This window comes from Rutidosis leptorrhynchoides, chromosome 11 (assembly GCF_046630445.1).
Source record: "Rutidosis leptorrhynchoides isolate AG116_Rl617_1_P2 chromosome 11, CSIRO_AGI_Rlap_v1, whole genome shotgun sequence".
In the NCBI taxonomy this organism is placed as follows: Eukaryota; Viridiplantae; Streptophyta; class Magnoliopsida; order Asterales; family Asteraceae; genus Rutidosis; species Rutidosis leptorrhynchoides.
The window spans coordinates 45,888,963-46,033,141 of record NC_092343.1 but is presented as its reverse complement, the minus strand read 5'-3'; the positions used below and the strand labels follow the sequence as shown (position 1 = coordinate 46,033,141).

General features: G+C 34.6%; 3 protein-coding genes and 1 pseudogene across 3 annotated transcripts; 2 read left to right on the top strand and 2 right to left on the bottom strand.

Moving 5' to 3' along the window:
• Positions 1 to 69,725: 69,725 nt before the first annotated feature.
• Positions 69,726 to 70,521, bottom strand: LOC139874528 (ATP-dependent DNA helicase pfh1-like). The gene is made up of 2 exons (XM_071861950.1): positions 70,247 to 70,521; positions 69,726 to 70,125 (listed from the first exon to the last, which is right to left on the bottom strand). The coding sequence occupies exons 1-2, from the start codon at positions 70,519 to 70,521 to the stop codon at positions 69,726 to 69,728; spliced, it is 675 nt and encodes a 224-aa protein (XP_071718051.1).
• A 629-nt stretch (positions 70,522 to 71,150) lies between these two features.
• On the bottom strand, positions 71,151 to 74,696 carry LOC139874527 (uncharacterized). The gene is made up of 3 exons (XM_071861949.1): positions 73,623 to 74,696; positions 73,488 to 73,515; positions 71,151 to 71,704 (listed from the first exon to the last, which is right to left on the bottom strand). The coding sequence occupies exons 1-3, from the start codon at positions 74,694 to 74,696 to the stop codon at positions 71,151 to 71,153; spliced, it is 1,656 nt and encodes a 551-aa protein (XP_071718050.1).
• Positions 74,697 to 75,791: 1,095 nt separating this feature from the next.
• On the top strand, positions 75,792 to 124,163 carry LOC139874526 (ent-copalyl diphosphate synthase 1-like; annotated as a pseudogene).
• Positions 124,164 to 127,520: 3,357 nt separating this feature from the next.
• LOC139874525 (uncharacterized) lies at positions 127,521 to 128,507 on the top strand. The gene has a single exon (XM_071861948.1). It carries the CDS (start codon positions 127,521 to 127,523, stop codon positions 128,505 to 128,507), a length of 987 nt encoding a protein of 328 aa, XP_071718049.1.
• Positions 128,508 to 144,179: the final 15,672 nt, after the last annotated feature.

Genomic DNA, 144,179 nt, shown 5'->3' with positions numbered 1-144,179 from the left:
TCATGCGTCGTATAATTTTGTTCGTGAATCTTCAATTGTCTAGACGCATAAGCAATCACCTTCGTTCGTTGCATTAATACACAACCGAGACCTTGCTTTGATGCATCACAATAAATCACAAAATCATCATTCCCTTCAGGCAATGACAATATAGGTGCCGTAGTTAGCTTTTTCTTCAATAACTGAAACGCTTTCTCTTGTTCATCATTCCATTCAAATTTCTTCCCTTTATGCGTTAATGCAGTCAAGGGTTTTGCTATTCTGGAAAAGTCTTGGATGAACCTTCTGTAGTAACCAGCTAGTCCTAAAAACTGGCGTATGTGTTTCGGAGTTTTCGGGGTTTCCCACTTTTCAACAGTTTCTATCTTTGCCGGATCCACCTTAATACCTTCTTTGTTCACTATGTGACCGAGGAATTGAACTTCTTCCAACCAAAATGCACACTTTGAAAACTTAGCGTACAATTCTTCCTTCCTCAATACTTCTAACACCTTTCTCAAATGTTCACCGTGTTCTTGGTCATTCTTTGAGTAAATAAGTATGTCATCAATGAAAACAATGACAAACTTGTCAAGGTATGGTCCACACACTCGGTTCATAAGGTCCATGAACACAGCTGGTGCATTAGTTAAACCAAACGGCATGACCATAAACTCATAATGACCGTAACGTGTTCTGAAAGCAGTCTTTGGAATATCATCTTCTTTCACCCGCATTTGATGATACCCGGAACGTAAGTCAATCTTTGAATAAACAGACGAGCCTTGTAGTTGATCAAATAAGTCGTCGATTCTCGGTAGTGGGTAGCGGTTCTTGATGGTAAGTTTGTTCAACTCTCGGTAGTCGATACACAACCTGAATGTACCATCTTTCTTCTTGACAAACAAAACAGGAGCTCCCCACGGTGATGTGCTTGGTTGAATGAAACCACGCTCTAAAAGTTCTTGTAATTGGCTTTGCAGTTCTTTCATCTCGCTGGGTGCGAGTCTGTAAGGAGCACGAGCTATTGGTGCAGCTCCTGGTACAAGATCTATTTGAAATTCAACGGATCGATGTGGGGGTAATCCCGGTAATTCTTTCGGAAATACATCGGGAAATTCTTTTGCAATGGGAACATCATTGATGCTCTTTTCTTCAGTTTGTACTTTCTCGACGTGTGCTAGAACAGCATAGCAACCTTTTCTTATTAGTTTTTGTGCCTTCAAATTACTAATAAGATGTAGCTTCGTGTTGCCCTTTTCTCCGTACACCATTAAGGGTTTTCCTTTTTCTCGTATAATGCGAATTGCATTTTTGTAACAAACGATCTCCGCTTTCACTTCTTTCAACCAGTCCATACCGATTATCACATCAAAACTCCCTAACTCTACTGGTATCAAATCAATCTTAAATGTTTCGCTAACCAGTTTAATTTCTCGATTCCGACATATATTATCTGCTGAAATTAATTTACCATTTGCTAATTCGAGTAAAAATTTACTATCCAAAGGCGTCAATGGACAACTTAATTTAGCACAAAAATCTCTACTCATATAGCTTCTATCCGCACCCGAATCAAATAAAACGTAAGCAGATTTATTGTCAATAAGAAACGTACCCGTAACAAGCTCCGGGTCTTCCTGTGCCTCTACCGCATTAATATTGAAAACTCTTCCACGGCCTTGTCCATTCGTGTTCTCCTGGTTCGGGCAATTTCTAATAATGTGGCCTGGTTTTCCACATTTATAACAAACTACATTGGCATAACTTGCTCCGACACTACTTGCTCCGCCATTACTCGTTCCGACACCATTTGTTCCTTTCGTTCTATTAACCCCTGGTCCGTAGACCTCACACTTCGCCGCGCTATGACCATTTCTTTTACACTTGTTGCAAAATTTGGTGCAGAACCCCGAGTGATTCTTTTCACACCTTTGGCATAGTTGTTTCTGATTGTTGTTGTTGTTGTTGCGGTTATTATTGTTGTTGGGATGATTGTTGTAGTTGCTGTTGTTGTTGTTGTTGTTGTTGTTGTTGTTGTTGTTGGGCCGTTTGTTGTAGTTGCGATTGATGTTGCGATTGTTGGGATAATTGTTGCGATTATTGTTGTAATTGCTGTTGTTGTTGTATTGGTGATTCTTATCACCGTTTTCCTCCCACTTTCTTTTGACTTGCTTCACATTGGCCTCTTCAGCAGTCTGTTCTTTAATTCTTTCTTCAATCTGGTTCACTAGTTTGTGAGCCATTCTACATGCCTGTTGTATGGAGGCGGGCTCGTGTGAACTTATATCTTCTTGGATTCTTTCCGGTAATCCTTTCACAAACGCGTCGATCTTCTCTTCCTCATCTTCGAATGCTCCCGGACACAATAGGCACAATTCTGTGAATCGTCTTTCGTACGTGGTAATATCAAATCCTTGGGTTCGTAACCCTCTAAGTTCTGTCTTGAGCTTATTGACCTCGGTTCTGGGACGGTACTTCTCGTTCATCAAGTGCTTGAATGCTGACCACGGTAGTGCGTACGCATCATCTTGTCCCACTTGCTCTAGATAGGTATTCCACCATGTTAACGCAGAACCTGTGAAGGTATGCGTAGCGTACTTCACTTTGTCCTCTTCAGTACACTTACTTATGGCAAACACCGATTCAACCTTCTCGGTCCACCGTTTCAATCCGATCGGTCCTTCGGTTCCATCAAATTCCAAAGGTTTGCAGGCAGTGAATTCTTTGTAGGTGCATCCTACACGATTTCCTGTACTGCTAGATCCAAGGTTATTGTTGGTATGTAGCGCAGCCTGTACTGCGGCTATGTTTGAAGCTAGAAAAGTACGGAATTCCTCTTCATTCATATTCACGGTGTGTCGAGTAGTCGGTGCCATTTCCTTCAAAATAGTTAAATGGAACAAGTTAATCATACAGAATATTAAGAGTAGTTAATAGTATTTCGTAGCATAATATGAACTCATTTATAAAAGCTTTTTCTTCATATTAGCGTTTTATAAGTTTAAATTCGGGTAGTACCTACCCGTTAAGTTCATACTTAGTAGCTAATATACAATTCAACTACTACAATTCTATATGAAAAACTGATTATAATAATATTTCGCGTTCAAACTTTTATACAATATTTTACAAACTTACAATACCGCTTATTTTACATAAAGCATGAAATATAGCACACAATAACTTTGATACAAGATAGTTGTGAAGACAATTCTAGCTAGTACACAAGTCGTTCAGCAAAGGCAATAAAGACACGTAATTCATACGTCCAGAAACAAGTCATGCATTCTGGTTTTACTAGGACTACTTCCCATCCTTGGTCTTGTGCAACATAACCGTTATGGCCGTTGATAAGACAGCGTGTTGTAACGTCATCAAAGGGACGAGGGTTACGTAATGTCCAACAGTCCCGTAATAATCTAAAAACCTCATTTCTTACCCCAATTACCGACTCCGTCACTTGTGGAAACGTTTTGTTTAATAGTTGTAGCCCGATGTTCTTGTTCTCACTTTGGTGAGAAGCGAACATTACTAATCCGTAAGCATAACATGCTTCTTTATGTTGCATGTTAGCCGCTTTTTCTAAATCACGAAGTCCAATATTCGGATATATTGAGTCAAAATAATTTCTTAACCCGTTGCGTAAAATAGCATTTGGGTTCCCCGCAATATATGCGTCAAAGTAAACACATCGTAACTTATGGGTTTCCCAATGTGATATCCCCCATCTTTCAAACGAAAGTCTCTTATAAACCAAGACATTCTTGGAACGTTCTTCGAATGTCTTACAAACTGATCTCGCCTTAAATAGTTGTGCCGAAGAATTCTGGCCGACTCTAGACAAGATTTCATCAATCATGTCTCCGGGTAGGTCTCTTAAAATATTGGGTTGTCTATCCATTTTGTGTTTTTAAACTGTAAAATAGACAAGAGTTAGATTCATAAAAAAAAATACTTATTAATACAAGCAATTTTTACATATATCATAAAGCATAAGAACACTATATTCCATATATTACACCACACGAATACAACTATCTTATTCCGACTCGCTCGTTTCTTCTTCTTCGGTTTTGGTTCGTTTTGCCAAGTTTCTAGGGATATATGATGTTACCCTAATACGAGCCGTCGTTGTCCACATTGGTTTAGAAAAACCTGGTGGTTTAGAGGTTCCCGGGTCATTGTTACAACTTAAGGACTTCGGGGGTTGACGATACATATAAAGTTCATCGGGGTTGGAATTAGATTTCTCTATTTTTATGCCCTTTCCCTTATTATTTTCTTTTGCCTTTTTAAATTCAGTTGGGGTAATTTCTATAACATCATCGGAATTCTCGTCGGAATCCGATTCATCGGAGAATTGGTAATCCTCCCAATATTTTGCTTCCTTGGCGGAAACACCATTGACCATAATTAACTTTGGTCGGTTGGTTGAGGATTTTCTTTTACTTAACCGTTTTATTATTTCCCCCACCGGTTCCGATTCTTCTTCCGATTCCGATTCTTCTTCCGATTCCGATTCTTCTTCTGGTTCCGACTCTTCTTCCGGTTCCTCTTCGGGAACTTGTGAATCAGTCCACGAATCATTCCAATTTACATTTGACTCTTCATTATTATTAGGTGAGTCAATGAGACTTGTTCTAGAGGTAGACATCTATCACATAATATCAAACGCGTTAAGAGATTAATATATCACATAATATTCACATGTTAAAAATATATAGTTTCCAACAAAATTTGTTAAGCAATCATTTTTCAAGTAAACACGGTCGAAGTCCAGACTCACTAATGCATCCTAACAAACTAGATAAGACACACTAATGCAAAATTCTGGTTCTCTAAGACCATCGCTCTGATACCAACTGAAATGTCCCGTTCTTATTGATTAAAAACGTTCCATATTAATTGATTTCGTTGCGAGGTTTTGACCTCTATATGAGACGTTTTTCAAAGACTGCATTCATTTTTTAAACAAACCATAACCTTTATTTCATCAATAAAGGTTTAAAAAGCTTTACGTAGATTATCAAATAATGATAATCTAAAATATCCTGTTTACACACGACCATTACATAATGGTTTACAATACAAATATGTTACAACAAAATAAGTTTCTTGAATGCAGTTTTTACACAATATCATACAAGCATGGACTCCAAATCTTGTCCTTATTTAAGTATGCGACAGCGGAAGCTCTTAATAATCACCTGAGAATAAACATGCTTAAAACGTCAACAAAAATGTTGGTGAGTTATAGGTTTAACCTATATATATCAAATCGTAACAATAGACCACAAGATTTCATATTTCAATACACATCCCATACATAGAGATAAAAATCATTCATATGGTGAACACCTGGTAACCGACAATAACAAGATGCATATATAAGAATATCCCCATCATTCCGGGACACCCTTCGGATATGATATAAATTTCGAAGTACTAAAGCATCCGGTACTTTGGATGGGGTTTGTTAGGCCCAATAGATCTATCTTTAGGATTCGCGTCAATTAGGGTGTCTGTTCCCTAATTCTTAGATTACCAGACTTAATAAAAAGGGGCATATTCGATTTCGATAATTCAACCATAGAATGTAGTTTCACGTACTTGTGTCTATTTTGTAAATCATTTATAAAACCTGCATGTATTCTCATCCCAAAAATATTAGATTTTAAAAGTGGGACTATAACTCACTTTCACAGATTTTTACTTCGTCGGGAAGTAAGACTTGGCCACTGGTTGATTCACGAACCTATAACAATATATACATATATATCAAAGTATGTTCAAAATATATTTACAACACTTTTAATATATTTTGATGTTTTAAGTTTATTAAGTCAGCTGTCCTCGTTAGTAACCTACAACTAGTTGTCCACAGTTAGATGTACAGAAATAAATCGATAAATATTATCTTGAATCAATCCACGACCCAGTGTATACGTATCTCAGTATTGATCACAACTCAAACTATATATATTTTGGAATCAACCTCAACCCTGTATAGCTAACTCCAACATTCACATATAGAGTGTCTATGGTTGTTCTGAAATATATATAGATGTGTCGACATGATAGGTCGAAACATTGTATACGTGTCTATGGTATCTCAAGATTACATAATATATAATACAAGTTGATTAAGTTATGGTTGGAATAGATTTGTTACCAATTTTCACGTAGCTAAAATGAGAAAAATTATCCAATCTTGTTTTACCCATAACTTCTTCATTTTAAATCCGTTTTGAGTGAATCAATTTGCTATGGTTTCATATTGAACTCTATTTTATGAATCTAAACAGAAAAAGTATAGGTTTATAGTCGGAAAAATAAGTTACAAGTCGTTTTTGTAAAGGTAGTCATTTCAGTCGAAAGAACGACGTCTAGATGACCATTTTAGAAAACATACTTCCACTTTGAGTTTAACCATAATTTTTGGATATAGTTTCATGTTCATAATAAAAATCATTTTCTCAAAATAACAACTTTTAAATCAAAGTTTATCATAGTTTTTAATTAACTAACCCAAAACAGCCCGCGGTGTTACTACGACGGCGTAAATCCGGTTTTACGGTGTTTTTCGTGTTTCCAGGTTTTAAATCATTAAGTTAGCATATCATATAGATATAGAACATGTGTTCAGTTGATTTTAAAAGTCAAGTTAGAAGGATTAACTTTTGTTTGCGAACAAGTTTAGAATTAACTAAACTATGTTCTAGTGATTACAAGTTTAAACCTTCGAATAAGATAGCTTTATATGTATGAATCGAATGATGTTATGAACATCATTACTACCTTAATTTCCTTGGATAAACCTACTGGAAAAGAGAAAAATGGATCTAGCTTCAATGGATCCTTGGATGACTCGAAGTTCTTGAAGCAGAATCATGACACGAAAACAAGTTCAAGTAAGATCATCACTTGAAATAAGATTGTTATAGTTATAGAAATTGAACCAAAGTTTGAATATGATTATTACCTTGTATTAGAATGATAACCTACTATAAGAAACAAAGATTTCTTGAGGTTGGATGATCACCTTACAAGATTGGAAGTGAGCTAGCAAACTTGAAAGTATTCTTGATTTTATGAAACTAGAACTTTTGGAATTTATGAAGAACACTTAGAACTTGAAGATAGAACTTGAGAGAGATCAATTAGATGAAGAAAATTGAAGAATGAAAGTGTTTGTAGGTGTTTTTGGTCGTTGGTGTATGGATTAGATATAAAGGATATGTAATTTTGTTTTCATGTAAATAAGTCATGAATGATTACTCATATTTTTGTAATTTTATGAGATATTTCATGCTAGTTGCCAAATGATGGTTCCCACATGTGTTAGGTGACTCACATGGGCTGCTAAGAGCTGATCATTGGAGTGTATATACCAATAGTACATACATCTAAAAGCTGTGTATTGTACGAGTACGAATACGGGTGCATACGAGTAGAATTGTTGATGAAACTGAACGAGGATGTAATTGTAAGCATTTTTGTTAAGTAGAAGTATTTTGATAAGTGTATTGAAGTCTTTCAAAAGTGTATAAATACATATTAAAACACTACATGTATATACATTTTAACTGAGTCGTTAAGTCATCGTTAGTCGTTACATGTAAGTGTTGTTTTGAACCTTTAGGTTAACGATCTTGTTAAATGTTGTTAACCCAATGTTTATAATAACAAAAGAGATTTTAAATTATTATATTATCATGATATTATGATGTACGAATATCTCTTAATATGATATATATACATTAAATGTCGTTACAACGATAAACGTTACATATATGTCTCGTTTCAAAATCATTAAGTTAGTAGTCTTGTTTTTACATATGTAGTTCATTGTTAATATAATTAATGATATGTTTACTTATCATAATATCATGTTAACTATATATATAACCATATATATGTCATCATATAGTTTTTTTACAAGTTTTAACGTTCGTGAATCACCGGTCAACTTGGGTGGTCAATTGTCTATATGAAACCTATTTCAATTAATCAAGTCTTAACAAGTTTGATTGCTTAACATGTTGGAAACATTTAATCATGTAAACATCAATCTCAATTAATATATATATAAACATGGAAAAGTTCGGGTCACTACATTTGCGTCTTCAATTCGTCGAATCTGTCTTTTGTCTTCACCTTTTATTATTTAAACGAATATCACTTGTAAATAGAACAATTGCAACTAAAAGCTTGTCTTTCTTGAGGGATAATGCTATGAAATATATGTTCGTTTTTAGTATTATCAAATATTCCCACACTTGAGTGTTGCTTGTCCTCAAGCAATATAGTCTTGAAATACTAGAATCACTTCTTTATTCTTCACACTTTGTACATCAGTGATTTCTTTACAACGGTATAAACGATGGTAGTAACGATGTGGTTTACAGTCCCACATGACTATAAAAATTTAGTTCATTAAGGAAATTGGATCTTTATGAAAACATTTGATCTTTTGAAAATTCATTCTAGCTTTTACCCTAGCTAAGTTTTCCGGAATAACCCTTCACCGGTGTTTGCAAATTGTTTTTGTGGGTTTAGTGGGTTTCAGATTTGAAAATTTTAGCTCAAAACTTGCGGTTTTGTGTCACGCACTTGCTAACCTTGTATTGGGAAAGCAACACGTCCAGTATACTTGCTCCGTATATTACCTTTCGGTAAACTACCGTCCGGTTGTAAAGGAAAGCGTTGAACAAGCAACTGTTAAGGCAATGTCCCCTGACATGCTTTTGTTCATGGTCTAAAATGTGTCAGACACAATTACTATCCTTTGTAGGAGCAATAGTAAAGCTCACCCTTATAATTTTCCGGTCTGGCACAAGGTCCTGTCTTTGACCATGCTATGCAACCACCGTTCTTACGGTTGACACCCAATTTGGTTCAGGTGACCTAATGAATTCCAGGTGAATTCCTAGGATTTTACGTTCAATGGTAATGAACGCATTTGAAAATGGGTTTTTAGAAAACAAATCGGTTTGAAATTTTGATCAAAATATTTTCTCGTTCAAGCTCGAGTTTAGATATCATTGAATTCCATGAGTTTGTAATTCTCAATCTTTAAGGTCAATCTCTAAAATTGAGTAATATCAGTCTTAAAAGCTGATTTTTGATCTTTAAGGAGATTATCCTTTCTGGAGATCTGATTCATTAGTCTTATCAAGCTAATTTGCACGGCGTCCTCTGTCACGACCCGGAAAATTTCGACTAATTTAAATCAAACTCTCAATACGATTTAATATCTTTAACACGATAAGCAAAGTTTGCTAGGTTGAGTCTCAAAAATTTTGAACTGTTTCATATATTCATTTAACTTCGACTATTCCTGACGATTCACGAACCTTTAATTGTAGATAGATATGTGTGTGTATATATATATATTTATATATACTAATTTGAAATATTATATATCGTTCTTATTAAATGTAATTATGATACTATGATAATTATTATCTATATAAATAAGGTATATTAAATATATCTTGTGCTTTCGAATCTATTTAATAAGCGACAAATTTCATTTAATTATCATTTGATAGATATTACATGAGTAAAACACGAACTAATATTAGTAATTGTAATATTATCATCATTAATATTTCTATTATTGTTATTAGTAATATTTGATTAGTAATAATATTATTATTATTATTATTATTATAATTGTTAGTATTTTTAATACTAATAATATTATTACTATTAATATATTTAGTTATATTTACTAATAATAAATATTAATTTTTAATATGAATAAAATTATATGAAATTAGATTTCTGTTGGAGTCACGATCGAATTGCTATATTATTTTGTTCCTATCGCTATCACTTTAATTCTCTACTATTTTAAATTGATTCCTATCCCTAATTTCTGTAAAATTTTCGAAACCAGTTGGCCAAAAGAATCCAAATTTTGTTAAAAGTAATTATCAACTTTTTGTTTAATTTATGTTATATTTTCTTTCCTCGTGACTGTTTGCAGGTCCATACATCATAACCGGATATTTAAATCTAACAGCTCTAATATTATTGACACCTTAAAAATTCTCCTTATCTTTATCAGTTACAACTAATTCTAAACAGGTTTTAGTTATAAATTTAATTACATTTTCTTTTATATATCGACTTACCTCTGTTCTTAATAATACGAGTCAAAATTTGAATTCGAGCTGCATTTAAAAATCTGTAAGTGCGAAGTTGTTATGAATATATCATTCAAACAATCTCCAAAACCCCAGATTTCAATTCAATCTATTGAGTTTCAATTTTCGAAGTCAAATTTAAAGTTCAAAAGTCAAACGAATCTTTAATCTTCGAATTCGTCCACTGTGTTGTGATTTAGGTTGAATAGATAATTTTTACAGTTTATATGATTGATTTGAAAACTTTGTTGTTTAGAAATCTTTAACTGAAACGCTTTTAAACTCATGATCAAACTTGGAGTTATTTAATTTTTTTTTTAACGAACAGATATGTGTTCTTTCTGTTATTTTTTTTATTTGTTTTTGTTTTGTTGTTAATTAACATCACAAATATATGATACTTAAGCTTCAATTTCAATACGAAATTAAACAATAAATATTAGTATGGATTAAATTGAATTGGTCGATTGGTTTATACAAAGAAGAAGGAAGGAAAGAACATGGTAATACGGGTTATCTTTATTTCAATGGGTAATATTATCAGAAAAACAAACGTAGCTGGATGGTATGGAGTGCTGTGTCTTGGTTAACCGAGAGGTCCCGGGTTCAAGTCTTGTCTGGGATTTTTTTTTTTAAGACAGATTTAATGAGGTAGATTTCTAATTGTTATTATTATTAGTACATTTATTAGTTATTAGGATTATTATTATTAACCTAAGTATCATATATATATTATTATTATTATTAGTATTAGTATAAATATTATCATTATTAGTATTGTTAGTATTAAAAATTACTATTATTATTATTTATATTAAAAATATCAGTTTTATTAAAAGTACTATTATTATCACTATTAGAAAAATTATCATTTTTATCAAAGTTATTATTATTATTATCATCATTATTATTTTGACAATAATATTATTATTATTTTATATTATCATTGTTATTGTTAATACTAGTATCAATATTGTTATTATTATTATTATTATTGTAAAATAAAACAACTCTTCATTATTTATCAAAATTATTTTATCAAATAACTATTAATTATATAAAATCATATTTACTACATATAACATAATTATAATAATACTTTTATAATAAATATTAATAAATGTAAATAATTAGATTACTAATGAAAAACATAATTAAAATAACAGTTAAGTCACTAATAATATATATAAACTTGTTTGATTACTATTATGGGTATTAATATATGTAAATGATATAGGTTCGTGAATCCGATGCCAACCCTACACTTGTTCAATGATGTTATATGTATTTTTACTACAAAATACAGTATGGTGAGTATATAGTCCCACTTTAAAACTCTAAATATTTCGGGATGAGAATATATGTATTTTATGTTTTATGTTATGGACACAAGTAACTGAAAATATATTCTACGTTGAGTTGACCCACTGGCATACTTCCCTGTAGCTTGGTAACTAATATTTACAGCGGTATTGTAAACGCGAATCCTGTTGATAGATCTATCGGGCCTGACAACCCCAACCGGACTGGACGACCAGTATTCAACGGTTGCACAGTACTTCGTTTCGTGACTACACTTGGTACAGTGTAGTAAGATTTCATAATAAAGGGAATATGCGACGTGATTAAATGTTAAGTATGGTTACCAAGTGCTCAACCACTTAGAATATTTTTATTAAAATGTTTACATATGAAATCTTGTGGTCTATATTTATAACGCTGCTAGCATCAAACCTATATATCTCACCAACTTTATGTTGACATTTTAAAACATGTTATTCTCAGGTACGATTAAAGTCTTCCGCTGTGCATTTGCTTGTGTTAAGAACATTACTTGGAGTCGATCATCGCAATGGAATCAGATGTTGTTGATTTCGTCCAGGGGGGGTAAGGACGGGTCATCACATCCTCCCCATTTTACAAGACAGATCCTCTCATGGTTAGGATAAATCTGACCACTTGGCGACCCTGTTTTATGTTGAGGTCCGTGGATTTCCTGCTGATTTTAGAGATGACTTTTCTAGGTTTTTCGTCAACCTACAGCTGGTCTGGACGACAACTTCATGACCTAAATCAAGAAGCGCGTTTCTTTTTCGGTAGACTTTACTTCCTTTTAATGATGGAATTGATTCATCGTGGAGATCCATCTTTCTAACAGTAAATCGGGTGAAACTTTTTAGTTTAGTCCAAAGCAAAAGTATTTTCAGTTATTTGTTACAGAAATATGTGACATATGTTTAAAATAACTTGATAAATTTTCCCACACTTGGCTTTTATTTTCCTTTTTATTGTCCTCTATTCCATTTTAAATGAATTCTAACATTTTGGGTTGTTTCTCAATTTATGTCCTTTCCAAGGTAACAATAATTTCGGTGTTAACACCTAGTTTTATCATTCATAAATATGTATAAACATGATATTGAATTCATTTAGTTGAAAATTTTGAAAATTTTTACTAGAATTGGATAGTCAGTATATAAGACTAGGGCTGTTCTTTATTATCAGAGAGCACTAGATTCTAATACAACTACTGCATTACTAGTATTTTTAATGGTAACCAAGTGTTTAAATTAAAAAAAAATTAAAATTCTGAAAGAAAAAACCCCTTCCCACACTTAAGATCTTGCAATGCCCTCATTTGCAAGAAATCAGTAACAATTTAAATTATTGAGGGTGATTAGCGTAGAAAAATGATTAAATTTTACCAAAGTTTTCAAACATATTGGATTTTTTTTCTTTTTTTTTCTTTTTTTTTTAATATAAAACCTTATACTTAATAAAACATTGATAATGCTAAAAACGAACATATATTTCATAGCATTATTCCTCAAGAAAGACAAGCTTTTAGTTGCAATTGTTCTATTTACAAGTGATATTCGTTTAAATAATAAAAGGTGAAGACAAAAGACAGATTCGACGAATTGAAGACGCAAACGACCAAAAAGCTCAAAAGAACAAAATACAATTAAAGAGGTTCCAATTATTGATAAGAAACGTCTCGAAATTACAAGAGTACAAGATTCAAAACGCAAAGTACAAGATATTAAATTGTACGCAAGGACGTTCGAAAATCCGGAACCGGGACCAGAGTCAACTCTTAACGCTCGACGCAACGGACTAAAAATTACAAGTTAACTATGTATATAAATATAATATAATATATAATTAATTATATTAATTATATATATATTATATTTATAAATAAATCGTCGGCAAGAAAGACTCCAAAAGCTGGTGAGCTGTATTTACAAACTCCGCGACTCGCGGAGTTTGAAGGCCAAAAGTGCCGCGAGTCGCGGAGCCCCAAGTTTTGAAAGTCCCTATAAAAGCAACCGAATTCTGAGCATTTTTTCATCCATCATATATCATTCTCTCTATCTATATCGTATATATTTATATTTATATTTTAATTTTAATTTTAATCCTAATAATAAGGGTATGTTAGCGAATGTTGTAAGGGTGTAAGTCGAAATTCTGTCCGTGTAACGCTACGCTATTTTTAATCATTGTAAGTTATGTTCAACCTTTTTAATTTAATGTCTCGTAGCTAAGTTATTATTATGCTTATTTAATCCGAAGTAATCATGATGTTGGGCTAATTATTAAAATTGGGTAATTGGGCTTTGTACCATAATTGGGGTTTGGACAAAAGAACGACACTTGTGGAAATTAGACTATGGGCTATTAATGGGCTTTATATTTGTTTAACTAAATGATAGTTTGTTAATTTTAATTTAAAGATTTACAATTGGACGTCCCTATAAATAACCATATACACTCGATCGGACACGATGGGCGGGGTATTTATATGTACCAATAATCGTTCATTTAACCGGACACGGGAATGGATTAATAGTCTATGGAATTATTAAAACAGGGGTGAATTACATTCAAGGGTAATTGGTGTAATTGTTAACAAAGTAGTAAAACCTTGGTTTACACGCAGTCGATAACCTGGTGTATTCATTAAACAAAGTATTAAAACCTTGTTACAAATCGAATCCCCAATTAGTTGGAATATTTAACTTCGGGTATAAGAATAATTTGACGAGGACACTCGCACTTTATATTTATGACTGATGGACTGTTATGGACAAAAACCAGACGGACATATTAAATAATCCAGGACAAAGGACAATTAACCCATGGGCATAAAACTAAAATCAATGCGTCAAACATCATGATTACGGAAGTTTAAATAAGCATAATTCTTTTATTTCATATTTAATTTTCTTTATTTTATATTTAATTGCACTTCTAATTATTGCATTTTTATTGTTATTGTATTTAATTGCACTTTTAATTATCGTACTTTTTAATTATCGCAAGTTTATTTTATCGCACTTTTATTATTCGCAATTTCATTATCGTTATTTACTTTACGCTTTAATTTAAGTCTTGTATTTATTTTTAATATTTTACATTTGGTTTTAACTGTGACTAAAGTTTTAAAATCGACAAACCGGTCATTAAACGGTAAAAACCCCCCTTTATAATAATAATATTACTTATATATATATTTGTATTTTTATAAAAGTAAACTAATATAGCGTTAAGCTTTGTTTAAAGATTTCCCTGTGGAACGAACCGGACTTACTAAAAACTACACTACTGTACGATTAGGTACACTGCCTATAAGTGTTGTAGCAAGGTTTAAGTATATCCATTCTATAAATAAATAAATATCTTGTGTAAAATTGTATCGTATTTAATAGTATTTCCTTGTAAACTTTAATAGTATTTTACATACACCTCGCGAAACATCAAGTATTTTTGGATATAGATAGAGCTGAATTAAGAGTAATTCATAGGTTTTTAGCTAATTCGATTACACAAAGGGGTAAGAACAAGGAAAAGGTAAATGAACAGGATTTGTTTTACCATATGTGTATTCGAGACCCACAAAGCGCTGTAAGTATACCTTATTGTGTGGGTTATTATTTATCAGCTATGGTTCGGGGGATGAGACCGCATAGTATAATAGGAGGTGGTATTTTTATTACTTTGATTGCTGAATATCTCGGTGTGGATATAAGTCGGGGGGATTATTAGTGGAAGAACCAGAACCCCGCGATACTATAGGTTTAAATGTATACCATGGTGCGAAAGTTTTGAAGAGGCGAAATAACGCCGCAGTACAATACCATGGTAGACATCCACAGGTTGAGAGAAACCAACAGCAAGGTAATGTAGGAGGGGGAAATGAGATGCAAGAAATGCAAAGGTTTATAGCTTCACAGGAGTACGAAAATGCTAGACAGAGAGCATTTGAGGATTGGCAAGTTCATCAGAACCAAATCATAGCTCATTGCCAACATATAGGTAGAAACTATATTCCTACACCAAAACCCACATTCCCTCCCTGGTCTATAGAGATGCAACCACCGTATCCTACGTATTACCCTGCCGAAGCATTCTATAGCACCTATGGTTATGCCTGGAACCCCTATTGGTACCAGTATCATCCCTAGTCTACTTAGTTTTATTTATTTTGTAATTTGTAATGTTGATATGTTTAATACTTATGTTAATATTGTAATAGTTTTTATAATTTTCTAACTTTTATTCTTAGATTTTAATAATTTTTGAATGTGGGGTAATATACCAAACTTCAAAAATATGTATATATGTTTGCAGTTTATCTTATGTACACAACAGGATAAAATAACGCATTTTCAAAGACTGGCATTAAGTTCAGCAAAAGCAACTAATTTTGACGACAAGATGCAAAATATATGTGAAATAACAACAAGACGGAATGAACAAATGATGTGCACCATTTATCATTCAGCAAACAAACGCCAATATATTTGGAAACTTTGGTAAAAATTTAATCATTTTCACACAAATCACCCTCAATAATTTAAATTGTTACTGATTTCTTGCAAATGAGGGCATTGCAAGATCTTAAGTGTGGGAAGGGGTTAAATTCTTTCGGATTTTAAAATTTTTATCTTAAACACTTGGTTACCATTAAAAATACTAGTAAAGCAGTAGTTGTATTAGAATCTAGTGCTCTCTGATAATAAAGAACAGCCCTAGTCTTATATACTGACTACCCAATTCTAGTAAAAATTTTCAATTAAATGAACTCAAAATCATTTTTATACATATTTATGAACGATAAAACTAGGTTTTAACACCGAAATTATTGTTACCTCAGAAAGGACATAAATTGAGAAACAAACCAAAATGTTAAAATTCATTTAAAATGGAATAAAGGAGAATAAAAAGGCAAAGAAAGAAACTAAGTGTGGGGAGAATGTACCAAGTTATTCAATTAAAAACTATCTATTACATGTTTCTGTAAAGTTATTGCAGGTACTTTTGTTTTGGACGATTTTAATCAGTTTTACCCGATTTACTGTAATATATTTGAAAGAAAAGATGGATCTACACGATGAATCAATTCCATCATTAAAAGGAAGTAAAGTCTTCCAAAAAAGACACACGCTTCTTGATTTAGGTCAAGAAGTTGTCGTCCAGACCAGCTGTAGGTTGACGAAAAATCTAGAAAAGTCATCTCTAAAATCAGCAGGAAATCCACGGACCTCAGCATCAAACAGGGTCACCAGGTGGTCAGATTTATCCTAACCATGAGAAGGATTTATCTCGTACAATGGGGGGGACACCGTGCAAATTAGCTTGATAAGACTAATGAATCAGATCCCCAGAAAGGATAATCTCCTTAAAGATTAAAAATCAGCTTTTAAGACTGATATTACTCAATCCTTGAGATTGACCTTAAAGATTGAGAATTCAAACTCATGGAATTCAATGAATCTAAACTCGAGCTTGAACGAGAAAATATTTTGATCAAAATTATAAACCGATTTGTTTTCTGAAAACCCATTTTCAATGCGTTCATTACCATTGAACGTAAAATCCTGAGAATTCATTGGAATTCATTAGGTCACCTGAACCAAATCGGGTGTCAATCGTAAGAACGGTGGTTGCATAGCATGGTCAAAGACAGGACCCTGTGCCAGACCGAAAAAATTATAGGATGATCTTTACTATTGCTCCTACAAAGGATAGTAATTGCGTCTGACACGTTATAGACCATAATTAAATACATGTCATTAGACATTGCCTTAACAGTTTCTTGTTCATCGCTTTCCTTTACAACCGGACGGTAGTTTGCCGAAATGTAATATACGGGACAAGTAAACTGGACGTGTTGCTTTCCTAATACAAGGTTAGCAAGTGGGTAACACAAAACCACAAGTGTTGAGCTAAAATTCTCAAATCTGAAACCCACACAACCCATAAAAATATTTTGCAAACACCGGTGAAGGGTTATTTCGGAAAACTTGTCTAGGGTAAAAGCTAGATTGAATTTTCAAAAGATCAAATATTTTCATAAAGATCCAATTTCCTAACAGATCTAAATTTTCATAGTCATGTGGGACTGTAAACCGCCTTTCAAATGTGCACTTTACTTTGGAAACCGAAAGTAAATCGGCTATTTGATTGCAAGTGTCGTGACCTAAACCCGAGGCAACTGTGGATGACACACCCACCTTTTACCATGGTTCTATCGTTACTATCGTTGTTTATACCACCATATCAAAATCACTAATGTACAAAGTGTGATGAATAAAAAAGTGATTCATGTATGTTTTTATTTCAAGTTCTGTATTGCTTGAGGACAAGCAACGCTCAAGTGTGGGGATATTTGATAAGGCTAAAAAGGAACATATATTTTATAGCAATATCCCTCCTAAATAATAGGTTTTCATATGTAATTGTATTATATTTTCATTGTAATTGTTTAAATAAATAAGTGCGAAGACAAAAGGCGAAAATGAAGATTTGAAGACACAAACGTCCAAAAAGCTCAAATGTACAAAATACAATTCAAAAGGTTCAATTTATTGATGAGAAACGTCTCAAAATGACAAGAGTACAAGTTACAAAACGCAAAGTACAAGATATTAAATTGTACGCAAGGACGTTCGAAAATCCAGAACCGGGACATGAGTCAACTATCAACGCCCGATGCAATGGTCAAAAATACTTGATGTTTCGCGAGGTGTATGTAAAATACTATTAAAGTTTACAAGAAAATACTATTAAATACGATACAATTTTACACAAGATATTTATTTATTTATAGAATGGATATACTTAAACCTTGCTATAACACTTATAGGCAGTGTACCTAATCGTACAGTAGTGTAGTTTTTAGTAAGTCCGGTTCGTTCCACAGGGAAATCTTTAAACAAAGCTTAACGCTATATTAGTTTACTTTTATAAAAATACAAATATATATATATAAGTAATATTATTATTATAAAGGGGGGTTTTTACCGTTTAATGACCGGTTTGTCGATTTTAAAACTTTAGTCACAGTTAAAACCAAATGTAAAATATTAAAAATAAATACAAGACTTAAATTAAAGCGTAAAGTAAATAACGATAATGAAATTGCGAATAATAAAAGTGCGATAAAATAAACTTGCGATAATTAAAAAGTACGATAATTAAAAGTGAAATTAAATACAATAACAATAAAAATGCAATAATTAGAAGTGCAATTAAAAATAAAATAAAGAAAATTAAATATGAAATAAAAGAATTATGCTTATTTAAACTTCCGTAATCATGATGTTTGACGTATTGATTTTAGTTTTATGCCCTTGGGTTAATTGTCCTTTGTCCTGGATTATTTAATATGTCCGTCTGGTTTTTGTCCATAACAGTCCATCAGTCATAAATATAAAGTGCGAGTGTCCTCGTCAAATTATTCTTATACCCGAAGTTAAATATTCCAACTAATTGGAGATTCAAATTGTAACAAGGTTTTAATACTTTGTTTAATGAATACACCAGGTTATCGACTGCGTGTAAACCAAGGTTTTACTACTTTGTTAACAATTACACCAATTACCCTTGAATGTAATTCACCCCTGTTTTAATAATTCCATAGACTATTAATCCATTCCCGTGTCCGGTTAAATGAACGATTATTCGTACATATAAATACCCCGTCCATCGTGTCCGATCGAGTGTATATGGTTATTTATAGGGACGTCCAATTGTAAATCTTTAAATTAAAATTAACAAACTATCATTTAGTTAAACAAATATAAAGCCCATTAATAGCCCATAGTCTAATTTCCACAAGTGTCGTTCTTTTGTCCAAACCCCAATTATGGTACAAAGCCCAATTACCTAATTTTAGTAATTAGCCCAACATCATGATTACTTCGGATTAAATAAGCATAATAATAACTTAGCTACGAGACATTAAATTAAAAAGGTTGAACATAACTTACAATGATTAAAAATAGCGTAGCGTTACACGGACAGAATTTCGACTTACACCCTTACAACATTCGCTAACATACCCTTATTATTAGGATTAAAATTAAAATTAAAATTAAAATTAAAATATAAATATAAATATATACGATATAGATAGAGAGAATGATATATGATGGATGAAAAAATGCTCAGAATTCGGTTGCTTTTATAGGGACTTTCAAAACTTGGGGCTCCGCGGCTCGCGGCACTTTTGGCCTTCAAACTCCGCGAGTCGCGGAGTTTGTAAATACAGCTCACCAGCTTTTGGAGTCTTTCTTGCCGACGATTTATTTATAAATATAATATATATAATTAATATAATTAATTATATATTATATTATATTTATATACATAGTTAACTTGTAATTTTTAGTCCGTTGCGTCGAGCGTTGAGAGTTGACTCTGGTCCCGGTTTCGGATTTTCGAACGTCCTTGCGTACAATTTAATATCTTGTACTTTGCGTTTTGAATCTTGTACTCTTGTAATTTCGAGACGTTTCTTATCAATAATTGGAACCTCTTTAATTGTATTTTGTTCTTTTGAGCTTTTTGGTCGTTTGCGTCTTCAATTCGTCGAATCTGTCTTTTGTCTTCACCTTTTATTATTTAAACGAATATCACTTGTAAATAGAACAATTGCAACTAAAAGCTTGTCTTTCTTGAGGAATAATGCTATGAAATATATGTTCGTTTTTAGCATTATCAAATATTCCCACACTTGAGCATTGCTTGTCCTCAAGCAATATCGTCTTGAAATACTAGAATCACTTCTTTATTCTTCACACTTTGTACATCAGTGATTTCTATACGGCGGTATAAACAATGGTATTAACGATATGGTTTACAGTCCCACATGACTATAAAAATTTAGATCCATTAATGAAATTGGATCTTTATGGAAACATTTGATCTTTTGAAAATTAAATCTAGCTTTTACCCTAGATAAGTTTTCCGGAATAACCCTTTACCGGTGTTTGCAAAATATTTTTGTGGGTTTGGTGGGTTTCAGATTTGAAAATTTTAGCTCAAAACTTATGGTTTTGTGTCACCCACTTGCTAACCTTGTATTTGGAAAGCAACACGTCCAGTTTACTTGTCCCGTATATTACCTTTCGGTAAACTTCCGTCCGGTTGTAAAGGAAAGCGTTGAACAAGCAACTGTTAAGGCAATGTCCCCTGACATGCTTTTAATTATGGTCTATAACGTGTTGGACGCAATTACTATCCTTGGTAGGAGCAATAGTAAAGCTCACCCTTATGATTTTTCGGTCTGGCACAAGGTCCTGTCTTTGACCATGCTATGCAACTACCGTTCTTACAGTTTACACGCGATTTAGTTCAGGTGACCTAATGAATTCCAGGTGAATTCCTAGGATTTCACGTTCAATGGTAATGAACGCATTGAAAATAGGGTTTTCAGAAAACAAATCGGTTTGTAATTTTGATCAAAATATTTTCTCGTTCAAGCTCGAGTTTAGATATCATTGAATTCCATGAGTTTGTAATTCTCAATTTTTAAGGTCAATCTCAAGGATTGAGTTATATCAGGCTTAAAAGCTGATTTTTGATCTTTTAAGGAGATTATCCTTTCTGGGGATCTGATTCATTAGTCTTATCCAGCTAATTTGCATGGTGCCCCCCCATTTTACGAGATAAATCCTTCTCATGGTTAGGATAAATCTGACCACTTGGCGACCCTGTTTTATGTTGAGGTCCGTGGATTTCCTGCTGATTTTAGTGATGACTTTTCTAGATTTTTCGTCAACCTACAGCTGGTCTGGACGACAACTTCTTGACCTAAATCAAGAAACGCGTTTCTTTTTCGGAAGACTTTACTTCCTTTTAATGATGGAATTGATTCATCGTGTAGATCCATCTCTTCTTTTCTTTCATCGGGTAAAACAGTTTAGTTTAGTCCAAAGCAAAAGTATTTTCAGTTATTTGTACAAAAATATGTGATATATGTTTTGAATAACTTGGAGAATTTTCCCACACTTGGCTTTTATTTTCCTTTTTATCGTCCTCTATTCCATTTTAAATGAATTTTAACATTTTGGTTTGTTTCTCAATTTATGTCCTTTCTGAGGTAACAATAATTTCGGTGTTAAAACCTAGTTTTATCGTTCATAAATATGTATAAAATGATTTTGAGTTCATTTAATTGAAAAATTTTACTAGAATTGGGTAGTCAGTATATAAGACTAGGGCTGTTCTTTATTATCAGAGAGCACTAGATTCTAATACAACTACTGCTTTACTAGTATTTTTAATGGTAACCAAGTGTTTAAGATAAAAATTTTAAAATCCGAAAGAATTTAACTGTAGTGACCCGAACTTTTCCATGTTTATATATATTAATTGAGATTGATGTTTACATGATTAAATGTTTCCAACATGTTAAGCAATCAAACTTGTTAAGACTTGATTAATTGAAATAGGTTTCATATAGACAATTGACCACCCAAGTTGACCGGTGATTCACGAACGTTAAAACTTGTAAAAAAAAACTATATGATGACATATATATGGTTATATATATAGTTAACATGATATTATGATAAGTAAACATATCATTAATTATATTAACAATGAACTACATATGTAAAAACAAGACTACTAACTTAATGATTTTGAAACGAGACATATATGTAACGTTTATCGTTGTAACGACATTTAATGTATATATATCATATTAAGAGATATTCGTACATCATAATATCATGATAATATAATAATTTAAAATCTCTTTTGATATTATAAACATTGGGTTAACAACATTTAACAAGATCGTTAACCTAAAGGTTTCAAAACAACACTTACATGTAACGACTAACGATGACTTAACGACTCAGTTAAAATGTATATACATGTAGTGTTTTAATATGTATTTATACACTTTTGAAAGACTTCAATACACTTATCAAAATACTTCTACTTAACAAAAATGCTTACAATTACATTCTCGTTCAGTTTCATCAACAATTCTACTCGTATGCACCCGTATTCGTACTCGTACAATACACAGCTTTTAGATGTATGTACTATTGGTATATACACTCCAATGATCAGCTCTTAGCAGCCCATGTGAGTCACCTAACACATGTGGGAACCATCATTTGGCAACTAGCATGAAATATCTCATAAGATTACAAAAATATGAGTAATCATTCATGACTTATTTACATGAAAACAAAATTACATATCCTTTATATCTAATCCATACACCAACGACCAAAAACACCTACAAACACTTTCATTCTTCAATTTTCTTCATCTAATTGAACTCTCTCAAGTTCTATCTTCAAGTTCTAAGTGTTCTTCATAAATTCCAAAAGTTCTAGTTTCATAAAATCAAGAATACTTTCAAGTTTGCTAGCTCACTTCCAATCTTGTAAGGTGATCATCCAACCTCAAGAAATCTTTGTTTCTTACAGTAGGTTATCATTCTAATACAAGGTAATAATCATATTCAAACTTTGGTTCAATTTCTATAACTATAACAATCTTATTTCAAGTGATGATCTTACTTGAACTTGTTTTCGTGTCATGATTTTGCTTCAAGAACTTTGAGCCATCCAAGGATCCATTGAAGCTAGATCCATTTTTCTCTTTTCCAGTAGGTTCATCCAAGGAACTTAAGGTAGTAATGATGTTCATAACATCATTCGATTCATACATATAAAGCTATCTTATTCGAAGGTTTAAACTTGTAATCACTAGAACATAGTTTAGTTAATTCTAAACTTGTTCGCAAACAAAAGTTAATCCTTCTAACTTGACTTTTAAAATCAACTAAACACATGTTCTATATCTATATGATATGCTAACTTAATGATTTAAAACCTGGAAACACGAAAAACACCGTAAAACCGGATTTACGCCGTCGTAGTAACACCACGGGCTGTTTTGGGTTAGTTAATTAAAAACTATGATAAACTTTGATTTAAAAGTTGTTATTCTGAGAAAATGATTTTTATTATGAACATGAAACTATATCCAAAAATTATGGTTAAACTCAAAGTGGAAGTATGTTTTCTAAAATGGTCATCTAGACGTCGTTCTTTCGACTGAAATGACTACCTTTACAAAAATGACTTGTAACTTATTTTTCCGACTATAAACCTATACTTTTCTGTTTAGATTCATAAAATAGAGTTCAATATGAAACCATAGCAATTTGATTCACTCAAAACGGATTTAAAATGAAGAAGTTATGGGTAAAACAAGATTGGATAATTTTTCTCATTTTAGCTACGTGAAAATTGGTAACAAATCTATTCCAACCATAACTTAATCAACTTGTATTGTATATTATGTAATCTTGAGATACCATAGACACGTATACAATGTTTCGACCTATCATGTCGACACATCTATATATATTTCGGAACAACCATAGACAGTCTATATGTGAATGTTGGAGTTAGCTATACAGGGTTGAGGTTGATTCCAAAATATATATAGTTTGAGTTGTGATCAATACTGAGATACGTATACACTGGGTCGTGGATTGATTCAAGATAATATTTATCGATTTATTTCTGTACATCTAACTGTGGACAACTAGTTATAGGTTACTAACGAGGACAGCTGACTTAATAAACTTAAAACATCAAAATATATTAAAAGTGTTGTAAATATATTTTGAACATACTTTAATATATATGTATATATTGTTATAGGTTCGTGAATCAACAGTGGCCAAGTCTTACTTCCCGACGAAGTAAAAATCTGTGAAAGTGAGTTATAGTCCCACTTTTAAAATCTAATATTTTTGGGATGAGAATACATGCAGGTTTTATAAATGATTTACAAAATAGACACAAGTACGTGAAACTACATTCTATGGTTGAATTATCGAAATCGAATATGCCCCTTTTTATTAAGTCTGGTAATCTAAGAATTAGGGAACAGACACCCTAATTGACGCGAATCCTAAAGATAGATCTATTGGGCCTAACAAACCCCATCCAAAGTACCGGATGCTTTAGTACTTCGAAATTTATATCATATCCGAAGGGTGTCCCGGAATGATGGGGATATTCTTATATATGCATCTTGTTATTGTCGGTTACCAGGTGTTCACCATATGAATGATTTTTATCTCTATGTATGGGATGTGTATTGAAATATGAAATCTTGTGGTCTATTGTTACGATTTGATATATATAGGTTAAACCTATAACTCACCAACATTTTTGTTGACGTTTTAAGCATGTTTATTCTCAGGTGATTATTAAGAGCTTCCGCTATCGCATACTTAAATAAGGACAAGATTTGGAGTCCATGCTTGTATGATATTGTGTAAAAACTGCATTCAAGAAACTTATTTTGTTGTAACATATTTGTATTGTAAACCATTATGTAATGGTCGTGTGTAAACAGGATATTTTAGATTATCATTATTTGATAATCTACGTAAAGCTTTTTAAACCTTTATTGATGAAATAAAGGTTATGGTTTGTTTAAAAATGAATGCAGTCTTTGAAAAACGTCTCATATAGAGGTCAAAACCTCGCAACGAAATCAATTAATATGGAACGTTTTTAATCAATAAGAACGGGACATTTCAGTTGGTATCCGAGCGTTGGTCTTAGAGAACCAGAAAATTTGCATTAGTGTGTCTTATCGAGTTTGTTAGGATGCATTAGTGAGTCTGGACTTCGACCGTGTTTTCTTTAAAAATGATTGCTTAACATTTTTGTTGGAAACTATATATTTTTAACATATGAATATTATGTGATATATTAATCTCTTAATGTGTTTGATATTATGTGATAGATGTCTACCTCTAGAACAAGTCCCATTGACTCACCTAATAATAATGAAGAGTCAAATGTAAATTGGAATGATTTGTGGACTGATTCACAAGTTCCCGAAGAGGAACCGGAAGAAGAGTCGGAACCGGAAGAAGAATCGGAACCGGAAGAAGAATCGGAACCGGATGAAGAAATAGAACCGGTGGGGGAAATAATAAAACGGTTAAGTAAAAGAAAATCCTCAACCAACCGACCAAAGTTAATTATGGTCAATGGTGTTTCCGCCAAGGAAGCAAAATATTGGGAGGATTACCAATTCTCCGATGAATCGGATTTCGACGAGAATTCCGATGATGTTATAGAAATTACCCCAACTGAATTTAAAAAGGCAAAAGAAAATAATAAGGGAAAGGGCATAAAAATAGAGAAATCTAATTCCAACCCCGATGAACTTTATATGTATCGTCAACCCCCGAAGTCCTTAAGTTGTAACAATGACCCGGGAACCTCTAAACCACCAGGTTTTTCTAAACCAATGTGGACAACGACGGCTCGTATTAGGGGAACATCATATATCCCTAGAAACTTGGCAAAACGAACCAAAACCGAAGAAGAAGAAACGAGCGAGTCGGAATAAGATAGTTGTATTCGTGTGGTGTAATATATGGAATATAGTGTTCTTATGCTTTATGATATATGTAAAAATTGCTTGTATTAATAAGTATTATTTTTATGAATCTAACTCTTGTCTATTTTACAGTTTAAAAACACAAAATGGATAGACAACCCAATATTTTAAGAGACCTACCCGGAGACATGATTGATGAAATCTTGTCTAGAGTCGGCCAGAATTCTTCGGCACAACTATTTAAGGCGAGATCAGTTTGTAAGACATTCGAAGAACGTTCCAAGAATGTCTTGGTTTATAAGAGACTTTCGTTTGAAAGATGGGGGATATCACATTGGGAAACCCATAAGTTACGATGTGTTTACTTTGACGCATATATTGCGGGGAACCCAAATGCTATTTTACGCAACGGGTTAAGAAATTATTTTGACTCAATATATCCGAATATTGGACTTCGTGATTTAGAAAAAGCAGCTAACATGCAACATAAAGAAGCATGTTATGCTTACGGATTAGTAATGTTCGCTTCTCACCAAAGTGAGAACAAGAACATCGGGCTACAACTATTAAACAAAACGTTTCCACAAGTGACGGAGTCGGTAATTGGGGTAAGAAATGAGGTTTTTAGATTATTACGGGACTGTTGGACATTACGTAACCCTCGTCCCTTTGATGACGTTACAACACGCTGTCTTATCAACGGCCATAACGGTTATGTTGCACAAGACCAAGGATGGGAAGTAGTCCTAGTAAAACCAGAATGCATGACTTGTTTCTGGACGTATGAATTACGTGTCTTTATTGCCTTTGCTGAACGACTTGTGTACTAGCTAGAATTGTCTTCACAACTATCTTGTATCAAAGTTATTGTGTGCTATATTTCATGCTTTATGTAAAATAAGCGGTATTGTAAGTTTGTAAAATATTGTATAAAAGTTTGAACGCGAAATATTATTATAATCAGTTTTTCATATAGAATTGTAGTAGTTGAATTGTATATTAGCTACTAAGTATGAACTTAACGGGTAGGTACTACCCGAATTGAAACTTATAAAACGCTAATATGAAGAAAAAGCTTTTATAAATGAGTTCATATTATGCTACGAAATACTATTAACTACTCTTAATATTCTGTATGATTAACTTGTTCCATTTAACTATTTTGAAGGAAATGGCACCGACTACTCGACACACCGTGAATATGAATGAAGAGGAATTCCGTACTTTTCTAGCTTCAAACATAGCCGCAGTACAGGCTGCGCTACATACCAACAATAACCTTGGATCTAGCAGTACAGGAAATCGTGTAGGATGCACCTACAAAGAATTCACTGCCTGTAAACCTTTGGAATTTGATGGAACCGAAGGACCGATCGGATTGAAACGGTGGACCGAGAAGGTTGAATCGGTGTTTGCCATAAGTAAGTGTACTGAAGAGGACAAAGTGAAGTACGCTACGCATACCTTCACAGGTTCTGCGTTAACATGGTGGAATACCTATCTAGAGCAAGTGGGACAAGATGATGCGTACGCACTACCGTGGTCAGCATTCAAGCACTTGATGAACGAGAAGTACCGTCCCAGAACCGAGGTCAATAAGCTCAAGACAGAACTTAGAGGGTTACGAACCCAAGGATTTGATATTACCACGTACGAAAGACGATTCACAGAATTGTGCCTATTGTGTCCGGGAGCATTCGAAGATGAGGAAGAGAAGATCGACGCATTTGTGAAAGGATTACCAGAAAGAATCCAAGAAGATATAAGTTCACACGAGCCCGCCTCCATACAACAGGCATGTAGAATGGCTCACAAACTAGTGAACCAGATTGAAGAAAGAATTAAAGAACAGACTGCTGAAGAGGCCAATATGAAGCAAGTCAAAAGAAAGTGGGAGGAAAATGGTGATAAGAATCACCAATACAACAACAACAACAATCGCAACATCAATCGCAACTACAACAAACGGCCCAACAACAACAACAACAACAACAACAGCAACTACAACAATAATCCCAACAACAATAATAACCGCAACAACAACAACAATCAGAAGCAACTATGCCAAAGGTGTGAAAAGAATCACTCGGGGTTCTGCACCAAATTTTGTAACAAGTGTAAAAGAAATGGTCATAGCGCGGCGAAGTGTGAGGTCTACGGACCAGGGGTTAATAGAACGAAAGGAACAAATGGTGTCGGAACGAGTAATGGCGGAGCAAGTAGTGTCGGAGCAAGTTATGCCAATGTAGTTTGTTATAAATGTGGAAAACTAGGCCACATTATTAGAAATTGCCCGAACCAGGAGAACACGAATGGACAAGGCCGTGGAAGAGTTTTCAATATTAATGCGGTAGAGGCACAGGAAGACCCGGAGCTTGTTACGGGTACGTTTCTTATTGACAATAAATCTGCTTACGTTTTATTTGATTCGGGTGCGGATAGAAGCTATATGAGTAGAGATTTTTGTGCTAAATTAAGTTGTCCATTGACGCCTTTGGATAGTAAATTTTTACTCGAATTAGCAAATGGTAAATTAATTTCAGCAGATAATATATGTCGGAATCGAAAAATTAAACTGGTTAGCGAAACATTTAAGATTGATTTGATACCAGTAGAGTTAGGGAGTTTTGATGTGATAATCGGTATGGACTGGTTGAAAGAAGTGAAAGCAGAGATCGTTTGTTACAAAAATGCAATTCGCATTATACGAGAAAAAGGAAAACCCTTAATGGTGTACGGAGAAAAGGGCAACACGAAGCTACATCTTATTAGTAATTTGAAGGCACAAAAACTAATAAGAAAAGGTTGCTATGCTGTTCTAGCACACGTCGAGAAAGTACAAACTGAAGAAAATAGCATCAATGATGTTCCCATTGCAAAAGAATTTCCCGATGTATTTCCGAAAGAATTACCGGGATTACCCCCACATCGATCCGTTGAATTTCAAATAGATCTTGTACCAGGAGCTGCACCAATAGCTCGTGCTCCTTACAGACTCGCACCCAGCGAGATGAAAGAACTGCAAAGCCAATTACAAGAACTTTTAGAGCGTGGTTTCATTCGACCAAGCACATCACCGTGGGGAGCTCCTGTTTTGTTTGTCAAGAAGAAAGATGGTACATTCAGGTTGTGTATCGACTACCGAGAGTTGAACAAACTTACCATCAAGAACCGCTACCCACTACCGAGAATCGACGACTTATTTGATCAACTACAAGGCTCGTCTGTTTATTCAAAGATTGACTTACGTTCAGGGTATCATCAAATGCGGGTGAAAGAAGATGATATTCCAAAGACTGCTTTCAGAACACGTTACGGTCATTACGAGTTTATGGTCATGCCGTTTGGTTTAACTAATGCACCAGCTGTGTTCATGGACCTTATGAACCGAGTGTGTGGACCATACCTTGACAAGTTTGTCATTGTTTTCATTGATGACATACTTATTTACTCAAAGAATGACCAAGAACACGGTGAACATTTGAGAAAGGTGTTAGAAGTATTGAGGAAGGAAGAATTGTACGCTAAGTTTTCAAAGTGTGCATTTTGGTTGGAAGAAGTTCAATTCCTCGGTCACATAGTGAACAAAGAAGGTATTAAGGTGGATCCGGCAAAGATAGAAACTGTTGAAAAGTGGGAAACCCCGAAAACTCCGAAACACATACGCCAGTTTTTAGGACTAGCTGGTTACTACAGAAGGTTCATCCAAGACTTTTCCAGAATAGCAAAACCCTTGACTGCATTAACGCATAAAGGGAAGAAATTTGAATGGAATGATGAACAAGAGAAAGCGTTTCAGTTATTGAAGAAAAAGCTAACTACGGCACCTATATTGTCATTGCCTGAAGGGAATGATGATTTTGTGATTTATTGTGACGCATCAAAGCAAGGTCTCGGTTGTGTATTAATGCAACGAACGAAGGTGATTGCTTATGCGTCTAGACAATTGAAGATTCACGAACAAAATTATACGACGCATGATTTGGAATTAGGCGCGGTTGTTTTTGCATTAAAGACTTGGAGGCACTACTTATATGGGGTCAAAAGTATTATATATACCGACCACAAAAGTCTTCAACACATATTTAATCAGAAACAACTGAATATGAGGCAGCGTAGGTGGATTGAATTATTGAATGATTACGATTTTGAGATTCGTTACCACCCGGGGAAGGCAAATGTGGTAGCCGATGCCTTGAGCAGGAAGGATAGAGAACCCATTCGAGTAAAATCTATGAATATAATGATTCATAATAACATTACTACTCAAATAAAGGAGGCGCAACAAGGAGTTTTAAAAGAGGGAAATTTAAAGGATGAAATACCCAAAGGATCGGAGAAGCATCTTAATATTCGGGAAGACGGAACCCGGTATAGGGCTGAAAGGATTTGGGTACCAAAATTTGGAGATATGAGAGAAATGGTACTTAGAGAAGCTCATAAAACCAGATACTCAATACATCCTGGAACGGGGAAGATGTACAAGGATCTCAAGAAACATTTTTGGTGGCCGGGTATGAAAGCCGATGTTGCTAAATACGTAGGAGAATGTTTGACGTGTTCTAAGGTCAAAGCTGAGCATCAGAAACCATCAGGTCTACTTCAACAACCCGAAATCCCGGAATGGAAATGGGAAAACATTACCATGGATTTCATCACTAAATTGCCAAGGACTGCAAGTGGTTTTGATACTATTTGGGTAATAGTTGATCGTCTCACCAAATCAGCACACTTCCTACCAATAAGAGAAGATGACAAGATGGAGAAGTTAGCACGACTGTATTTGAAGGAAGTCGTCTCTAGACATGGAATACCAATCTCTATTATCTCTGATAGGGATGGCAGATTTATTTCAAGATTCTGGCAGACATTACAGCAAGCATTAGGAACTCGTCTAGACATGAGTACTGCCTATCATCCACAAACTGATGGGCAGAGCGAAAGGACGATACAAACGCTTGAAGACATGCTACGAGCATGTGTTATTGATTTCGGAAACAGTTGGGATCGACATCTACCGTTAGCAGAATTTTCCTACAACAACAGCTACCATTCAAGCATTGAGATGGCGCCGTTTGAAGCACTTTATGGTAGAAAGTGCAGGTCTCCGATTTGTTGGAGTGAGGTGGGGGATAGACAGATTACGGGTCCGGAGATTATACAAGAAACTACCGAGAAGATCATCCAAATTCAACAACGGTTGAAAACCGCCCAAAGTCGACAAAAGAGCTACGCTGACATTAAAAGAAAAGATATAGAATTTGAAATTGGAGAGATGGTCATGCTTAAAGTTTCACCTTGGAAAGGCGTTGTTCGATTTGGTAAACGAGGGAAATTAAATCCAAGGTATATTGGACCATTCAAGATTATTGATCGTGTCGGACCAGTAGCTTACCGACTTGAGTTACCTCAACAACTCGCGGCTGTACATAACACTTTCCACGTCTCGAATTTGAAGAAATGTTTTGCTAAAGAAGATCTCACTATTCCGTTAGATGAAATCCAAATCAACGAAAAACTCCAATTCATCGAAGAACCCGTCGAAATAATGGATCGTGAGGTTAAAAGACTTAAGCAAAACAAGATACCAATTGTTAAGGTTCGATGGAATGCTTGTAGAGGACCCGAGTTCACCTGGGAGCGTGAAGATCAGATGAAGAAGAAATACCCGCATCTATTTCCAGAAGATTCGTCAACACCTTCAACAGCTTAAAATTTCGGGACGAAATTTATTTAACGGGTAGGTACTGTAGTGACCCGAACTTTTCCATGTTTATATATATTAATTGAGATTGATGTTTACATGATTAAATGTTTCCAACATGTTAAGCAATCAAACTTGTTAAGACTTGATTAATTGAAATAGGTTTCATATAGACAATTGACCACCCAAGTTGACCGGTGATTCACGAACGTTAAAACTTGTAAAAAAAAACTATATGATGACATATATATGGTTATATATATAGTTAACATGATATTATGATAAGTAAACATATCATTAATTATATTAACAATGAACTACATATGTAAAAACAAGACTACTAACTTAATGATTTTGAAACGAGACATATATGTAACGTTTATCGTTGTAACGACATTTAATGTATATATATCATATTAAGAGATATTCGTACATCATAATATCATGATAATATAATAATTTAAAATCTCTTTTGATATTATAAACATTGGGTTAACAACATTTAACAAGATCGTTAACCTAAAGGTTTCAAAACAACACTTACATGTAACGACTAACGATGACTTAACGACTCAGTTAAAATGTATATACATGTAGTGTTTTAATATGTATTTATACACTTTTGAAAGACTTCAATACACTTATCAAAATACTTCTACTTAACAAAAATGCTTACAATTACATTCTCGTTCAGTTTCATCAACAATTCTACTCGTATGCACCCGTATTCGTACTCGTACAATACACAGCTTTTAGATGTATGTACTATTGGTATATACACTCCAATGATCAGCTCTTAGCAGCCCATGTGAGTCACCTAACACATGTGGGAACCATCATTTGGCAACTAGCATGAAATATCTCATAAGATTACAAAAATATGAGTAATCATTCATGACTTATTTACATGAAAACAAAATTACATATCCTTTATATCTAATCCATACACCAACGACCAAAAACACCTACAAACACTTTCATTCTTCAATTTTCTTCATCTAATTGAACTCTCTCAAGTTCTATCTTCAAGTTCTAAGTGTTCTTCATAAATTCCAAAAGTTCTAGTTTCATAAAATCAAGAATACTTTCAAGTTTGCTAGCTCACTTCCAATCTTGTAAGGTGATCATCCAACCTCAAGAAATCTTTGTTTCTTACAGTAGGTTATCATTCTAATACAAGGTAATAATCATATTCAAACTTTGGTTCAATTTCTATAACTATAACAATCTTATTTCAAGTGATGATCTTACTTGAACTTGTTTTCGTGTCATGATTTTGCTTCAAGAACTTTGAGCCATCCAAGGATCCATTGAAGCTAGATCCATTTTTCTCTTTTCCAGTAGGTTCATCCAAGGAACTTAAGGTAGTAATGATGTTCATAACATCATTCGATTCATACATATAAAGCTATCTTATTCGAAGGTTTAAACTTGTAATCACTAGAACATAGTTTAGTTAATTCTAAACTTGTTCGCAAACAAAAGTTAATCCTTCTAACTTGACTTTTAAAATCAACTAAACACATGTTCTATATCTATATGATATGCTAACTTAATGATTTAAAACCTGGAAACACGAAAAACACCGTAAAACCGGATTTACGCCGTCGTAGTAACACCACGGGCTGTTTTGGGTTAGTTAATTAAAAACTATGATAAACTTTGATTTAAAAGTTGTTATTCTGAGAAAATGATTTTTATTATGAACATGAAACTATATCCAAAAATTATGGTTAAACTCAAAGTGGAAGTATGTTTTCTAAAATGGTCATCTAGACGTCGTTCTTTCGACTGAAATGACTACCTTTACAAAAATGACTTGTAACTTATTTTTCCGACTATAAACCTATACTTTTCTGTTTAGATTCATAAAATAGAGTTCAATATGAAACCATAGCAATTTGATTCACTCAAAACGGATTTAAAATGAAGAAGTTATGGGTAAAACAAGATTGGATAATTTTTCTCATTTTAGCTACGTGAAAATTGGTAACAAATCTATTCCAACCATAACTTAATCAACTTGTATTGTATATTATGTAATCTTGAGATACCATAGACACGTATACAATGTTTCGACCTATCATGTCGACACATCTATATATATTTCGGAACAACCATAGACAGTCTATATGTGAATGTTGGAGTTAGCTATACAGGGTTGAGGTTGATTCCAAAATATATATAGTTTGAGTTGTGATCAATACTGAGATACGTATACACTGGGTCGTGGATTGATTCAAGATAATATTTATCGATTTATTTCTGTACATCTAACTGTGGACAACTAGTTATAGGTTACTAACGAGGACAGCTGACTTAATAAACTTAAAACATCAAAATATATTAAAAGTGTTGTAAATATATTTTGAACATACTTTAATATATATGTATATATTGTTATAGGTTCGTGAATCAACAGTGGCCAAGTCTTACTTCCCGACGAAGTAAAAATCTGTGAAAGTGAGTTATAGTCCCACTTTTAAAATCTAATATTTTTGGGATGAGAATACATGCAGGTTTTATAAATGATTTACAAAATAGACACAAGTACGTGAAACTACATTCTATGGTTGAATTATCGAAATCGAATATGCCCCTTTTTATTAAGTCTGGTAATCTAAGAATTAGGGAACAGACACCCTAATTGACGCGAATCCTAAAGATAGATCTATTGGGCCTAACAAACCCCATCCAAAGTACCGGATGCTTTAGTACTTCGAAATTTATATCATATCCGAAGGGTGTCCCGGAATGATGGGGATATTCTTATATATGCATCTTGTTATTGTCGGTTACCAGGTGTTCACCATATGAATGATTTTTATCTCTATGTATGGGATGTGTATTGAAATATGAAATCTTGTGGTCTATTGTTACGATTTGATATATATAGGTTAAACCTATAACTCACCAACATTTTTGTTGACGTTTTAAGCATGTTTATTCTCAGGTGATTATTAAGAGCTTCCGCTATCGCATACTTAAATAAGGACAAGATTTGGAGTCCATGCTTGTATGATATTGTGTAAAAACTGCATTCAAGAAACTTATTTTGTTGTAACATATTTGTATTGTAAACCATTATGTAATGGTCGTGTGTAAACAGGATATTTTAGATTATCATTATTTGATAATCTACGTAAAGCTTTTTAAACCTTTATTGATGAAATAAAGGTTATGGTTTGTTTAAAAATGAATGCAGTCTTTGAAAAACGTCTCATATAGAGGTCAAAACCTCGCAACGAAATCAATTAATATGGAACGTTTTTAATCAATAAGAACGGGACATTTCATTAACCCCTTCCCACACTTAAGATCTTGCAATGCCCTCATTTGCAAGAAATCAGTAACAATTTAAATTATTGAGGGTGATTTGTGTGAAAATGATTAAATTTTTACCAAAGTTTCCAAATATATTGGCGTTTGTTTGCTGAATGATAAATGGTGCACATCATTTGTTCATTCCGTCTTGTTGTTATTTCACATATATTTTGCATCTTGTCGTCAAAATTAGTTGCTTTTGCTGAACTTAATGCCAGTCTTTGAAAATGCGTTGTTTTATCCTGTTGTGTACATAAGATAAACTGTAAACATATATACATATTTTTGAAGTTTGGTATATTACCCCACATTCAAAAATTATTAAAATCTAAGAATAAAAGTTAGAAAATTATAAAAACTATTACAATATTAACATAAGTATTAAACATATCAACATTACAAATTACAAAATAAATAAAACTAAGTAGACTAGGGATGATACTGGTACCAATAGGGGTTCCAGGCATAACCATAGGTGCTATAGAATGCTTCGGCAGGGTTATACGTAGGATACGGTGGTTGCATCTCTATAGACCAGGGAGGGAATGTGGGTTTTGGTGTAGGAATATAGTTTCTACCTATATGTTGGCAATGAGCTATGATTTGGTTCTGATGAACTTGCCAATCCTCAAATGCTCTCTGTCTAGCATTTTCGTACTCCTGTGAAGCTATAAACCTTTGCATTTCTTGCATCTCATTTCCCCCTCCTACATTACCTTGCTGTTGGTTTCTCTCAACCTGTGGATGTCTACCATGGTATTGTACTGCGGCGTTATTTCGCCTCTTCAAAACTTTCGCACCATGGTATACATTTAAACCTATAGTATCGCGGGGTTCTGGTTCTTCCACTAATAATCCCCCCCGACTTATATCCACACCGAGATATTCAGCAATCAAAGTAATAAAAATACCACCTCCTATTATACTATGCGGTCTCATCCCCCGAACCATAGCTGATAAATAATAACCCACACAATAAGGTATACTTACAGCGCTTTGTGGGTCTCGAATACACATATGGTAAAACAAATCCTGTTCGTTTACCTTTTCCTTGTTCTTACCCCTTTGTGTAATCGAATTAGCTAAAAACCTATGAATTACTCTTAATTCAGCTCTATCTATATCCAAATAAGAGTAATTTCCCCCTTTGAATCGGTGATGGCTTGTCATTTGACTCCATACACCATGTGTATCAAAATTTTCATCTATCTTTCTACCATTTAGTATCAACCCTCTACAATCGGCAGATGCTAACTCCTCAGGCGTATATATACGTAAAGCCTGAGCCATGTCTAGTAAAGACATGTGGCGCATCGAACCTCCTAACAAAAATCTAATAAAAGAACGATCGGTTAAACTAGCTACCCGATCATTCAACTCTATACTACACAACAATTCTTCACACCATACTTTATATATAGGTCTACGCATGGTGAATAAACGTACCCAGTCATTAAAAGTAGAATTACCATACCTCTGTACAAGTAATTCCCTAATTGGCCCGGCCAATTCTACAGCTTCTAAGGGTCCCCATTCTATGACCCTAGGTACCTCAACAACTTTGGAATGAAGAGTATGCAAACCCCTTTGATATTTTGGATAATCTATCCAAAGTCTGTCAAATCTCAGGTTCGGGTGCAACTCTTCCAAGTGCATATCAGAAAATGTCATGACTGGATGAGGTATATCCTGCTTGTAGTAATTATCCACCTCCTGTTGTTCTGCATTCTCAGCAGGAGCATTGCGAGCTTGGGATGAAGATTCACCCCTTTCAGTCTGCAAAACACATCAAACACAATTTTTGTGCATCCAAATATGCATTAGTGTCAGCAAAATCATCAATCAAAATAATTACAATGACATGATCAATTTATATCAAACTTAAGCTCATTTTCACATTTTTATCAAATCTACACTTTTTCAAATAAGCATATACGAAAATGTTCGCCAAGTTCATAAGCATTCAACTCAAATAACATGTCAAAATAATCATTACTAGCAATTAAACAAGTTTCAAATGGTATTATCTTTCAAAAATCAAGTTCATGAATTTTTAGACTTGAAAAAGTCCACTTTAATTCTCAAAATCATGTTTAGGCTCAAAGTTTGGATCATTTAACTACCTAGACATGTTACACTACTTAATTTAGCAACAATTCATGACAAAAATCGGCCATAACCTGTTTATATCAAAAAGCCCCAAATTTGCTCAAGAACACAAACCCTAGATTACTCAAAATTTGAAGTTTAAGGCTTCTAATCATGTTAAACAGCATCAATCTAGGTTATACAAGCATAATACATAAACAATTTAAGCCTAATTACACTAAAAAGCATCAAAATCAAATTGGGAAAAAAATTGCTCAAGAACACCAAATTTCGGATTAAATGGTGTTTAGGTGTAGAAATTTACCATTTTTCTTGAGTAATTCCTTGATAGCATCCTTCTCAACATGATTTTAGTAAAAGATTTGATGATTAACGGTTAAAAATTGTGATTTTAGGGATGTTTTTTCGGGTTTTTGCGTGCAGTGTTTTCGCAGTTTGTTTGAGTTGTGGAGTGTAACTGAGCTAATTCAGCTCCTTTTAATTTTTTCTGTAATCCGATCCCTCCGCGAGTCGCGGCATTTAAGCCTTCAAACTCCGCGACTCGCGGAGTTTGGTTTTTTTTTTTTTTTTATATATCTTATACTAATTAAAACAATTAAGTAATTAATTTTAAAATTTTGTTTCCCTTGTTATTTAGGACGAGGTCGTTTCGGATCGATGTCCTAGTCCGTCCCTCGACAAAATTTTAAAATTTGTCTTTTTGTAGCGATTGTTTTAAAAGCTAAGATTTTTAGGTTTTTTTGTTTTGTTTTTGGCATACTTTAATTCAATAAGATTAAAAATAATGATAATAAAAGTTCTCGTCCCTCCCTTGGGTAAAGCAATTTCGGTTCAAAGACCTAGTCTTCAACTTACGACGAATTTTAAAAATTATATTTTTAACTTAATGAGATAAAGTAAATTTTTGTTTTTTTAAAATTCACACAATTTAAATAAAAAATTCAAAATTAATATTAAAAATTCACACCAAACTTAAAATTTAAAATGCATAAAATTAAAAATTCATATTTTAAAAATAAAAAATTCACACCAATCTTAATTTAAAAATTCGTATTATAAATTCACACCAAACTTATATTAATTTTTCAAATATTTACAATTTTTAAAAATATTGTTTTTACAAAGTTTACAATATTAATTTAAGATTTATATATTAATTTTAAAAACATGGTAAAAATAAAATTAAAAATCTTTTTGGCTTTTTATCCCACTTTAATCAATCAAATATTATCAAAAATATGCGCCCCTCTTTTCGGTAAAGTAATTTTGGTTCCATGACCTAATTTAACTCATGACGAATTTTTGAAATATTTTGGGTTGATTGATTAAAGATATTTATACCTTAAGAATAAACGTTAAATTTCGCAGTGATGTAATAAATTTTTGAATGATATCAATAATTTCGGTCACCAAACCTAATTTTATTCAATACCAATTTAATACTTTTTAGCGAACAAATTAGCGTTTATTATCAAAAGGTTAAAAATAAATTAAAATAAAAACTGTACAGACTTACCTGTGAAATAGATTTCTTAGTTATATGATCTATCCCATTCATAAGATAGTCGGTTTAATTGGTTTTCCATAGCTACATAGGCGTAACCTTGAGCATTCAGTGTCTTTTCTTCTAAACATATGAACGGTCCGTCTCTGCATAAAGTAACAAATTCGGTATTTGAATAGGTTTGATTATTTGAACATTTACCTCCATGTGACCATTTTCCGCATTTGTGACATCTTTCTAGGTGTCGTGCTCTTCTTTTCGCTGCGGATTTTGATTTTCCATTACCAAATTGTAACTTATTATCTTCGCATCTGGATTCTTTTCTAACTCCGTCCATTCTTTCTCTGATTACTGATACTAGTTCACTCGGTAGTATGTCATTATTACGTTTAGTGATCAAAGCGTGTAGCATTAGACCATGGTTTAGTTCACAGGCAGTCTTCATTTTTGTAAAAACCTAAAAAAAATAAAAATTCAGAATGGGGGGAGAAGACTAGTTCTTTAGGGTCTGCTAGGGAAAGACCATTCGGATTCCATTTTTGAGAACTACACGAAAATAGACAATCTAACTCTAACAGAAATACATATTATCCTTTAAAGACTTGATTCTCCCCACACTTAGTTAGCTGTGGTGTCGAAATTGTGATTAACTTCGTTGTCAACTTCCATCGGACCATGTATGTAATGTTTAACTCTGTGACCATTAACTTTAAATTCAATCCCATTTGAATTTATTAATTCTATCGTTCCGTATGGAAAAACTCTTTTGACTATGAATGGTCCAGACCATCTTGATTTCAATTTTCCAGAAAATAGCTTGAATCGTGAATTGAAAAGAAGAACTCTGTCTCCTTCCTTAAATTCTTTTGAACTTCTGATTCTTTTATCATGCCATTTTTTCGTTCTTTCTTTATAGATTAACGAATTTTCGTATGCTTCATGTCTTAATTCTTCTAATTCGTTTAGTTGACTTAATCGTAGACGTCCAACTTCATGTAAATCAAGATTACATGTCTTCAAAGCCCAAAATGCTTTGTGTTCAATTTCTACTGGAAGATGACATGCTTTTCCATAAATAAGTCTAAAAGGTGTGGTTCCAATTGGAGTTTTGTAGGCTGTTCTAAAAGCCCAGAGTGCATCCTCCAATTTAATGGACCATTCCTTCGGATTTGATCCTACGGTTTTCTCTAGAATACGTTTTAAAGCTCGGTTTGTATTTTCAACTTGTCCACTTGTTTGTGGATGATATGCGGTGGAGATTTTATGAGTTACTCCATATCTTTTAAGAACTTTCTCAAGTTGATTATTACAGAAATGAGTACCCCGATTACTTATTAAAGCTTTCGGTGTTCCAAACCTTGCAAAAAGACGTTTTAAAAAGTTGACTACAACTCGTGCATCGTTAGTTGGGAGAGCTTGTGCTTCTGCCCATTTAGATACATAATCAATGGCTACGAGAATATAGAGATTATTATGAGATTTTGGAAATGGACCCATAAAGTCAATACCCCAAATTTCAAATACTTCACATACTTGTATGACATTTTGTGGCATTTCATCACGTTGACTTATTTTTCTGGCCCTTTGACAAGCATCACAGGATTTGCAAAGAAGGTGTGCGTCTTTGTAAATTGTAGGCCAATAGAATCCAGCATCATAAACTTTTCTTGCTGTTAGTTGAGGCCCATAATGCCCTCCTGTTGGTCCTGTGTGACAATGGTTTAATATTTTACTAGCTTCATCTCCAAATACACATCGGCGTATTATTCCATCGGGACAACTTTTAAACAGATGTGGATCTTCCCAGAAATAGTGTTTTATATCACTGAAGAATTTCTTTCGTCTTTGGTACGATAATCCTTTTTCAAGGAATCCACAAACTAAGTAGTTTGCATAGTCTGCAAACCATGGAATTTCATTATAATCTATCTTCAATAGATATTCATCAGGAAAGTTGTCTTGTATGGCCGATTCATTTAGAACTTCTAATTCGGGATTTTCAAGACGAGAAAGATGATCAGCGGCGAGATTTTCTGCTCCTCTTTTATCTCGGATTTCAATATCAAACTCTTGTAAGAGTAAGATCCAACGGATTAATCTTGGTTTAGCATCTTGTTTTGAAAATAGGTATCTAAGAGCAGAATGGTCGGTATAGACCACCGTTTTTACTAGAACGAGATATGATCGAAATTTGTCAAAAGCAAAGACAATAGCAAGGAGTTCTTTTTCAGTAGTTGTATAGTTCGTTTGTGCTCCTTGTAACGTCTTACTAGCATAATATATAGGTTGAAATCGTTTTTCAATCCTTTGTCCTAAAACGGCTCCCATTGCAAAATCACTTGCATCGCACATTAGTTCAAATGGTAGATTCCAATTTGGTGTTATCATGATCGGCGCATTAGTGAGTTTCTCTTTAAGAATATTAAAAGATTTGATACACTCATCTGAAAAGATGAATGGAGCATCCTTTTCTAGGAGTTTATTCATAGGAGTGGCAATTTTAGAAAAATCTTTTATGAAACGTCGGTAAAAACCGGCATGCCCTAGAAAACTCCTAACTCCTCTAACATTGGTGGGATGTGGAAGTTTAGCAATTACTTCTACTTTAGCTCTATCCACTTCAATTCCTTCTTTTGAAATTTTATGACCAAGAACGATGCCTTCTTTAACCATGAAATGGAATTTCTCCCAATTAAGTACTAGATTTGATTGTTCGCATCTAATAAGCATTTGTTCAAGATTAACTAGACATGATTCAAATGTATCACCGAAGACTGAAAAGTCATCCATGAAAACTTCCATGCATTCTTCTATCATGTCGTGAAAAATCGCCATCATGCACCTTTGAAAGGTTGCAGGGGCGTTGCAAAGTCCAAATGGCATGCGTTTGTAAGCAAAAGTACCATAAGGGCACGTGAACGTGGTTTTCTCTTGGTCCTCGGGTGCTATTGGAATTTGAAAATATCCGGAAAATCCATCTAGAAAACAATAGTAACTATTTCCGGCTAATCTTTCCAACATTTGATCTATGAAAGGTAAGGGAAAGTGATCTTTTCTGGTGGCGTCATTTAATTTTCTATAATCAATACACACACGCCATCCTGTTACAGTCCTAGTAGGAATAAGCTCATTTTTCTCATTTGTAATGACAGTCATGCCACCCTTCTTAGGCACGCATTGTACTGGGCTTACCCATGGACTATCAGAGATTGGATAAATTAGACCTGCATCTAGCAGTTTAATAATCTCTTTCTTAACTACATCTTGCATATTAGGATTTAGTCTTCGTTGGCGTTGCACATACGTTTTATGACCTTCTTCCATAAGGATTTTATGTGTGCAATACGAAGGACTTATTCCTTTAATATCATGAATCTTCCATGCAATGGCTGGTTTATGAGCTTTCAACACAGAAATGAGTTATGATTTCTCATTTCCAGTAAGAGAAGACGATATTATTACAGGTAATTCAGATTCACCATGTAAATAAGCGTATTCCAAATGGTTTGGAAGTGGCTTTAACTCTAATTTCGGAGGTTCTTCTATCGATGATTTGTATCGATATCTGTCTTCTTCTTTTAGCATTTGAATTTCTTCTGTTGTTGGTTCATATCCATTAGCTATAAGTGTAGCTAACATTTCAGCTTCATCAATTGGTTCATTACCTTCTCCTAAAGAACATTCTCCTGTTCCTTGTAATTCTGGAAATTCTTCTAATAATTCTGCATGTGCATCTATAGTTTGAATATAATAACATGTATCATCTGCAGATTGTGGTTGTTGCATTGCTCTATCAACTGAAAAGGTAACACTCTCATCCTCTATACTTAGGGTCAATTTCTTACCGAACACGTCTATCATTGCTTTAGCCGTGTTTAAGAATGGTCTTCCTAATATGAGAGGAACTTGAGAATCTTCTTCCATGTCCAAAACAACAAAATCTACTGGAAATACTAAAGTACCAACTTTAACTAGCATGTTCTCCATTATCCCTCTAGGATATTTTATTGATCTATCGGCTAGTTGTATGCTTATTCTGGTTGGTTTCAATTCTTCAAGGTCTAGTTTAGCGTATAGTGAATACGGCATTAGATTTATACTAGCACCTAAGTCTGCTAATGCTTCTATTGAACTAAGACTACCCAGAAAACATGGAATTTTGAAACTTCCTGGATCAGATAGTTTTTCTGGTATCTTATTCAACAGCACTGCTGAACAATTAGCATTCATAGTAACAGCCGAGAGTTCTTCCATTTTCTTTCTATTTGAGATTAGATCTTTCAAGAATTTAGCATATCTAGGCATTCCTGAAATCACATCAATGAAAGGAAGATTTACATTTATCTGTTTAAACATATCCAAGAATTTGGATTGCTCGGCTTCAAGTTTCTCTTTCTTCATTTTACTCGGGTAAGGAAGTGGTGGTTGGTATGGTTTAACATAAGGTCTAGCCTTAACTGTGTTATCTTCATTAACCTTTTCAACTACCGGTTCTTTTTCCTTATCTTGATCAGGTTGTGGTTCTTGTGGAGTAGGAATAGTTTCATCAGAAGTTACAGGTATTTCCGGTGGTTTAAGTGTTGTACCACTTCTTGTGGTAATAGCTTTAGCTGTTTCATTCCGGGGGTTAGCATTTGTATCACTAGGTAGACTTCCCGGTTTTCTTTCACCTATTAACCTTGCTAGGTTACTTACTTCTTGTTCCAGATTTTGAATAGAAGCTTGTTGATTTCTAAATGCTTGAGCATTTTGTTCATTGGTTTGTTTTTGAGATGTGAAAAACTGCGTTTGAGTTTCAACTAGCTTCGTCATCATATCTTCTAAATTCGGCTTTTTATCATCGGTTTGTTGTGGTGGTTTGTTTTGAAAATTAGGTCTTTGCTGATTGTAAGTATTATTGGATACTTGTTGATTGCTAGGACCTTGTTGGTTGTTGTATGGAATATTTCTGTTATAATTCTGGTTTTGATTGTAAATTGGTCTTGGCGGTTGATAATTATTCTGATAATTATTTCCAGGCCTTTGGTTTATGTATGAAATATTCTCTCTTTGTTCCATTGTTAATTCAATACTGAGACAATCTTTTGTCAAATGTGGTCCTCCACACTGCTCACAACTAATTCGTATTGAGTGAATATCTTTAGTCATCTTTTCCATTCGTCTCTCGACAGCATCTATCTTTGCGGAAATGGAATCTAAGTCATAGCTAGAATCGGCTCTAGCTGCTTTAGATGATCTAACGATATCTTTTTCTTGGTGTCACTCATGTGAGTGGGAAGCAGTGTTATCAATAATTTTGTAAGCATCAGTTTCGGTTTTCTTCATAATAGAACCACCAGCTGCTATATCTATGTCTTTCCTTGTAGTGATGTCGCATCCTTGGTAGAATATTTGTACTATTTGACAGGTGTCTAAACCATGTTGCGGACATCCTCTTAATAACTTTCCATATCTAGTCCATGCCTCATATAGAGTTTCATTCGGCTTTTGTGTAAACGTAACAATTTCTGCTTGAAGTCTTATGGCTTTATATGCAGGAAAGAATTGTTTAAGAAATTTGTCAACTAAAATGTCCCATGTATCAATCGCCCCTTCAGGTAACGATTCCAACCAATCTTTGGCTTCTCCCTTTAAAGTCCAGGGAAATAACATGAGATATATCTGTTCATCTTCCACTTCTCGGATTTTAAATAGTGTGCAGATCCTATTAAAGGTACGTAGATGTTCATTTGGATCTTCCTTCGGCGCACCACTAAATTGGCATTGATTAGTCACCATGTGTAGAATTTGTCCTTTGATTTCATAATCTGGCGCATTAATGTCTGGATGAGTAATTGCGTGACCTTGGCCAGTGCGCTTAGCTCTCATTCGGTCTTCCATACTTAAAGGTTCCAGATTCTCCATAATTGAATTTGTTGAATCGGAATCACTAGAGGATTCTGATTTTATGGTTCGTTCCTCAACAATCTCTGTTTGAATGATTGGTGGTTCCGGAGGAAAGTTTAGTGGTTCAGGATCTACGAATCGTTCCTGAATATTCTCCGGATTCTCAATTGTGAGGTCGGGTTCAAAAAATGGATTATCGGAAATTTGAACTGGAGTACTTGGTCGACTGGATGACGATTCTAAAGAAAAATCAACGGTGGTAATATTTGCTAAATGTCTTGATCTAGTTACAGGTGGTGAACGTACAAAAGGTGGTGAACGTCTTGCTCGGTGCATTCACTGAATATCCTATTAGTTTTTAAAAGGAAAGAAAAATTATAATAAGTTATCCAATCAATAGACTTTTCTGATTTTGCCCACGTTTCGAATAGCCAAAAGATGCAGCAGAGGGGCAGGATTCGTTTGGTCTCAATATAATTGAGGACTGTTTGGCTCCAATAACCCGGTCCACGTACAAATCCAACTATTACTACGAACCAGAAAATTTTGATGTCTATTAATTTAACCACTTAAAATAAATTTTCGTAATTTTAAGAAATTTAGATAAGAAGTAGAATAAAAATCTATGTCCTAAAAACTAGAATAGCGAGAAATAAGAAAGAAAAAGAGTTCGTCGAAAAAGGTCGAAAAAGAAAAATGGTTGAAAAATAAAAGGTGACGGAAAAATAAAAGAAACTTATAAAACTTAAAAACACTTGACTAACCTAACCTTATTACTACAACTAACTTAAAATTATAATCGCAAATTGAGATTACTAATTGAAATGATAATTGATACATAGGTAAAATTCGTCTAAAAATATTAAAGCTTACAGGAAAAACTATATCCCAAATGGAAATAACTTAAAAAGAAACTAAAACTTAAAAAGGCGTCGCAAAATTCTAAAGCACCTAAATCTTAGTCTAAAGAAAAAGCACTTAAGGAATTCTACGGCAAAGCCTAAAAATCTAGAAGTAAAAATAACTATGGCAAAAACTAAGTTTAAAACTAAATATGAGCTAAAAATACAAATATTACGCTAAAACGATTAAAAAGGGACAAAATATAAAATATATATAAAGTTGTAAAAAGTACAATTTTTATAAAAATATTATTTTTATATTATTTTATAAAAGTATTAATTTAAATATATAAATAAAACAAATTAAAACTTAATATAACTAAATGATTAAAATTAAATATTAATTTAATTAAAACCTAAATCTTAATTAATTAATAATAATAATTATTACTCCGTATTAATTGCAGTTAGGGTTTCTGGCAGGCGTGTCAGAAAAAGCTCCGCGAGTCGCGGTATTTCAAGCACCAAATCGCGGGGTTCCAAAATTCAACCCTGAAACAGTTTAAAACTGACGCGTTTTTTTTTTATTTTCTGTTTTTATATAAATAAAAGATATTTAAATAAAACTTATATTTTTATAAACTAAAATAAAAATAAAGAAACTTATAAAACTTTTAACAAACTCTTAAAAATATATAAATTTTTGTTTTTCTTTTTATATTTTCGAATATTTAAAACGTACTTTTATAAAAACGAATTTTAATAAAAGTAAAATAAAAATCTTTTTTTTTTATATATTAGTGTTGCGCTTTCGGCTTTTAAGAGATCCCCGGCAGCGGCGCCAAAAATACTTGATGATTCGCGAGGTGTATGTAAAATACTATTAAAGTTTACAAGGAAATACTATTAAATACGATACAATTTTACACAAGATATTTATTTATTTATAGAATGGATATACTTAAACCTTGCTACAACACTTATAGGCAGTGTACCTAATCATACAGTAGTGTAGTTTTTAGTAAGTCCGGTTCGTTCCACAGGGAAATCTTTAAACAAAGCTTAACGCTATATTAGTTTACTTTTATAAAAATACAAATATATATATATAAGTAATATTATTATTATAAAGGGGGTTTTTACGGTTTAATGACCGGTTTGTCGATTTTAAAACTTTAGTCACAGTTAAAACCAAATGTAAAATATTAAAAATAAATACAAGACTTAAATTAAAGCGTAAAGTAAATAATGATAATGAAATTGCGAATAATAAAAGTGCGATAAAATAAACTTGCGATAATTAAAAAGTACGATAATTAAAAGTGCAATTAAATACAATAACAATAAAAATGCAATAATTAGAAGTGCAATTAAATATAAAATAAAGAAAATTAAATATGAAATAAAAGAATTATGCTTATTTAAACTTCCGTAATCATGATGTTTGACGTATTGATTTTAGTTTTATGCCCATGGGTTAATTGTCCTTTGTCCTGGATTATTTAATATGTCCGTCTGGTTTTTGTCCATAACAGTCCATCAGTCATAAATATAAAGTGCGAGTGTCCTCGTCAAATTATTCTTATACCCGAAGTTAAATATTCCAACTAATTGGGGATTCGAATTGTAACAAGGTTTTAATACTTTGTTTAATGAATACACCAGGTTATCGACTGCGTGTAAACCAAGGTTTTACTACTTTGTTAACAATTACACCAATTACCCTTGAATGTAATTCACTCCTGTTTTAATAATTCCATAGACTATTAATCCATTCCCGTGTCCGGTTAAATGAACGATTATTCGTACATATAAATACCCCGCCCATCGTGTCCGATCGAGTGTATATGGTTATTTATAGGGACATCCAATTGTAAATCTTTAAATTAAAATTAACACACTATCATTTAGTTAAACAAATATAAAGCCCATTAATAGCCCATAGTCTAATTTCCACAAGTGTCGTTCTTTTGTCCAAACCCCAATTATGGTACAAAGCCCAATTACCCAATTTTAGTAATTAGCCCAACATCATGATTACTTCGGATTAAATAAGCATAATAATAACTTAGCTACGAGACATTAAATTAAAAAGGTTGAACATAACTTACAATGATTAAAAATAGCGTAGCGTTACACGGACAGAATTTCGACTTACACCCTTACAACATTCGCTAACATACCCTTATTATTAGGATTAAAATTAAAATTAAAATTAAAATTAAAATATAAATATAAATATATACGATATAGATAGAGAGAATGATATATGATGGATGAAAAAATGCTCAGAATTCGGTTGCTTTTATAGGGACTTTCAAAACTTGGGGCTCCGCGACTCGCGGCACTTTTGGCCTTCAAACTCCGCGAGTCGCGAAGTTTGTAAATACAGCTCACCAGCTTTTGGAGTCTTTCTTGCCGACGATTTATTTATAAATATAATATATATAATTAATATAATTAATTATATATTATATTATATTTATATACATAGTTAACTTGTAATTTTTAGTCCGTTGCGTCGAGCGTTGAGAGTTGACTCTGGTCCCGGTTCCGGATTTTCGAACGTCCTTGCGTACAATTTAATATCTTGTACTTTGCATTTTGAATCTTGTACTCTTGTAATTTCGAGACGTTTCTTATCAATAATTGGAACCTCTTTAATTGTATTTTGTTCTTTTGAGCTTTTTGGTCGTTTGCGTCTTCAATTCGTCGAATCTGTCTTTTGTCTTCACCTTTTATTATTTAAACGAATATCACTTGTAAATAGAACAATTGCAACTAAAAGCTTGTCTTTCTTGAGGAATAATGCGATGAAATATATGTTCGTTTTTAGCATTATCAAACAAAAAATTAATAAAATTTTAAAATTTTGTTTCTTTTTAGGATGAGGGTGTTTCGGATCGTTATCCTAGTCTGTCCCTCGACAAAATTTTAAAATTTGTCAATTTAAAGCGCGGTTTTTAAAAGTAAAGATTTTTGGGTTTTTTTTTAATGTTTTTGGCATACTTTAATTCAATAAGATTAAAAATAATGATAATAAAAGTTCTCGTCCCTCCCTCGGGTAAAGCAATTTCGGTTCAAAGACCTAGTCTTCAACTCACGACGAATTTTAAAAATCATATTTTTAACTTAGCGAAATAAAGTAAATTTTTTTTTTTTAAATTCACACCAAACTTAAATTTAAAATGCATAAAATTAAAAATTCACACCAAACTTAATTAAAAATTCATATTATAAATTCACACCAAACTTAAATTATATTTTTGTTTTTATATATACAAACTTATATTAAAAATATTAATTTTCCAAATATTTACAATTTTAAAAGTTTACAATATTTATTTAATATTAATTTATTAATTTTTTTTAAAAACATAGTAAAAATAAAATTAAAAATCTTTTTGGCTTTTATCCCACTTTAATAAATCAAATATTATCAAAAATATGCGCCCCTCTTTTCGGTAAAGTAATTTCGGTTCCATGACCTAATTTAACTCATGACGAATTTTTGAAATATTTTGGGTTATTTGATTAAAGATATTTATACCTTAAGAATAAACGTTAAATTTCGCAGTGATGTAATAAATTTTTGTATGATATCAATAATTTCGGTCGCAAGACCTAATTTCATCGAATACCAATTTAATACTTTATAGCGAAAAATTAGCGTTTATTATCAAAAGGTTAAAAATAAAAATAAAAATAAAAAATGAAAACTGTACAAACTTACCTGTGAAATATATTTCTTAGTGATATGCTCTAGTCCACTCATAAGATAGTCGGACTAATTGATTTTCCATGGCTACATAGGCGTAACCTCGAGCATTTAATGTTTTTTCTTCTAAACATATGAACGGTCCATCTCTGCATAAAGTAACAAATTCGGTGTTTGAATAGGTTTGATTATTTGAACATTTACCTTCGTGTGACCATTTTCCGCATTTGTGACATTTTTCAAGGTGTCGTGCTCTCCTTTTCGCTGCGGATTTTGATTTTCCTTTACCAAATTGTAACTTATTATCTTCGCATCTGGATTCTTTTCTTACTCCGTCCAATTTACCTCTGATTAATGATACTATTTCACTTGGAAGTGTGTCATTATTACGTTTAATGATCAAAGCGTGTAGCATTAGACCATGTTTTAGTTCACAGGAAGTCTTCATTTCGTAAAAACCTAAAAAACTAAAAATTCAGAATGGGGGGAGAAGACTAGTTCTTTAGGGTCTGCTAGGGAAAGACCATTCGGGTTCTATTTTCGAGACCTACACGAAAACAGAAAATCTAACTCTAACAGAAATACATATTAACCTTTAAAGACTTGATTCTCCCTACACTTAGTTAGCTGTGGTATCGAAATTGTGATTAACTTCGTTGTCAACTTCCATTGGACTATCTATGTAATGTTTAACTCTGTGACCATTAACTTTAAATTCAATCCTATTTGAATTTATTAATTCTATCGTTCCGTATGGGAAACTCTTTTGACTATGAATGGTCTAGACCATCTTGATTTCAATTTTCCAGGAAATAGCTTGAATCGTGAATTGAAAAGAAGAACTCTATCTCCTTCTTTAAATTCTTTTGAACTTCTGATTCTTTTATCATGCCATTTCTTCATTCTTTATTTATAGATTAACGAATTTTCGTATGCTTCATGTCTTAATTCTTCTAATTCATTTAATTGACTTAACCGTAGACGTCCAGCTTCATGTAAATCAAGATTACATGTCTTCAAAGCCCAAAATGCTTTGTGTTCAATTTCTACTGGAAGATGACATGCTTTTCCGTAAACGAGTTTAAAAGGTGTGGTTCCAATTGAAGTTTTGTAGGCTGTTCTAAAAGCCCAGAGTGCATCCTCCAATTTTATGGACCATTCCTTCGGATTTGATCCTACGGTTTTCTCTAGAATACGTTTTAAAGCTCGGTTGGTATTTTTAACTTGTCCACTTGTTTGTGGATGATATGCAGTGGAGATTTTATGAGTTACTCCATATCTTTTAAGAACTTTCTCAAGTTGATTATTACAAAAATGAATTCCCCGATCACTTATTAAAGCTTTCGGTGTTCCAAACCTTGCAAAAAGACGTTTTAAAAAGTTGACTACAACTCGTGCATCGTTAGTTGGGAGAGCTTGTGCTTTTGCCCATTTAGATACATAATCTATGGTTACGAGAATATAGAGAGTATTATGAGATTTTGGAAATGGACCCATAAAGTCAATACCCCAAATGTCAAATACTTCACATACTTGAATGACATTTTGTGGCATTTCATCACGTTGACTTATTTTTCCGGCCCTTTGATAAGCATCACAGGATTTGCAAAGAAGGTGTGCGTCTTTGTAAATTGTAGGCCAATAGAATCCAGCATCATAAACTTTTCTTGCTGTTAGTTGAGGCCCATAATGCCCTCCTGTTGGTCCTGTGTGATAATGGTTTAAGATTTTATTGGCTTCATCTCCGAATACACATCGGCGTATTATTCCATCTGGACAACTTTTAAACAAATGTGGATCTTCCCAGAAATAGTGTTTTATATCACTGAAGAATTTCTTTCGTTTTTGGAACGACAATCCTTTCTCAAGGAATCCACATACTAAGTAGTTTGCATAGTCTGCAAACCATGGAATTTCATTATAATCTATCTTCAATAGATATTCATCAGGAAAGTTGTCTTGTATGGCCGATTCATTTAGAACTTCTAATTCAGGATTTTCAAGACGAGAAAGATGATCAGCGGCGAGATTTTCTGCTCCTCTTTTATCTCGAATTTCAATATCAAACTCTTGTAAGAGTAAGATCCAACGGATTAATCGTGATTTGGCATCTTGTTTCGAAAATAGGTATCTAAGAGCAGAATGGTCAGTATAGACCACCATTTTAGCTAGAACGAGATATGATCGAAATTTGTCAAAAGCAAAGACAATAGCAAGGAGTTCTTTTTCAGTAGTTGTGTAATTCGTTTGTGCTCCTTGTAACGTCTTACTAGCATAATATATAGGTTGAAATCGTTTTTCAATCCTTTGTCCTAAAACGGCTCCCATTGCAAAATCACTTGCATCGCACATAAGTTCAAACGGTAGATTCCAATTTGGTGTTATCATGATCGGCGCATTAGTGAGTTTTTCTTTAAGAATATTAAAAGATTTAATGCATTCATCTGAAAATATGAATGGGGCATCCTTTTCTAGGAGTTTATTCATAGGAGTGGCAATTTTAGAAAAATCTTTTATGAAGCGTCGGTAAAAACCGGCATGCCCTAGAAAACTCCTAACTCCTCTAACATTGGTGGGATATGGAAGTTTAGCAATTACATCTACTTTAGCTCTATCCACTTCAACTCCTTCCTTTGAAATTTTATGTCCAAGAACGATGCCTTCTTTAACCATGAAATGGCATTTATCCTAATTAAGTACTAGATTTGATTGTTCGCATCTAATAAGCATTCGTTCAAGATTAACTAAACATGATTCAAATGTATCACCGAAGACTGAAAAGTCATCCATGAAAACTTCCATGCATTCTTCTATCATGTCGTGAAAAATCGCCATCATGCACCTTTGAAAGGTTGTAGGGGCATTGCAAAGTCCAAATGGCATGCGTTTGTAAGCAAAAGTACCATAAGGGCACGTGAACGTGGTTTTCTCTTGGTCTTCGGGTGCTATTGAAATTTGAAAATATCCGGAAAAACCATCAAGAAAACAATAGTAACTATTTCCGGCTAATCTTTCCAACATTTGATCAATAAAAGGTAAGGGAAAGTGATCTTTTCTGGTGGCGTCATTTAATTTTATATAATCAATACATACCCGCCATCCTGTTACAGTCCTTGTAGGAATAAGCTCATTCTTCTCATTTGTGATGACAGTCATGCCACCTTTCTTAGGTACGCATTGAACTGGGCTTACCCATGGACTATCAGAAATTAGATAAATTAAACCTGCATCTAGCAGTTTAATAATTTTATTTTTAACTACATCTTGCATATTCGGATTTAGTCTTCGTTGGCATTGCACATACGTTTTATGACCTTCTTCCATAAGGATTTTATGTGTGCAATACGAAGGACTTATTCCTTTTATATCATGAATCTTCCATGCAATGGCTAGTTTATGAGCTTTCAACACAGAAATGAGTTGTGATTTCTCATTTTCAGTAAGAGAAGACGATATTATTACTGGTAATTCAGATTCACCATGTAAATAAGCATATTCCAAATGGTTTGGAAGTGGCTTTAACTCTAATGTCGGAGGTTCTTCTATCGATGATTTATATCGATATCTGTCTTCTTCTTTTAGCATTTGAATTTCTTCTGTTGTTGGTTCATATCCATTAGCTATTAGTGTAGCTAACATTTCAGTTTCATCAATTGGTTCAGTTCCTTCTCCTAAAGAACATTCTCCTGTTCCTTGTAATTCTGGAAATTCTTCTAACAATTCTGCATGTGATTCTATAGTTTGAATATAATAGCATGTATCATCTGCAGATTGCGGTTGTTGCATAGCTCTATCAACTGAAAAGGTAACACTCTCGTCCTCTATACTTAGGGTCAATTTCTTACCAAACACGTCTATCATTGCTTTAGCCGTGTTTAAGAATGGTCTTCCTAATATGAGAGGAACTTGAGAATCTTCTTCCATGTCCAGAACAACAAAATCTACTGGAAATACTAAAGTACCAACTTTAACTAGCATGTTCTCCATTATCCCTCTAGGATATTTTATTGATCGATCGGCTAGTTGTATACTTATTCTTGTTGGTTTCAATTCTCCAAGGTCTAGTTTAGTGTATAATGAATACGGCATTAAATTTATACTAGCACCTAAGTCTGCCAATGCTTCTATTGAACTAAGACTACCCAGAAAACATGGAATTGTGAAACTTCCTGGATCAGATAGTTTTTCTGGTATCTTATTCAACAGCACTGCTGAACAGTTAGCATTCATAGTAACGGCCGAGAGTTCTTCCATTTTCTTTCTATTCGTGATCAGATCTTTCAGAAATTTAGCATATCTAGGCATTCCTGAAATCACATCAATGAAAGGAAGATTTACATTTATCTGTTTAAACATATCCAAGAATTTGGATTGCTCGGCTTCTTCATTTTACTCGGGTAAGAAAGTGGTGGTTGGTATGGTTTAACATAAGGTTTAGCTTTAACTGTGTTATCTTCATTAACCTTTTCAACTACCGGTTCTTTTTCCTTATCTTGTTCAGGTTGTGATTCTTGTGGAGTAGGAATAGCTTCATCAAAAATTACAGGTATTTCAGGTGGTTTAAGTGTTGTACCACTTCTTGTGGTAATGGCTTTAGCTGTTTCATTCCGGGGGTTAGCATTTGTATCACTAGGTAGACTTCCCGTTTTTCTTTCACCTATTAACCTTGCTAGGTTACTCACTTCTTGTTCCAAATTTTGAATAGAAGCTTGTTGATTTCTAAATGTTTGAGCATTTTGTTCATTGGTTTGTTTCTGAGATGTGAAAAACTGCGTTTGAGTTTCAACTAGCTTCGTCATCATATGTTCTAAATTCGGCTTTTTATCATCGGTTTGTGGTAGTTTGATTTGAAAATTAGGTCTTTGCTTATTGTAAGTATTATTGGATACTTGTTGATTGCTAGGACCTTGTTGGTTGTTGTAAGGAACATTTCGGTTATAATTCTGGTTTTGATTGTAAATCGGTCTTGGCGGTTGATAATTATTCTGATAATTATTTCCAGGCCTTTGGTTTAGATATGAAATATTCTCTCTTTGTTCCATTGTTATTTCAATACTGAGACAATCTTTTGTCAAATGTGTTCCTCCACACTACTCACAACTAATTCGTATTGAGTGAATATCTTTAGTCATCTTTTCCATTCGTCTCTCGACAGCATCTATCTTTGCTAAAATGGAATCTAAGTCATGGCTAGAATCGGCTCTAGCTGCTTTAGATGATCTAACGATATCTTTTTCTTGGTGCCACTCATGTGAGTGGGAAGCAGTGTTATCAATAATTTTATAAGCATCAGTTTCGGTTTTCTTCATAATGGAACCACCAGCTGCTATGTCGATGTCTTTCCTTGTAGTGATGTCGCATCCTTGGTAGAATATTTGTACTATTTGACAAGTGTCTAAACCATTTCTCCTTGAAGTCTTACGGCTTTAGATGCCGGAAAGAATTGTTTAAGAAATTTTTCAACTAAAACGTCCCATGTATCAATCGCCCCTTCAGGTAACGATTCCAACCAATCTTTGACTTCTCCCTTTAAAGTCCAGGGAAATAACATGAGATATATCTGTTCATCCTCAACTTCTCTTATTTTAAATAGTGTGCAGATCCTATTAAAGGTACGAAGATGTTCATTTGGATCTTCCTTCGGCTCACCACTAAATTGGCATTGATTAGTTACCATGTGTAGAATTTGTCCTTTGATTTCATAATCTGGCGCATTAATGTCTGGATGAGTAATTGTGTGACCTTGGCCAGTGCGTTTAGCTCTCATTCGGTCTTCCATACTTAAAGGTTTCAGATTCTCCATAATTGAATTTGTTGAATCTGAATCACTAGAGGATTCTGATTTAATGGTTCGTTCCTCAACAATCTCTGTTTGAATGATTGGTGGTTCCGGAGGAAAAATTAATGGTTCAGGATCTATGAATCGTCCCTGAATATTCTCCGGATTCTCAATTGTGAGATCGGGTTCAAAAAATGGATTATCGGAAATTTTAATTGGAGTACTTGGTTGACTGGATGACGATTCTAAAGAAAAATCAACGGCGGTAATATTAGCTAGATGTCTTGATCGAGTTACAGGTGGTGAACGTACAAAAGGTGGTGAACGTCTTGCTCGATGCATTCACTGAATATCCTATTAGTTTTTAAAAGGAAAGAAAAATTATATAAGTTATCCAATTAATAGACTTTTCTAATTTTGCCCACGTTTCGAATAGCCAAAAGATGCAGCAGAGGGGCAGGATTTGTTTGGTCTCAATATAATTGAGTACTGTTTAGCTCCAATAACCCGGTCCACGTACAAATCCAACTATTACTACGAACCAGAAAATTTTGATGTCTATCAATTTAACCACTTAAAATAAATTTTCGTAATTTAAAGAAATATAGAGAAGAAGTAGAATAAAAATCTATGTCCTAAAACTAGAATGGCGAGAAATAAGAAAGAAAAAGAGCGCGTCGAAAAAGGTCGAAAAAGAAAAGGGTTGAAAAATAAAGGCGTCGAAAAATAAGAAAGAAAAAAAATGACTTATAGAACTTTAAAAACACTCGACTAACCCAACCTTATTACTATCACTAACTTAAAATTAAAATTGCAAATTGAGATTACTAATTGGAGTGATAATTGATACATAGGTAAAAGGCATCGAAAAATAAAAATAAGAAAGTAGCGCGTCGAAACTTAAAAAGGAACTAAAAACTAAAAATTAAAAGTTGCGTCTAAAAATATTAAAGCTTACAAGAAAAACTATATCCCAAATGGCAATAACTTAAAAAGGGTATTAAAACTTAAAAAGGTGTCGCAAAATTCTAAAGCACCTAAATCTTAGTCTAAAGAAAAAGCACTTAAGGGATTTTACGGCAAAACCTAAAAATCAAGAAGTAAAAATAACTATGGCAAAAACTATGGATTAAAACTAAATATGAGCGAAAAATACAAAAAATTACGCTAAAACAATTAAAAAGGGACAAAATATAAAAATATACTAAAAGTTGTAAAAAGTACAATTTTTATAAAAATATTATTTTTATATTATTTATTTATTAAAACTATTAATTTTACAATTTAATTAAACTAATTAAACTAAATATATAAAATAATTAAAACTAAACTAAATTAATTAATTAACAAAACCTAATTAGGGTTTTTAAATAAATAATAATAATAATTACACGTAATTAATGCAGAATTAGGGCTTCTGCTCGTGTCAGGGTTGCTCCGCGAGTTGCGGTGCCACGTACCAGAAAACCCCGCGAGTCTCGGAGGTTAAAATTTTAAATGCACAAATATCGTTCGACCGGTTCTGTAGTTTTTTTTAAATTATATTTTATATATTTTTCTGTTTTTAATAATTATATAAAATATAATAAATAAAAACTTATATTTTAAAAACTAAAATAGAAATAAAATACTTTATAATTTTATAAAAATCTTAAAAATAGATTTATATATATATATATATATATATATATATATATATATATATATATATATATATATATATATATATATATTTTTTTATTCGGTTTTTGATTTTTTATATTTTTTTTGTTTATATTTAAAAAGTATATATTTTACAAAGACTAATTAAAACTTAATAAGAAATTTTTTTTTTTATGTGTGTGGCGTTTCGCTTCGGCGTTCCCCGGCAGCGGCGCCAAAAATACTTGATGTTATGCGAGGTGTATATGAAATAGCTTTATTTTTACAACTAAATACTATTAAATACGATACAATTTTACACAAGATATTTATTTATTTATAGAATGGATATACCTAAACCTTGCTACAACACTTATAGACAGTGTACCTAATCGTACAGTAGTGTAGTTTTTAGTAAGTCCGGTTCGTTCCACATGGAATCTTTTAAACTAAGCTTAACGCTATATTAGTTTTAATTTATAAAAATACAAATATATATAAGTAATATTATTATTATAAAGGGGGGTTTTTACCGTTTAATGACCGGTTTGTCGATTTTAAAAACTTTAGTCGCAGTTAAAATCTAATGTAAAATATTAAAAATAAATATAACTTAATTTAAAGCGTAAAGTAAATAACGATAAGGAAATTGCGATAAATAAAAGTGCGATAAAATAAAATTGCGATAATTAAAAAGTACGATAATTAAAAGTGCAATTAAATACAATGACAATAAATAAAAGTGCGATAATTAGAAGTGCAATTAAATGTAAAATAAAGGAAATTAAATATGAAATAAAAGAATTATGCTTATTTAAACTTCCGTAATCATGATGTTTGACGTGTTGATTTTAGTTTTATGCCCATGGGTTAATTGTCCTTTGTCCTGGATTATTTAATATGTCCGTCTGGTTTTTGTCCATAACAGTCCATCAGTCATAAATATAAAGTGCGAGTGTCCTCGTCAAATTATCCTTATACCCGAAGTTAAATATTCCAACTAATTGGGGACTTAAACTGTAACAAGATTTTAATACTTTGTTTAATAATTACACCAGGCTATCGAGTGCGTGTAACCCAAGGTTTTAATACTTTGCTATCAATTATGCCAAGTGTCCTTGTACATAATTTCACCCCTGTTTTAATTATTCTAGTGGCTATTAATCCATTCCCGTGTCCGGTTAAATGAACGATTATGCGTACATATAAATATCCCGCCCATCGTGTCCGATCGAGTGTATATGGTAATTTATAGGGACGCCCAATTGTAAATCTTTATATTAACATTAACAAACTATCAGTTAGTTAAACAAATATAAAGCCCATTAATTGCCCATAGTCTAATTTCCACAAGTGTCGTTCTTTTGTCCAAACCCCAATTATGGTACAAAGCCCAATTACCCAATTTTAGTAATTAGCCCAACATCATGATTACTTTGATTTAAATAAGCATAATAATAACTTAGCTACGAGACATTAAATTAAAAAAGTTGAACATAACTTACAATGATTAAAAATAGCATAGCGTTACACGGACAGAATTTCGACTTACACCCTTACAACATTCGCTAACATACCCTTATTATTAGAATTTAAAATTAAAATTAAAATATAATATATATATATATATATATATATATATATATATATATATATATATATATATATATATATATATATATATATATATATACGTTTACATATAGATAGAGAGATTGATGGATGATATAAAACGATCAAAATGCGTTAGCTTTTATAGGCATTTTTGTCCAGGGTATCTCCGTGAGTCGCGGTATTTTTGCACTACAAACTCCGCGAGTCGCGGAGTTCGTAAACCCAGCTCACACAAGTTTGGATCCTAGTCTGCCGACGGTTTTAATATATAAATATAATATATATATAATTTATATAATTAATTATATATTATATTATATTTATATACATAGTTAACTTGTAATTTTTAGTCCGTTGCGTCGAGCGTTGAGAGTTGACTCTGGTCCCGGTTCCGGATTTTTGAACGTCCTTGCGTACAATTTAATATCTTGTACTTTGCGTTTTGAATCTTGTACTCTTGTAATTCTGAGACGTTTCTTATCAATAATTGGAACCTCTTTGATTGTATTTTGTACTTTTGAACTTTTTGGTCGTTTGCATCTTCAATTCGTCGAATCTGTCTTTTGTCTTCACCTTTTATTATTTAAACGAATATCACTTGTAAAAAGAACAATTGCAACTAAAAGCTTGTCTTTCTTGAGGGATAATGCTATGAAATATATGTTCGTTTTTAGCATTATCACGGTGAATTCGATGATGCTAAAAGCCCCTTGAATTGAGTGCTTAATTGAAGAAGATGATGATGATGTTGATGGTGGTAGTCGATGGCTCAAAAGAGGAGAAGAGGGAGAGGAGAATACTTGAGAGAAAAATTAGGTTTTTGAGAAAGTTGTTAAATGAAATTACAAAAATCAAAAATGGGGAAAAATGAGCCTAACACTCCCTCCCCATGGAGTGTTCGGCCAAAAATGGTATGGGGGTGGGGCTCACTAGCCCAAAATGGTAAAAAGTTAATTATCTTGTTGCTCGAACGCCCGAAACACGAAAACACCGCTGCGCGATTAAATATTCGGAGAGATAACATATACGTGACAAATAAAATATATAAACACTATATATAATCATATGACATCAAAATATCATATTTAAAATAATTTAAATTTAAAAATCCCAAAAGTTTGACCATTGGTTTGAAAACCGATAAGATTAGCCGGATATAAATCCACGACACGTAGAAACGTACAACTTTAAATATGAATACAAATATTCACATAACACATAATAATTAATATATTATTACAAAAATAATAATATAGGTCATAGAAATGACGTGGCACGAATAACAATTAACGGACGTTAAATAATAAACGGTAAAAGATACGGAAAAAGTAGGGTCGTGACAGTACCTTCCCGTTACGGAAATTTCGTCCCGAAATTTGAGCAGGTGCAGGTGTTGACTCGTCATCTGGGAACAAATGTGGGTACTTCTGCCTCATTTGATCTTCACGCTCCCAAGTGAACTCGGGTCCGCGTCTGGCATTCCATCTCACTAGGACGATAAGAATTCTACTTTGCTTAAGAGTCTTAACCTCTCGATCCATAATCTCGACAGCTTCCTCAATAAAATGGAGTTGTTTATCAACATGAAGTTCGTCAAGAGGAATCGTCTCATCGGCCTCGGCCAAACACTTCTTCAAATTCGACACATGGAAAACGTCATGAACGGGACTAAGTTCTTGTGGCAATTTCAAACGATAAGCTACGGGTCCAACTCTCTCTGTAATCTCAAATGGTCCAACAAATCGAGGATTCAACTTTCCTCTCTTACCAAATTGTACCACACCCTTCCAAGGCGATACCTTCAACATAACACGGTCACCGACCTGAAATTCAATATCCTTCCTTCTGATATCGGCATAACTCTTTTGCCGACTTCTGGCAGTTCTCAATCTCTCTTTAATCTGTACGATCTTCTCTGTAGTCTCATGAATAATTTCTGGGCCTGTGAGTTGAGCATCCCCAACCTCATTCCAACATATAGGAGACCTACACTTTCTACCATACAGAACTTCAAACGGTACGGCTTTAATACTTGCGTGATTGATGTTAAAGCAAAGGGGTACGTAAAAGATTATATTTTATTACAAAATATTATTAAAACGATACAATTTACACAAGTTATTTACTTATTTATTGAATGGATATACCTAAATCTTTCTACAACACTTATAGGAAGTATACCTAATCGTAGAGTAGTGTAGTTTTTAGTAAGTCCGGTTCGTTCCACAGGGACTCAGCTAAGTTTAACGCTATATATTTTAAACTATATTTGTATTATATATATATATATATATATATATATATATATATATATATATATATATATATATATATATATATATATATATATATATATATATATATAAGTAATATTATTATTATTATTATAAAAGGAGGGTTTTACCGTTTAATGACCGATTTGTCGATTTTACGTCTTAAGTCGCAATTAAAACCTAATGTAAAATATTAAATATAAATATGACTTAAAGTAAAGCGTAAAGTAAATGACGATAAATAAAAAGTGCGATAATTAAAAGTGCGATAAATAAAATTGCGATAAATAAAAGTGCGATGAGATATAAAATAAAGGAATTATGCTTATTAAACTTCCGTAATCATGATGTTCAACGTGTTAATTTTAGTTTATTACCGAGAGTTAATTGTCCTTTGTCCTGGTTTATTTGATACGTCCATCTGGTTTTTGTCCATAATAGTCCATCGGTCAAAAATATAAAGTGTGAGTGTCCTCGTCAAATTACCGTTATATCTGAAGTCAAATATTTCAACTAATTGGGGATTTAAACTGTAACAAGGTCTTAATTCTTTGTTAACAATTACACCAAGTGTCCTTGTATGTAATCCACCCCTGTTTTATTGAGTCCATTGACTATTAATCCATTTCCGTGTCCGGTTAAATGAACGATTATTAGTACTTATAAATATCCCGCCCATCGTGTCCGATCGAGTGTATGTGGTTACTTATAGATACGTCAAATTGTAAATCTTTATATTAAATTAACGAACTATCATTCATTTAAACAATTATAAAGCCCATTAATAGCCCATAGTCTAATTTCCACAAGTGTCGGTCTTTTGTCCAAACCTCAATTATGGTCCAAAGCCCAATAACCCCGTCTTTAATATTTAGTCCAACATCACGATTACTTTGGCTTAAATAAGCATAATAATAACTTACCTACGAGACATTAATTTAAAAAGGTTGAACATAACTTACAATGAGTATTAATCGCGTAGTGTTACACGGACAGAATTTCGACTTACAAACTTAAAACATTCGCCACTATAACCTTATTATTATTAACTTAATATTAAAATTATAATTAAAATATAAATATAAATATATAAGAGAGACAGAGAGTTGATGATTGATGAAGGTGTGTCCTCTGAATGCTGAATTTTCTCCGTATTTATAGCCAAATATTGGCACTGTAGTACTTTGATTGTTAGGTGATAATAATTGCAACTTGTTGATTTTAGTGGATGCCATGAATTTCAAACGGAGCAATCTTTCATGTGATTCTTTATTTATTATATTTTTATATTATATTGATTATTATATTATATTATTATTATGAATTATATATATATTATATTATATTCATGTGCATAGTTGACTTGTAATTTTCGATCCGTTGCGTCGCGCGTTGATAGTTGGTTCATGTCTCGGTTCCGAATTTTCGAACGTCCTTTTGTACGCTGAGATATCTTGTACTTTGCGTTTCGCGGCTCGTACTCTTGTAATTTTTAGACGTTTCTCATCAATAAATTGAACCACTTAAATTGTATCTTGTACTATTTAGCATTTTGGTCCTTTGCGTCTTCAAATCGTCGAATCTGTCTTTTGTCTTCGCACTTATTTAATATAAAGGATTACAACTTAAAAATAGAACAATTACAACTAAAAACTTTACATATTGGAAGGACATTGCGAATAAATATATGATCATTTGGAGCACTATCAGTGATAACTATTGTTATAAGAAAATTCAGCCAGTGGCAAGTATCTATCCCAACCATTACCAAAATCAATTACGCATGCCCACAGCATGTCTTCCAACATTTGGATGGTCCTTTCACTCTGACCATCCGACTGTGGATGATAAGCAGTGCTAATATCCAACTTAGTTCCCAAAGCTTCTTGTAAGGACTGCCAAAACGTCGATGTGAATCGACTGTCTCGGTCCAAAATAATAGATACGGGAACACCATGTCTCGAAACAATCTCCTTCAAATACAAACGAGTAAGTTTCTCCATCAAATCTGTTTCCTTAATTGGCAAGAAATGAGCTGACTTTGTGAGTCGATCTACAATCACCCAAATGGTATCGTAACCACCCACAACTCTCGGTAACTTAGTAATAAAGTCCATCGTAATCCCTTCCCACTTCCACTCGGGAATCTTAGGTTGCACCAGAAGTCCGGACGGTTTCTGATGTTCAGTTTTAACCTTAGCACAGGTCAAACACTTAGCCACATATGTAGCCACATCAGCTTTCAAATTAGGCCACCAATATAGCTCCTTAAGATCATGATACATCTTTCCAGAACCACGATGAATAGAGTATCTAGACTTATGACCTTCATCTAAAACAAGTTGTTGCAAATCACCAAATTTCGGAACCCAGAGAGGCCCCGCAAAATACCGAGTACCATCGGTTAGTACCTCAAACTGTTTACTCAAGCCTCTGACCTTCCCGTTACAGAAATTTTCCTCCTTCAAGGCTTCTTGTTGTCCCTCAAGAATCTCTCTAGTGAGGTTAGTTCGAATTGTCATATTCAAGGCTCTAAACCCACAAGGTTCGACTCTCTCTTTTCGACTCAAAGCATCAGCCACAATATTGGCTTGTCCGGGATGTTAAAGGAGTTTACAATCCTAATCGTTCAAAAATTCAACCCATCTTCGTTGTCTCATATTCAACTGTTTTTTATCAAAGATATGTCGAAGACTTTTGTGATCAGTGTACACTGTACGTTTGACCCTATATAAGTAATGCCTCCCAATCTTTAGGTAGAACACAACAGCTCCTAATTCTAAATCATGGGTTGTATAACTCTGCTCAAGATTCTTCAACTGACGTGACGCGTAAGCAATAACTTCCTTTCGTTGCATCAAAACACAACCAAAGTCCTGACATAAAGTGTCACAATAGATAACAAAATCGTCATTACCCTCAGGTAGTGATAATATCGGTGCAGAATTTAACTTCTTCTTCAAAGTTTGGAAAGCAGACTCCTGATCACTCTTCCACTCATACTTTTTCCCCTTGTGCGTTAAAGCAGTCAGAGGTTTAGCTATTCGAGAGAAATCTTGAATGAACATTCTATAATAACCTGCTAATCCTAGAGACTGACGAATCTGAGTAGGAGTTTTCAGAATTTTCCACTTCTCAATCGCCTCAATCTTGGCAGGATCAACTTGAATTCTCTATTTACTAACAACGTGCCCAAGGAATTGAACTTCTTTCAACCAGAACGCACATTTAGAAAATAATTCAGCATACAGCTCTTCTTCTCTTAACAAATCAAGCACTAATCTCCGTGCTCTTGATCACTCTTAGAATAGATAAGGATATCATCGATGAAAACGATAATGAATTTATCCAGATATGGGCTACACACACGGTTCATGAGGTCCATGAACACAACAGGTGCGTTAGTCAATCCGAACGGCATAACAAGAAATTCGTAGTGACCATAACGGGTACGGAAAGCGGTTTTTGGAATATCAGTTTCTTTAGCCCGCAGTTGGTGATAACCGGAACAAAGATCAATCTTAGAATAAATGGACGAAACTTTAAGCTGATCGAACAGATCATCAATTCTCGGAAGAGGGTAACAATTCTTAATAGTAAGCTTGTTAAACTCGCGATAATCAATACACAATCGGAACAAACCATCTTTCTTCTTAACAAACAAAACAGGAGCTCCCCAAGGGGACGAACTAGAATGAATGAGATATAGTTGCAACAAACGAAGGAAGAAATATAAAGAGTAGCCATATCAGTGGTATAGACATTTAAGGCAATTCCTTCAAAGGGATAACAAGGATCATAGACTTCAAAGTAAATTTTTATTACATTTTTGAAAGGAAGACTTACGAAAGGTGTGATCTTTCATCGAGAGTGAACTCCTCGCACAATGAGCGAGTCAATCTAGGATTCATCCTTATTCTTCAATTTATGTACGGATGAAAAGGAACGTGAATCGTGGGTTATAAAGAATAGTCATCTCCAGGTGAGATGAATCTCCAAAAATGATTTCGTGCACCTCAAAGTATTTAATCATAGGATTGATGTTTACGAGGGTGTTGCGGTAAGCCGTGAATATTGAGAGTAGAAACTTCTCAAATGGTCTAGTGTAATATCTATCTGTGATACCAACTATAACAACAGTTGGGGTAGAAACCCACCCAGTGCCTTTCCTGAGAACAGGGTGACCAATGAACGTACCTCATAAAACTGATTTATCGGTCCGCGTTTCGGTCATGTCCAACCATAAGAGGGAAAAAATTTATGAGCGCAGAGACCTACGGACAATTTTATAAAACCGCCATCCAAAGTGGCGTAAGAGTTTTTATCAACGAACTTAATGGTAAGTTTCATCCCTAAACGGAGGATGAAAAGAACTGTGATCCAAACACACTGTAGGGTATTGCGAAAATTTTAATATAATCAATCAAAGAAGTTTTGAAAAAGCTTTAAACGTCTGATGTGTCCCCATAAACGGAACGAAGTTCTTAGTAAATTTAGAAGTATGTACAACGTGTACCATTTTACATAAAACAATTTGACTTAATTAAACGACTCAATAAAGGAGTGGTTTTAAAATAATTTTCGAAGGTTTAATTTAGCATGTACTACCCAAAATAGGCAAAAATAAATTTATTCATTTGATTTTATGCGTACATATATGATTTTATAAATTTCATAAGTGACGGAAAATTTTATTACTTTCATTCGTCCATAAATCTCGTGAGGACCGCACAAATAACCAATGTGTAAAAATTCCGATAAACAGAGTATTCGTATTTCAGTGGTTACAAATTGAAGTGAGAACATAGAAGATCGAGTGAAGGACTTGAATCGTCGTGCGATATTTGACCAACAAATGTTACGATGTCATGAAAACCAATGAATTAAATGTTGTTTTGTCTATTATCAGGACATAATTCCTTGGGCCAAAACTGTTCACGTGCGAAGCTGTTGCTAATAAGTGAGGTATGAAGGATAAAGCATGAGATAGGTAGTTTGGTTAAAACAAGTTTCTCGTATCTCAACAATTAAGAAAATGAGTATTTTCCCTACTCATGTAATAACATTGGAATTTCTGAATGAGTTGTGTAAAAATTTTCTTTGACTCGCTTTCTATTTCTCATGTCACAATATTGGAATTTCTATAGGAATTACCGTAATATAATCACGTTGGCCTGACATCATTATATTACACTAATTCATAGTTCCATTCCAATAGCACTACATGAGGTCAGGACACGCGATCAACCTCGAATTTTCACACAATTTCTCTAAAACGATTCCTTAAACAATGTGCTAAGGATAGCACAAGAGACAAAAACATCAAAAGTAATGAATAAGAGTAACGATGACATAAAAATGTCTTTGAAGTATCAAGAATCTTTAAATGTCAAGAATGACATTTTCGGTTCGCAACCCAAAGCACAAAGGCACAACGCACAAGGGCATGTAATATAACAAGAATGTTATATACCTAAACATAATAGCTGACATTGAAATGCCGAGCATTTAGAAGTCAAGCATGACATCTCGCGTAATATAACTCAAACGTTATATACATAACCATAATAGATGACATAGAAATGTCGAGAATTTCAGAAGTCGAGAATGACATCCCTCGGTTTCACTATCCGAGGTGTTCTTATAAAGATAAACTCGCATGAGTCGGAGAATACGTTTAAATCGGAATGGGAGTTCCTCCCGGATTCGGATCATAACAGAGATGTATGTATGATAATAATATACATGACATAAAATACAAATAATCACATATAATAATATGCTATAGATCGGGCTGTAGACTAGACTCACTAATGCACCGTATTGACTCGGGTAACGACATCAATGCAGCCTAATTCTCTACAACCAAGGTTCTGATACCAACTTTAACGACCCGTCAAAATACACTTGACGACCATCGTTATCTTGGTCTCACGACTTGATCATAACTCTATATGAATTTGATAAATAACCTTGCATTCTTTATTTAAAAATGATTTCCTATAAAGGAAATCTACCAAAATATGTAAGTTTAGAAAAACCATACATAAGTTCTTAACCAAAAGTTGACCAAAACAAAGTCAACAAACATCCAAAATTTAATGTATCAAAATAGAATGCAAGTTAATTTTAACAAAAGCTGCCATCATAAATATGCAGACTCTCTAATCACAGCGGAAGCAATCAATCATGAACCTGAGAATAAAACATGCGAGTAACTGTCAACAAAAATGTTGAGTGAATTATAGGTTTAATATTGCAAATAATATTTAATTTAAACCATAAAAATTTATGTTTGAAAACATAAAGACCCATTTTGGACCACAAAATTATATGCTCGAAAACATATAAAAATATTATTCCATTAACCCGTGAGCCACCTGGTAATAACTTAACAACTCCATACCCTTAACAAAACCAATATAAAAATATACACTGAACAGGTGTATCTTCCAAAAATACGAAGTACTATTACATTCCGTCTGTAACTGCTAGCGCGACTAGCACGAAATGGGGCTGTCAGGCCCGATAGATCTATCCATAGGATTCACGTTCACAGTAGAAACCAATGATTAAAATTACCAGATTAGAGAATATTTTCGTTCGACTCACAATGAATAATTTAAACCAAATTCCACTTGTGTCCAAAATGTAAAATAAATTGCATGTATATTCTCATCCCAAAAGATTTAAAATAGAAAAATGGGACTATAACTCACCTTAACATAAACGAAGTAATAACACAGAAATGTGAACCGCAAGAAGTAAAGTGATCAAGAATGATCACAACTCCGACCTATAAATAAAGCAGGTCGATATAAATAACTAACTTAGGTCAAGTCTTAGTATGATAGCTATAGTATTTGTTGCAAGTAAACATAGAACAACACTCAGTATGCTTCGGTTTGATCAGGATAGCGTAAGGACACGTACTTTCTATTTTTAGAAAGTTTCTATTTTTAGCCGGTTTTCATTTCTGGAAAAAATTTCTATTTTTGGAAAGTTTCTATTTTAAAAAAGTTTCTATTTTAGGAAAGTTTTTAAATTTAGAAAGTTTCCATATTTAGAAAGTTTCTATATTTAGAAAGTTTTTAACTTAGGAAAGTTTCCTTAATTAGAAAGTCAACAAAAGTCAACTAAAAGTCAAAGTCAACTGAAAGTCAACTCAAAAGTCAACCTTGGTCAAACATAGTCAACATTAAAATTTAAAGTATAAGTTATAGTAATAATATATAAGTTATAATGTTATTTAATGTCATATATGTATAATTATGTCATAACATAAGTTTAATTAAATTAAATTGAATTAATAAAGTTAACATAAGTTTAAATGATATAATTAATATAACATAATTATTTAATTAATTAACTAAATATTAGTCATAACATAAGTATTATTATTTAATAATAGATTTTTAATCATATCATAAGTATTATTAATTAATAATGAATTATTAATCATATCATAAGTATTTAATTATAATTATTAAACCATAAGTATTTAATAATTAAATTATAATTAAATAATAACTAAGCCTTATAATAATTGAATAATCATTTAATATTTATTACAAGTCTTATAATAATAATAATAATCTCATAGCATAAGTTTAATACTTATCATAAGTATTTTTCATTAATAATAAAAGTATTATTAATCATAAGTTTAATTAAAAGTTTAATTAAATCATAAAGTAATTAATAAATGATATAATAAATATATATATCATAAGTCTCAAATTAAATTAATTACTTTTATATCATAAGTAATTTTAATAATAATGCAAATCATTATTTATATCATAAGTTAAATGTTATAATCATAAGTTTAATTAAAAGTTTAATTAAATCATAAAGTAATTAATAAATGATATAATAAATATATATATCATAAGTCTCAAATTAAATTAATTACTTTTATATCATAAGTAATTTTAATAATAATGCAAATCATTATTTATATCATAAGTTAAATGTTATAATCATAAGTTTAATTAAAACGTTCGCCGGGTCATAACTTGAGCCTCGGGTGCCGATTTTTGACGAGTCTTATATATATCCTCATCTAACCAAACCCCCCGACACATTACTGTACTCAATAACACCCTAAAATCAGACCCCAAGTTGTGACCTACACCCATGAATCAACTTGGAACTTTAATCCGTTCAAAAACTTGTTTTAGTCATACCGGGTGATCCGTGGCTCGGATTTCGATGACCCGAACATGAAATTTCATCCAATCATAAATCCTAACACACTAGTACACCCTAGAGACTCCAAAAATGGTCACAACGTCGGACCAAAACTGAGTACATTCGTTTTTATATTTTAATTTCATGAAAACACCATTTTAATCATAACTTAAGTTCCGGGAATCGAAATAACATGAATCCGGAGTCTAAAATCAAAGTCTTGATGAGAGGAACACATCTAAACACTTTAATTTGACAAAAACATCAGTTAAGTGTACTGAAATGATCAGTTAGTCCGCTGTCCAAAATCAAACAAACCGAAAACGTGTAATAACGAGTAATTCTATGCATACAATCATTAATCCAACAATCCACAAGTACTATACTATCATAATAATCATCAAAAACAGAAAAATTAAATAAAAACCAAAAATCTAGGGTTAGGGTTTATACCCTAATCGAGAAATGAAGAGTGTGTGCGTGCAGAGAATGATGCGGTGAATCCGATGATGCTAAAAGCCCCTTGAATTGAGTGCTTGATTGAAGAAGATGCTGATTATGATGTTGATGGTGGTAGTCGACGGCTCAAAAGAGGAGAAGAGGGAGAGGAGAATACTTGAGAGAAAAATTAGGTTTTTGAGAAAGTGGTTAAATGAAATTACAAAAAACAAAAATGGGGAAAAATGAGCCTAACACTCCCTCCCCATGGAGCGTTCGGAAAAAAATGGTATGGGGGTGGGCCCCACTAGCCCAAAATGGTAAAAAGTTAATTAGCGTGTGGCCCGAACGCCCGATCGAAGCCCGAAACGCGAAAACACCGCTACGCGATTAAATATTCGGAGAGATAACATATACGCGACAAATAAAATATATAAACACTATATATAATCATATGACATCAAAATATCATATTTAAAATAATTTGGATTTAAAAATCCCAGAAGTTTGACCGTTGGTTTGAAAACCGATAAGATTCGCCGGATAGAAATCCACGACACGTAGAAACGTACAACTTTAAATATGAATACAAATATTCACATAACACATAATAATTAATATATTATTACAAAAATAATAATATAGGTCATAGAAATGACGTGGCATGAATAACAATTAACGGACGTTAAATAATAAATGGTAAAAGATACGGAAAAAGTAGGGTCGTGACATGAATGGATCTTCAATATCTTGCTCTCCTCTGTTTCCGTTTCCTACATCGAGTAACCACTTAGAAAACTGTTCGATGCTGTTTCTTGAGCTCGTTGATGTGCTTTCATGTTGCAACCTCATATGTTTTCTGTTAGTTCTATAACTTTAAAGTAAGACCATAATTAAGAGCAACAATCGATAAACTAACGATTTCTGGTTTCGAACCCTTTTTTTTAACTAGCATAGTTTGCCTGAAGTCTCCTCCGAGTATGATTGATTTACCTCCAAATGGTAAAGATTCACAATCAAGGATATCTCTTAAAGTTCTATCAAGTGATTCAAAACATTTTTTGTCGTTCATCGGAGCCTCATCCCATACTATCAAGTCTGTTTCCTTGAGTAAATTACCTAGATGGGTGTTCTTTTTTATGTTGCAAACTGTTTCATCGGTTAAATCAATAGGTAATTTGAATCTTGAGTGCGCAGTTCTGCCAGCAAGTAGTAACAACGATGAGATACCAGAAGAAGCGACTGCTAGGACAATTTTCCCTTCAGATCTTAAGTATGTAATAATGCATCTCCATAGAAATGTCTTGCATGTGCCACCGAAACCATATACGAAAATTAATTCTTGTTTTTTTTTTAACTGATGCATTAACTATTAAATCATAAACAAACTTTTGTTTCTCGTTCATTTTCGAAATTAGCACTTCAAATTCATTTCGCAGCGCCTGACGATCATAATTGCGTTCCTCCGTTATTAGTCTGTTGTTCAGCTCACGCAGTAGATTTTCTGACAGTGGAGGCAAACCGAAATCTGTTATAGACTTGTTATAACTATTTAATATCACTTCAATCTCACATAAGACATACTGTCTTAATTCTGTATCATTGACATGTAAATTGTCGATGTGTAAAGAAGCTGCAGACCTTAAAGGAATATCGTCAGCCATATGTTCCCAATTTTCATTCCATAATCGAAGTGGACTCGTAACTTCACAAAACATAAGCATGTGAACGAACAATGATCGGAGTTGTGCACTTGTAGCAGATGCACTTTCTTCCTGTAGTGCTGTTGTTCATTCCTTGTCATTACCTAACAAACCAAGACCTTCACAGGCTGAACGATAATTCGAATGTTGTGTTCCGCCTACAACTCTTATTTCTTCAAACATCTTACAACCCCTTTGGTGACACAACAACATTCTTAAATAAAAAACTTCACCAGTAGTTGGATGCATATATGTTAGCCTTCCTACTAACGGCTTATTCAGATTCCGCCTGCAAGTCTAACATTTATCCTTATCTGACCAAACAAACTCCTTTGGAAAGTCAAGATAGGTCAAATGACGACCTTCTGAATATCTTCTATAATACTCCAACCATTCGGTCAACGTAGTTTTCTTACAATAATTGTTGTTTACTATAGATTCCAACCGTTGTTGTGAGCGAAAACGTAAGAGATGTTGGTGCTCTAAGTGAACAGCCAAAAGTTGTACCGCTGTTCCCTATGATGTATCAAAAACCCGTACATTCTCCAACAAGCCTCGTAAGGACAGATAAATCGACCATCAATGAAATTCTAGATTTCATCTACCCTTCTTGGCCGATTTTCTATTTCTGCCTGCCGTTGACCAATATCACGCGAAACATGCATCAGTATCCTATCAGTTCCCTTCGATATATACTTAAACAAATACTTAATCAGCATCGTCCACCCACAATATTCAACGTTTATGTGAGCATGAAAGATAAGACAAAGATTACGATTATAGGGGACCGCATAACTGTTATCTAAATCGACACCACCTTTCTTAGTCATCACACCAGTATTTCTTCTTCGATACTGTGCATATCCATTTTTATCAAAATAGGTATTCATATTCAACGACTTTGGAAACTTTTTCGTACAAACAAAATGGTCCACACATGGAGCTGATACATTAATAGCTCCACATGGACCGTGAATCATAAATTCTGAAACTACTTTGTAACCAAGAGGATCGATCGTTGGGTCAGGTAATTCAGCCAATATATAATCATCAATATTACATAAGCTTAGCGTAAGAAATTCAGTCCACAATAAGGTGTGAAAGTGAGGCGTTCCACGTTTCTGAAACTCAATATTGTATAAAACTGCATTTAAAAAAGACAAAATTGATGAAATAGTCCCTGTGGTTTGTACCAAAATGCTAGTTTCATCCCTGTGCTTTTTTTTAATGGATTTGGTCCCGGTGGTTTGTAAAAGTTGCTGATTTAGTCCCTCTGACTGACGACCGTCAAAAAAGGCCATTAACTCCAGTCATGTGCCAGACATGTGAGGGTATTTTCGTCAGTTTCTTTCATTTATTAGTAAAATTGCTGAAATGGTCCCTGTGGTTTGTACCAAATTTGCTGAATTGGTCCCTGTGGTTTGTACCAAGATTGCTGAATTTGTTGAATCTTCATCTTCTCCAATTTTTGTTAAATCTTGTCTTCCCCAATTCGTTAATCTAAAACCAACACCAATTTGTATGGCTAAATGTCATTATTAGAGCACAATTACATGCACAAATAATCAGATCTAATAATCTTCCAGACGGTGACAGATTTACAGTGGAGGTGGTGACAGTACCGGTGAATTTTATGGTGGTTCATGGCGGAGGAATGGCGGAAGTGCCCAAAAATACAAAATTAACACACGAAGCTATGCAGAAAGATGCGTTGGACCAAATTTAACACATCTACGTTTTTATTTTTTCGAAACACGAAAAGAATCGATCTAAACATCTCGATTTCGGTCAATATTTTTCGAACTAAATCAGATTCAGTTTATTCAATCTCAGATTCAGTTTACATAATTCACAAAAGTCACTTAATCAGATTCAAGCTACCTCCTACAGTAATCGTATGAATGTTCATAGCTCATAAAATCCAAATCTTCAAATATTGAGTGTTAACTTTAATTGATTACCACAACATGATTCTAATACAATTCCTAAACCTCATCGATCACAACTTCAGTTCTACAACAACATATTTGAGCAAATTGATCTCGAGTTCGTCGTTCTTCAGAAAGTCATGGTGACTTAAGCTCCGGATCGTTTCAGAATGAAATCGAGAAAAGTAAAAGTGCAGAGTTGTTTATTTTCATCTCATGAAGGTGTATGAACAATCTCAGATCTCAATTTGATGTATCGAATTTGAATTTTGGAGTCAAAGATTCGTATAAAAAGTCAATCGAATCTTCATCCTTCAAATTCGTAGTTTCTGTTATGACTCAAGTCTGGATGATGATTTTCGAGTGTTTGTGGATACATTTGCAACCACTTTTGTGAAGGATTCATATGCTAAAGAACATCAGATCTTGTTTTTTAATTTTGAAGTTCATAAAGAAGGATACGAGCTGTTCTTGATCGAATTCAGGAATTTCATGGTGTTTTGATGGAAGTTGCTTCACAACACATCTTAGTCGCTGCATATAGATGAGGTTTCAATTGATTTTCGAGCTCAATTTACTATGAATCCAGATTTTGATTTTGTGTTCTTATGAAAGTGACGACCTGCTCAATTTGAAAACCACGAGGACCAATTCAGCAACTTTGTTACAAACCACAGGGACCATTTTAGCAATATTGGAAATAAATGAAAGAAACGGACGAAAATACCCTCACATGTCTGGCACATGACTGGAGTTAACGGCATTTTTTGAAGACCGTCGGTCAGAGGGACTAAATCAGCAACTTTTACAAACCACCGGGACCAAATCCATCAAAAAAAAGCACAGGGACTAAACCAGCGTTTTGGTACAAACCACAGGGACTATTTCAGCAATTTTGTCTTAAAAAAACATGAAATTGAATTACAAACTTGTATATAATCATAATTGAAACATAACATAAAACATTTAAAAAGTTGAGGAAAACAAAATATAAAATACCTGCAATTACACGACCAAATGGGCTCTCCTGCTTCCGGTAGTTAACAAATTTATTAACTTTAAGCTCAAATATACGCGTCACAATATCGGCTTAGCAGTAGTAAAATGAGAAAATACAGCTAGATATCGACGTACCTCTGGCCACTTCGAGTTACATGTAAATGTAATAAAGAACTTCGGATTTCCATGAACTCTACAAATCGCTAAAGCGTCAAGGTAGTGACTATACATATATCTTGGACTTCCAGTGAAGGAAGCTGGAAGAATAACACGACTACCCACATTAGAACCCATTTGGTCACCTCTATTAATAGCATCATGTAAGCCACACAGATACTCATTTCTTATGTTACTTTGATTGTTCCTTATATAGTCTATTCTTTCTAACTCAATACTGTAATAAGCTGTAACTATATATTGTTGGAATAACCTACCCGACCTCGTTAGCGAACTACCAGTACCAGCTCTGTCACGAATTTGATAACTATAATACATATTCATAGTCATTCGCTTGCTACAACCTCTAATCGACCGACCGGTCTCTCGTAAATCCAATCCGGGATGATAGTACACAAAGAGTAATGGGAACTGTAGTGCCATGTATAATTGATGCAACTTATTGATCCTTTGAGGAGTCCTACTACGTAGCTCAACTATCACATCATAATCTCCTTCAATTCTAACATTTTCCCCATACACAATTGCCCCTACTGCATTAGAAGTAGGTAATTCATATTGCCTACTACCTGTGACACTAAAAAGCATAATCTTGAAATTAGGAACATCTGCCTCAACATATCTATCCCTTGCAGTCCTAAACAACTTAACTAACTGATTATGTGTATCCAATATATCAATTAACTGTCTAACAACCATAGCATCTAAACTACTATCCTCTTGACCACCAAAATGAGACATCCTATTTCGCACTTCATTCTCAGTATCATAAATATATAACTGCAAATACCTAGGCACACTATCTTCTAAAGGACATAATGAACCCATCCAATGATACACCTGTCCTGATATCTTAAAAACGTAAGGACCACGATGACTGTTGACACTATCATCAATTTTCGCTCCATAAGACATCATACTGAACATCTGATTATAAGCGCCAATATTATCCATAAAATGTCCAGACTCTAATAAACGTTTGAATTCCAACGGAATATCACTATCTACAGGCAACACAACTCGACCATCCATACAACACTTATGATAACGTAAACGACGGCTAGCAGAATAGACTTCAATACGCTCGTCAAACCAAAAAAAAACGCATTACAGTACTCACAAACACGATCACAATCGCCTAAGTCTTGGTAATATCTAGTGACACCTGAAACAGTTTAACAAAACAAATTATATCAAACACTCAAAAAAGGTAAATAAAAAATTAAAATAAAAACATTCTAAAGAAGAAACTTACCAAAATTCATATGCATATCACCCATCTGATATTCTTAACTATGAGTAATCGTATCTTCCACAGACCTAACATTAGTAGGTCCTACAAATACTCTTTCAACACCATAACCCGAACGACAATGACTACCAACATCAATATTGACACCCGAATCATCATTCGATAAGTTAGTCGCAACAGAATTACGTAAACGATTAGCACGCTGCAAAGCATCCCTATTGGACTGCTGACGCGCAGTAACAGCAGGAAACAAACTTCCAACACCAACAATATCAGTCGATTCATTAAAAATACTGCCACTACAACTACCTTTTCGACGCTTCCTACTATTAGACATAATATTACTTTTAACTAATTAGGTATAACATCAAAAGACAACATCAATCATTGAAGAACATTTAAGAACAAACCACAAATAACAATGACGAAAGAGACAACAACATAATCAGTAAAGACAAAAAATGTAAAGTGCAGTTAAAAAAAACAAAAAATAATCATCATATACCTTAAACAACAAACATAAAGCAGCAACTACCAACAAAACCTGCAACACAAATGACACAACCATAAATACCCCTAACAGTAAGCAAAAAACAAATGTAACAACAAAGATAAACAAAAAAGTAAAAACACAAAGATATAACAACAATCAAACACATAAAAACCACCATGCAAACAACCAAAACACGACAAACATAAAAAACATACCTTCAAGAGTAAACAGGAAGAGAAAAATATACCAACAGCAACAACACCTGCAATAACCACAAACACATATAAACACCAAAATTTCCAACAATGTACAACATAATCGTCTTCCATCAACAGTAAAATTCCGATTGAAAACACAAACAACAAAAAAACGTCACTTACAGATGCGTAGGACAATCTTCAACAAAGTTGAAATTAACACAAAAAAGGAAGGTAAAACCCTAATCGATAGAGACCAATCGCCAGCAAAAGCAAGAAAGAAAGCAGAAGAAGAAAAGACAGATGAGAAGTAAATGCATGTAATAAACCTAGATAAACCTTCGTTAACTTCTCAAACAAACACATGTCCCACTATCAAGCCACTTTTAACCCACTAACAAAGAATTAGCAACAGTAACAAACGGCGTATAAAAGCCCCTAAACTTAAAGCCAAACGACATAGACCACTTGGGCCAATATAACGTATGAAATTGTTCAATATTTTATTTAAGGTTTGTTAGTGCATGATACAGTAGGTGAAGGTGCCATTATTGAGTATTATTTAATCAAATGCACTGTTAATGTTAAACTGATATAAAACAAAATTGCTAAAATAGTACCCATGTTTTTACATTTTTTCTTAAACAGTCAATCCTGATTATTACTTGCATTATTAGTTACTAAATTCATGTTTTTGTCCCAATTACATCCCTTAACCTAACGACACTTAACAGTACGTTAAGTTCTACACATGCTTTAATTAAACGAATTAAGGTTGTTAAACGAATTTGCAATCTAACGATCGTTAATGAATTTGACGAAGATTAACCTAATTTTAAAAATTTTGAACATGTAATCCTTTTGTTGGGCAAAAATAAAATTGAAATCCTTTTTGAGCTTAGGCAAATTGGGGGTTACCTTGATTGTCAAATTAGGTAACTTAGATTACCTTTTCGGGGCCATTTGCCCTATATTATTTATGAATATGTAAATATATGAGTGTCTAAGCAGATAGTAAGCATTGAAATATGCGGGTACATAGGTTGGTAAGGTTTTTTTGTCTCGTTCTATTTGCTGAATCGTATGTTTATGTTTTGAGCTTAGGTTTGTTAATATTTTTGTCTAGTTCATGTCGTTTTGTTGTATTTTTTGCAAGGTTTCAGTTGAATTTCATTAGGTGAGGTTCGGTTAAAGATAGTTAGTTTGTGTTACTGCTTTCTATATTCGAGCCTCATTGGTTTCATTCTTGTACTATTGGTTGAAGAAGCTTTCTTTTGAAAAAACGTATTCGTTATCTATATGAGTTTTCGTTTTTTTCGGAAAAAAAAAGTAAGCATATATATATATATATATATATATATATATATATATATATATATATATATATATATATATATATATATATACTCTTTTATAGCAAATCACATCTTCATACGGCTTTTGCAAATCACGTTTTCGTACGGGTTTTGCAAATGGCACGTATCATGTCACGTATAAATATAATTATAAACTACTGATTGATAAAAGAGTTGAAAAAGGCAAATATTTTATCATGTCACGTATAAATATAATTATAAACTACCAACGAAGCATTGCTTCAATGGTACCGCGGTTACACTTGTGTACTCGCAGGGCTAGAGGTCTCGGGTTCGAACCTCATCACCCGCTCTAGGAATTGAAACATTATTCCTTGAAGGTGGCCCAAAGGGAAGGTTTTACCGACCCGCTCCGGGACTAAGATCCGGCCCGCCTGCCCCTCGGGATGGTTTAAGGGTCGGATCCTCAGAGTGTGGTTCGGGTTTCCTGCCCGAAAGCGCGCGTGTGTGTGCAAATGATGACTAGGCTTCGGTCCGGACTGATGCAAGCTTGCCTTTAAATATATATATATATATATATATATATATATATATATATATATATATATATATATATATATATATATATATAATTATAAACTACTGATTAATAAAAGAGTTGAAAAAGGCAAAAAAAAAAATAAATAAATTTAGAAAGACAATTTTAACATCATATTAATTACTCTGTATTAATTAATTACAAGATGACATGTTAATATATGTTATCTTAAGCTTTCATCCAGTTATAAATAGTTGGCATTCAACAAACACAGTTTACTTATAATCATGAATACTTTCATCTTACCCTCTTCTTCCATAACTATAGCCGCCACTTTCCACCGTAGTCGGTCATCTCACTCCACCATATTTCCTCCAGCTCAGCGAACCCGAAATCAACTATGTTACTCTCTTACAGGCATTTCCTCTACCTGTTATATGTATATCTTTATATATCTGGTTACGTGTAGCTAGACATGTATAACAAACCAGCTAGGGGGCCTGAGTTCTCTACAAGAGGTTTCATGTTTGAATCCTGGCTAGGACGAATATTTTGTGGTGACCAGGGAAGGGTTGGAAACAACCAGGGTGTAATCCTGTTGGGCTGCGCATATCAGAGTATGGGGTCTGATTACTCGTCCTCCCGAATAGTCCGAACATGGAAAACCTTCTACCTTTGTATCGTAATAAGAATTTTTTTAAACATAGCGAAAGAGGCACAAGAAAAGAACAACAGGTCCGATCGGCCTACAAAACCAAACAGTCCTACGTAACTAGTCATCCATAATACGTAGCATCAAACAAATCTTTGGGCTATAATACATGTTTAATAGAATCACTGGTAAACTAGTTAACCAATCAATTTGAACGAGGACCAGTTGGATTTGTTAAGTTCTTGTTTAATTAATCACTAACACTAACAATGTTTCCTAATTGTAGAAAGTGGTGCAAATGCAATTCGACAAAGTGATTTGCTGCTTGTGGATAAGCATCCAACAATAGAAAAGTATGTCAAATCGATAAAGTTCATATTCAGTTCGTTGGATGATGGAGCCATAAATCCATCAGCTTACGACACCGCTCTGGTTTCACTTATAGAAGATGTAAATAATGGACCAAGTGGTGGTCCTCAGTTTCCATCAAGTCTAGAATGGGTGGTTAACAATCAGCTTCCTGATGGCTCATGGGGTGAAACCTTTATGTTTTCGGCTTTTGAAAGGCTCCTCAATACACTGGCTTGTGTGATTGCACTAACTTATTGGAACATTCATCAGGATAAATGTGAAAGAGGTCAAAGGATTACTACTCCTTCCATTTCATATCGATAGTCATGTTTTGACGTTAGTAATATTTTCTTTCCAACTTTATCTTTAAACTACTTTTTGTGTGTTATTAATAAACCTTTTACCCGTAAAAACATATTCACAAATAAATCCATCCATTGATATAATTAAATTTAATCGAACAATATTTAATACAAACAGAAATAATTAAAGTCAAAATTGAATAGAAAAGATCTACAAAGTCAAAACATGACTATTAATATGGGATGAAGGGAGTACGCTTTCACCCTTTTCATATATTTAGCTCAATCTTATTGTTAGGTTCATAGTATACAGGAATGAAGTTTGTAGAGGAAAACATTAATAAGATTAGAGATGAAAAGGAAGAACACATGACACAAGGTTTCGAAATTCTATTCCCTTCACTCCTTGAGCGCGCACAAAAACTAGGAATCAAAGTGTCAAAGAATAATCCAGTCTTAGAAGAGATTTATACAAAAAAAAGATATAAAGCTCACAAAGTAAGTCCCTTTTTATATTGTTTTTAAAGGTGAAATGTTTCTACTAATCATTTATTAAATGATCGATGTTGGGTTCAAACCCATATCTCACATCAAAATTGATGACGAGCTACTCCCTCTATCATTATCACCAATTGATTCTGATGGGAAAATAGTCACAACGGGCAATCTACAAAGCGGAAACAAACCCGTTTGACAAGCATTTCCCGACCCGTATGAACCCGTGAGGAAACTAACAAACAAGCTATATCAAAACCAACCCAAATCAGTCCCCAAATCTGTTCCAAATCAGTAGCTAAACAATAATCAAGCACACACTAAAACACGAGACTTTTTACGTGGAAAACCCCTCAAAACCGAGAGTAAAAACCACGGGACTCGTAAGCCACTTAAATTCCACTATCATCAACAAAGAGAGCAATACAATAATTATTCTCTAGATCAAATAGAGGCATACAACATCATCATACTCTTGAACAACAATAATCAACAAGTATATGAAACAATTAAAGACAAAAGAAGAATTTCATCACCCAAAATTCTGCTACTGTTTGGCCTGTTGTAACTCGAGCTACAGAACACTTGAGACGAATTCAACGGTTGAAAATGTTTGCACTGATGTCAGGAAGACACAGCCCAAAAATGAAGAAGATTCAACGGTCGGATCTCCGGGGATCGAAGGTTTTCTGGCCTGTTGTCACTGTAGACGGGAATTGGGGTTTTGACTCTTTTTCTTGATCTCTCTTGCAATCTTACGTATGAAGACAGCTGCACAAGTTTGAAATAAAGATTCCCTCCAATGCTTGACCAAGTCAAACAATATTTGGGCCTATTTTTGTTGGGCTTGGGCCATTACTTTCACATAAATGGAAACAAAATAATAAACCCAACAAATCTCCCCCTTTCCAATTATGTGGAAGAGTTCGCCATCCCGGCGATCGAGCAACATACCTTGAGCTTCTCACTTGCTAAAGCCTTTGTGAACATTTCGGAACCATTATCATTGGTATGAACTTTATCAAGTTCAAACAAACCATCTTCAAGACGTTCTCTAATCCAATGATACCGCACATCTATATGTTTTGTCCGCTTATGATACATAGAATTTCTAGCCAAATGAATCGCACTCTCATTATCACAAAGAACCACATATCGTGATTGCTTAAACCCAAGGTCTTGTAGAAACCTTTTCATCCACAATAGTTCTTTGCACGCTTCTGTTGCTGCCATATATTCAGCCTCGGTCGTAGACAATGCAACACACTTTTGCAACCTTGATTGCCATGACACTGCTCCCCCTGCGAAAGTCATCAAATATCCAGAAGTGGATTTCATGTTATCTTTGTTTCCTGCCATATCTGAGTCTGTATAACCAACAAGCATCGGCTCTCCATTTCCAAATGTGATACCCAACTTTGAAGTACCTCGTAAGTATCTCATAATCCATTTAACTGCTTCCCAATGCTTCTTACCCGGATTTGACATAAACCGACTAACAACACCTACCGCATGAGCTATATCAGGCCTAGTACACACCATAGCATACATCAAGCTACCAACCACTAAAGCATATGGAACTTTATCCATCTCCTCAACATCCTCCTTTGAAGTAGGGCAATCTCTATCTGTTAGCTTAAAGTTGTTAGTAAGAGGGGAACTAACCACTTTAGCATTCTCCATGTTGAATCTACTAAGCACCTTTTCAATGTATTGCTCTTGTGATATATGTAACGTCTTAGCACCTCTATCTCTAGAAATACGAATGCCAAGAATCTGTTTTGCTGGCCCTAAGTCTTTCATAGCAAAAGACTTGCTCAATTCTCGCTTCAACTGCGCAATTCTTTTAATATTTTTACCAACAATCAACATATCATCAACGTATAACAACAATATGATGAAATCATCATCACCAAACCTCTGAAAGAAAACACAATGATCTGAAGTTGTCTTTCGGTAGCCTTGCTTTCCTATAACCGACTCAAACTTCTTATACCACTGTCTCGGTGCTTGCTTCAACCCATATAGACTTTTCTGAAGTCTACAAACATAATTTTCTTTACCCTTAACCCGAAAACCTTCAGGTTGCATCATGTAGATTTCCTTATCCAAATCACCGTGAAGAAAAGCAGTCTTGACATCCATCTGTTCAACCTCAAGATCAAGACTAGTAGCTAACCCAAGAACCACTCGAATAGATCCCATCTTCACGACCGGAGATAAAATCTCATCAAAATCAATACCCTTTTTCTGGCTGAATCCTTTAACGACTAACCTAGCTTTGTACCTTGGTTGTGAAGTAAGCTCATCTGTCTTCACTTTGAATACCCATTTGTTTCTCAAAACTCTTTTGCCTTTAGGTAACTTCACCAGGTCATAAGTATTGTTCTCATACAAAGAATTCATCTCATCTTGCATAGCTTCACCCCACTCTTTCTTATGCTCATCTTTCATTGCTTCTGAATAACACTCTGGCTCTCCCCCATCAGTGAGTAATACATACTCATCAGCAGAATATCTAACAGAAGGATGACGGTCTCGAGTAGACCGCCTAAGTGGGACAAATGGGGGCACATCTGGTACTGGAATCTCTACCTGCTCCGGAGCATCACCAACATCAGTACCATGTTCATCATTCTGAACATCATCTCCAACATGTTGTGGAGTAACTGGATCCAAATCAACAAGATCAGCACTAGGTTGAGGAACTGAATCTGTCTTATCAACATCTTTTAACATCTGATCTTCTGTAAACACAACATCTCGGCTTCGTACGAGTTTCTTCTGAACTGGATCATATAACCTGTACCCAAAATCATCTTCACCATAGCCGAGGAATACACATGCCTTAGTCTTCATATCAAGCTTTGACCTCTCATCTTTGGGAACATGAACAAAAGCTTTACATCCAAAAACTCGTAAATGACGGTAAGAAACATCTTTGCCGCTCCAAACCCTGTTAGGAACATCAAAATGCAAAGGAACACAAGGGGTTAGATTAATAATATGAACTGCCGTATTTAAAGCCTCACCCCAAAAGGAATCGGATAACCCTGCATATGAAAGCAAACACCTAACTCTCTCAACCAAAGTTCTGTTCATCCTCTCTGCTAAGCCATTCAACTGAGGTGTCTTTGGTGGAGTCTTTTGATGCCGAATACCATTCTCCTTACAATAAGCATCAAATCTACCAATGTATTCACCGCCATTATCAGTCCGAATACACTTGAGTTTCTTCCCCGTTTGCCTTTCAACTAGTGCATGAAATTTCTTAAACTTCTCAAATACTTGATCTTTTGACTTTAAGGTGTAAACCCACACCTTCCTGGAATGATCATCAATGAATGTAACAAAGTAGGAACATCCACCAAGTGTTCTAGTCTTCATAGGCCCACAAACATCCGAATGAACTAGATCAAGTACGTTCTCCATTCGAAAAGAAGAATGACTCTTAAACACAACTCTGGTCTGTTTCCCAGCCAAACAGTAAGAACACTTACTCAAATCAATACCACTAACACCCGACAACACATTCTTCTTGAACAAGATAGACATCCCCTTTTCACTCATGTGGCCAAGTCTTTTATGCCACAACTCAGTAGAATCAACATTGTCCACTGCGTTAACAATGTTATGGATGATCTTCGGACGCGTGATGTATAATCTTGAGTCTTTCTTGCCTCTTCCCACTATCATAGAACTAAGAGTTAGTTTCCAAATACCATTACCAAAACTGTTATAATAACCATCATCATCAAGAATGCCTGTTGAAATAACATTAAGTCTCATATCTGGAACATGTTTTACATTATGCAAAACTAACTCCATTCCCGTGTCAAATTTCAAACAAACATCTCCAATACCAACGATCTTTGATAACCCGGCATTACCCATCCTAGCAAATCTATAGTCACCTGGAGTGTAAGATGAGAAGTGATCTCTACAAATTCCAACATGACATGTAGCACCACTATCAACAATCCAACTCGTGTCATCATGAGTAAGATTGATCATATCATAATCAATACAAACAAAGAACTCATCTGTGATAGCGTTAACTTCAACCTTATCATCATCACCACCATCACTTTTCTTTTGTTTATTCTTGTCATATGCCTTTTTCTTCTCATTCTTCAACTTTGGACAATACCACTTTGTGTGCCCCTTTTCATGACAATTATAACACTCAACATTAGCAAATTTACCTTTGCGTGAGCTGCTACGATGATTGCCTCTTTTACCCTGACCTCTACTATGACTTCTCCCCCGCGTTTCTGTGACCAAGATATCTGACTGTGAAGAGGAACCTTGTGACTTTCTTCTCATCTCTTCATTCAAAATACTACCCTTAGCCAATTCCATGGTGATAGTACCATTCGGTGCAGAGTTGGACAAAGATGTCCTAAAAGTCTCCCAAGAGTCCGGTAATGTACCAAGTAACCAGAGACCCTGAATTGAAATGTCCCGTTCTTATTGATTAAAAACGTTCCATATTAATTGATTTCGTTGCGAGGTTTTGACCTCTATATGAGACGTTTTTCAAAGACTGCATTCATTTTAAAACAAACCATAACCTTTATTTCATCAATAAAGGTTTAAAAAGCTTTACGTAGATTATCAAATAATGATAATCTAAAATATCCTGTTTACACACGACCATTACATAATGGTTTACAATACAAATATGTTACAACAAAATAAGTTTCTTGAATGCAGTTTTTACACAATATCATACAAACATGGACTCCAAATCTCATCCTTATTTAAGTATGCGACAGCGGAAGCTCTTAATAATCACCTGAGAATAAACATGCTTAAAACGTCAACAAAAATGTTGGTGAGTTATAGGTTTAACCTATATATATCAAATCATAATAATAGACCACAAGATTTCATATTTCAATACACATCCCATACATAGAGATAAAAATCATTCATATGGTGAACACCTGGTAACCGACATTAACAAGATGCATATATAAGAATATCCCCATCATTCCGGGACACCCTTCGGATATGATATAAATTTCGAAGTACTAAAGCATCCGGTACTTTGGATGGGGTTTGTTAGGCCCAATAGATCTATCTTTAGGATTCGCGTCAATTAGGGTGTTTGTTCCCTAATTCTTAGATTACCAGACTTAATAAAAAGGGGCATATTCGATTTCGATAATTCAACCATAGAATGTAGTTTCACGTACTTGTGTCTATTTTGTAAATCATTTATAAAACCTGCATGTATTCTCATCCCAAAAATATTTGATTTTAAAAGTGGGACTATAACTCACCTTCACAGATTTTTTACTTCGTCGGGAAGTAAGACTTGGCCACTGGTTGATTCACGAACCTATAACAATATATACATATATATCAAAGTATGTTCAAAATATATTTACAACACTTTTAATATATTTTGATGTTTTAAGTTTATTAAGTCAGCTGTCCTCGTTAGTAACCTACAACTAGTTGTCCACAGTTAGATGTACAGAAATAAATCGATAAATATTATCTTGAATCAATCCACGACCCAGTGTATACGTATCTCAGTATTGATCACAACTCAAACTATATATATTTTGGAATCAACCTCAACCCTGTATAGCTAACTCCAACATTCACATATAGAGTGTCTATGGTTGTTCCGAAATATATATAGATGTGTCGACATGATAGGTCGAAACATTGTATACGTGTCTATGGTATCTCAAGATTACATAATATACAATACAAGTTGATTAAGTTATGGTTGGAATAGATTTGTTACCAATTTTCACGTAGCTAAAATGAGAAAAATTATCCAATCTTGTTTTACCCATAACTTCTTCATTTTAAATCCGTTTTGAGTGAATCAAATTGCTATGGTTTCATATTGAACTCTATTTTATGAATCTAAGCAGTAAAAGTATAGGTTTATAGTCGGAAAAATAAGTTACAAGTCATTTTTGTAAAGGTAGTCATTTCAGTCGAAAGAACGACGTCTAGATGACCATTTTAGAAAACATACTTCCACTTTGAGTTTAACCATAATTTTTGGATATCGTTTCATGTTCATAATAAAAATCATTTTCTCAGAATAACAACTTTTAAATCAAAGTTTATCATAGTTTTTAATTAACTAACCCAAAACAGCCCGCGGTGTTACTACGACGGCGTAAATCCGGTTTTACGGTGTTTTTCGTGTTTCCAGGTTTTAAATCATTAAGTTAGCATATCATATAGATATAGAACATGTGTTTAGTTGATTTTAAAAGTCAAGTTAGAAGGATTAACTTTTGTTTGCGAACAAGTTTAGAATTAACTAAACTATGTTCTAGTGATTACAAGTTTAAACCTTCGAATAAGATAGATTTATATGTATGAATCGAATGATGTTATGAACATCATTACTACCTTAAGTTCCTTGGATAAACCTACTGGAAAAGAGAAAAATGGATCTAGCTTCAACGGATCCTTGGATGGCTCGAAGTTCTTGAAGCAGAATCATGACACGAAAACAAGTTCAAGTAAGATCATCACTTGAAATAAGATTGTTATAGTTATAGAAATTGAACCAAAGTTTGAATATGATTATTACCTTGTATTAGAATGATAACCTACTGTAAGAAACAAAGATTTCTTGAGGTTGGATGATCACCTTACAAGATTGGAAGTGAGCTAGCAAACTTGAAAGTATTCTTGATTTTATGTAACTAGAACTTGTAGAATTTATGAAGAACACTTAGAACTTGAAGATAGAACTTGAGAGAGATCAATTAGATGAAGAAAATTGAAGAATGAAAGTGTTTGTAGGTGTTTTTGGTCGTTGGTGTATGGATTAGATATAAAGGATATGTAATTTTGTTTTCATGTAAATAAGTCATGAATGATTACTCATATTTTTGTAATTTTATGAGATATTTCATGCTAGTTGCCAAATGATGGTTCCCACATGTGTTAGGTGACTCACATGGGCTGCTAAGAGCTGATCATTGGAGTGTATATACCAATAGTACATACATCTAAAAGCTGTGTATTGTACGAGTACGAATACGGGTGCATACGAGTTGAATTGTTGATGAAACTGAACGAGGATGTAATTGTAAGCATTTTTGTTAAGTAGAAGTATTTTGATAAGTGTCTTGAAGTCTTTCAAAAGTGTATGAATACATAATAAAACACTACATGTATATACATTTTAACTGAGTCGTTAAGTCATCGTTAGTCGTTACATGTAAATGTTGTTTTGAAACCTTTAGGTTAACGATCTTGTTGAATGTTGTTAACCCATTGTTTATTATAACAAATGAGATGTTAAATTATTATATTATCATGATATTATGATATATAATATATCTTAGTATGATGTATATACAGTTAAATGTCGTTACAACGATAATCGTTACATATATGTCTCGTTTCGAAATCATTAAGTTAGTAGTCTTATTTTTACATATGTATTTCATTGTTAATACACTTAATAATATATTTACTTATCATTTAACATAATTAACCAAGTGTATCAATATCTTAATATGATTCATATGTACCTAGTAAGACGTTGTTATAACGATAATCGTTATATATATCGTTTTCGAGTTTCTTAAATTAATAGTCTCATTTTTATGTATATAACTCATTGTTAAAATACCTAATGAGATACATACTTATAATAAAAACATGTTAACTATATATATAACCATATATATGTCATTGTATAGTTTTTACAAGTTTTAACGTTCGTGAATCACCGGTCAACTTGGGTGGTCAATTGTCTATATGAAACATATTTCAATTAATCAAGTCTTAACAAGTTTGATTGCTTAACATGTTGGAAACATTTAATCATGTAAATATCAATCTCAATTAATATATATAAACATGGAAAAGTTCGGGTCACTACAGTACCTACCCGTTAAATAAATTTCGTCCCGAAATTTTAAGCTGTTGATGGTGTTGACGAATCTTCTGGAAATAGATGCGGGTATTTCTTCTTCATCTGATCTTCACGCTCCCAGGTGAACTCGGGTCCTCTACGAGCATTCCATCGAACCTTAACAATTGGTATCTTGTTTTGCTTAAGTCTTTTAACCTCACGATCCATTATTTCGACGGGTTCTTCGATGAATTGAAGTTTTTCGTTGATTTGGATTTCATCTAACGGAATAGTGAGATCTTCTTTAGCAAAACATTTCTTCAAATTCGAGACGTGGAAAGTGTTATGTACAGCCGCGAGTTCTTGAGGTAACTCAATTCGGTAAGCTACTGGTCCGACACGATCAATAATCTTGAATGGTCCAATATACCTTGGATTTAATTTCCCTCGTTTACCAAATCGAACAACGCCTTTCCAAGGTACAACTTTAAGCATGACCATCTCTCCAATTTCAAATTCTATATCTTTTCTTTTAATGTCAGCGTAGCTCTTTTGTCGACTTTGGGCGGTTTTCAACCGTTGTTGAATTTGAATGATCTTCTCGGTAGTTTCTTGTATAATCTCCGGACCCGTAATCTGTCTATCCCCCACTTCACTCCAACAAATCGGAGACCTGCACTTTCTACCATAAAGTGCTTCAAACGGCGCCATCTCAATGCTTGAATGGTAGCTGTTGTTGTAGGAAAATTCTGTTAACGGTAGATGTCGATCCCAACTGTTTCCGAAATCAATAACACATGCTCGTAGCATGTCTTCAAGCGTTTGTATCGTCCTTTCGCTCTGCCCATCAGTTTGTGGATGATAGGCAGTACTCATGTCTAGACGAGTTCCTAATGCTTGCTGTAATGTCTGCCAGAATCTTGAAATAAATCTGCCATCCCTATCAGAGATAATAGAGATTGGTATTCCATGTCTGGAGACGACTTCCTTCAAATACAGTCGTGCTAACTTCTCCATCTTGTCATCTTCTCTTATTGGCAGGAAGTGTGCTGATTTGGTGAGACGATCAACTATTACCCAAATAGTATCAAAACCACTTGCAGTCCTTGGCAATTTAGTGATGAAATCCATGGTAATGTTTTCCCATTTCCATTCCGGGATTTCGGGTTGTTGAAGTAGACCTGATGGTTTCTGATGCTCAGCTTTGACCTTAGAACATGTCAAACATTCTCCTACGTATTTAGCAACATCGGCTTTCATACCCGGCCATCAAAAATGTTTCTTGAGATCCTTGTACATCTTCCCCGTTCCAGGATGTATTGAGTATCTGGTTTTATGAGCTTCTCTAAGTACCATTTCTCTCATATCTCCAAATTTTGGTACCCAAATCCTTTCAGCCCTATACCGGGTTCCGTTTTCCCGAATATTAAGATGCTTCTCCGATCCTTTGGGTATTTCATCCTTTAAATTTCCCTCTTTTAAAACTCCTTGTTGCGCCTCCTTTATTTGAGTAGTAAGGTTATTATGAATCATTATATTCATAGATTTTACTCGAATGGGTTCTCTGTCCTTCCTGCTCAAGGCATCGGCTACCACATTTGCCTTCCCCGGGTGGTAACGAATCTCAAAGTCGTAATCATTCAACAATTCAATCCACCTACGATGCCTCATATTCAGTTGTTTCTGATTAAATATGTGTTGAAGACTTTTGTGGTCGGTATATATAATACTTTTGACCCCATATAAGTAGTGCCTCCAAGTCTTTAATGCAAAAACAACCGCTCCTAATTCCAAATCATGCGTCGTATAATTTTGTTCGTGAATCTTCAATTGTCTAGACGCATAAGCAATCACCTTCGTTCGTTGCATTAATACACAACCGAGACCTTGCTTTGATGCGTCACAATAAATCACAAAATCATCATTCCCTTCAGGTAATGACAATATAGGTGCCGTAGTTAGCTTTTTCTTCAATAACTGAAACGCTTTCTCTTGTTCATCATTCCATTCAAATTTCTTCCCTTTATGCGTTAATGCAGTCAAGGGTTTTGCTATTCTGGAAAAATCTTGGATGAACCTTCTGTAGTAACCAGCTAGTCCTAAAAACTGGCGTATGTGTTTCGGAGTTTTCGGGGTTTCCCACTTTTTAACAGTTTCTATCTTTGCCGGATCCACCTTAATACCTTCTTTGTTCACTATGTGACCGAGGAATTGAACTTCTTCCAACCAAAATGCACACTTTGAAAACTTAGCGTACAATTCTTCCTTCCTCAATACTTCTAACACCTTTCTCAAATGTTCACCGTGTTCTTGGTCATTCTTTGAGTAAATAAGTATGTCATCAATGAAAACAATGACAAACTTGTCAAGGTATGGTCCACACACTCGGTTCATAAGGTCCATGAACACAGCTGGTGCATTAGTTAAACCAAACGGCATGACCATAAACTCGTAATGACCGTAACGTGTTCTGAAAGTAGTCTTTGGAATATCATCTTCTTTCACCCGCATTTGATGATACCCGGAACGTAAGTCAATCTTTGAATAAACAGACGAGCCTTGTAGTTGATCAAATAAGTCGTCGATTCTCGGTAGTGGGTAGCGGTTCTTGATGGTAAGTTTTTTCAACTCTCGGTAGTCGATACACAACCTGAATGTACCATCTTTCTTCTTGACAAACAAAACAGGAGCTCCCCACGGTGATGTGCTTGGTCGAATGAAACCACGCTCTAAAAGTTCTTGTAATTGGCTTTGCAGTTCTTTCATCTCGCTGGGTGCGAGTCTATATGGAGCACGAGCTATTGGTGCAGCTCCTGGTACAAGATCTATTTGAAATTCAACGGATCGATGTGGGGGTAATCCCGGTAATTCTTTCGGAAATACATCGGGAAATTCTTTTGCAATGGAAACATCATTGATGCTCTTTTCTTCAGTTTGTACTTTCTCGACGTGTGCTAGAACAGCATAGCAACCTTTTCTTATTAGTTTTTGTGCCTTCAAATTACTAATAAGATGTAGCTTCGTGTTGCCCTTTTCTCCGTACACCATTAAGGGTTTTCCTTTTTCTCGTATAATGCGAATTGCATTTTTGTAACAGACGATCTCTGCTTTCACTTCTTTCAACCAGTCCATACCGATTATCACATCAAAATTCCCTAACTCTACTGGTATCAAATCAATCTTAAATGTTTCGCTAACCAGTTTAATTTCTCGATTCCGACATATATTATCTGCTGAAATTAATTTACCATTTGCTAATTCGAGTAAAAATTTACTATCCAAAGGCGTCAATGGACAACTTAATTTAGCACAAAAATCTCTACTCATATAGCTTATATCCGCACCCGAATCAAATAAAATGTAAGCAGATTTATTGTCAATAAGAAACGTACCCGTAACAAGCTCCAGGTCTTCCTGTACCTCTGCCGCATTAATATTGAAAACTCTTCCGCGGCCTTGTCCATTCGTGTTCTCCTGGTTCGGGCAGTTTTTAATAATGTGGCCCGGTTTTCCACATTTATAACAAACTACATTGGCATAACTTGCTCCGACACTACTTGCTCCGCCATTACTCGTTCCGACACCATTTGTTCCTTTCGTTCTATTAACCCCTGGTCCGTAGACCTCACACTTCGCCGCGCTATGACCATTTCTTTTACACTTGTTGCAAAATTTGGTGCAGAACCCCGAGTGATACTTTTCACACCTTTGGCATAGCTGCTTCTGATTGTTGTTTTTGTTGCGGTTATTATTGTTGTTGGGATGATTGTTGTAGTTGCTGTTGTTGTTGTTGTTGTTGTTGTTGTTGTTGTTGGGCCGTTTGTTGTAGTTGCGATTGATGTTGCGATTGTTGGGATAATTGTTGCGATTATTGTTGTAATTGCTGTTGTTGTTGTATTGGTGATTCTTATCACCGTTTTCCTCCCACTTTCTTTTGACTTGCTTCACATTGGCCTCTTCAGCAGTCTGTTCTTTAATTCTTTCTTCAATCTGGTTCACTAGTTTGTGAGCCATTCTACATGCCTGTTGTATGGAGGCGGGCTCGTGTGAACTTATATCTTCTTGGATTCTTTCCGGTAATCCTTTCACAAACGCGTCGATCTTATCTTCCTCATCTTCGAATGCTCCCGGACACAATAGGCACAATTCTGTGAATCGTCTTTCGTACGTGGTAATATCAAATCCTTGGGTTCGTAACCCTCTAAGTTCTGTTTTGAGCTTATTGACCTCGGTTCTGGGACGGTACTTCTCGTTCATCAGGTGCTTGAATGCTGACCACGGTAGTGCGTACGCATCGTCTTGTCCCACTTGCTCTAGATAGGTATTCCACCATGTTAACGCAGAACCTGTGAAGGTATGCGTAGCGTACTTCACTTTGTCCTCTTCAGTACACTTACTTATGGCAAACACCGATTCGACCTTCTCGGTCCACCGTTTCAATCCGATCGGTCCTTCGGTTCCATCAAATTCCAAAGGTTTGCAGGCAGTGAATTCTTTGTAGGTGCATCCTACACGATTTCCTGTACTGCCAGATCCAAGGTTATTGTTGGTATGTAGCGCAGCCTGTACTGCGGCTATGTTTGAAGCTAGAAAAGTACGGAATTCCTCTTCATTCATATTCACGGTGTGTCGAGTAGTCGGTGCCATTTCTTTCAAAATAGTCAAATGGAACAAGTTAATCATACAGAATATTAAGAGTAGTTAATAGTATTTCGTAGCATAATATGAACTCATTTATAAAAGCTTTTTCTTCATATTAGCGTTTTATAAGTTTAAATTCGGGTAGTACCTACCCGTTAAGTTCATACTTAGTAGCTAATATACAATTCAACTACTACAATTCTATATGAAAAACTGATTGTAATAATATTTCGCGTTCAAACTTTTATACAATATTTTACAAACTTACAATACCGCGTATTTTGTAACATCCCGCCTTTTTCCGTTTATTTTTCCTTTATACTATTTCAAACTCCGTTATATGTTTATAACATCTCCCGTTAATACGCGTTTCAAAATATCTTGTGTAGGTAATTTAACGCACCCGATTCAAAGTTGAGGGACTAGTTTTGCCAAGAGGCCAAAGATTTGACTAGGTCAACTAGTCAAACCTTCAACCTCATCCACTCATCATTTTCTCATTTTCTTTTCTCTTTTCTTCTCCTACTTTCACATTTTCTTTCAATTCACCACATCAAGGAATCATCATCCATTTAATTTCTAGCAAGCTTCAATTCAAACAAAATACATATTTGGAATCCTTGCAACGTCCTCTTCGATTCCATACCGATTTCATCAATTTTGGGTAACTTTCTAAAATCACTAATTTTATGTGTTCTTGAGATTTTTGAGTTAAAAGGTTGTTGATTAGTGTCTATGGCTCAAGTCTAGTATGATTATGTGATTTGTATGCTTGTTTTTGTTATTTTGATGTAACTAGTTCATATTGAAAGATAACATGCTTAACCTTGAGATTTGAGTGTTTATATGTTGTTAGATGCTAAGACTTCATGTTTTAATTATGCTCCTAGTGTTACTAGCTTTATTTTGATGTAAAGTTTGATTAAGGAAACCTCCTAAACTTGATTATGAAATTTGGTGAATTTAGTTTAGGGTTTGATGAACTTGAAATGAATCTTAGAGGCATTGAATGATTGCCATGTTGTTTTGTTTGCGTTTAGTTGTATTGTATGCTTGATTATCTTCAAAACGGCGTATTACACATGTGCATTAATTTCCCGAATCATAATATGGCATTTATGAACTTGGAGTAATAAATGATGAGCATTAATGGTGATTTTGATATGAGTTTGTTTGGTTTTGATTGAGTAAATGCGTTTAGTTATTCTCCTTGTCAAATTACCTTTCTAATGATATATGATATGCGTTTTAAGTGTTTTCGATGCATGAGATGTGTTAAATTGTATTTTGGTTCGTGACTTGGACCATTTTTCTGCAAACTGCATGTTTCCCAGGTATTGCGCGCCGCGCATATACCCGCGCACCGCGCAGAATTAGAAATCCCAGATGTTTGCCTTCGTAGTTAAGTTCTGACCAGGATTTACACTTGGGTGCGCGCCGCGCAACCCATAGCGCGCCGCGCATACTGCCCAGCTCATTTTGTCTTTGTTTTTCATGTCACAAAAATGTTTCCCGCTTTACTATAACCCCGTTTACCATGAAACTTGACTATTATGCTCGTATATGACTTCTCATCATGAGAAAATTGTCGGACACCCGACCCCGTTGACTTTGACTTTGACCAAGTTTGACTTTTAGTCAAACTTAACCAAACGATTATACAATCGTTCTAACATGCTTAACTACTTGTGTCGTGCATGAAACTTGACAAATTGATCCATGTGCTATATTAATCGAGTCGTAACGAGCCATAGGACTAATTGAACATCTTTGACCCTTCGTGACTATCGTTATTGATACAACCTATTTGTTTAGGTCAAGACTAGCATTGTTTCTTGCACGTTTACTTGTCGAAGTACTTTTTGGTTCGTGCATACAAGGTGAGATGATAGTCCCACTTTTACTCTTTTAAACTTACTTTTGGGATGAGAAAACATAAACGATTCTTTTGAACTAAGTGAACACAAGAACGGGAAAACAAACATTCTACATACGAGTTTAGAACGAAAATCCTCAATTCGATTATCATTAGTTACATCAGATGGTGTAAGCGAGAACTTATGTTATATGGCCATATGGGTTGACAACCCTCATCTTTGACGGTTCGCTACCGTCTACGGATGAAATATATTTTCGGGAAACAGTGTTGTTCTAGCACTAATTTATGGGGTATTCAACGGACGGAATGTTAAGCTTTGATAATTGGGTGCTCGTGAATATTAACTTTTAGAATGTACTATGACTTTATCAATATTTCAACTCTTGTGGTTCAGCTTGCTTTTACTCATTTACTTATTTAAACCTATGATTTCACCAACGTTTTCGTTGACAGATTCTCTATGTTTTTCTCAAGTCCTTGAACTTAGGTGATACATGCTTCCGCACATACTTTTTGATACTTGCATAGGATGTCGAGTATACTTGCATACGTGGAGCGTCTTTTTGGCTATTTTAAACTATGTCGCACGTGTTTCATATGAACAATAACTTTTGTTATGTACTTGTCTTGGGAATTACTTTTGTAAACATTGAAACATCCTTTATGAAATGTATGCGACATATTTTCGGTCAAACTTTGTTATAAATACTTATAACCATGTAATGGGACCATACGTAGACGACGCCGTCACTTGACGATTTGTCGGGGTCGCTACAAGTGGTATCAGAGCCTTGGTTGTAGGGATTTAGAGTTCATTAGTGTCAACCCCGAGTCATAGGGTACATTGGTGAGTCTAGACTACAACCGGCATATAGACTTGATATAGGAATTACCTGACTACTTGTGCATTTATACTCGAACTCTATTACTCATATCTACTCTTATTCTATCTTACTCTTGCGTTGTATGATTTAATTGACATGCCACCTTGACTATATGTAGTAATGTCGAATGCACATATGAATTAGGGTAATATAATTTCCGGGATTATATTACGGTGACTCATATGAACATTCCGACATTATGACATAAAGAATTTAAGGCGAGTCAAGGATAATTTTTCTCTCTATCTTTATTTCATATCACGGTTAGTATTATTTAGAATACTAACCAACAGTATTCTGGTGTTTTGAAGGAACAATGGCTCGTTGACGCGCCCCTCCCGAAACTCCCGAACAAGCTTTGCAACGCATGATAGCCACCGCCGTGGATGCGGCCATGGCCGGTCACTCGTCCAACAACAACAATAATAACAACAACAACCAAGGAGCCGGTAACTCTAGCGAAGGGTGCTCCTACAAAGCTTTCATGGGGTGCAAACCTCACTCTTATGATGGAACCGGGGGACCGGTTGTGCTTACTCGTTGGTTTGAACAAACCGAGGCCGTCTTTAGCATAAGCGGTTGTCGGGACCAAGACAAGGTCAAATACTCCACCCACACTTTCTCCGGTGTTGCTCTCACTTGGTGGAACACCTACGTTCAATCGGTGGGAACCGATGAAGCTCATGCCCTTTCTTGGGCCGATTTGAAGGAAAAGATGATTGTTGAATATTTTCCGCGCGAAGAAACCCGCAAGCTTGAGCAAGAGCTAAGAGCTTTGAAGGCGGTCGGAAACGACCTCAAGGCTTACAATCTACGCTTCGCCGAACTATCTTTGATGTGTCCTAGTCTCGTTAGCCCCGAATCTCAAAGGATTGAGCTCTACATGCACGGTCTCCCAAAAAGCATCAAACAAGGGGTGATGTCATCCAAACCCACTACTCATCAAGCCGCTATGAACATGGCCCGCCAATTAATTGAGACGGTTGACGAAATTGTAGTGCCGGCTCCTAAGGCCGAAGACAAGTCGGGTGGCAACAAGAGGAAATGGGAAGCCACTCCATCAACCAACTACAACAACAACACCTTCACCAAAAAGCCCTTCAACAACAACGGCAAGAAGGGTTATGTCGGAAACTTACCTTTGTGCAACAAGTGCCACAAACATCATTAAGGCGAATGTAACAAGCTAATTTGTCACCGTTGCCAAGGAGTTGGTCATAGGGCCAACAATTGCACAAGCACCGCCCCCGTCGCTCGAAAGGGGCCCAATCCTCCAAGGACGGTCACTTGTTATGAATGTGGCCAAACGGGCCATTATAAGAACGAATGCCCGAAGAAGAAAGCCAACCCCAACAACCGAGGCCGAGCCTTTAACATCAACACCGAGGAAGCCCGAGATGACAACGAACTAGTCACGGGTACGTTTCTTCTCAACAACACTTATGTTACTTGCTTATTCGATTCGGGTGCCGATAAATGTTTTGTGTCTAAGACTTTGACTCCTACTCTTTGCACTCCACCACACCCTTTAGATACTACTTATTCCATCGAAGTGGCCGATGGAAAACTCTTAAGTGCCGACACATATTACCGGGGGTGTACTTTAAACATTTTGGGTAATGAATGTCATAACCCGTCCTTAACCATAAGAACGTGTTAGATAACGTATGATTTCATTGCGAGGTATTGACCTCTATATGCGACTTTTTTTTAAAGAAAAACTGCATATATTATACATTACAAACCATGATCCTTATTTTTGATACAAGCTTTGGACAAAATAAAGATGATTATCGTTTAGCGATAATCTTCGACTTACAAACTTTACAAATGATAATAACAACCCGATTTCTAGCATATTTTACAACACAAGTTCTTGGATATGCAGTCTTATTTTTGACACAAATATGCGTACGCAAGATCCTGCTTAGATTCAACATGATGCAGCGGAAGCTTCTAATTATCACCTGAGAATAGACATGTTTAAAACGTCAACATAAAGTTGGTGAGATATAGGTTTAATGCCGGCAGCGATATAAATATAGACCACAAGATTTCATATATAAACATTTTAATAAAAATATTCTAAGTGGTTGAGCACTTGGTAACCATACTTAACATTTAATCACGTCGCATATTCCCTTTATTATGAAATCTTACTACACCGTACCAAGTGTAGTCACGAAACGAAGTACTGTGCAACCGTTGAATACTGGTCGTCCAGTCCGGTTGGGGTTGTCAGGCCCGATAGATCTATCAACAGGATTCGCGTTTACAATACCGCTGTAAATAACAGTTACCAAGCTACAGGGGAGTATGCCAGTGGTACAACTCAACGTAGAATATATTTTTCAGTTACTTGTGTCCATAACGTAAAACATAAAATACATGTATTCTCATCCCGAAATACTTAGAGTTTAAAAGTGGGACTATATACTCACTGTTGTCTTGAAGATATATATAATTTGACTTGGTCTCCGGTTGATATCACGAACCTATCCATATATAATATATCAATACCTTTTCTTTTTAAACAACGTCACATATATATACTTGTTATACTTTTAATACTTTTAATAATTCCTTAGTCCGTAGTTAGCAGTTCGTTGTTAGTAATTCAATTTTAATGGTTCATTTTTAGATGTTTAATAAACCCCAAACGAAATAAATAAAACCCCCAACGTATATGTATTGGTCGAGATTAATCTTGACCCACGGTACCGGTGTTGTCAAATGACGTGTTGCGTACATAAAGTACCGGTGTTGTCAAATGACGTGTTGCGTACAAACATGGGATCTTATGATTAATCTTCTCGTGTTGTTTACGGGTGATCCTGAACCATATAAAATTGAATTATGAGTACATGTATATAAAATATCATGTTATCTTAAAAAGATGTGATTTATTTTAATTTTCTCCACTTAATCCCGAAGTTAAACTAGTCTTGGATAGCAATTTTGTTTCGGTCATAGTTTCTTCGTTACAACTCCGTTTTCGTTGATTCAACTTGCCATCTCCTTGGATCGAGTTCCTCTTTAAGACAATGAACTGTAAATATCTTAGTTTGTATTCAAAATCACACGGCATAGGTAACACTTTAGTGAAACTTATGAAGTTAAACCTTTTCCTTTATGTAGGCAACCTTAAATGATTATTTTTCTAAAAATACTTATACTTTGAATTAAATCATGAAATTTTTATGTGTTACCATATTCATAGTAAAAATCATTTTTCCAGAACATAAACCTTCAATTCAAAGTTTAAGATGGTTTTTAATTATCCAACCCAAAACAGCCCCCGGTTACACTCCGACGTCGTAAAAACAGTTTTTAAGGTGTTCTTTGAAAAACCATGTTATACCTTGTTAAATTAGCATATATTTAAGTTATATTACAGGTCTTGAAGTATTTTAAAAGTTAAGTTAGGAGGATCTATTTAGTTTGCGAACAAGTTTGAAATCATTCAAACTATGTTCTAGTTTATAAACTCTTATATATATAGCTATAAATATATGAATTGAAAAAGAGTTGAAGTAGAGTTTTTACCTCAAGTTTAAAATGTAAAGTTGCTGGAAAGAAGTAGTAAAATAAAAGTTGAGAGAGTTCTTGCAAGTGTGTGTGAAAATTGGAAGTAAAATTTGGAAAATGAATGTGTAAAAAATGAGTTAGAAATGGTGCTTATTTATAGGCTTGAAAATTTGGTTTTTAGTGAAAATATCTAAGATAAGTTAAAATTTATTATGTCATGAATGACATATTATTCCAATAATTGAAGATTTCTATTGGTATATACCAATAGTAAATACTTCTAGAAGCTGTGTATAGTACCCTAGATATACGTATAGGATTATTGAGGAAACGGAGCGAGAATTCAAATATAACTATCTTTTGTAAATATACTTATATTGTTTTATGTATAAAAGCCCTTTAAAAATGATTAAATACATTACTTATACGATATATGTATAAACATTATAAATCATCAGTATTTATGTCAAATAACGTTACGTAGGTTATTGTTTTGAAAACTTAAGTTAGTAGTTTCAAAATATACTTATGACTTTTTGTTATTAATACAAAATGAGATATTAAAACATCCTTAGATCATGTTAAATATGTATGTATAATTATCATATATTGTATAGTTCGTGATATCATCGGTCAAACTAGACGGTCAAACGTTGTGTAAAACTCTTTTCAAAAACATAAGTCTCAACAATTTGGATTGCTTATCATGTTGGTAAGGTTTAATTTATATAAATATTAATCTTATAAGTATAGAACGATCGAAAAAGTGCGGGTCATTACAGTACCTACCCGTTAAATAAATTTCGTCCCGAAATTTTAAAATTGTACCTATTTTGCGTCATCGGAAAACAAGTGTGGATATTTTTGTTTCATTTGATCCTCTCGTTCCCAAGTAAACTCGGGACCCCTTCGAGCATTCCAACGAACCTTAACGATCGGTATGTTGCTCTGCTTGAGCCGTTTAATTTCACGATCCATGATTTCGATTGGTTCTTCGATGAATTGTAGTTTCTCGTCGACATGGATTTCTTCAAGAGGAATGGTGAGGTCTTCCTTTGCAAGACACTTCTTAAGGTTTGAGACGTGAAAGGTATTATGTACTCCGGCGAGTTGTTGCGGTAACTCGAGTCGATAAGCTACCGGTCCAATGCGTTCGATGATCTTGAACGGGCCTACATACCTTGGGTTTAGTTTACCCCTTTTTCCAAAACGTATTACACCTTTCCAAGGTGACACCTTTAGCATAACCATGTCCCCAATCTGAAACTCTAATGGTTTCCTTCGGACATCGGCGTAGCTCTTTTGGCGACTTCGGGCTGTTTTCAATCTCTCCTTGATTTGTACTATCTTCTCAGTCGTTTCGTGTATGATCTCGGGACCAGTTAATTGTCGATCTCCTACTTCATTCCAACAGATAGGAGATCTACACTTCCTTCCATACAATGCTTCGAATGGTGCAGCTTTAATGCTTGCATGATAACTATTATTATACGAAAATTCTGCTAACGGTAGATACTTATCCCATCCGTTTCCAAAATCGATCACACATGCCCTGAGCATGTCTTCAAGAGTCTGAATCGTTCTTTCACTCTGCCCGTCGGTTTGCGGATGATATGCGGTACTCATATCTAAACGAGTTCCTAGTGCCTCCTGCAGTGATTGCCAGAACTTTGAGGTAAATCTACTATCACGATCGGATATAATGGAAATAGGTATTCCATGCCTTGAAACAATTTCCTTTATATACAATCTTAATAGGATCTCCATTCTATCCGTTTCCTTTATAGGCAAGAAATGGGCAGATTTGGTAAGACGATCAACAATCACCCAAATGGTGTCGTATCCCCAGGCAGTCTTTGGTAACTTCGTGATGAAATCCATGGTAATACCATCCCATTTCCATTCTGGGATTTCTGGTTGTTGAAGTAACCCTGATGGTTTCTGGTGTTCTGCCTTGACCTTGGAACAAGTTAAACACTCCCCAACATATGTTGCAACGTCTGTCTTTAAGTTAGGCCACCAATAATGTGTCTTAAGATCTTGATACATCTTTCCAACTCCAGGATGTATCGAGTATCTTGTCTTATGTGCCTCGTTCAATATCAACTTCCTTAATCCACCCAACTTCGGTACCCAAATACGGTTTGCAAAATATCGAATTCCATCTTCCCGTATAACGAGTTGCTTCTCATACTTCTTCATTATTTCATTTCCTATATTTTCTTTAGTAAGTGCTTCTCGTTGAACTTCTTTGATTTGTGAGTTGAGATTCATGCGAATTTTTATGTTCATCGCTCGTACTCGAATTGGTTCTCGTTCCTTTCTGCTTAATGCGTCAGCCACTACATTCGCTTTCCCGGGATGATAGCGAATCTCACAATCGTAGTCGTTTATCAGCTCGACCCACCTACGTTGCCTCATGTTCAGCTGTTTCTGATCGAAAATATGTTGAAGACTTTTATGATCAGTAAACACAGTGCATCTAACCCCATATAAGTAGTGTCTCCATATCTTTAACGCAAACACGACTGTTCCCAGTTCTAGATCATGCGTCGTATAATTCCGCTCGTGAATCTTCAATTGTCGAGATGCGTATGCAATAACTTTCTTTCGTTGCATAAGAACACAACCAAAACCTTGTCGCGAAGCGTCACAATATATTTCAAAATCATCGTTCCCTTCTGGTAACGATAAAATAGGCGCCGTAGTTAACTTCTTCTTTAGTAATTGAAATGCACTCTCCTGCTCAGAAGTCCATTCATATTTCTTCCCTTTTTGCGTTAACGATGTCAACGGCTTAGCTATTCGGGAAAAATCTTGAATAAACCTTCTATAATAACCGGCTAAACCCAAAAATTGGCGTATCTGCATTGGTGTTTTAGGAGTCTCCCATTTTTCAATGGCTTCAATTTTTGCTGGATCAACCTGAATTCCTTTGCTACTAACAACGTGGCCAAGAAATTGCACTTCTTTAAACCAGAAAGCACACTTAGAAAATTTAGCGTATAGCTGTTCTTTTCTCAACAACTCTAATATCAACCATAAATGCTGCTCATGCTCTTGCTCACTCTTGGAATAGATAAGAATGTCATCAATGAAAACGATAACAAACTTATCTAAATACGGACTACAAACTCGATTCATGAGGTCCATGAATACAGCTGGCGCATTTGTCAATCCAAACGGCATGACCAAAAATTCGTAATGACCATAACGTGTCCGAAAAGCAGTTTTCGGTATATCTTCTTCTTTGACACGTAATTGATGATAGCCCGACCTTAAGTCAATTTTTGAGTACACACATGATCCTTGGAGTTGATCAAATAAGTCGTCAATTCTCAGTAGTGGATACCGATTCTTGATAGTTAACTTATTTAATTCACGATAATCTATACACATCCTAAAAGATCCATCTTTCTTTTTAACAAATAGAATCGGAGCTCCCCACGGTGAAGTACTTGGTCGTATGAATCCATGATCCAGTAATTCTTTTAACTGACTCTGAAGTTCTTTTAACTCGGACGGTGCAAGTCTATATGGAGCACGAGCCACTGGTGCAGCTCCTGGTACTAAATCTATTTGAAATTCTACAGATCTAAATGGAGGTAATCCCGGCAACTTTTCCGGAAAGACTTCAGGAAAATCTCTTGCCACAGGCACGTCATTGATGCTCTTCACTTTTTCCTTTGTTTCGACTTTATTAACATGTGCTAAGATAGCATAGCACCCTTTCTTCAAGCACTTTTGAGCTTTCAAATAACTAATGAGTTTTAGCTTTGAGTTACCCTTCTCTCCATAAATCATTACTGGCGTTTTATCCTTACGAGGAATGCGAATTGCCTTCTTGGCGCACACAACTTCAGCTCCTATTTTGGACATCCAGTCCATGCCGACTATTACATCAAAACTTCCTAATTCTACGGGTATCAAGTCAATTTTAAATGTTTCTCCGGCTAAATTTATTTTACAATCACGGCAAATTTTATCGGCTTTAATTAGTTTACCATTAGCTAACTCAATCATGTACTTAGCATCGAGAGGTAATGATGAACAATTCAATTTAGCGTGAAAGTCTCTACACACGTAACTTCTATCAGCACCAGTATCAAATATAATAGATGCGGATAAGTTATTAATGGTAAACGTACCCGTAACAAGCTCCGGGTCTTCACATGCCTCTTTAGCATTAATAACAAATGCTCTTCCACGTGCAGGTCCGATATTCTTCTCTGGATTCGGGCACTGGCTCTTATAGTGACCTTGTTTTCCACACCCATAACAAGTAATGGTAGCCAAAGCAGTTCTATTTGCATTGGTGGCAGGAGTCTTGGTACCATTTGTATTTGTAACGAGAGCCCTACAATCTTCAGCAAGATGACCCTTTCGATTACATTTGTTGCATACCACATTACAGTAGCCAGAGTGATGTTTGTGGCATCGGTTGCATAAAGGATTCTGTCCTTTGTAACCAAAGCTTGAACCACTACCTGCACCTTGCATGGTTTCTTGTTTCTTAAAAGATTGTTGTTGGTTACCTCGATCATAATTTCCATTCCACTTTCTTTTATTACCTGATACCTTCACATCAGTATTGGATGCTTTCTTATCCAAAATGACCTGATCCATTAGCTCATTTGCCATGGTTATAGCTTCATGAATTGTCTTAGGTTTCGATGCTGTAACGTTTGCCTTGACCTTTTTGGGCAAACCATCTTTGTACATTTCAATCTTCCGTTCTTCGGTTGGAACCAATTCAGGACATAGTAAAACTAATTCCATGAATCGCTGATTGTAGTTGATGATTTCAGTACCAACAACCTTCAGACTTCGTAACTCATCTTCCAACTTCCTAACCTCATTCCTTGGACAATATTCGTGAATTAACATTGTTTTAAACTCCTCCCATGGAGTATCATAAGCTACATCTCCTCCTACAGCCTTCACATAATTTTTCCACCACGTAAGTGCACTATCTTGTAAAGTGCACGATGCATACTTGGTCATGTCCTTTTCAACACAACCACTTATTTTAAACACAGTCTCCATCTTTTCTATCCACCGGGTTAAACCGATCGATCCTTCTGTTCCACTGAATGATGAGGGCTTGCAAGCTTGAAAAGTTTTGTAAGTGCACCCCATACGAGGATTTGGGTTAACTGCAGCACCTCTTGCAGCCTCGACCCATAACATTCTGTCGTTCACTCGCTGATTGATGAGTTCCTGGATTTCTTGTTCCGTCATTCGATTCAATCGCGCCATTTCCTAATGAAAGAAAATAATTATTCACATGGAATATTATAGATGTAGTGTATATTTACAGTACATTATAGCTTATTAATAATATGAACCAGGTATTATTATAAAAGCCTTTTCTTCTTATTAGCGTTTTATAATTATATCTAGGGTAGTACCTACCCGTTAATGTCCATACTTAATAGCTTAGTACAGAATCAATTACTACCATCTAAATAATACTTAACCATGGAAAATTATTGCATTTCACACTTCACTATTTTACATATGCTTATCTTACATCGAACATTAAGCAAACCACACTAATAATATTATACAAAACATTATATGATCCCATGGTTTAATACGACAGCGCATCGTTTGGTCTATTTTCTAGGACGTTTAGTTCCAATGAATGGCCTAACGCTTATCCTAGATGTCTGCCTATATTTTGGCGGTGGGGCTGAAGAACTAGATGCCGGGACAGCACGAATAGGAATAGCGGGAATAGGGGTGGTAGTGTTTAGTGGAGTTGGTGCCACATCATCCTTATTAAACTCAGGATTTGAATTTTCTAATTCATTAGCCTTTCGTTTCTTTCCTAGTTCGAACTCTTCTTTTGTAATTTCCTGTATTTCTTCCTCGGGTTCACTTTCCTCCTCGGGTTCACTTTCCTCCTCGGGTTCACTTTCCGGGTTCTCTATAGTCGGTTCATCCGGAATTTGTGAGTCTTCCCCAAAGATATTATTTTCGTCATCGGATAGGTTAATGACTGGAACACCATCTGAAGATTCTGGTTCGGAGTCGCTGAATGTGATAACAAGTTTTGAGCCCGACATCTATCACACAACAACTAACCCATTAGTACTACATAATATTTACATATAAATTTTAACCAACAATGATAAGCAATGGTTTTTAAATCAGACCCGGTCAAAGTCCAGACTTACTAATGTATCCTAACGACTTATCAGTTAGACACACTAATGCAAACCTGGTTCGCTAAGACCACCGCTCTGATACCACATGTCATAACCCGTCCTTAACCATAAGAACGTGTTAGATAACGTATGATTTCATTGCGAGGTATTGACCTCTATATGCGACTTTTTTTTAAAGAAAAACTGCATATATTATACATTACAAACCATGATCCTTATTTTTGATACAAGCTTTGGACAAAATAAAGATGATTATCGTTTAGCGATAATCTTCGACTTACAAACTTTACAAATGATAATAACAACCCGATTTCTAGCATATTTTACAACACAAGTTCTTGGATATGCAGTCTTATTTTTGACACAAATATGCGTACGCAAGATCCTGCTTAGATTCAACATGATGCAGCGGAAGCTTCTAATTATCACCTGAGAATAGACATGTTTAAAACGTCAACATAAAGTTGGTGAGATATAGGTTTAATGCCGGCAGCGATATAAATATAGACCACAAGATTTCATATATAAACATTTTAATAAAAATATTCTAAGTGGTTGAGCACTTGGTAACCATACTTAACATTTAATCACGTCGCATATTCCCTTTATTATGAAATCTTACTACACCGTACCAAGTGTAGTCACGAAACGAAGTACTGTGCAACCGTTGAATACTGGTCGTCCAGTCCGGTTGGGGTTGTCAGGCCCGATAGATCTATCAACAGGATTCGCGTTTACAATACCGCTGTAAATAACAGTTACCAAGCTACAGGGAAGTATGCCAGTGGTACAACTCAACGTAGAATATATTTTTCAGTTACTTGTGTCCATAACGTAAAACATAAAATACATGTATTCTCATCCCGAAATACTTAGAGTTTAAAAGTGGGACTATATACTCACTGTTGTCTTGAAGATATATATAATTTGACTTGGTCTCCGGTTGATATCACGAACCTATCCATATATAATATATCAATACCTTTTCTTTTTAAACAACGTCACATATATATACTTGTTATACTTTTAATACTTTTAATAATTCCTTTGTCCGTAGTTAGCAGTTCGTTGTTAGTAATTCAATTTTAATGGTTCATTTTTAGATGTTTAATAAACCCCAAACGAAATAAATAAAACCCCCAACGTATATGTATTGGTCGAGATTAATCTTGACCCACGGTACCGGTGTTGTCAAATGACGTGTTGCGTACATAAAGTACCGGTGTTGTCAAATGACGTGTTGCGTACAAACATGGGATCTTATGATTAATCTTCTCGTGTTGTTTACGGGTGATCCTGAACCATATAAAATTGAATTATGAGTACATGTATATAAAATATCATGTTATCTTAAAAAGATGTGATTTATTTTAATTTTCTCCACTTAATCCCGAAGTTAAACTAGTCTTGGATAGCAATTTTGTTTCGGTCATAGTTTCTTCGTTACAACTCCGTTTTCGTTGATTCAACTTGCCATCTCCTTGGATCGAGTTCCTCTTTAAGACAATGAACTGTAAATATCTTAGTTTGTATTCAAAATCACACGGCATAGGTAACACTTTAGTGAAACTTATGAAGTTAAACCTTTTCCTTTATGTAGGCAACCTTAAATGATTATTTTTCTAAAAATACTTATACTTTGAATTAAATCATGAAATTTTTATGTGTTACCATATTCATAGTAAAAATCATTTTTCCAGAACATAAACCTTCAATTCAAAGTTTAAGATGGTTTTTAATTATCCAACCCAAAACAGCCCCCGGTTACACTCCGACGTCGTAAAAACAGTTTTTAAGGTGTTCTTTGAAAAACCATGTTATACCTTGTTAAATTAGCATATATTTAAGTTATATTACAGGTCTTGAAGTATTTTAAAAGTTAAGTTAGGAGGATCTATTTAGTTTGCGAACAAGTTTGAAATCATTCAAACTATGTTCTAGTTTATAAACTCTTATATATATAGCTATAAATATATGAATTGAAAAAGAGTTGAAGTAGAGTTTTTACCTCAAGTTTAAAATGTAAAGTTGCTGGAAAGAAGTAGTAAAATAAAAGTTGAGAGAGTTCTTGCAAGTGTGTGTGAAAATTGGAAGTAAAATTTGGAAAATGAATGTGTAAAAAATGAGTTAGAAATGGTGCTTATTTATAGGCTTGAAAATTTGGTTTTTAGTGAAAATATCTAAGATAAGTTAAAATTTATTATGTCATGAATGACATATTATTCCAATAATTGAAGATTTCTATTGGTATATACCAATAGTAAATACTTCTAGAAGCTGTGTATAGTACCCTAGATATACGTATAGGATTATTGAGGAAACGGAACGAGAATTCAAATATAACTATCTTTTGTAAATATACTTATATTGTTTTATGTATAAAAGCCCTTTAAAAATGATTAAATACATTACTTATACGATATATGTATAAACATTATAAATCATCAGTATTTATGTCAAATAACGTTACGTAGGTTATTGTTTTGAAAACTTAAGTTAGTAGTTTCAAAATATACTTATGACTTTTTGTTATTAATACAAAATGAGATATTAAAACATCCTTAGATCATGTTAAATATGTATGTATAATTATCATATATTGTATAGTTCGTGATATCATCGGTCAAACTAGACGGTCAAACGTTGTGTAAAACTCTTTTCAAAAACATAAGTCTCAACAATTTGGATTGCTTATCATGTTGGTAAGGTTTAATTTATATAAATATTAATCTTATAAGTATAGAACGATCGAAAAAGTGCGGGTCATTACAATGAATTTGAAATTGACTTGATACCCATGGAACTAGGAAGTTTTGATGTAATAATCGGTATGAATTGGATGGTCAAAAATAAATCTCACATTCTTTGCGACCTTCACGTAATCCGAATTCCTATCGAGAACGGTGAACCATTGATTGTCTATGGCGACAAAAATTTCACCGGACTCAATCTCGTTTCATGCCTTAAAGTTCGAAAGCTACTTCGCAAGGGTTGTTTCGCAATTCTTGCTCACATTAAGAAAGTCGAGGCCGATGAGAAGCGCATCGATGATGTGCCAATTGTTAGTGACTTTTCCGATGTATTTCCCGACGAATTACCGGGTCTTCCACCTCATCGACCGGTTGAATTTCAAATCAATCTTATTCCGGGAGCCGCACCCGTAGCACGTGCGCCATATAGACTCGCTCCATCCGAATTACAAGAATTGCAAAGTCAAATCCAAGAGTTACTCGACCGTGGTTTCATTCAACCTAGCCATTCACCATGGGGCGCTCCAATTTTGTTCGTCAAGAAGAAAGACGGATCCCTACGAATGTGCATTGATTATCGTGAACTAAACAAATTGACGGTTAAGAACCGATATCCTCTTCCTCGCATCGATGATCTTTTTGATCAACTACAAGGTTCTCGTGTATATTCAAAAATCGATCTCCGTTCGGGTTATCATCAACTAAGGGTTAAGGGGGAAGATGTCTCCAAAACCGCTTTCCGGACTCGTTACGGTAGTTACGAGTTTCTTGTCATGCCTTTTGGTCTCACTAACGCACCGGCGGTGTTCATGGATCTCATGAACCGCGTGTGCAAACCTTACCTCGACAAATTCGTTATCGTGTTCATTGACGATATTTTGGTCTATTCTAAAAGCGAAGAGGAACACAAAGAACATCTCCGACTCGTGCTTGAACTCTTGAGAAAAGAACAACTCTATGCCAAGTTCTCCAAGTGTGAATTTTGGTTGAAGGAAGTTCAATTCCTCGGTCACGTTGTAAGTGATCAAGACATTAAAGTCGATCCCGCAAAAATCGAAGCCATTAGTAAATGGGAGACTCCTACTACTCCTACTCAAATTCGTCAATTCTTAGGTCTCGCCGGATACTATCGTAAATTCATCAAGGATTTCTCCTTAATCGCTCGCCCTCTAACCGCGTTAACTCACAAGGAACGAAAATTCGTTTGGACATCCGAACAAGAAACCGCTTTCCAAATCTTGAAAACTAAGCTAACCACCGCTCCTATCTTGTCACTTCCCGAAGGCAATGATGATTTTGTTGTATATTGTGATGCCTCGAAAAACGGTTATGGGTGTGTACTAATGCAACGAAAGAAAGTCATTGCTTATGCCTCTCGACAACTCAAAGTCCACGAACGAAACTACACGACACATGATCTTGAACTCGATGCCATCATCTTTGCACTTAAGTTATGGAGACATCATCTTCTTGGTACCAAAAGTACTATCTTTACCGATCACAAAAGTCTCCAACACATCTTCGATCAAAAGCAACTAAACATGAGACAACGAAGGTGGATTGAAACCTTGAACGATTATAATTGCGAGCTTCGTTACCACCCCGGGAAGGCAAATGTAGTGACCGATGCCTTAAGTCGAAAGGAAAGAACGGTACCTCTTCGCGTCCGAGCATTAAACATCACCATCCACTCCAACCTTAATAGCCAAATTCGGGTAGCTCAAGAGGAGGCTCTTAAAGACAACCACATCGGGAGTGAACTTTTAAACATTCTCGTCTCTCGATTCGAAGTTAAGAAGAACGGACTTCGATATTACGCCGGAAGAATTTGGGTGCCTAGATACGGCGATTTACGAAACCTCATCCTAGACGAAGCCCACAAATCACGATACTCGATTCATCCCGGCGCCAATAAGATGTACCATGACCTTAAAGAACAATATTGGTGGCCGAACATCAAAAAGGAAGTTGCTAGATACGTTGCCAAATGTTTAACTTGCGCTAAAGTCAAAGCCGAACACCAAAGACCGTCTGGGTTACTTCAACAACCCGAGATCCCGCAATGGAAGTGGGAAAGGATCACGATGGATTTTATCACCAAATTACCGAAAACGTCGGGCGGTTATGATACTATTTGGGTCATTGTCGATCGCCTCACCAAATCCGCGCACTTTCTCGCCATGAAAGAAACCGACAAAATGGAGAAACTTGCACAACTTTACATCAAGGAGATCGTAGCCTGTCACGGTGTACCTTTATCGATTATCTCCGACCGAGATGGTCGTTTCATTTCTAGATTTTGGCGCACTTTACAAGAAGCGTTGGGAACGCGTTTAGACATGAGCACCGCATATCATCCTCAAACCGATGGACAAAGTGAACGTACGATACAAACCTTGGAGGACATGCTACGAGCTTGTGTTGTTGATTTTGGAAAAGCTTGGGACAAGCACTTACCTCTCGCCGAATTCTCTTACAACAATAGTTATCATGCGAGTATCCAGGCCGCACCTTTTGAAGCGTTATATGGTCGAAAATGTCGCTCTCCTCTTTGTTGGGCCGAAGTGGGTGACGTGCAAATTTCCGGGCCCGAACTCATTCACAAAACAACCGAGAAGATTCTTCAAATCCGAGATAAGCTTCGGACGGCCCGGAGTCGTCAAAAATGCTATACTGACAAAAGACGCAAGGACCTCGAATTTCAAGTCGGTGACCGCGTCATGTTAAAAGTCGCACCTTGGAAAGGCGTCATCCGTTTTGGGAAACGTGGGAAACTAAATCCACGGTATGTTGGTCCTTTCGAAATCTTAGAGCGTGTTGGGACCGTTGCGTATCGTTTGGATCTTCCGCCTCAACTAAGCTCCGTCCATCCTACCTTTCATGTATCTAACTTGAAGAAATGTCTTGCCGAGCCCGATATCGTCGTCCCTCTCGAGGAACTCACTATTAATGACAAACTCCACTTTGTGGAGGAACCGGTTGAAATTGTGGACTACGTCGAGAAGGAATTAAAACAAAGCCGGATCCCGATTGTTAAGGTTCGTTGGAACGCCAAAAGGGGACCCGAGTTTACTTGGGAAAGAGAAGATCAAATGCGAAAGAAACACCCTCATCTATTCCCGGTTCCGGAATCGTCGGATTCCGAGGAGGAAACAACGATTACTACGCCTACTTAAATTTCGGGACGAAATTTCTTTTAAGGTGTAGGTAATGTAACATCCCGCCTTTTTCCGTTTATTTTTCCTTTATACTATTTCAAACTCCGTTATATGTTTATAACATCTCCCGTTAATACGCGTTTCAAAATATCTTGTGTAGGTAATTTAACGCACCCGATTCAAAGTTGAGGGACTAGTTTTGCCAAGAGGCCAAAGATTTGACTAGGTCAACTAGTCAAACCTTCAACCTCATCCACTCATCATTTTCTCATTTTCTTTTCTCTTTTCTTCTCCTACTTTCACATTTTCTTTCAATTCACCACATCAAGGAATCATCATCCATTTAATTTCTAGCAAGCTTCAATTCAAACAAAATACATATTTGGAATCCTTGCAACATCCTCTTCGATTCCATACCGATTTCATCAATTTTGGGTAACTTTCTAAAATCACTAATTTTATGTGTTCTTGAGATTTTTGAGTTAAAAGGTTGTTGATTAGTGTCTATGGCTCAAGTCTAGTATGATTATGTGATTTGTATGCTTGTTCTTGTTATTTTGATGTAACTAGTTCATATTGAAAGATAACATGCTTAACCTTGAGATTTGAGTGTTTATATGTTGTTAGATGCTAAGGCTTCATGTTTTAATTATGCTCCTAGTGTTACTAGCTTTATTTTGATGTAAAGTTTGATTAAGGAAACCTCCTAAACTTGATTATGAAATTTGGTGAATTTAGTTTAGGGTTTGATGAACTTGAAATGAATCTTAGATGCATTGAATGATTGCCATGTTGTTTTGTTTGTGTTTAGTTGTATTGTATGCTTGATTATCTTCAAAACGGCGTATTACACATGTGCATTAATTTCCCGAATCATAATATGGCATTTATGAACTTGGAGTAATAAATGATGAGCATTAATGGTGATTTTGATATGAGTTTGTTTGATTTTGATTGAGTAAATGCATTTAGTTATTCTCCTTGTCAAATTACCTTTCTAATGATATATGATATGCGTTTTAAGTGTTTTCGGTGCATGAGATGTGTTAAATTGTATTTTGGTTCGTGACTTGGACCATTTTTCTGCAAACTGCATGTTTCCCAGGTATTGCGCGCCGCGCATATACCCGCGCGCCGCGCAGAATTAGAAATCCCAGATGTTTGCCTTCGTGGTTAAGTTCTGACCAGGATTTACACTTGGGTGCGCGCCGCGCAACCCATAGCGCGCCGCGCATACTGCCCAGCTCATTTTGTCTTTGTTTTTCATGTCACAAAAATGTTTCCCGCTTTACTATAACCCCGTTTACCATGAAACTTGACTATTATGCTCGTATATGACTTCTCATCATGAGAAAATTGTCGGACACCCGACCCGACCCCGTTGACTTTGACTTTGACCAAGTTTGACTTTTAGTCAAACTTAACCAAACGATTATACAATCGTTCTAACATGCTTAACTACTTGTGTCGTGCATGAAACTTGACAAATTGATCCACGTGCTATATTAATCGAGTCGTAACGAGCCATAGGACTAATTGAACATCTTTGACCCTTCGTGACTATCGTTATTGATACAACCTATTTGTTTAGGTCAAGACTAGCATTGTTTCTTGCACGTTTACTTGTCGAAGTACTTTTTGGTTCGTGCATACAAGGTGAGATCATAGTCCCACTTTTACTCTTTTAAACTTACTTTTGGGATGAGAAAACATAAACGATTCTTTTGAACTAAGTGAACACAAGAATGGGAAAACAAACATTCTACATACGAGTTTAGAACGAAAATCCTCAATCCGATTATCATTAGTTACATCAGATGGTGTAAGCGAGAACTTATGTTATATGGCCATATGGGTTGACAACCCTCATCTTTGACGGTTCGCTACCGTCTACGGATGAAATATATTTTCGGGAAACAGTGTTGTTCTAGCACTAATTTATGGGGTATTCAACGGACGGAATGTTAAGCTTTGATAATTGGGTGCTCGTGAATATTAACTTTTAGAATGTACTATGACTTTATCAATATTGCAACTCTTGTGGTTCAGCTTGCTTTTACTCATTTACTTATTTAAACCTATGATTTCACCAACGTTTTCGTTGACAGATTCTCTATGTTTTTCTCAGGTCCTTGAACTTAGGTGATACATGCTTCCGCACATACTTTTTGATACTTGCATTGGATGTCGAGTATACTTGCATACGTGGAGCGTCTTTTTGGCTATTTTAAACTATGTCGCACGTGTTTCATATGAACAATAACTTTTGTTATGTACTTGTCTTGGGAATTACTTTTGTAAACATTGAAACATCCTTTATGAAATGTATGCGACATATTTTCGGTCAAACTTTGTTATAAATACTTATAACCATGTAATGGGACCATACGTAGACGACGCCGTCACTTGACGATTTGTCGGGGTCGCTACATATTTTACATAAAGCATGAAATATAGCACACAATAACTTTGATACAAGATAGTTGTGAAGATAATTCTAGCTAGTACACAAGTCGTTCAGCAAAGGCAATAAAGACACGTAATTCATACGTCCAGAAACAAGTCATGCATTCTGGTTTTACTAGGACTACTTCCCATCCTTGGTCTTGTGGAACATAACCGTTATGGCCATTGATAAGACAGCGTGTTGTAACGTCATCAAAGGGACGAGGGTTACGTAATGACCAACAGTCTCGTAATAACCTAAAAACCTCATTTCTTACCCCAATTACCGACTCCGTCACTTGTGGGAACGTTTTGTTTAATAGTTGTAGCCCGATGTTCTTGTTCTCACTTTGGTGAGAAGCGAACATTACTAACCCGTAAGCATAACATGCTTCTTTATGTTGCATGTTAGCCGCTTTTTCTAAATCACGAAGTCCTATATTCGGATATACTGAGTCAAAATAATTTCTTAACCCGTTGCGTAAAATAGCATTTGGGTTCCCCGCAATATATGCGTCAAAGTAAACACACCGTAACTTATGGATTTCCCAATGTGATATTCCCCATCTTCCGAACGAAAGCCTTTTATAAACCAAGGCATTCTTGGAACGTTCTTCGAATGTCTTACAAACTGATCTCGCCTTAAATAGTTGTGCCGAGGAATTCTGACCGACTCTAGACAAGATTTCATCAATCATGTCTCCGGGTAGGTCTCTTAAAATATTTGGTTGTCTATCCATTTTGTGTTTTTATACTGTAAAATAGACAAGAGTTAGATTCATAAAAAAAATACTTATTAATACAAGCAATTTTTACATACATCATAAAGCATAAGCACACTATATTACATATATTACACCACACGAATATAACTATCTTATTCCGACTCGCTCATTTCTTCTTGTTCGGTTTTGGTTCGTTTTGCCAAGTTTCTAGGGATATATGATGTTCCCCTAATACGAGCCGTCGTTATCCACATTGGTTTAGAAAAACCTGGTGGTTTAGAGGTTCCCGGGTCATTGTTACAACTTAAGGACTTCGGGGGTTGACGATACATATAAAGTTCATCGGGGTTGGAATTAGATTTCTCTATTTTTATGCCCTTTCCCTTATTATTTTCTTTTTCCTTTTTAAATTCAGTTGGGGTAATTTCTATAACATCATCGGAATTCTCGTCGGAATCCGATTCATCGGAGAATTGGTAATCCTCCCAATATTTTGCTTCCTTGGCGGAAACACCATTGACCATAATTAACCTTGGTCGGTTGGTTGAGGATTCTCTTTTACTTAACCGTTTTATTATTTCCCCCACCGGTTCTATTCCTTCTTCCGGTTCCGATTCTTCTTCCGGTTCCGATTCTTCTTCCGGTTCCGACTCTTCTTCCGGTTCCTCTTCGGGAACTTGTGAATCAGTCCACGAATCATTCCAATTTACATTTGACTCTTCATTATTATTAGGTGAGTCAATGAAACTTGTTCTAGAGGTAGACATCTATCACATAATATATAACACGATAAGAGATTAATATATCATATAATATACATATGTTAAAAATATATAGTTTCCAACAAAAATGTTAAGCAATCATTTTTAAAGAAAACACGGTCGAAGTCCAGACTCACTAATGCATCCTAACAAACTCGATAAGACACACTAATGCAAATTTTCTGGTTCTCTAAGACCAACGCTCGGATACCAACTGAAATGTCCCGTTCTTATTGATTAAAAACGTTCCATATTAATTGATTTCGTTGCGAGGTTTTGACCTCTATATGAGACGTTTTTCAAAGACTGCATTCATTTTAAAACAAACCATAACCTTTATTTCATCAATAAAGGTTTAAAAAGCTTTACGTAGATTATAAAATAATGATAATCTAAAATATCCTGTTTACACACGACCATTACATAATGGTTTACAATACAAATATGTTACAACAAAATAAGTTTCTTGAATGCAGTTTTTACACAATATCATACAAACATGGACTCCAAATCTCGTCCTTATTTAAGTATGCGACAGCGGAAGCTCTTAATAATCACCTGAGAATAAACATGCTTAAAACGTCAACAAAAATGTTGGTGAGTTATAGGTTTAACCTATATATATCAAATCATAATAATAGACCACAAGATTTCATATTTCAATACACATCCCATACATAGAGATAAAAATCATTCATATGGTGAACACCTGGTAACCGACATTAACAAGATGCATATATAAGAATATCCCCATCATTCCGGGACACCCTTCGGATATGATATAAATTTCGAAGTACTAAAGCATCCGGTACTTTGGATGGGGTTTGTTAGGCCCAATAGATCTATCTTTAGGATTCGCGTCAATTAGGGTGTCTGTTTCCTAATTCTTAGATTACCAGACTTAATAAAAAGGGGCATATTCGATTTCGATAATTCAACCATAGAATGTAGTTTCACGTACTTGTGTCTATTTTGTAAATCATTTATAAAACCTGCATGTATTCTCATCCCAAAAATATTTGATTTTAAAAGTGGGACTATAACTCACCTTCACAGATTTTTTACTTCGTCTGGAAGTAAGACTTGGCCACTGGTTGATTCACGAACCTATAACAATATATACATATATATCAAAGTATGTTCAAAATATATTTACAACACTTTTAATATATTTTGATGTTTTAAGTTTATTAAGTCAGCTGTCCTCGTTAGTAACCTACAACTAGTTGTCCACAGTTAGATGTACAGAAATAAATCGATAAATATTATCTTGAATCAATCCACGACCCAGTGTATACGTATCTCAGTATTGATCACAACTCAAACTATATATATTTTGGAATCAACCTCAACCCTGTATAGCTAACTCCAACATTCACATATAGAGTGTCTATGGTTGTTCCGAAATATATATAGATGTGTCGACATGATAGGTCGAAACATTGTATACGTGTCTATGGTATCTCAATATTACATAATATACAACACAAGTTGATTAAGTTATGGTTGGAATAGATTTGTTACCAATTTTCACGTAGCTAAAATGAGAAAAATTATCCAATCTTGTTTTACCCATAACTTCTTCATTTTAAATCCGTTTTGAGTGAATCAAATTGCTATGGTTTCATATTGAACTCTATTTTATGAATCTAAGCAGAAAAAGTATAGGTTTATAGTCGGAAAAATAAGTTACAAGTCGTTTTTGTAAAGGTAGTCATTTCAGTCGAAAGAACGACGTCTAGATGACCATTTTAGAAAACATACTTCCACTTTGAGTTTAACCATAATTTTTGGATATAGTTTCATGTTCATAATAAAAATCATTTTCTCAGAATAACAACTTTTAAATCAAAGTTTATCATAGTTTTTAATTAACTAACCCAAAACAGCCCGCGGTGTTACTACGACGGCGTAAATTCGGTTTTACGGTGTTTTTCGTGTTTCCAGGTTTTAAATCATTAAGTTAGCATATAATATAGATATAGAACATGTGTTTAGTTGATTTTAAAAGTCAAGTTAGAAGGATTAACTTTTGTTTGCGAACAAGTTTAGAATTAACTAAACTATGTTCTAGTGATTACAAGTTTAAACCTTCGAATAAGATAGATTTATATGTATGAATCGAATGATGTTATGAACATCATTACTACCTTAAGTTCCTTGGATAAACCTACTGGAAAAGAGAAAAATGGATCTAGCTTCAACGGATCCTTGGATGGCTCGAAGTTCTTGAAGCAGAATCATGACACGAAAACAAGTTCAAGTAAGATCATCACTTGAAATAAGATTGTTATAGTTATAGAAATTGAACCAAAGTTTGAATATGATTATTACCTTGTATTAGAATGATAACTTACTGTAAGAAACAAAGATTTCTTGAGGTTGGATGATCACCTTACAAGATTGGAAGTGAGCTAGCAAACTTGAAAGTATTCTTGATTTTATGTAACTAGAACTTGTAGAATTTATGAAGAACACTTAGAACTTGAAGATAGAACTTGAGAGAGATCAATTAGATGAAGAAAATTGAAGAATGAAAGTGTTTGTAGGTGTTTTTGGTCGTTGGTGTATGGATTAGATATAAAGGATATGTAATTTTATTTTCATGTAAATAAGTCATGAATGATTACTCATATTTTTGTAATTTTATGAGATATTTCATGCTAGTTGCCAAATGATGGTTCCCACATGTGTTAGGTGACTCACATGGGCTGCTAAGAGCTGATCATTGGAGTGTATATACCAATAGTACATACATCTAAAAGCTGTGTATTGTACGAGTACGAATACGGGTGCATACGAGTAGAATTGTTGATGAAACTGAACGAGGATGTAATTGTAAGCATTTTTGTTAAGTAGAAGTATTTTGATAAGTGTCTTGAAGTCTTTCAAAAGTGTATGAATACATAATAAAACACTACATGTATATACATTTTAACTGAGTCGTTAAGTCATCGTTAGTCGTTACATGTAAATGTTGTTTTGAAACCTTTAGGTTAACGATCTTGTTGAATGTTGTTAACCCATTGTTTATTATAACAAATGAGATGTTAAATTATTATATTATCATGATATTATGATATATAATATATCTTAGTATGATGTATATACAGTTAAATGTCGTTACAACGATAATCGTTACATATATGTCTCGTTTCGAAATCATTAAGTTAGTAGTCTTATTTTTACATATGTATTTCATTGTTAATACACTTAATAATATATTTACTTATCATTTAACATAATTAACCAAGTGTATCAATATCTTAATATGATTCATATGTACCTAGCAAGACGTTGTTATAACGATAATCGTTATATATATCGTTTTCGAGTTTCTTAAATTAATAGTCTCATTTTTATGTATATAACTCATTGTTAAAATACCTAATGAGATACATACTTATAATAAAAACATGTTAACTATATATATAACCATATATATGTCATTGTATAGTTTTTACAAGTTTTAACGTTCGTGAATCACCGGTCAACTTGGGTGGTCAATTGTCTATATGAAACATATTTCAATTAATCAAGTCTTAACAAGTTTGATTGCTTAACATGTTGGAAACATTTAATCATGTAAATATCAATCTCAATTAATATATATAAACATGAAAAAGTTCGGGTCACTACATGAATCTCATCCTCAAACTTGATACCCATACCTGCAAGCTGATTTATAATACCCTGATATGCGTTTAGGTGATCTGTAATAGGAGTCCCATCATGATACTTCAAAGCCATCATCTGCTTAATTAAGAACAACTTGTTATTCCCAGTCTTTCGCTCATATAACTGCTCAAGCTTTTTCCATAAGGCTTTAGCATCAGTCTCCCCAGTAATATGATTCACAACATTATCATCAACCCACTGCCGAATATACCCACATACTTGTCTATGCAAAATTTTCCATTGAGCATCAGATTTTTCCTCAGGTTTATCCTCAGTAAAAACAGGCAAATAATAATCTTTCACATAAAGAAGATCCTCCATCTTGCCTTTCCAAACATGATAATTTGAACCATTTAAACTAATCATTTTACTTGTATTAGCTTCCATCTTTCACATAAGTCAAATCAAATAACCTAGCTCTTGATACCAATTTGATGGGAAAATAGTCACAACGGGCAATCTACAAAGCGGAAACAAACCCGTTTGACAAGCATTTCCCGACCCGTATGAACCCGTGAGGAAACTAACAAACAAGCTATATCAAAACCAACCCAAATCAGTCCCCAAATCTGTTCCAAATCAGTAGCTAAACAATAATCAAGCACACACTAAAACACGAGACTTTTTACGTGGAAAACCCCTCAAAACCGAGAGTAAAAACCACGGGACTCGTAAGCCACTTAAATTCCACTATCATCAACAAAGAGAGCAATACAATAATTCTTCTCTAGATCAACTAGAGGCATACAACATCATCATACTCTTGAACAACAATAATCAACAAGTATATGAAACAATTAAAGACAAAAGAAGAATTTCATCACCCAAAATTCTGCTACTGTTTGGCCTGTTGTAACTCGAGCTACAGAACACTTGAGACGAATTCAACGGTTGAAAATGTTGGCACTGATGTCAGGAAGACACAGGCCAAAAATGAAGAAGATTCAACGGTCGGATCTCCGGGGATCGAAGGTTTTCTGGCCTGTTGTCACTGTAGACGGGAATTGGGGTTTTGACTCTTTTTCTTGATCTCTCTTGCACTCTTACGTATGAAGACAGCTGCACAAGTTTGAAATAAAGATGCCCTCCAATGCTTGACCAAGTCAAACAATATTTGGGCCTATTTTTGTTGGGCTTGGGCCATTACTTTCACATAAATGGAAACAAAATAATAAACCCAACAGATTCTAGTGTGAAAACTCGACGGGTTACAGAGGCGTCTTCGAAAATAGGCAAGATGGGCGATCGCCTAAGGCCCACAAATTTAAAAGAGCCCACAAATTTGAATATATATGTATACACATACACACACATAGAGTTGATTAATGAAGCTTCTAAAAAAGTTAGAAAGTAGTTTTATCTAAGTAATTGTTAAATTATAGTTAAATGACAAATATTTAAGAATAAAACACTTTGATAAGGCTGTCTTGAGAACTTTTTTCGTATTGATAAATTATAGTATTATTTTTTTATATGTATTAAAAAATTCAAGATGTATAAGGGCTCATCTTTATTTTCGTCCAGAACCTTCTAAATTGTTGAGACGGCCATGGCGGACTAATACGTTAGATATGTTGTTGAGTTTAAAAAAAAACATCCGTAACAAAGGATTTTCACCCTTATGATAAATATATATCTTCTCATTGGATCCCCTTTTAGGGAACTTGAAATATATGATTTGGATTTGTTATTTTATTTGTTTTGGTAGGATACCTAAAGACACATTTCACAAGATACCAACAATAATTCTTTATATCTTGGAAGGGTTGAAAGATTTGGACTGGGATAAACTTCTAAAACTTCAATCAGAAAATGGATCCTTCTTCTACTCTCCATCAACAACTGCTTTTGCATACATGCAAACTAAAGATCAAAAGTGTCTTTCATATTTGGCCGATATTGTTCGTAAGTTTGATGGAGGAGGTAATGTCATTCATTTTGGTTAAAGTTGTTGGATAACTAACAAAATCACACAAGTTTTCTATACAACATACTTTAAAGTTTAGGTGGCAATTTTTGTTGAGTTGGTTCGGGAAAAGTCCCGAACTTGACTACTTAGCATGTGTTAGGAGTGCGGAGCAAGTTAAACAAGGAGTCAAAAAGTACGAAAAACTGTTGCACGGGTCGAGATCGCGAGTCCAAATCTCGCGACTGGAATTTGCTGTCGGGGTGTGTTTCGCGATCGCGAAAATGGTGAGGCTTTGTACCTCGCGATCGCGAGTTTGGGACTGACGGGAATAAAATTCTAGAAACCGCGTTTTCTTGCTCCCAAAGCTATTTCCTTGTATTGTTTTGCTTATTTAAGCATCTTATTGTAACTCATACATGTATTCACGAAAATTATCAATAAAAGAACTCTTTTTGGTGGTCGAGGATTAAAGTAATCATTCGTGATTACTTACAACCTCATTAAATTCTCGTCTTTATCATTTTTGCTAGTTTCTTCGTATACATCAACTATTTCCGATTATTGTAAGTGGGTTTGATAACCTACGGTTATCAAGTCTTGTTAGGGCTCACGTGTTTTATTCCTAACAGCATGTTAAAGTAAGCAAGTCAAATGGGTCAAATTTTGGTCGTCTTATTTTTGGGGCAGTGGGTCGGATTTGGGTTGATGAGTTAGTTTTGGCCTTTTGGGTATAAATGGTAAAAAAAATTTTGGTTAGTTTTGGTTTAGCTGGTAGATTACGGGTTGGCAAGATGGGATTTATATAAACAGGGAAAAAGTACTCTTAAAATTTTTCGGGTTGATGAGTCGACTAGTTGAGAATACAACCCATATCAATTTAGCGATTTAAGGTTGATTTCGAGTCATAATTTGTGATGCAGCTCCAACTATGTACCCAGTAGACATGTTTGAGCATATTTGGATAGTTGATCGATTGGAACGCCTCGGAATTGCACGCTATTTTCGTTCCGAAATCAAAGATTGTGCTCGTTATATCTACAAGTATACTCCGTATTTTTTTGTTTTTAATTATAAAATTGTTGATTTATCATCCCAAAACTGTTTAACGATCCCGGTCCAAAATTATAAAGTCTATCCTTAGTTGATATAATCATACTCGTTTTGTAACTATTGTTTGGATTTTCATATTGAATGTGATTTTTTTATCATTAGCATTCAAATTGTAAATAACCGTAACAGTTTTAATATTTAATATTATTTGTCAAGTTAAAATGTTAAATATAAAAATCAATTCACTACGAATAACAAGTCCCAAAAAGTTAAGATGAAATATACTAAACACTCCTTACCGTGAAACGTGATTATTCAATTTTCATTTACCTCTTATTGTTTCCCTAATTGACCTATAAAACCTACCTAAATTAAAAACCCTACATAAAAGAATGTCTCTTTTGTAATTTTACTAGCTTGTTAATTAAGTAACCAAATAATTTAGTCTTGTCAAATACCTATAAAAAATTGATTATTACGGAGTAAATTATTTTGTTGTAAATTTTGCATTAAACCCAAACATGTATAACACGTTTTGAACAGGATAGTAATTATCTAAAACACCTCTAATTAGGATTCATGAGTAACTGCTTTTTATGTAGTTTAAATACAAGTGAAGATTATTTTGGTCCCTCCCCCATAGATTCAAGATCCAGGATCCACGTACCACTGATGCCAACTAATACGAAAACTTATTTAATTCTTTTTTCGCTTCGGCTAATGTATATGTCTATGATCTATGTTTGAAGGTATTGGAATGAACAGGGAATTGGGCATACTAAAAACTGCATTGTACCGGATATCGATGACACAGCATTGGGGTTTATGGTTTTAAGAACTAATGGTTATCAAATTTCTCCTGGTTAGTTTTGCTAATAGTGACATTGTTCTTAGCTTATACTTTGATGTCATTTTCTTATTCTTTAATTTAATTTTATTTTTCGTGAAAGATGTGTTTCAACACTTTGAAAAAGATGGAAAGTTCGCATGCTATCATGGACAGTCAGCAGAAGCAGTGATATGTATGTTCGATTTATATCGAGCAACTCAAGTTCTTTTTCCAGGAGAACAAATACTCGATGATGCCAAGAAGTTTTCCTATAACTTCTTGACGAAAAAACGATTAAACAATGAGCTTGATGATAAATGGCTCATCACCAAGGATTTGCCTGGTGAGGTATGTAAAGATCGAGTACATTACATTACATTACATTACATTACATTACATTACATATACTATTAATGAGCACCTACTGTTCACCCAATTTTTTTCTGAAGTTTTTATTTTATACGGCCCGCACTTTATTTTTTACTTTGCCTCGATTCTTTTTTTTTAGTTTTAGTTTTATACGGCCACCACTTTATTTTTGACCTTGCCTAGTGAAATGGGCCTAGCCCACAGTATCGGATCTAGGAATGGTAGTCACTGGTTAAAAATTCAAAAAATATTCTACTGCATAGTTTATTTTAATGGTGTCAGTCAAAAAAATTAACATTATCCAGTGGTGCCACTAGTTAAAAAATTCCACTACATCGCATATTCGCATATTTCAGTGGTGTCCCGTGCAACCACTCCTTCCATATTAGTTCCGCCCCTGCTAGCCCATCATCTAGTTTATATCATTATTGAAGTCATACATGCCAGCCGAGTTACAAAAAACTTCATTTCATAAGGCTTATTTACATGTTTGTCTAGTAATACGACAACTTATAAAATTGGTGCTAGGTTATATACGCGCTTGATGTGCCATGGTATGCAAGCTTACCTCGACTCGAGGCAAGATATTATGTGGAACAATATTCAGGTTCAGACGATGTTTGGATAGGAAAGTCCCTTTACAGGTTATAAATATTCACTAGTCTCTAGTCTAAATATTGTTTGATACAGTAAATAACAAATTAAGTTTATTACGGAGTACTAATACTTAATTAATTATTTAATTATTTCATGGAAATATAGAATGGAATATGTTAGCAATAACAATTATCTAGAGATGGCTAAATTGGACTACAATCATTGCCAATCAGTTCATGAATTGGAATGGAACCAGATCGAAGAGTACATTATTTTTAAATACCTTTTTAATTATAGTTTTTTTCATCTTTATTCAGTCTTGCATTTGAAGTTTAATTTTAAATTAATTTTTTGATGTTGAACAGATGGTATTCACATCTAAAAGTTGAACATACCTTAAACACAAGCCTTTTATGGTCATATTACGTAGCTGCGGCCAGCATATTCGAGCCAGAAAGATCCAATGAGCGAATCACATGGGCCAAAACGAATGTGATTATCAACGTGATTACCTCATTCTTTGCACAGCCCAAATTCTCTAATGCAGACATCCAAACATTTGTAGATGAATTCATAAATGCGCCACACGAACACATAAATGGAAAACCATGGCACTTGGTGATAAATGTTGTTCATGAAACTCTTAACGAGATTTCATCGAACGTACAAGTGGCTCATGGTGTAGACATCCATCCGCACCTCCACCGTGCTGTAAGTTTTTTAAATGTAAAATTTTAAAGAAAAACAGGGAATTGAATTTGATAATATACCACAATTGTGCATTAAATACTTGTACTGTATAAGTACTTAATGCATAATTGTGGTGTATTATCAATGGTGGAAATATCATTGATATTTTCGCCATTGAATTTGATAAATTTGCCATAATTTTGTATTAAGCATATGTTTTATACACGTAATTGTGGTGTATTAATATATCATGATGGAAAAATCTTCCATGAAGTTGGATATACAAAAAGACTGTGTTATAGTTTAGTACATTTTATTGCACTAATGCCCTTTTCTATATCAGAAAAACCTTAGAAGAAGCTACCACTAATACGAAAAAATCTATAATAATAAAAAAAAAACAAAAAAAAAAAAAAAAAACAAATTTTTGTAGTGATCGATATGATATACTATCATATGTTATTGACTTATTGTACTACATCTTTTCTTATACACTATTTATCTTTTGGTATATATAAAATAAAGTGGAAGTTGTGGCTGCTGAACTGGGCAACAGGAGTGGACACAGTAGTAGGAGAAGCAGAGCTCCTAGTTCTAACGATAAATATGAGCAGCAGCCGATGGTTATCAGACGAGCCATTAGCTCATCCTCAATATCAACGACTTTCCTCCATCACAAATAACATATGTCACCAAACTGCTAATAAGGTACACACAAAAAAGTGTCAGTACTTTACCTTATTTATATGTAAATTGTGTTTTTAAAGCGAGTACTATACTCTGTGTTTAGGAAGGAGGAATTGAGATTGAGTCGAAAATGCAAGAACTAGTGCAACTCGTGCTTTGTGATTCACCGGAGGATCTTGATCATGATTTGAAGCAGACGTTTTTAACTGTTGCCAAAACATTCTACTATCTATCGTACTTTGATCCTGAAACTATAAACAAGCACATTCACAAAGTGTTATTTGAACGTGTAATTTGAAATTGATCACGCGACTAAGATAGTCTATTACAATAAAGTACACGTTATTGTGTCAAAATATAAGTGTGAAGTCCTCGAAGTATTTGTTTTCGATTTCAATATAAGTTAGCAACTTATCAATCTCTGTTTCTATCTTGATACATCTTATCTATTCCAATTGTTATTAGAGCACACGGAACGGATTCCATATTTCAATAAGGTGTGAAAGTGAATGTGGGGTACCGTTGTGACATCCTTTTTTGTGTGAATTGTGTAACGAGCTGAGATGTTATAAAAATAAGTGTTATTATGGACCTTGTTAGCCCATGTCCCATTTTGTATTGGGCTTAGCCCACCTTATATTTATAGGGCTATTGCCTATATTAAGGCATTCTATGTACTGTATTCATCATCAAAAATAATACGTTCTATAATTCAACATGGTATCAGGCCTAATCTTTTAGTAGGTTTTTTTTTTCCCCCTTCTTCCTCTTAATTCAGCCGTATACAGTCGTTCATATCCAAACTCTATCTAATCTCGATAAAACTTCTTTGCAAGATAACAACATAATATTAAATTGTTGAATCGCATCACATACTATCACATCGCATCTTATCGCATCACGTGAGCAATACTTTCTTTTCTTTGCAGCCTTCAATATTATATATGTTGAATCCCATTGCATCAAAATAACAATATAATATTAATTTGCTCCACTTGCTTTTCTTTACACCCTGCAAAACATCACGTGAGCACTAGTCCCCTAATTTCATATTTATTTTATTTATTTCATTGCCTTTCCCATCTCTGTTATTAGTTGTCAAAAAAAAAAAAAAAAAATATCATGGCAATCAATTTCAATAAGTATAATAAACAGTCATCAGCGGATTCCCTTTTGAAGACCGATGTATATTTCAGCAAAAATAAGCTTTACAAGCAAAATAGTTGCAATAATCCGCAAGCTTCTTTCAACGAGTCAAGGCCCAACTTTGGAACATCATTCAAGCCAATCAGAAAATTATAGCTCAGTTAGGAATTACTCAAACCCAACAACAGGCCCAACATCAGGCCCAAGCTTTTACATTGCCCAACCCATTTCTTTTCAGGATTACGGTGCTGCCGAGTGGCACATGGACACGGGTGCGTCTTCACATCTTACCTCCTGTATTGATAATCTAACTACCGTTTTTAATAATTGCAAATATTCATCAGTAGCAGTCGGTAACGGGAATACCATTCCCGTCACTAACACTGGTCATAGCTTGTTACCCAATGTTCACCGACCATTACATTTAAATAATGTACTTGTAACCCCTAACATCATTAAAAACCTCGTATCCGTTCGGCAATTTACTCGTGATAATCTAGTTTCTGTTGAATTTGATCCTTTTGGTTTTTCTGTGAAAGATTATCTGACGCATCGTTTACTTCTCCGATGTGATAGCACCGGGGACCTTTACCCACTTACATCACCCACCTCTCACTCTTCTCAGCTTCTCACCAATCCGATTACATGGCATCAACGTCTCGGACATCCCGGACATGATGTTTTTCGGAGACTCATTTCTAATAAAGATATTATTTGTAATAAATCGTAACAAGTGGGTTTTTTTACACAATCGAGTTGAGGGATGGCTTTTTTTATTTTGAAAGTAAAGAGAAACGCATATTCCTTTCGGTTTGAATGAATGTTTGATTATATGATATCTCCGTCATGCCCCACGTACCTAGATTAAGTATTATCGCTGTTGTACTAAAAATCCTTGAATTCAAGTTGATATTATCAATTAAGGTACAACTTAAGAAAAAATAAGTTACGACAGGATACTAGTTCACGCATCTATTTAAGTTGGGGGATAATTCTCACACACACTTTTTTGATCCTCACACACCAATTTAAAGAAATGGAGTATTATTAAAAGAGTAAAAGGTTAAAATAGATATGTGAGGATCAAAAAAGAGTGTGTTAGAATCATCCCCATTTAAGTTGTGTACAAGCATTTTGACAACGATTTATAGGTAATTTAATTTAATGTTATGAATAGCTACACCTCTCGAACCGGTAATACTTTCATTCAAATTAGCTGATGTAATAAAATAAAACACATGTTACATGATTATTTTAATTTGAAATTGGATGGTCTATATTATTTAGTTAAATCATTCAATACCAAAACTAAATAACAATTTTTTTTATTAGTTATTGAATTTTTTTAATGACAATTCTTAGCGATGTTATTAAAGAATTTGAACACGTTTAAAATACGTCATCATTCTCTATAAATAATTACTACGCGTACTTTACACTAAATATAAATTTAATTTTTAATAACAATCCTTAAAAATGCGGTTCCAAAAAAATCTATATCTATAACGTATTGTACAAAATTTAAAGAGTTAATTATACCATTGGTCCCTGTAGTTTACTTAAAATTATATAGGTAGTCCTTTTCTTTTTAAAATTATATCGATAGTCCTTATGGATTTTAGTATGAACAGCGTTGGTCCAAAACCTAATATTGATTAATTAATTTCGTTAAATAATTTCATACGCATAAAACATGATGGATAATTAGGTAAATTTGTTTATCATAAAAAGTCCAAAACAGAATCATCAATCTTCACATTCAAACAACAATCAACAATGGCTAAAGCATGTCGAATCACATTCAGACCTAAATAAAATTAGGGGTTTCTTCTATATTAACCTTCATCGATCTAACTAAAACATGTCGAATTACGTTCATACATATATTCCATTGCATCAATAGGACAATAGATAAAAATTCACACACACTCATAACCAAAATCCTAGCAATTAACCAAACTTCCACCTTCGTCAACTGATCATGATCTAGACATCAATCCAAAAATAATAGCCATATTGACAAACACACATACAATACATACATACATATCAAACAAATCACATATAATCAGTGAAAGAAACTCAACTCCGTTAACAGGCAACGTTAACATGTTCCCAACTCTGTTAACAGGTGTGACGGGTATAGAAAAAATAATACCCAAATTCACCACACAGAAATCATACCCAAGCAGATGAAGCGAAATCCACTCATAGCAACGCCAATCCAAATTCACCACTGACAACGGCAAGAAATAAAGCTCGAAAAAGGCCTGGTACTTCACGCATCCTGCATTTCAAACACCTTGCTAGAAACGTTTCCAAAAAACCCAAACAAAAATCGAAATCAACAACAATAAAGGAGAAACAAAAAGCATCGAGCAATTCACATACTTCTTCGGATAGCGTAGGTTTAAAGGATTTCGGAGCAAAATTGGGAGTTCATTGTGAGGAACCTGCCCAATAACTTCTGGTACATTCATATCGTTTTAATGAGTTCTCCATGAAGATTATGTCTTTTAACATTCGAACTTTCAGTGGCACTGGAAAAGAAGGAAGTAAGATCGGTTGGTTTAAACGTCTTCGAATAAAAGAATCCCCTGATATTGTTTTGCTTCAGGAAACCAAATGTAACTCGGTAAACAACAGTTGGATTGAACAAATTTGGGGATCCCCAAATTTTAAATTTATTCAAAAACCAAAAGTTGGGAAGTCAGGAGGGATGCTAATCATTTGGGATCCGACTCGTTTTGATGTCAACGAAGCTGTAGAAAAACATAACCTTTTAGCAATCAAAGGAAAGTGGACAGGAAAGGATAGGGAATCGATTGTGGTAAATGTCTATGGACCACATACCGACGAGGAAAAAAAGAAAATGTGGGTTAGTTTGGAACAGTTGATGCAATACTCAAATGAGGTGGAGTGGGTACTAGGTGGTGACTTTAATGAAGTACGATACCAAGAAGAAAGGAAAAATTGCAAATTCATTGAAAGCCGAGCTAAACTTTTCAACAGCTTCATAGAGAATTCGCAACTAATCGAAATACCTCTATTAGGGAAAAGGTTCACAAGGATCAGCGACAATGGAACCAAATTCAGTAAATTGGACCGTTTCCTAGTTAATGATCTCTTTTTGCAGACCTGGGGGGATGTCGCTGCCATTGCACTTGATCGAGGTACTTCGGATCACAGTCCGATAGTAATCAGAGTTTCAGACGTGGATTTCGGTCCAAAACTGTTTAAACTTTTTGACTTATGGTTGGAATCGAAGGAGGTTGAAAAAATCGTTATAGATGCTTGGAATTCAGAGGTGTTCGGTTTTAAGGAGGACTGCAGATTCAGGGATAAGCTAAAAAGGGTAAAAGAGGCCCTACGAATTTGGAGCAAGTCCAAATATGGAGCATTAGATCGCGAGATTGAATCATTAAAAACAGAAACAATGCTCCTGGAAGAGAAAGCAGATAGTGGTAACCTGTCCGAAGTTGAGAAAGAAAATTAGATCAAAACTCGCGTTCGTTGGTTAAAAAAAGAACAAGAAAAGTCAGAGATGCTTAAGCAGAAAGCTCGAAACAAATGGATCACAGACGGGGACGAAAACACAGCCTTTTTTCATGCCTCAATCCGAAGAAGATATAATTGTTCTAATATTCATGGAATGCATATAAATGGATCCTGGAGTGAAAAGCCTGAGGAAATCAAAAAGGAGGTATTCGGTTTCTTTAGTAAACTGTACGATGAAAAGCAAGGCCCAAAACCTGATTATGAGTCACTGAATTCGATACCCTTCAAGACACTTTCGAGATAGGAGTCTCAAGAGTTGGAAAAACCATTCTCAGAAAGTGATATTTGGGAAGCGATAACAGATTACGAGTCTTCAAAGGCTCCGGGCCCCGATGGTTTTAACCTGAGTTTCTATAAAAAGTTTTATGGGTTAATAAAGGAAGATTTGAAGAAGGTTTTAGATTGGTTTTGGGATAATGAACGGATTTCCAGAGGGTGTGTGATGATCCGAAAATTTCTGACCAAATTTAAACTTAATCTTTGTATGATTAACATTTCCGACACGAAAAGCAAAGTCTGTAAAACTGAATCCTAAAATTTTTGAACTACTTTTATATATTTAAATACCCTTCAGTTGTTTTCGACGATTCGCGAACAATTATATGTAAATAGATACATATATACTATAACTTGAAAAGGTAACAATGTATTAATTGTTTGATACCGTACATTAAACTTATTGGTTTAAATATCTATTTGAATATATATGATAAGTTGAAATATTTATTATTAAAATTTATTTTTAAATAACTTCCAATGTGTATTTAAAAACTGATTTATGTATATTAAAAAGATATATACATATATATAATTTCAAGTTATTTAGTAAACGATAGTAACATTCGTTTATTGATTCGATTGATATTTAGATAAGTTAACTAAAGCGTTTAAGATGAACCAGTAAAACACTAATTTGCTACAGTATTTTCAAATTGCTACAGTACCCAAAATGCTACAGTGTTGTGATGACCCGAAAATTTCTGACCAAATTTAAACTTAATCTTTGTATGATTAACATTTCCGACACGATAAGCAAAGTCTGTAATATTGAGTCACGACAGTTTTGGAACTATATTCATATAATCAATTATTCTTTGACTGTTCTCTATGATTCACGAACAATATATATATAACTTAATGTGCATATATATATATATATATATATATATATATATATATATATATATATATATATATATATATATATATATGTGTGATTTCAAGTTATTTAGTAAACGATAGTAACATTCGTTTGTTAATTCGATTGATATTTAGATAAGTGAACTAAAACGTTTAAAATAAACAAGTAAAACACTAATTTGCTACAGTATTTTTGAATTGCTACAGTACCCAAAATGCTACAGTGTTTTCGAAAATCACTATTTGCTACAGTAAAAATTGACTTGCTACAGTGAATTGCTACAGTAAAACACTATTTCAAAATAAATAAAAAATGTATATATGTATATGTATATACTACGAGACAATAATTTATAGAAGTAAATGACCAAAACACTCGAAAGTTTAAGATACACTTTGAGTGATATAATTTAGGGATAATTTAAGTTTATATTTTGACAAAGGTACGAGTCACGAAACGAAAAGTACTAGTTTTCTCAGTGTACGAAAGGGCGTTCGAAAAACCGGAACCGGGACATAAGTCGAGTGACAACATACGACTTATCGGAACAAAAATTACAAGTCAACTATGCACGTGAATTTAATATAATATATAATTAATTAATTTAAATTATATATATTATATTTATATTTTATTATGTCGACAAATGTTAGGACAAAAACATGTGGGCTGGAAAAATAGGGCCATGCGATCGCATGGCCTGTGGCCTTTAAACCCATGCGATCGCATGGGAGGTCTGGCCAGGTGAGGTCTATAAATTTCATCGATTTCGGCTCAGTTTACACACATATATATTCATCTTACTCCGTATTTATATTATTATTATTATTATTATTATTATTATTATTATTATTATTATTATTATTATTATTAAGATTAATATTATTATTAATCTAATTATTATTAGTATTATACCTAAAATACTACGAAGAGGTCATGAGCGTGTCACTTTCAAAATATGTTTTCAAGCGGGATAGAGTTAAGGAAATTATGGGTTATTGCCATGGAAGTTATGGGTAATGTTCGGGGGTATATTTATGAATCAAATCTAGTGTTTATTATCTCCGTTACGTCTACGTACTTTTCTACAATATTGATATGATGAGATCTACAGTTATTTGGTAATTCGTGTTTCGATCACATTTTGGTGAACGACTTTATATGCTGCTAAGGTGAGTTTCATTTGCTCCCTTTTTAATTGCTTTTGCAATCTATATTTTTGGGCTGAGAATACATGCACTTTATTTTAAACGCAATGGATACAAGTACATACTAAATTCTACACTGAGTTTGAACCGAAAATCCCTTAGCTTTGGTAACTAGTAACTGCCGGTTATAAGAACTGGTGGGCGCGAGTAGTTATATATGGATCCATAGGGCTTGATATCCCCGTCCGAGCTAGAGTACTAGCCTTTTAACGGACGTATGCTATTTGAGAAGCGTACACGTTGGTTTGCGTGTATTATTAAGATGATTATACAAAGGGTATAAATTATATATACGTTAAGTTTAGTTACCAGGGTGCTCAATTTCGTAGAATATTTTGATAAACGTTTCTGGATGAAACAGCTGAAATCTTGTGATCCACCTTTATATACAGATTATGCGCAACATTAAAACTATGAACTCACCAACTTTTGTGTTGACACTTGTTAGCATGTTTATTCTCAGGTTTCCTAGAAGTCTTCCGCTGTTTGCTTAGATGTTAGACAAGCTATGTGCATGGAGTCTTACATGACATATTTTTCAAGGAAACGTTGCATTCACCAAATCATCACCATGTATCTTATTTTGACTGCATTGTCAACGGAAATACTGTTGTAAACTATTATTTATGGTGATTGTCTATATGTAGAAATCATCAGATGTCGAAAACCTTTGATTTAAATATTCATTTATGGTGTGCCTTTTCAAGAGAATGCAATGTTTACAAAACGTATCATATAGAGGTCAAATACCTCGCAATGAAATCAATGAATGACGTGTTCGTCCATATGGATTTGGAGCGATCGTCACAAGTGTTTTCGAAAATCACTATTTGCTACAGTGAAATTGACTTTGCTACACTGTTTTTGAACTACTTTTATATATTTAAATACCCTTCGGTTGTTTTCGACGATTCGCGAGCAATTATATGTAAATAGATACATATATGCTATAACTTGAAAAGGTAACAATGTATTAATTGTTTGATACCGTACATTAAACTTATTGGTTTAAATATCTATTTGAATATATATGATAAGTTGAAATATTTATTATTAAAATTTATTTATAAATAACTTCCAATGTGTATTTAAAAACTGATTTATGTATATTAAAAAGATATATACATATATATAATTTCAAGTTATTTAGTAAACGATAGTAACATTCGTTTATTGATTCGATTGATATTTAGATAAGTTAACTAAAGCGTTTAAGATGAACCAGTAAAACACTAATTTGCTACAGTATTTTTAAATTGCTACAGTACCCAAAATGCTACAGTGTTTTCTAAAATCACTATTTGCTACAGTGAAATTGACTTTGCTACAGTAAATTGCTACAGTAAAACACTATTTTAAAATGTATTTTAACAAATAGCGAGACGATGATTTATAGAAGTAAATGACCAAAACACTCGAATGTATAAGTTATATTTCGAGTGATATAATTTAGGGATAATTTAAGGCTATATTTTGACTAAGGTACGTGTCCCAAAATGTAATGTACAAGTTTTCTCAGCGTACGAAAGGACATTCGAAAAACCGGAACCGGGACATAAGTCGAGTGACGACGTACGACATATTGGAACAAAAATTACAAGTCAACTATGCACGTGAATTTAATATAATATATAATTAATTATATAAATTATATATATTATATATTAATATAAAAATTATGTCGACAAACGTTTGGACAAAAGCTTTGTGAGCTGGAAAAGGACCCCATGCGATCGCATGGGAATCCTTCTACCAAGCCATGCGATCGCATGGCAGTGGATTTCAGGCCAAGTGCTATAAATTCGATCGAATTCTGTTTTTGTTTGCTCATTCACTTCTCTCTTATATTCCTCCGTATAAATATATTATTATTATTATTATTATTATTATTATTATTATTATTATTATTATTATTATTATTATTATTATTATTATTATTATTATTATTATTATTAAGATTAAAATTATTATTTATCTTAATATTATTATTAGTAATATTAGTATTAGACATAAAATACTACGACGAGGTCATGAGAGTGTCACTTTCAAAATGAGTTTTGAACGGGTTAGAGCTAAGGAAACTATGGGTTATTGCCAAGGAGGTTATGGGTAATGTTCAAGGGTATTGTTCTCAAGTCAAACCTAGTGTTTATTATCTCTGTTGCGTCTACGTACTTTTCTAAAATATTAAATCACAATATTGATACGTTGAGATCTACGGTTATTTGGTAATCCGAGTTTCGGTCACATTTTGGTGAACGACTTTATATGCTGCTAAGGTGAGTTTCATTGATCCCTTTTTAATTGCTTTTGCAATATATATTTTTGGGCTGAGAATACATGCACTTTATTTTAAACGCAATGGATACAAGTACATACTAAATTCTACACTGAGTTTGAACCGAAAATCCCTTAGCTTTGGTAACTGTTAACTGCCAGTTATAAGAACTGGTGGGCGCGAGTAGTAGTATATGGATCCATAGGGCTTGATATCTCCGTCCGAGCTAGAGCACTAGCCTTTTAACGGACGTATGCTATTTGAGAAGCGTACACGTTGGTTTGCGTGTATTATTAAGATGATTATACAAAGAGTACAAATTATATATACGTTAAGTTTAGTTACCAGGGTGCTCAATTTCGTAGAATATTTTGATAAACGTTTCTGGATGAAACAACTGAAATCTTGTGATCCACCTTTATATACAGATTATACGAAACAATAAAACTATGAACTCACCAACCTTTGTGTTGACACATGTTAGCATGTTTATTCTCATGTTTCCTAGAAGTCTTCCGCTGTTTGCTTAGATGTTAGACAAGCTATGTGCATGGAGTTTTCAAGGAAACGTTGCATTCACCAAATCATCACCATGTATCTTATTTTGACTGTATTTTCAACGGAAGTACTGTTGTAAACTATTATTTATGGTGATTGTCTATATGTAGAAATCATCAGATATCGAAAACCTTTGATTTAAATATTCATTTATGGTGTGCCTTTTCAAAAGAATGCAATGTTTACAAAACGTATCATATAGAGGTCAAATACCTCGCAATGAAATAAATGAATGACGTGTTCGTCCATATGGATTTGGAGCGATCGTCACAGGGTGCAATGCTAGTTTTATGTCATTAATTCCCAAGAAAGCAACCCCGATGTCATTAGGCGATTACCGCCCGATCAGTCTCATCGGAAGCCTCTATAAAATAATTTCCAAGATATTAGCTAGAAGACTTCAAAAGGTGATTCATAAAGTGATCAGTGTAGAGCAGAGCGCTTTTTTGAAACGAAGATTTATCCTCGATGCATTCTAGTGGCTAACGAGTTGATTGATGAGGTAAAACGGAGAAAAGAAAAATGTGTTATCCTCAAGGCGGATTTCGAGAAAGCTTTTGACAGCATACATTGGGAGTTCCTTTTCAAAATCCTAGAGAGAATGGGATTTGGGTTAAAGTGGAGAAATTGGATCAAGACATGCTTATCCTCGACTACATTTTCGATTCTTGTCAACGGGTCGCCTACGGAGGAATTCGCCCTTCATCGTGGAATAAGGCAAGGGGACCCTCTTTCCCCGTATTTATTCATCATGGTAGCAGAAGGGTTTGATGCCTTAGTCAAGCGTGCATTACAAGAAAACTTAATCAAGGGTATTGAGATTGGAAAGGATCGAGTACGAATATCGCACCTCCAATATGCCGACGACACAATTTTCTTTGGGGAATGGAACAAAATAAATATAGGAAATATCTTTAAAGTTCTCAAATGCTTCGAGATTTTTTCGGGTCTTAAAGTGAATTTATCGAAAAGTTGCCTATATGGAATTGGAATCCAAAAAGATACCATAGAGAACATGGCGAATCATTTTGGTTGCGAGGCCGGAAATTTTCATTTATCTTACCTTGGACTACCAATCGGAAAGAAAATGTCAAATATCCAAGATTGGGAACCGTTTATTGATAAGTTTCACTCTAGGCTTGCGGATTGGAAAATGAAAATGATGTCATTTGGGGGCCGTCTTACCCTTATAAAATCGGTACTAAGTAGTCTCCCGTTGTACGCCTTCTCCCTATTCCGTGCTCCATCTTGTGTCATTAACAAGCTCGAAGGTTTGCGTTGTAAGTTCTTTTGGGGCGGGTCGGGAGATTCTAAGAAAATGTGTTGGGTCAAATGGGAAAAGATCTTGTTACCTTACGAGGGCGGGGGGTTGAACATCGGATCTCTTAAAGCAAAAAATTTGGCACTATTGGGAAAGTGGTGGTGGCGTTTTCACAATGAAAAAAACGCCCTTTGGGTCAAAGTGATCTCGAGCTTATACGGGAGGGATGGTGGTGTAACATCCCGCGTTTTTCCGTTAAATTTATTTTAACACCGTCTTTTTATTTTAATGACATCTCTCGTCACCTATATTTGTACACTTCGTTAACTAGTGTTCTTGATAATCCCGTTACTCGATTACAACATCTCTCGTTAACTTGCGTTTTAAAAATATCCGTTCGGTAAAATCCCGCACCCGCTTCTAAACTCGAGGGACTAAAATTGACACTGGGCAAACTAGTTGACTAGGTCAACTAGTCCACCCCAATCACCACCATTCAATCATCTCCATCTCTCTCTCTTTCTCTCTAGCAAGAACACACACACAAACACCCAATTCAATCATTCGTCATCTAAATTCGATCTAGGAGGCTTACAACAAAAACAAATTACATATTTGGAATCCTCTCTTCATCCTCTACAATTTGATACTAACTTCATCTCGTTTGGGTAACATTTCTAAAACTCTAGATTTCTCTAAATTCGTGTTTTTGATTTGAAATGGTGTTAGTTAGTGTCTATGGCTCGTGTCTAGCATGAATATATGATTTACTTGCTCGATTTGTTGTTTTGAGTAACTAGTTTGAACATTTGAAATGGGTTTGCTTAATCTTGCATTTTGGAAGATTAAATGTTGTTTGATTGTTAAAGTTCATGTTTTAATTGTGTTACTAGTATCACTAGCTTCGTTTTGATGCGTAGGTTGATTAAGAAAACTTCAAACACATGATTATTGATTTTTGTGAATTTTGGTTAGGGTTTGATAGACTTTGAAATGAACTTTTGATGCGTTGAATGCTTGTTAATGTTGTTAGTAAGTGTTTAGATGCATTGTATGCTTAATTACCTTCGGAACGGCATATCGTATGTGTAAATTGGATTCCCGAATCATAAAATACGTTTTACGAACTTGAAACTTTGAAAATAAACCCTTCTTGATCAATTGACGAGTTTTCGGTTATTGTAATTGATGTTTTTGCTTGTGAAAGGTAGTTAATTGTATTCCTTGTCAAAAGAGCTTTCCAATGATATAAGATGCGTATTCTAAGTGTTTACGGTTTGCGTTTTGTGCTAAATTGAATTTTGGATCAAGACTTGAACTTTTGAAACTGACCAGGTACCAGGCCACGCCTAATGTCGCGGCGCGACACCTTTGGCCGCGGCGCGGCAATAGCCGTGTTTGGGTTCTGACCTACTTTGTCAAATTTCGAAAAATGTTTGCTATGCTACGCACCTCCGATTAACATGTAACTTGGCCAACATGCTCATATATGACTTCTAAGCTTAGAAAAATAGTTTGGGACCCGACCCGAACGTGTTGACTTTTCGTTGACTTTGACCAAGTTTGACTTTTAGTCAAACTTAACCAAACTTTTATACAATCGTTCTAACATGCTTTTATACTTGATTCTTGCATGAAACTTGACAACGTGATTCACATGCTATACTATTCGAGTCGTAACGAGCCATAGGACTAATTGAACACATTTCGCTCGACCTTGTGTCGTAACCGGTTAATTGATACAACTTACTTGTTTAGGTCAAGGCTAAGCAACTTTCATGCACACGTTTACTTTGTGAAGTACCTTTATACTCGTGCACTCGAGGTGAGATCATAGTCCCACCTTTTCAACAACTTTTTATACTTTAAATTGTGGGCTGAGAAACATATACTTTGTCACATTTTGTACTACTTACTTTTATACTTTGAACACAAGTACGATGAAACAAACATTCCACAGCGAGTTAGAACAAAAATCCTCAATTCGATTATCATTAGTTACACTTGCAGGGTGTAAGCGAGAACTTATATTGTGTGGCCATACGGGTTTGACAAACCCTCATTACGGACGGTTCGCTACCGTCTACGGATGAAATATATTTTCGAGAAACAGTGTATGTTCTAACACTATTGTGATGGGGTTCTGTGGAAGGAAACGTTAAGTCTTGATAATTGGGTGCTCGCGAACAATACTTTTGGAATGCAAACGATTTTGATAATCAACTATGGGAATACTAAATCTTGTAGTTCAAAAACAACGTTTACAAATACATCTATGATTTCACCAACGTTTTTCGTTGACAGTTTTCTACATGTTTTCTCAGGTTCATACTTGGCTACTTGATACATGCTTCCGCACTCTTTGATTACTTGATTGGAGTCAACCATGCATGCATACGCTAGGGATAGCACTTTTGGATTCAAACTTTCGTTTACATACTTACGCTATTTATAGCAACTGTGTTTTTAAACTAATTATGTCGTAAGTTATTTCATTTATACTTTATGACTTTTGTAACCTTAGACTTGTTGTCGAACGGTTTTGTAAACTAAACCTGCAAGTCTTGTACCTTTCAAATGAATGCGACATAATTTTGGTCAAACGAGTCTCATATAGGGACTACGACCACGCAACGGGACCTAAGTTAACGGCGCCGTCAATAACGGTTTTGGTCTGGTCGTTACAAGTGGTATCAGAGCGTTGGTTGTAGGGAACTAGGACGTGCATTAGTGTGTCTAACAGAGTCGTTAGGACGCATTAGTGAGTCTAGACTACAACCGGATAGTTAGCATTTGCATTCTGACATACATTTGCTATAGATAGCACTTACTTGACTACTTGTGCATTATACTTGAATCATTCTTAGGCAAACTTTTTAATAGTACTCAACCTTCATCATACGAACTCGTATTCCGCCACTTTTTGGTAACACACGTAAATTCATGATTCATACGCGTATGGATGACGACGACTTCATTAGTCACACTTGTTCGGGAACTCTGTCTCCCGGATTGTTATTTGCCACCATTTTAACTTACTATCGGTTTCCCACTGGTGTTTCTTACTATCTACTTTTTGGTGTTACTACCATCACTACTCTAGGTGAGTATCGTCATCAACATTTATCACTACGGTTGCATACTACTCGTTATCATGACTCGTTACTCTTTTCATACCTGAATACCTTATTGTCTGACTCGAACCACATTGACGTGAACAATCATTTATACACTTCCCTCGGGGAACGCTTCTTTATAGTTGCACTAATTCTTTCGATTCAATACGAGTCACGTCAGAGACGTCGTTACACTTTGTTTATTTTAAATTTCACGATTACACGAACTTGAATCTATAGAGTGATGTGGGAATGGAGGTATGAGTTAGCGTAATACAACGACACTCGATCAACATGGTTATATTACGGTAAGACATACCAAAGTTCTAGTGACACGTGATGGTGGTTAGACTCGATCAACCTAAACACCACCATGAGCCATGTACATGACTTCATCTATTCATGTTGGACATCTGAAAACTCCGAGAATATTGATAACAACCATACCGGGGACACACCTTCGATTTTTGTCGAACTATACTTATGCTTCCGAATGAATTACCGATTCCTTTCGACTTCAACCGTATGTTACACGTGTATACTATCTCGTCCTCGCACAGTCTTATTGATTAACTACAATTTACTCGTTATGCTTACATCGGGGCGGAAACTTCTCTCGCCTTACACTAGTAATTCTGGTTCAGGAAATCTTTTATTTTAAATTCTCAATGGAGAGAGACTCTTCACGTTATACTAGTATTCGCCTCGAGGGTGAATAGTCTCGACGAACGTATTTGGAAACTGATAAATCTTCCGTGACGCGATTTTTCTTGAGAAACTTGTCCTAACAAACTTGTTCAAATATACCTTACGGAATGTACTTTGTTTCGGATCGAGATCCTCGTTTCACTTCTAGATTTCGGAGTGCCTTACAAAAAGCCTCGGGACCACGTTTAGACATGAGTACCGCGTACCATCCGCAACCCGACAGACCGAACAAAACATACGATTTAAACCTTAGAATCCATAATACGAGTTGTATTACTAACTTCAAATTTACTTGAGAAAAGTATTTTCCTTTAGCTTAATCCTCGTACTACAATGATTTTCATTCGAGTTTTAACGTCACACCTTTTGAAACCACATGTGACCGGAAACGTCATCCTCCTTTTTGTCGAAACCAAGTAAACGATGATCAATTCACCGGGGCCGAGCTTATTCATGAGCAATCGAGAGGATTTATTCATATTCAAGCAAGACCCAACGCGACTCGTAATCACCAGGAGCTATGCCGATGTTACACGTAAACCTTTCGAATTCCATGGAAAACCGCGTCACGTTAAAAGTTGCACTTTGAGGAGGTGTAATCCGTTTCGGGAAACATAGAAAGCTAAATCCGTGATATTTTAATCCTTTTGAAATCTTGGGGCGTTTTAGACCCGTTGCTAGCCGTTTAGATTTTCCGGCTCATTTCGAGTCTCCGTTTATCCTACATTCGATGTGTCAACTTAAGGACGTGTATTGCGAAACAAGAACTTGTCATTTCTTTTCGATGAGCTTACCATCGACAATAAACTTCATTCCTAGGAGGACCGGTTGAAACCATGAATCGTGAACCCAAACTCTAAGACGACGTGAAACCCCGACCGTCAAAGTTCGTTGAAATACCCTAGAACGTACTTCTCCCTCATTCGTAGAATTGGCAACACAAGATCTCGAGGAAGATTCAACAACTACTACTTCCAACTAAATTTCGGGACGAAATTTCTTTTGAGGTGTGGATAATGTAACATCTCGCGTTTTTCCGTTAAATTTATTTTAACACCGTCTTTTTATTTTAATGACATCTCTCGTCACCTATATTTGTACACTTCGTTAACTAGTGTTCTTGATAATCCCGTTACTCGATTACAACATCTCTCGTTAACTTGCGTTTTAAAAATATCCGTTCGGTAAAATCCCGCACCCGCTTCTAAACTCGAGGGACTAAAATTGACACGGGGCAAACTAGTTGACTAGGTCAACTAGTCCACCCCAATCACCACCATTCAATCATCTCCGTCTCTCTCTCTTTCTCTCTAGCAAGAACACACACACAAACACCCAATTCAATCATTCGTCATCTAAATTCGATCTAGGAGGCTTACAACAAAAACAAATTACATATTTGGAATCCTCTCTTCATCCTCTACAATTTGATACTAACTTCATCTCGTTTGGGTAACATTTCTAAAACTCTAGATTTCTCTAAATTCGTGTTTTTGATTTGAAATGGTGTTAGTTAGTGTCTATGGCTCGTGTCTAGCATGAATATATGATTTACTTGCTCGATTTGTTGTTTTGAGTAACTAGTTTGAACATTTGAAATGGGTTTGCTTAATCTTGCATTTTGGAAGATTAAATGTTGTTTGATTGTTAAAGTTCATGTTTTAATTGTGTTACTAGTATCACTAGCTTCGTTTTGATGCGTAGGTTGATTAAGAAAACTTCAAACACATGATTATTGATTTTTGTGAATTTTGGTTAGGGTTTGATAGACTTTGAAATGAACTTTTGATGCGTTGAATGCTTGTTAATGTTGTTAGTAAGTGTTTAGATGCATTGTATGCTTAATTACCTTCGGAACGGCATATCGTATGTGTAAATTGGATTCCCGAATCATAAAATACGTTTTACGAACTTGAAACTTTGAAAATAAACCCTTCTTGATCAATTGACGAGTTTTCGGTTATTGTAATTGATGTTTTTGCTTGTGAAAGGTAGTTAATTGTATTCCTTGTCAAAAGAGCTTTCCAATGATATAAGATGCGTATTCTAAGTGTTTACGGTTTGCGTTTTGTGCTAAATTGAATTTTGGATCAAGACTTGAACTTTTGAAACTGACCAGGTACCAGGCCACGCCTAATGTCGCGGCGCGACACCTTTGGCCGCGGCGCGGCAATAGCCGTGTTTGGGTTCTGACCTACTTTGTCAAATTTCGAAAAATGTTTGCTATGCTACGCACCTCCGATTAACATGTAACTTGGCCAACATGCTCATATATGACTTCTAAGCTTAGAAAAATAGTTTGGGACCCGACCCGAACGTGTTGACTTTTCGTTGACTTTGACCAAGTTTGACTTTTAGTCAAACTTAACCAAACTTTTATACAATCGTTCTAACATGCTTTTATACTTGATTCTTGCATGAAACTTGACAACGTGATTCACATGCTATACTATTCGAGTCGTAACGAGCCATAGGACTAATTGAACACATTTCGCTCGACCTTGTGTCGTAACCGGTTAATTGATACAACTTACTTGTTTAGGTCAAGGCTAAGCAACTTTCATGCACACGTTTACTTTGTGAAGTACCTTTATACTCGTGCACTCGAGGTGAGATCATAGTCCCACCTTTTCAACAACTTTTTATACTTTAAATTGTGGGCTGAGAAACATATACTTTGTCACATTTTGTACTACTTACTTTTATACTTTGAACACAAGTACGATGAAACAAACATTCCACAGCGAGTTAGAACAAAAATCCTCAATTCGATTATCATTAGTTACACTTGCAGGGTGTAAGCGAGAACTTATATTGTGTGGCCATACGGGTTTGACAAACCCTCATTACGGACGGTTCGCTACCGTTTACGGATGAAATATATTTTCGAGAAACAGTGTATGTTCTAACACTATTGTGATGGGGTTCTATGGAAGGAAACGTTAAGTCTTGATAATTGGGTGCTCGCGAACAATACTTTTGGAATGCAAACGATTTTGATAATCAACTATGGGAATACTAAATCTTGTGGTTCAAAAACAACGTTTACAAATACATCTATGATTTCACCAACGTTTTTCGTTGACAGTTTTCTACATGTTTTCTCAGGTTCATACTTGGCTACTTGATACATGCTTCCGCACTCTTTGATTACTTGATTGGAGTCAACCATGCATGCATACGCTAGGGATAGCACTTTTGGATTCAAACTTTCGTTTACATACTTACGCTATTTATAGCAACTGTGTTTTTAAACTAATTATGTCGTAAGTTATTTCATTTATACTTTATGACTTTTGTAAACTTAGACTTGTTGTCGAACGGTTTTGTAAACTAAACCTGCAAGTCTTGTACCTTTCAAATGAATGCGACATAATTTTGGTCAAACGAGTCTCATATAGGGACTACGACCACGCAACGGGACCTAAGTTAACGGCGCCGTCAATAACGGTTTTGGTCTGGTCGTTACAGGTGGGTTGGGTGAACATGTTAACAATGGCTCCGGAAAGGGTACAACTTGGAACAATATTCGTAAAGTTGGTTTTCTTATTGACAAACTTGATATACCTTTTTCTAACTCTATTGTGAAGATTGTATCCAAAGGTGATGACACTATGTTTTGGTCAGACAATTGGGTCGACAATATTACATTTGGGGTGAGGTTCAACAGGCTATTCAAGCTAGATCGAAACATGGATGAGAAGGTGATGGAGAGGATATCTATCCAAAACGGGTCATTAACATTTTCGTGGAACTGGCTGAGAAATCTAAGTGGAAGAACTGCTGCAGAATTTCAGGAACTAGTGACTGTGCTTCGTGACTTCAAGTTTGCGGCAGGTTCAAGTGATAAATGGTCATGGAACCTGCACCCTAGTGGGCTGTTTAAATCCTTCATACTGTCAAAGTTGATCGACGAAAAAATGCTGCAGGTACAGGACCTGCCCATTGCAACAGATCGGTTACAATTGTTACCACAGAAAATTGGTGTGTTCGTTTGGCGGGTAAAGCAAAGAAGAATCCCGGTTAGAGTGGAATTAGACAAAAGAGGGGTGGACCTAGACTCGGTACGATGCCCTACTTGTGACAATGACCTCGAAACAGTGGATCACGTTTTCCTACATTGTAACTTCGCAAAAGATTTATGGGATCGAGTATTTCGTTGGTGGAATTTAAACAGACAAATGTATGCGGATTTGGAAGACATGTTTCAAGGGATTCACAACACCTCCCAACCGCAGCATAGATCCTTATTATGGAAGGCAATTGAATGGGTCTGCGGGTCCATAATCTGGAGAAACCGAAACCTCACCTTATTCCAAAAGAAAAAAATCAGCGGTCCGATGGCACTCAATGAGGTCCAAATAAAATCATTCGAATGGATTTCGAGAAGGTCGAGAAAAACTGCAATCGAATGGAGTCAATGGCTTGTTAATCCAAGTTGTTTCGATGATCATGGGTGAAATCTAAATTACCTGTTTTGTAGTTTTCTGTTTTTCTGTTTTTTCGGCTATTTAAGTTCCATGTCTAGGCTGTAATTGTAATACGCATTTGTTAGGATTTTTCTGTTTTCGTAGAAGCATAACCTCGAATGCTTCGAGCCTGTAATCCTTTTCTATTATATAATCAAATACTTTGCCTTTCAAAAAAAAAAAAAATAATTTTCCATTAATATGCGCTATTTTCTTCAAATCTTCTAGAAAATACTCGTAATCCGTATTCGTTTCACTCCTTCTGTTCAAGTTACTACTATTTTTTTTTTTTTTGATAAGGAAATGATACAACGAGGATTACAACATGAGTAACACTAATTTGAGCGAAACTCGAGGACCTATACTTCGTAGCTTCAAAATTCCTTTACATCCCCTTTTACCAAACTTTCGAGACCAAAGAACGATGTTGGCTCCTTGAAATTATTTCGATTGTAGGTAGCCGATGTCTTCTCCGATGTACCCCTGTTTTCCGGTCTCGGATGGATCTGATAGATTTGGTTGTGACTTCACAAACATGAGTGAACGGCTACGACCTCGCCGGAGCTAGATGTGAGAGGCTTCGACATCGCCAAAGGAAATCGAAAACGGAGGCGACAACGGTGGTGGTAGGAATTTAATTTGCAGAAAAACCAAACGTAGTTAAAAAAAAAATTATTCGCAACTTTACTTTTAATTTATGGTTGGAGACATATAGGTTTGCGAGGTTTGCGTATTACGGAGTATAATTTTGACCTTTGGTTTGCAAGATTTTTTTTTTTTCTTTTTTCTTTTCAGAATTGGATAGGTGAGAGATGAGAGCATGTCAAAGAAGGGAGGGGAGGGTAGGATTAGGTAAAATGACTTTTGTACC

Coding starts and splice junctions, on each gene's coding strand:
- LOC139874525 (XM_071861948.1), top strand. CDS start 127,521: ATGTCTTTTAACATTCGAACTTTCAGTGGCACTGGAAAAGAAGGAAGT.
- LOC139874528 (XM_071861950.1), bottom strand. CDS start 70,521: ATGGCTGACGATATTCCTTTAAGGTCTGCAGCTTCTTTACACATCGAC. Junction 70,126..70,246: donor AAAATGAACGAGAAACAAAA/GTTTGTTTATGA, acceptor TACATACTTAAG/ATCTGAAGGGAAAATTGTCC.
- LOC139874527 (XM_071861949.1), bottom strand. CDS start 74,696: ATGGATGGTCGAGTTGTGTTGCCTGTAGATAGTGATATTCCGTTGGAA. Junction 73,516..73,622: donor GTAACTCGAAGTGGCCAGAG/GTACGTCGATAT, acceptor TACCGGAAGCAG/GAGAGCCCATTTGGTCGTGT. Junction 71,705..73,487: donor ATTTGGTCGTGTAATTGCAG/GTATTTTATATT, acceptor TTTTAAATGCAG/TTTTATACAATATTGAGTTT.